The sequence below is a fragment of the Lissotriton vulgaris genome, unplaced genomic scaffold, assembly GCF_964263255.1.
Source record: "Lissotriton vulgaris unplaced genomic scaffold, aLisVul1.2 SCAFFOLD_1706, whole genome shotgun sequence".
NCBI classification, from domain to species: Eukaryota; Metazoa; Chordata; class Amphibia; order Caudata; family Salamandridae; genus Lissotriton; species Lissotriton vulgaris.
The window spans coordinates 292,642-436,820 of record NW_028246877.1 but is presented as its reverse complement, the minus strand read 5'-3'; the positions used below and the strand labels follow the sequence as shown (position 1 = coordinate 436,820).

At 45.3% G+C, this 144,179-nt stretch overlaps 1 protein-coding gene across 1 annotated transcript; it reads left to right on the top strand.

The window, feature by feature from the left end:
• Positions 1 to 58,851: 58,851 nt before the first annotated feature.
• SHISA3 (shisa family member 3) lies at positions 58,852 to 133,743 on the top strand. Its single transcript, XM_086949566.1, has 2 exons — positions 58,852 to 59,553; positions 133,301 to 133,743. Exons 1-2 carry the CDS (start codon positions 59,280 to 59,282, stop codon positions 133,741 to 133,743), a joined length of 717 nt encoding a protein of 238 aa, XP_086805692.1. The 5' UTR covers positions 58,852 to 59,279.
• Positions 133,744 to 144,179: the final 10,436 nt, after the last annotated feature.

The following is a 144,179-nucleotide window of genomic DNA, read 5'->3' as shown; positions in this document are numbered from 1 at the left end:
TGTGTTGGCTCCTGCATATCAGGCGTGGACTACCCTGGGAGCGGGCAGACCGTACAGGTAGAGTTCCCCCACTGGTAGCGGTCAAAGACATTGGAGACCCGCCACGATAGGAGGTTGCCACTTCCAGGGCCACTCCGCATAGGAGGCCGGCGGGGTGGTCTTCCTGCTTGCTCGCCCTACAAACACACCGGGGGGTGACGAGCGCGCAGTTCCTGCTCCAACGTGGGACGCCTGAAGGTGCTGAGGCGTTGGTATTGGCGCCGGCGGTCGGCCCTAGTGCTGAAGAATGGGAAAGGCGCGCAAGGTGCCTGGGAACGTGCCGATCGACCAGGCCGAGGATCCCCAGGGGGCACAGGAACTGGGCTTACATGGAAGCCAAAATGCAGGGCTACAACAGCAGCAGATGGACCAGATCCTTAAAGCCATATCTGATACCCGGACCGCGCTCCATCCGGACATTGCGCAGGTGTCGACCAGCATAGGATTGTTGAAGGCGGATCACGACAAACTATCCGATCGGGTCAAAAGCGCCGAGCTGGTGTTGGACCGGCTGGAACCGGCTCAGAAGGAGACGGATGCTGCAATGGACGACCTACTGTGCAGAGTGCAGCAGCTGGAGAGGAGGGCTGAGGACGAGGAAGGGCGCAATAGGCGCAACAACATTCGGGTGGTAGGTTCTGCCAGAAAAAGTCGAGGGGAGTGACATGGTCGCCTATCTGGAAGCGTGGTTGAGGGATGTGGTCACGCCTGAAGGCCTCACACACTTTTATACCCTGGAACGGGCGCATCGAGTTCCGGCCCGGCCGCCGGCGCCGGGCCGCCCTCCTCGCCCCGTGGTTGCGCGACTGCTGCACTTTAGAGATCAGGATATCATCTTGCGGCAGGCCGGGGCGTCCGGCCTATACAAGGTGGACAATGAGTCTGTCTCCCTCTACCCTGACTATTCCCAGGAGGTTTAGCGGAACCGCTTCTCCTTCCTGACGGTCAAGAGGGCCCTCCGAGAGGAGGGAGTACAGTACTCACTACTGTTCCCGGCACGCCTGAAGGTGATGGTGGACGGGGTGGCGACTTTCTGTGACACGCAGGAGGATGCTTGGCAATGGTTGGAGAAGTACCGCGCAGGCACGGATGGCACTTGCAAATGGGAGGAGACGACTGATCCACGCCCGAAACCCCGCAGGAGCCGGCGCGCCCGGAAACGCACGTTGGCCAAACGATCACCGCCTTCATCACAAACAGAGTTAGAGCGATTGGCAGCCCTGCAGGCGGTCTCTGCCATATCCGGGGCGGTTGAAGCGCCCTCACTGGCAGATTCCAGTTCGCAGCGGGGATCAGAGGAGGGGGGACTCCAGGGGCACAGATGAAGCTTCTGGTGGCTTGCCTCAAGTCACACCCCGGGCTGCTGATGGCCTACTGGACGAGTGACTCTCTGTGATGCCACGTAATGTACAGTGAGGGGGCAAGATGGCCCTATGGTAAAGAGGCGCCTGTAAAAAATGTGGGGATGTTTGTGAGACTTGGCAGGGGGATTGCTCTTCTCCTTGGATGGGGGGGCTGGATGGAGTGGGGGGTGCCTGGGGGGGCGCGCATGGGACGGGGCGCTGCTGGAGTGAGGAGGTTGACATATTCGAGATTGGTCTGTAGCACTGGGATACACTGTTTTTTACCTAGCTAGGTTGGCGCAAGGTCACCCCCTCTACCTCACATACTTTGCGAGCCTCTGGTCGTTACCGGAGTACCTCTGCTAGCGGGGGTTTGGGGTTTGGATGGGTAACAGCAGTTTGGCGCCTGTTCTGGGGGAGGGTGGGCTGAGGGTTTGTTGGGGTTGTTCTGTGTTGGGGGGGGTCCATTGCACTGCCCACTTGGTTAGGTGGGGATGGGTTGAACGTGGGAATTCAGGGTCAATGTCAGTGCGCTGGGGATTTTCGCAAAGGTTAGTGATGTATATGTATTTTCGAATGGGGACCCAACCTGAACTGAAATGTGTGACTTGGAATGTACAGGGACTGAATTCCATGCTGAAACGACATAAAGTGCATGCCTATCTTGTTGGCAGGGGGATCCAAGTGGCTTTCCTGCAGGAAACGCATATTGACCAATCCGAGGGGCGGGCTTTGCCGCGCAGATGGCGGGGTCAATTGTTTTATACTACTTATTCGGCCTTTGCGAGGGGAGTGTTAATATGGGTGAGGGCGGGGGTCCCGTTCCAGCCTCTGGTGACGTTAGTAGACCCTGATAAGAGGTATGCGGCTGTGCAGGGTAGGCTTGACGGGATTTGACGCTGTGCAGTGTCTATGCTCCGAATGTGGAACAGGCGGCTTTTTTTGCACGACTTTCAGGGAAATTGGCAACGGTCTTGACTGGCGCAGTCCTTCTTGGAGGGGATATCAATTCAGTAGTGGATGTAGAGCTGGACAGGTCACACCCACCGTTTGCGCAATCAGCTGTCCATAGACTGGCTAAGGGGAGGCGTGAGTGGTAAACTATGTGGAGATTGGTTGATGCCTGGTGGACGCAACACCCCGCTGAGAGGGATTATTCCTTCTATTCCTCCCAGCACGCCCTGCACGTCCGGCTTGATAGTATCCTCTGTTCGACAGATGTGCAGGGATTGGTCCGCCACAGTGAGTATCTGGCGAGGACAATCTCGGACCATAACCCTTGCCTAGTAGCGATCCGGTGGACCCGGCTGCGCCAGGCAATCCCCACGTGGCGGTTGAACCCGCTGGCGTTGGAAGACTCTGCATTTAATGCCTCGGTGGGCGACAGCGTGGAGGGCTACTTTGCCGTGAATGAGGGTACAGCTTCCAGCAGGGCCCTTGAATGGGACGCCTTCCATGGGCAGTGATCAGAGGCGCTTGTATCTCAGCAATGGCCGGGGCCCGCAAGACCCTCCTGCAAGACCTCACGAGTAGTGAGATCGATTGCGTTCTGTGGAACGGGCCACTCACGGAGATCCCGAAGCTCATGAGGCGGCTTCGACCGCTCGTGAAGAGGTTGCGGTGCAGATGGAAAGACTCCGCAGCTTCGATCATAAAGGAATGTCTGACATAATATCGACAGACAGAATATCGATATGCAAAAATATCGGAGCAAAAATATCGACAGCAAAAATATCGGAATCCTATCTTCATTAAGATAAGTACAAAAATATCGAAAAAATAACATCGAAGTACAAAAATATCGGAATCAAAAATATCGTTTTTTTAAATGTATTAATAATAATGTAAAAATAAATTTAAAATACATATAATTTTACAACTATTAAATAAAAATATTAAAACAAAATTAAAACTAATACATATACATTTAAAATAAATAAAACACGTAATAATTTAAAGTAATTTTAATTTTTTTCATGTAATTTATTTGATTTAATGTAATTTTTTTTGTTTTTACCCTGTACGCCTGTACCTCAAAAACCCAAAACTGACCCTGAACCCTAAAAATATCCCTGTACCCCAAAAACCCAAAACTGACCCTGAAACCTAAAAATACCCCTTTACCCAAAAACTGAAAACTGACCCTTATCCCTAAAAATATCCCTTTAACCAAAAACTGAAAACTGACCCTGAACCCTAAAAATACCCCTTTACCCAAAAACTGAAAACTGACCCTAAACCCTAAAAATACCCCTTTACCCAAAAACTGAAAACTGACCCTGAACCCTAAAAATACCCCTTTACCCATGAACTGAAAACTGACCCAGAACCCTAGAAATACCCCTTTACCCAAAAACTGAAAACTGACCCAGAACCCTAAAAATACCCCTTTACCCAAAAACTGAAAACTGACCCTGAACCCTAAAAATACCCCTTTACCCAAAAACTAAAAACTGACCCTGAACCCTAAAAATACCCCTTTACCCATGAACTGAAAACTGACCCTGAACCCTAAAAATACCCCTTTACCCAAAAACTGAAAACTGACCCAGAACCCTAAAAATACCCCTTTACCCAAAAACTGAAAACTGACCCTGAATCCTAAAAATACTCCTTTACCCAAAATTAATTATTATTATTTAATTACCAATTAATTATTAATTAACAATAACAATAAAGTAAATATATTAGCACATTTGCTGTAATTAATTTAATTTAATAATTAATATTATTTTTCCCAATTAATTAATTAAGAATAACAATAAATTATATATAAAAAACATTACTATAATTAATGTCATTTAAATAATTAATATTAATTAATTACCAACGAATTAATAATTATAAATATGTCAAAAATTATATTAATTAATTAATAGAAATTAATTATTAATTAAAATATGTACAAACATATAGCAATTAATTAATTATTATTAAATTACTTCCCACCCTATTAAATAAAAATAATAAAAAATTATTTCTTAATTAATTAATAATTCCTACTAATTAATAATTAATTTAACATAATTAAATTACTTCCCACCCTATTCCCCGATAAACCCACAACCTGCTACAGTAGTAAAAGACAATATTTAATTAAATTACATTAAAAATAAATAATAAAACATAATATACACTAAATTTATTTAAAAATTGATATTAGTAACATCAAAGTTATTAATTTCGATATTATTGACATCGATATTTACAACTTCGATATTACTGATATCATACCAATATCGATATTAAGACTGTCGATATTACTTACCTTCGATATTTTGTCCCATCGATATTTAAACTTCGATATTTTTGTATATCGATATTTTGTCTGTGTACCATCATAAAGAATATCTTGTTAGGGCGCACGCTGAGCGTGATAAAGTGCGATAAAGTGGGCTCCCTGCTGGCTTGGTTGGCCAATCCTGCAGCCCGTGGCACCCCGATTTTGGCCTTAACTGTTGCGGGGGCGCTTGGTCTACACCCAGAATGACATCAATGCTCACTTCTGTGATTATTATGCGCATCTGTACCAGAGCACGATGCCTCACGCGCTTGCAGAACTGGACGACTTCCTGACCGCCGCGCAGCTGCCGCATCTCGAACCGGAACAAGGGGACAGTCTTGGCAGTGAGATCTCTGTGGGGGAAATACGCGTGGCCATCAAACACATGGCGAGGATGGCTTGCCAATTGAGTTTTATGCGGCTTTTATTGATGTTTTGGCCCCGCGGCTGCACTCCGTCTATCGGGAGTCCTGGGATACTGGTACTCTCCCCGCCACATCCCGGGAGGCCATCATAATACCCCTCTTGAAACGGGGGGATGCTGGCTCTTGCTCTTCCTATCACCCCTATCTATGCTCACGACTGATTATAAAATCCTGAGCAGGGTCCTCGCAACACGACTTCTTGCCCATATGCGCTCGCTAGTTCATCCGGACCAGGCGGGCTTTATCCCCCAACGCACCACGGCCACCTGTGTGCACTGGTTGCTGCGGGTCATGGGAGGCGACTTCGAAGGGCTTCCGGAGGCTGCAGTGCTTTCGATTGATATCGAGAAGGCCTTCGATAGCGTGGAGTGGCCATACATGTTCCGGGTCTTGGAGGCGTTTGGGTTAGGAGAATGATTTGTGAAATGGGCGGTTCTGTTGTACAATGCGGCTTCGGCTAGAGTGAGGACGGGAGCCACGATCTCCGCAGCGTACCCGGTTGGCCGAGGCACGCGCCAGGGCTGTTCCCTGTCCCCCTTGCTGTTCGCGGTGGCCATTGAGCCCCTGGCGGCGCATGCTCGGATGGGGCAGGCCTATGTGGGCCTAGCACTGAGGGGCGTATCTCACTACATCTCTCTTTATGCGGACGATCTGTTGCTGTTTCTGGCTGATACCGGTGGTTCCCTACGTGGGGCCAAACGCCTTCTTCATCGCTTTGGCGACTTCTCGGGACTGCGGGTCAACTGGGGGAAGTCCTGCCTTTTCCCGGTGGATCCAAGGGACTGTGAATCCCAGATGGAGGGGAACCTTCGCTGGGAACATCGTTGCCTTACCTGGGCACTCAGATTTATCACACCCAATTGGACTTGTTAGAAGGCAACATTCACAGAGCACTCAGGAACCTGCAGGGATCCATGGGGTTCTGGCCAGCCCTGCCTCTCTCGGCGGCGGGCCGGGTGGCGTTGCTGAAGATGATTGTTCTTCCTCGCCTACTATACTTGTTTCGTACCCTGCCAGTGTGGGTGCCAGCGTCGTTCTTTCGCAAACTTAGATCCCTAACTACGGGGTTTATTTGGGGAGCGGGCAGGCGTCGTGTCGCTCTGGTAACACTGATGCGTCCCAGGGCTGATGGGGGATTAGCGGTCCTGGATTTTGAGTGGTACTACCTGGCAGCGCAGCTTCAATGGCTCACTCAGGCGGTGGCATGTGAGTTTCGCGGGCCGGAGGGACCGCAGAATAGGCTGATCCCAAGGCATGTCCTCTCTTTTATAGTTATGGGTCAGAAGTTGGAGCTCGGCCACCTCACTCTCGAAGAACGCACCCTCCGTCTGTGTTGTCTCCGGAGCCACGCGCACGGGCTCTCCCCGCCCCTATGCCCCAGAGATTCCCCTAGGGATGAGTACGGCCCTCCCACACGGAGGGGATTGGTCGGCTTTGGCAGCCTGGGAGGATCGTGGGCTGCACATGCTTGGAGACCTCTATCGCGATGGGGCGTTGTTGACCTTTCAGAAGTTGCAGGACGCTTATGATCTCTGCGGGGGGACTATCTGCTGCACGCTTCCCTGGTGACCAGTATCCAGAAACACTGGGGCGGGGGGCTTGCCGAACTGGCGACCTCCTTGGGATGCCAATATGTGGTCATGGCGGCTGGCACTTTTAAGGCCGTCACCTGTCTCTACCGGAGACTATCGACGGAGGCCATGGTACCCTTGGATGGGTTGCGTATCAAATGGGAACTAGATCTTGGGAGGCCCATCCTGAGACGACGTGGCCCCGGCTGGTGTGGCGCGCATGGAAGGGCACGCGGAATGCTCGGTTCCAAATGGTCCAGTTTTTCATGCTTCATAGAGCGTACTTGACGCCTGTTAAGATTTTGCACTATTTTGGGGGCACCACCTCCCCCTGCCCGCGTTGCGGCACGGAGGGAGCTGACTTTGCCCACATGTTTTGGTCTTGCGCAATACTGACAGCTTATTGGACTGTGGTGGTTGATTGTCTGAATGCAGTCATGGACTGGAAGATAAAAGTTGACAGGGCGTTTGTCTGTTGCTCTGGTTCCCGCACACCCCCCGCACGAAAGTCACTAGTAAGTTCTACGACCTGGGATTAATCCTAGCCAAACGGGAGCTTACCATGCACTGGAAGTCGCGCACCGGTCCTAGCTAGGTGCGTTGGAAGGCGTGCCTCCTGCGTTGGGCGCGAGCTGAGAGCTCTCTCCGGCTGCAGCAGGCGAGACGACAAGATAGCGACAGGGCATTGGAAGTGGCTAGAGCGTGGGAGGCACTGGTTACAGAACTACAGCGCCCGGTGGATAGCTAGAGTGACGAAGAGGAAGATGTGCTATAGGACTGGAGGCTGGCTGGGAGACCCGACTTTGCAGCGGTTAGGTCTTAGCGCATGGTTGGAAAGTGCATGTAGAAGTTGTCCCCCCTTGTACCAATTGATATGACAACACACACGACTGGAAGGAGGGTATTCCTGTTTATTGCTCTAATATAGGTTGAGCGAGGCGCACTGTTGGGGGAGGGTGGAGGGAGGGTCAGGTCATAAAAGGCATGAATAACACAGATTGCGTTGTATTTCGGAATAGCAGAGTGTTACTATCAAGTGATACAAGATGTTCCCACTTTGATAAGAATGCCAATAAAAATTATATTTACAAAAAAACAAAAAAATATCTATTCACTCACTTTGTTTCTTCCAAACCATCCAGTGGCACCTTTCAAGAGGCACTTATCTGCCTCATTTCTAAAGACGGATAAGTCCCACACTTGTGTAAAAACTATAAACCAATTCTGATTACAAAATATTTGCTAAAATCCTTACTGTCTATCTGGATCCCTTTTTATTATCACTTCTTATTGTTAAAGAACAGTCAGGTTTCTTCAAAGCCAGATATGATGCTGATAATACTAGAGTGTTTTTAATATGCTAAGTAAATCCCAAAAATCTACCCACTCCCTTGATATTAAAAAAGCTTTCTAACGCATTGATTGGACATTTATTTTCAATACACTTTCCTGGTTTGGTTTTGGTCCCAAATTTATCTCCTACATATCCTTGTTACACACTGCACCAACAGCTTTCATTTTTGCAAATGGTCTCATCTCTCCTTCTCTTTCCCTTTCTTTAAAGAGAGGTGTAAGACAGGGATGTCTCCTCTCCCCATTTCTTTTTATTATCGCATTGGACCATTTTCTCAAACATTTGACAAAATTCTAGCATACCTGATTTTTAAAATGGAAATAATCAAAGTGTGTGGCTATGCTGACTATATTACTTGGTCTTGCCCAAACCTGAATCCTCACACCTGAATCCGGCTTTCCTTGCAGAAGTCAAATCTTTTTCCGCTCTTTGTGGTTATAGATTAAATCATGATACGTGTGAAATTCTTCCCTATTTTATATTTTATATTTTAAACAGGATTTTTCTCAATTCAACTTTGCCTGGAGCCCTTACAAAATTAAATATCTAGGACTTTGGTTTTCATCTCTATTAAACATACTATATCTTTAAACCTGAACGCAGTTATCCCCACCTTATCCGCTTCAGCTGCTAGATTTCATCCTCTTTTTTTATTTCAAAGTATTTTATTAATTTTTATAAGCAGATACATTAGCATTTCTGTTACAAGGTTAGCAAAACGTAGTTTGTAGAGCAGTGATTACAGGTACTTTGAAATATATGTTTAGCTAACCCCCCTCTAACTTGACTTGCTGGAAAATTAGGCAAAGGATGATAAAAAGAAAGAAACAGGAAAGAAAGGGGTGAAAAGAGGATATAAGAGGTTCTGTAGCAATGAGCCTATTGGACTTATAGCCATCTATCATGGCAGGGCAGACGCTGCACTATTAAAATGATGCTTGCACCCATAATTTTTCTATCATTTATGCCATTCCCTTAACTATTCTAGCTTACATTTATTTAAATATATTATTCTATACTTTCCACCTTTCTATGAAAAAATAGAAAACCGTGTATGTTCCCTCGCAATTTTAAATGAAATAAATATCAAAGAGGCATGAATTTCCATGATTTTCATTCTTTTCATACTGCGTTTCTGCTTACACAAACTTCCAAATCTTTATCAGGATGCATGTGGAATTCTCTCACCTTTTGAAAGATATTGAATTAGCCTTCTTATCCCCCTTTTCGTTCAAAGAATTTCTCTACTTTTCTCAAAAAGCACACTTTTTATCATCCCCTTTTCATAAAACTACCAATGATATACAAAATCCTATACTTTTCACACATCTTTCAACCAGATAACAATTTCCTCACTCTTCTATTAGGCACAACAACCTTCTGAAAATCAACAATAGACCTATTTTTGGGAAAAGATGGAGAGATAAAGGTTTATTTTGGGTTCACCAACTCTTACCAAACGACTCTTTTATTAAATTTCCTCAAGCACAATTATTGTACAACTTCCCAAAATCATACTGTAATAAATACAATACTTGGGCCTCATTTATGAGGCCTTGCTTCAGTTTTGCGCTGCTGATGCGTCACTTTTTGTGACGCATCGGCGGCATAAAACATGCCTCCTGTTGCGCACTATTTACAAAGTGACGCATCGAAGCAGATGCGTCACTTTGTAAACCCCTGCGCTACATTATACCTGCGTCAGGTATAATGTATGCAGGGGGGGCGTTCCCCTGCAAAAAGCCTCGTAGAAGTGACGCAGTGAAATCTATGTGATTTCACTGCGTCACTTCTTGGACGTCGTTGCGTCAAAATCTTGCACCTGCCTCACAGCAGGCGTAAGAATGACGCAGGCCCTTTCACATGGGTCTTGCCCCATGTGAAAGGACGCATTGCTGGAGTTGCGTCACTTTTGTGACACACTCCAGCAATGCGTCACTTTTGCGCTTACAGATACGTCAGAAATACTGACGTATCTGTAACTCCTTGCAACATGATGCGTCATACAGTAAATATGACGCATCTGGTATGTCGCAAGGAGTGCGCACTGAGAAGTGACGCATCGCTGCTTTCACGCAGCGATGCGTCATTTCTCATAAATGAGGCCCACTGAATCCAAAGCATTGCTTGTACCGTAGTATCACTAATATCACATACCATACAATAGTCACCTTCTTCAAATATTATCCACTCATCCCAATACCTCATCCATTTACAAATTACTTACCACGATTCCAGAGAACAGAGATAAATCGGAAGTTGAATTACAATAGGAGCAAGATTTCCAGATTTCATGGCCCACCGCACTTTGGTATAAAATCTGATTGAAAATACGTGAAACATCATGATCTGCCAATACTACTAAAATTCTCTTTTTTATATATAACAGACTCATGATTACCTGAGCTAATCTACATAAATTTAACCTAGAATCCATGTGAAATTGTTGGTCATGCAACACTACCTCCACAAATTTATAATATGTTCTTTTTTCATGCCCATATACCTATACATTTTGACTGAAAGTATGGTCTCAAATTAATGCATTTTTTACTGCAAACATTCCATTTTCATCTTCAACTATTTTTCTTGGAAGCCTTTCAGATGTTTGGCAATACAACACTTCTAAAACTGTTATACTTGATTTATAAATTGCATTTTTCTTTTAGCAGATTACTAAGAACTGGAAACATCTACACAAATTTAGTTTCAAGCCTGGTGTTATAGTGTATGCTACAATCACCAAGTGCATATGTTACCGAAGTTTCAATAGTTAAGAGAGATAGTATTTGGTCACCTGTTACTGTCTGTTTAGACACTTGTGCTTGAAATTTTGCCCATCACCAACCTTTCTTGAAAGATGACCTCAAGCCTCCGTGAAATGTAGGTTATACTTTTTGTTTAGACTCCTTATATGAATTTTTATTGATTACTAGTGACTTTACACTTATACAGTTAATTTTTCACTCACCTCTGTTATCCTCTCAATAGATATTATTGTAATTTCTCGTATTCTTTCTTCCTTCCTGCCTTCCCTCCTTCCTTCCTTCTCTCGCTCGTTCTTTCTCTTACTATGCTATAAATTATTTGTATGCAAACTATTTCATTCCAATTCAATGCACATATTCCAGTGGAACCCCAGAGGCTTAAGTAGATAATACTAAAAGATCAATTTGTGGTAGGGTGGTTGAGCAGTTTGACTTATCAGAGGGCTGTGTTAATTATTTATTGTACACACTCGTATAAAACATTATTTTATTTCTAGAACCAAGAAGAACTTAGTTGCAGGTAAGTAACAGTTTTCAGAGCAGTAACACTTTTTAAAATGCAGTCAGAATTATTTTGCATGGCAGAAGGAATACTTTATTGTCTTGGAAATTCTTTGGTATTGTTAATCAAAAACAGTAGCAGTTAGCAATTGTAAGAGATAACAGTTGTATGCACTAGATAGAATGCAATGCAATCCTAAGGAAAAAAAACAAAGTTATGAGTTTAGCAGGTAAATACTTGACATACATTCCAGTCTCCAAGGGTTGGTTTGGTTTCAAGTAAGTACTGCACCATCAGCGGAATTGGGACAGACGAATGCAGAGGTCACAAGGCCCAATGTACATCAATGGAGGTTGTGGGCACCTGGGAGAGGCAGGGTTTACAGGTAAGTACCCGCCGTTTAAGGGCACAGGCCGCGGTAGTTAAGATCAGCACTGGGAGGGCCACAAGGCAGCACCAACACTACACCATCAGTGGAACAGGGGCGGCCAGGTGCAAGGTGCAAAATCAGAGTTGGGAGCCCAATCAGTTTAAATGGAGAATCTCGCTTGCACAAACAGGCTGTTGGCTCGGACCAGGAGGCTGGATGAAGGTGACCACCGGCTGGGCAGGTAAGTTAGAGTGTTAGGGGAGGGCGAGGTGCCATTGGTTGCGCTCCCCAAGATGATGCAGGGGTACCTTTTGGTGTCAGATCTTTTTGGTCTGAACCAGTCGCAGTAAGGGGGACCCTTCATGTTGAGGCGGCAGGCAACTTTGTGGGGTCCAGGAGGGGTCAGCCATTTTGGAGTCAAAGTCAGTATCACTGGGAGATGTCACTGGACAAGTAAGCCACTCAAACTTGGTCCGTGGGCGTCGGGTCCAGAGTGTCTAGGGGTCGCAAATCCGCATGGATCCAAAGTCCTTGAATTTGAAGGATTTTCTTGACAGGGCCGCTGTCCTTGGGTGATCTTGGTCTTTACTGAAGAGTGGCAATCTTCCTGTGGTTCTTGGAAGTCACTGGCTATGGGACAGGTGTTGTCTTCTTCACAAGTTTGTGTAGCACATTTCAATTGGAGAAAGATAGTCCCAGGACGCTAGTCAACTTCGGAAAAAAAATTAAGGAATCCAGGTCTTTTAAGCTCTTTACAACTGATGCTTTGACTAACATATTGAACTCCCATCCGATTCCTGGGGAAGGGTCCCTTGAAGACATTACTTCCAGTCTAGAGGAGTGGTTGCAGAACTGGGCATTGTATCTTGCCCCCCTAGGATACATAGAACTTCCAGAAAAAACATCTCTGCCCCCTGGTTCACAGAAGCCCTGAAGAAAAGCAAGAGTGCCTGTAAATGTTTGTAACGTTTATGGAGGAAAAGCTTTGATTCCAATAGCAAATAGACATATAAATTGACACTTAAAGCCCACTATCTTAAGGTACGCGAGGAGAAACCTGACCACAAAAATTGATTTAGCCAGTGAAAGGAGTAGATAGCTTTTTAGGATAGTAAAAGGCTTTGTTTCACCTACAGTTACCCAAAGATCTTTTGCTCCGACCATCGAATGGACCACTCAGATTACAGCTTTTTTTCATAACAAGATTAAGGCCATCCAAGAGATCTTTGATTTGCCGGTTGTTCTGAATCAAAACAATAGATTTCTGGGAAGATTTGTTGCAGGAGTTTCCTGCTATGACCTTGGATACCTCACTTGCTATTATGAAGACATTAAAATCTGGATCCCCTATAGATCCTTGTCCAGCTAAGATAATAGCCGGTGTTGCTGAAGTTTTAAATCCTGCGGTGAATAAAGCCCTGAACCTTTCCTTGTCTAGTGGTCAGGTCCCTGCCCGATGGAAAGTGGGTAAAATTATTCCTCTTCTGCAGAAGCCGTCAGCGGATCCTCTGGTGGCTAATAACTATAGCCTTTTACGTTGCTCCCTTTCTTTGCTAAAACCTTGGAGAAGCACGTAAACAAGGTTATCACTAAGTTCATTGAGGAAACCAATGTTCTGCAACCCAGCCAATCGAGTTTCAGGGCTAATTATAGCACGGAAACTGCTCTGCTGGAGGTCTCAGAAAATATCAAAGGTATGCTGGATCAAGGGGGTAAAGCAGTTTTGATACTGCTGGGCCTCTCTGCACCTTTTGATACCGTGCCCCATGGACGACTCCTTCAGAGATTGGAGGAATGCGGTATTGGGGGCACAGCTTTAGGTGGTTCTCTTCCTTTTTGGAGGACCGTCAGCAGGCGGTTTGGACACCTCCCTTTACAGTGGAAATCCCTGCACTGAGTGTGAGAGTGCCCCAGGGCTCAGTGTTGAGCCCTACTCTATTTAATATGTATATGTCTCCTTCGGCGCCACTGGCTGAGAGCTTAGGGGCCAAAGTTCTCACTTATGCCGATGATTCACAACTTTTGTTCACTTATGAAAAAGGGGATCCCTTTGATGAAAACCAAGTACATCTATGTTTAAGTGCTGTGTTCGATTGGTTCAGGGAGAACCAATTATCTTGTAATTCCGCTAAAACGGAAATTATCTTTTCCGGTCATACCCCAGCAGATGAATGGCGGAAATGGTGGCCATTGGATCAACCGGCTCCTGTTAGCCCTGTCACGACAGTTAAGAACTTAGGAGTGATGTTGGACTCTGATCTCTCCATGAAGACACAGGTGCAGTCAGTGGCTGGAACGTGTTTTAGGATGTTAAAAAGGATGAGGAATTTCCTAGCATTGCTACCAGTGACCCATAGAAAGACAGTGGTCCAGGCCTTGATAATGTCTAGGCTGGACTATGTTAATGTACTCTATTTGGGCATTCCTGAGTACTTATTAAACCGTCTTCAGATTGTTCAGAATTCAGCCGCTAGAGCAGTTTCTATGGCTGGACCTGGCTGGACCTAGAACCCACATGATGAATCATTTGAAATGACACCACTGGTTATCAGTAAGAAACAGAGTGGTTTTTAAGGCACTTGTGTTGGCCTTTAAGGCGCTGAATAACAGTGGGGCCCAGTATATCAGGAAAAGATTTGTGCCCTATTATCCAGCCAGGGCCCCGAGATCATCTACCCAACATCTGTTGCGGGTGCCTAAATTCTGCCGGACCAGGAGGGGTGGACGCTCCTTCCAGGTGGTAGTGAGCAGAATATGGAACAGGCTCCCGCTGTCTTTAAGACAAGAAGTAGATCTTCTGAGCTTGCGACGCCAGCTGAAAACCTGGTTGTTCCATCAATAATCTAAGTGGAGTATGAGTAGGAGGGAACGTTGGGCTCTCTTCCTAGCTTCCTTAGCGCCGGGACACTCTTCAGAGTAGCTGTGCGCTTGTACAAATACCCTATAACATTAACATTAACATTAGCAAGAGACAAACAGGTAGGGCTGGGGCCAAAGCAGTAGGTGTCTTCTTGCTGAGCCGCACGTTGTCCTCTTTATCCGTCTTCTTCGTAGGTTGCAGGAATCTAAGGATCAAGGTTCCGGGGCACCTCTAAATACTGAATTTAGGGGCATTACAGCTACCGGCAGCTGGTAGCCAATGGGCTATTTGCCTTTAGGGTGACTACACCTTTTGAATATGCCCTCCCTTTGGGGTAGAATACTTTCGTTCAAGATGAAGGATTTTCTAAGGAGGGGGGTCACCTCGGTCCAGGGCACCTTAGGGGTGGTCCTGATTACTTGTTTTCCAGCCGACCGTGCCACCAAAAGTGTGGTTTGGTCATGGAGCGGGCAACTCCACTGGCTGGAGAGGCCCTGGCAAGCATTACAAAGGAAGCCTTTTAGGCTCACCGCCTTGAATGCTGGGTTACTAGGGGGTAGGGGAGAAGCACCTCCACCCAGGCAGGCTTTGTTTCTGACCCATGAGAGCACAAGGGCTCTCACCTCAGGGGTCAGAAACATACTTGTGTGTGGCAGGCTGGTGCAGACCAGTCAGATGGACACAAGAAAGTTGGATGTTTTTCAGGGGGCATCTCTAAGAGGCCCTCTGAGTGCCCTTTTCCATAAATCCAGCAATGGCATCAATATGGGTTTATTGAGCTGAGACACTTCGTACCAAACTTCCCATCTTTCAGTAAAGCCATCATGGAGCTTTGTAGTTTGTGATGACAAACTCCCAGCCCATGTACTTAATTTGACTTCACTGCACTTTCAATGTCTCTGAATGGCACAGACACTGTAGGGGCATATTGCTCTTGCAGCTATGCCCTCACCTATGCTATAGTGCACCCTGTCTTAGGGCTGTGAGTTCTGCTAGAGGGGTGATTTACCTATGCCACAGGCAGTGGGCATAGCACACAAGGATGTGTGCAATTTCAACTCTTCAGTTTTGTCTGCACCAAAACACGCAACCTGCAATGGGGGTGTGTGTATGGCAGTGTGTGTGTTATAAGGTGTGGGGTTCCTGAGAGTGGCACAATGCATGCTGCAGCCCTCAGAGGCCCTCTGTGGGCACAAGGCCCATTTATTTATTTATTTATTTGCGGGTTTATAACGCGCTAGGATCACCTCCCAAAGGAGTATCTCCGCGCCTTTGGCATCCTTCTTGCACATAGACAGTGAGTACATGTCTTATCTAATAATTTTGAAATAAAAAGGTTTTTAATTGTTTCCTGAACGGAAGATATTCCTTACAGAGTCTTAAGGAAACTGGGAGTCTGTTCCACAGCATTGGACCCGCAATTGAAAGGGCTCTACCACCCGGTCTAGTCTTTTTTGCTCTCGGGACCTGTAGCAGAGCTTGTTCACTGGATCTTAAGGATCGCAAAGGTTTGTAGGGGAGAAATTTATTAGACAAATACCCAGGGCCTTTCTTCTGGAGACACTTGTGTATTATGCAACAAGTCTTGTACTTCACCCTTTGCTTGACAGGAAGCCAATGCAGGGTGTTCAAGAGGGGTTTGGAGGGGGTGCGAGGAGGCTGTTTTAGAACAAGGCGAGCCGCAGTATTTTGGATCACCTGCAATCTGGCAATTACTCCCTCATTGGCTGACAGAAGCAGCCCATTACAATAGTCTAAACGACTCAACACCAGGGCCTGCACTAGCGTTCTCCTGGTGGAGTCAGGGAGCAAGGGAAACACTTTCCTTAACATACCGATGACATGAAAACAGGAGCCCACCACTTGGTTGCTATGTTGCTTCAGGGATAGCTCCTGGTCCAGACGCACACCGAGATTTTTTACCACCTGTTTAGGCTCCGGGACTGGTCCCAAATCCTGTGGCCACCAATCGGGGGACCACAGGAGTTTGGCCTCACCGAACAGCATCACCTCCGTTTTAGCAACATTACATTGCAGGAAGTTAGATGCCATCCAGTGGGCCACTGCCTTCATCCCCTGGGAGAAGGAGTTCCTGACCTCATCGGTAAAGTGTGTAAAAGGGAAGAGGAGTTGGGTGTCGTCCGCATACGAGACAGGGATAAACCCATGGGACCTCATGATGTTCGCTAGGGGGGCCACGTAGATATTGAACAAGGTAGGGCTCAAGCAAGAGCCCTGTGGCACCCCCTTCGAGATCTCCAACTCCTCTGACCGATAGGCACCCAAGGTGACTGTTTGGGTGCGGTCTGTCAGGAAGCTCCTCAACCACGCTAGGGCCTCGCCTTCCAGGCCGATGTTGATAAGCCTGGTGGTCAAGATGTCATGTGACATGGTGACAAACGCCGCAGACAGATCCAACAGAACCAGGATAGCAGAATGACCTTTATCCTGGAACATGTGTAAATCGTCTGCGACTGACAACAAGGTGGTTTCGGTGCTATGCCTCGGCCTGAAACCCGACTGGGATGGATCCAGTCCATCTGTCTCCTCAACATTAGACAAATGCCTATTAACAAATTTCTCTATCACTTTGCCCATAAAGGGAAGGAGAGAAATAGGTCTCAGATTGGTGAGTTCCGTCCAAGGAATGGTGGTGTTTTTCCTCAGCGGTCTCACAAGTGCCCTTTTCCAGTCCCTCAGGACCTCTCCCGTACTTAGTGACAAGTTGATTAACTGCTGGATTTCTGGGCCCAGAACTTCCGCCAGCATGGGCATGATGCGGGCAGGGATGAGGTCCTTGGGGCTGCCACTATTAATCGCAGTCATTAGAGCAGTGACTTCCTCCAAGGAAATATGGGGAAAGTTCTTTAAATACTTGGCATGTGGCCTGTGTTGTGTGTTGTTATGAAAAAGACTATTGGGATTGACCACCTCAGTATTCTTTGAGGTCATTATCTTTCCATAGATAGCATCTATCTTCCTCATGAAGAATTGAGAGATCCCATCGCATAGGTCTTGAGATGCCACCTCTACAGTTTCACATGCCACAGGCTTAGTAAAAGTTTGTAAGATCTTAAATAAAACTTTGGAATCTTTCCCTGCCTTGGTGAGTTGCATCGCGATATGGTTTTTGCGAGCTGCCCTTATGGCCTTGTGATAGGACCTGAGAGCAGTTATGTGGTGTTGTTTATCCTCTGGTATCCGAGACTGTCTCCATACTTTTTCTAACTTTCTTGTTTTTTGTTTCATCAGTCTCAGATCCTCGGAATACCATATTTCTTGTTTGACTGCCTGACGGGGTTTGTATATTTTCATCGGAATAGTGTGGTTAATTGCTTCACTAACTGCCTTTTCAAACCGTTCAAGTTCACTTGACATAGTTCCTCTATGGTCATTGATCAGGGGGGCTTGATAGGCTTCACGAAAATTTTCCGCCGTTAATTTGTGCCAGGGTCTTCTTTTAGTGGGCAAGGGCAACTGTATGCCTGGCTTATCCATAGCATCAGTGTAAAATTTTAAAATAAAATGGTCAGTCCATTCAACCTGGGTAGGGGGCATACACGTAGTTAGGGGGGAGTTAGAAAACACTAGATCTAAAGTGTGGCCAGCCTCATGTGTAGGTCCCTGACTAATCTTTTTAAGACCTAAATGTTCCATATCCATTAAGAGGGTTTTAGCTTCCATGCATTTCTCTAAATCGCTATGCAGATTAAAGTCTCCTACTAATAGGAAGTTCTGTTTTTCTTCTATGAATGGTGCAAGAGCCTCCATAAGGAGAATGGAAAAATTTCCACTCGAACCTGGGGGTCGATACAATACTGCACCCCTTCTATTTTCCCTAGATGCGGAGGTGAGTTTAAAAATCAGTATTTCCATCCGCGGGGTACTAATTTCCTCCAAAATTGTGATGTTTAACTCCTCCTTATAAACAATGGCCACTCCCCCTCCTAATTTAGTAGGGCGATCCATTCTGATTATCTTATATCCCATAGGGATCCCTAATGTGATGGCCGGAGCTGAGTGCGGCTTGAGCCAAGTCTCTGTTAGGAAACATAGGTCAGGTTTCTCTGTAGAAATCAAGTCCCATACCTGTATGGCATGCTTCGCAAGCGAGCATACATTGCAAAGCAGATTTTTACTCCCTAAAGGGGGATTTGTGCACTTGGCATGGACATTACTATGTAATTTACATCGTCTTGTGGCAGAGTTCTGCTGATGGCAATTGACCACTGCTTCAAGGCAGAACTGTGTGCGACAATTGTAGCAAGAAAAAGGTCCCTCTAGATCGATTTGTAAGGCGCTGTCGCATATCTTAGATGATTGGTCCCTAAGTCCTAATAATACCTGTGAGGAGTAGGTTTGGCGTCTGTTACAGATATTCATCTTGTTGGTCGGGGATAATGACATGGTCTCCTGCCCCTCGCCCCGTCCAGTCGCGGACGGGCGCAGACGAGCTGGTCTTTGGCTCGTCTTAGGCGCAGGATTAGGCGCCACCCTGCGCGCCAACGCTGCGCGCTGGGGCCGGCGAGGGCTAAATAGCCTTTCAAAATCGGAGGTCTAGAGCGCTAACCGCTCGACTCTCTGTGTGGCCCGTCTCTGCCCCGCCCTCCACACACCGCGGTAGGCTGCAGTGCTGCAGTACCGGTTCAGGGGTCAGGAGGCAGACAAACAAATCCCTAGTTGTATGCAAGTGAGTGAATTCAAAACACAGCATGCCTCTAATTATCTAACCAGGAGCAATACACATTTAAAATCAGTATTCAGGGTTTGTATTCAGGATTTGTGACAAGTTATTACGAGGTGCAAAGACATTTTAAAACGATCTTGAGCTCCCTTGACAATTTTGTAAGTTAACCCAGCGTGGCTGTGCAAGGTCAGCGCCAAGCGGAGTTAGAGTAGCTGCCACCAACTCCTTACCGCAAATGCGCCTGCCTCCTCGCTGTCTAAATAGCCTTTCAAAGTCTCTGTTAGGAAACATAGGTCAATACACATTTAAAATCAGTATTCAGGGTTTGTATTCAGGATTTGTGACAAGTTATTACGAGGTGCAAACATTTTTTTAAAATGATCATTAAAACGATCTTGAGCTCCCTTGACAATTTTGTAAGTTAACCCAGCGTGGCTGTGCAAGGTCAGCGCCAAGCGGAGTTAGAGTAGCTGCCACCAACTCCTTGGTACCAGTAGTACCTTTTACAAGTGACTAACATGTGGGCCAGAGGCAGGCCATTGGTGATAACAAAGGTACAGTTTTGGGAAAGAACACAGGCTCTTGGAACATGATTGGCAGGGACCCAGGGCACACTCAGTCAATGTGCATCAGAAATGGGGGGGGGGGGGGGGGGGGGGGGTAACAATGCAAAAAGGGGCCCTGTCCTACAGATTCTTTGTAGCCTCTGCCTTTAATAACGAACAATTTTAATCTAAATTAAAATTTAAATAGTAAAAACAGGAAATGGTGTAATTGGGAACAGGCCCTGTTCTAGACCCAGGCCCACCGTAGGTATACTAAGGCCCATTCAAGGCCTTTCAGAACTGAAAAGCAAAGTTTTTTTTCACCTTAATGTTTCACAGGGGCGTACATCCCCGTGGTCTGTCTTGTGCTCTTGATTTTAATGTTTAACAACATTGGCATAGGATACTTTCAGGCCGGAGAGAGATGTGAAGTCAGCAGAGTTTATTAGCTGCTATGATGCACAAATGACCAGCATGGATATGCTTAAAATTGAATTATGATTCTGGGCTTGCATCATATTTTTAAACTTCAATGCTTTGTGAAGTAAAAAGCTGCAAACGTTTTTTAAAAACATGAAAAGCTGTAACGTGGCTCTCTATGGCATCAGAAATAATTTTACTGCTGCGCATGACCAGGAGTATGTCCCAATCTTAAAATTCTGCATCTTAAAGTTCTGACAGGCAGCATCCCTTCCCTTCCCCAAAGCCAGAAGCACACCAGAGAAAGTGAAGTGTGTAGCTCCTTGTGTGCTGATTATTGTGTTAAAAATGTAAAAAGTGGTCAGATGCCAATACCTAAAATATCATATCGATTAAATAATTTGTTTTTTGGCCAATTACCCATTCATCTTCTTGTCCCACTCATTCTTCTTTACGGCCCTCCCAAAGAAAACATCCTGATTAGGAACGTTCTCGAAACTTTTAAGTTGTAACATGTTTTTCTTGCATTCAGCCCAGGGGACTTAGCCCTCTGTTCCAACAACGTTTCCTTCACTGCTATTGCATGAGAGGAGTTTTCACACATAGTACACAGGCACGATGTAATAATAGGCTTGCTTATGCGCTTTGACAGTCAGAGGCAGCTTTAAAAATTTCCGCTGAAATGCCTTAGTTTTTATGACAATCTTTACAAGAATTTAAAAATCCCTTGTCACAAGGGGGCACTGTTGGGCTGAATACTATGATTAAATATTGTTTAGTACTGACAATATATCAACGCGCTCTCGTTTTGCTTTCATATGAGAATGGAAGGTGGTTGCCTTACCTGTCCTACAAGGATGAACAAAGACGAAAGACAGGGGACTTTAAAGAAGATCTGTAAACCCCAGCGTGAAGATGTACACTGACAGGCCTCTTTTATGAGAAGACGCTGGGGAAAGGCCCCTGGCTTTGACCTCCCTGTAACCATCGCTGGGTTCTCTTTTCATCTCTTTCGCGGGCATAATCCGCGTGACAGCTTTATCTTTCTTCCATAATTACAAACATTTGTACCAGTCAGTCAGGCAATAAAACAGGCCATAAACTTAGCTTTGTAACATCAGGCAGTCATCTGAAAGAGCTCGATGGTCTGCAAGGAGTACCAGACAGTGACGATAAAACACTGGCAAGTACAAAATACTGCAGCGCTACTGCCGTGTAATGCCACTAAAGTTGTGTTGAACAACCACAGCAAATAGATGCCGAATGGCATGGACTGTTTCATAGGCGAATACAAAACACATGCCCTGGTAATGCCAGTTGTTTGGATTTTTCATACTGAAAAGTTGTCGCAAACACCTGAATAATACACAGAAATGGTAGGATGCATTATGCTTATGTCTTCTTATGCAGTTTCGTTTGCACCCTGATGCTCCTGCCTTCCCTGTTTAGAAGTGACGCTTAGAGAAGGCATGATCACTTTACAAGTTATGGCCAAATGATTAGCTCGATGGAGAGGTGGGGGCAGGTGGTGGATGGGTGGAGGGACTGGCGCGAAAGGAGTGGTGGGGTCTAAGTGTAAGGAAGCAGCACAGGGTCACGGAGGCAGAGTAGTATACAACCATCTAGAGGAGCAATACAGGGTGCAACACAGGGGCAATTGAAGGTTGTCTGTGTTGCTTTTCCTTGTCCTACTGATTTCACTAAGTGTTATTAGGTCGAGGACCGTAGGCTGCGATTGCCAGTTCGGTCCGAAGATTTAATGTTTTTTAGTTAGGGGGCTTGAACCCGCCCCTCTTCTCCATTGGTTGGCCTCGTAAATGCTGGCCAGCCATTGGAGGAGAGGGGCGTCACTCCCTTTAAGCCCCGTCTTTTTCGGATTCGGAGGCGTGTTTTTTGCGTTCTTTCTCACTGTGACGTCATCCGTCACTCAAAAAAAACCATGCCCCCGATTCCGAAAATGTCGGAGCTTTGCGGCAGCCATTTTTGCCCGACCGCGTCCGGACCTTGCATCCATCCGCTTGATTCGTTGGCCATTCTCCCCAGAAGAACTTTAAGCTCCAAGATAACTACATTTTAAGTTAAATTTGAATAGTCGTTTTCAAACTTATGCGACCTACAGGCATTTTTTCCCCCGGTTGAATCACAATTAGGTTTCACACAGTGTCACAAATACTGCGCGGGGAGGCGTCCTGACCAGAACACCAGTGTTTCCGGCCTTGATTACTTTGGGCCGCTATATGCAGATATTCTCGCGAGGGTTCGGAGGGGCGTTTCGAAGCCCGCGTTGAATGGGAGCTTTGTGCGGGAGCGAGGGCCGAGGAGCTATCCTAGCATGAGACATCTGCAGTTAAGCAGCAGACGTTCCCAGAGCCTGCCGCTGCATCTGCTGCCTTAACCGCACTCATTTGACGGCTCTCCCCATTGTAATGCAGCGGCCGCATATCAGATCCCTGCAGACGCTGGAAGCTGAAGGCGAAGGCAAGAAAAGCTTTGACATTCTGTCAGAAGGATGTCAGTACAAAATGGTCCGCTATAAACAACGGTTTGAGCCGGATAATTTGAAGCATCGAGTTTCCTAAGCTTCTCCAGATGCCGAACTCGGCTTGGGATGCGAGATAAGGGCAGGGCATTTATTCGATGAATGGAGCGCGGCCTTGTGTAGCCAAGGAAAGGGAGCCATCTCTATGGAAATGCTCTCGTACCTGCTGTTTCCTTCCCGTTCGAAGGGCAGGCCTGGCCCATAGGGCACTCTGGGAGGGCTGGACTGACAGGTCAGTGTGTGGCTGTTTGGGAGCGTGTTTTACGGTCAGGTAGGTCCGTTTTCACTCTCGATTTCCGTGATATTACCACAGTCCTTGCTTGTAGCAAGCACCGATATATAAAACCCCCTTGCCTTGTAAAACACCTATACATGTCTTCGCTAGTTAAAAACTACCCACATTCAATATTGCCGCGATTTGCAAATGTGGGCCACTTTTTTAAGCAATCTGATTCGCTAATGGTGGTGTGTGGGGAAGGGGGGCACTTTTATTCTGATGCCCAGCTTATTTTCTGTCCCAGTCCGACTTGCCCATTCCCCCAACAGTTCTGAGCTGTCAACATTACATTGTAACATATCTGCATCATCTTGAGAATTGACAGAATTAGAAATGCTAATTCAGTGCAGGTGTAACATCAAATCACCATTACTCCTTCCCTGCAAACAATGCCAAACAGCATCAGAAAACAGGGAGGTTATTACAATCTACAAGACAGTCACACACATTTTACGAATAATGATGTTTGCCCTAAGTGGCTAAAGATATGCCTAGATGTGGGTCCCATGCGCACTTTGCCACTGGATTTAAACTAGCCTAGCTGATGACGGGGTGACCTCCTGGCTGTGCTTGCTCCCCTGCCCCCTCACTGTGCTTGCTCTTCTGCCCCCTCGCTGTGCTTGCTCTCCTGCCTCCTCACTGTGCTTGCTCTCCTGCCCCCTGGTTGTGCTTGCTCTCCTGCCCCCTGTTTGTGCTTGCTCTCCTGCCCCCTGGCTGTGCTTGCTCTCCTGCCCCCTGCCCCCTCGTTCGTTGTGCTTGCTCTCCTGCCCCCTTGTTGCTTGTGCTTGCTCTCCTGCCCCCTCGTTGCTTGTGATTGCTCTCCTGCCCCTGCCCCCTCGTTGCTTGTGCTTGCTCTCCTGCCCATGCCCCCTCGTTCATTGTGCTTGCTCTCCTGCCCCTGCCCGCTGTGTGTGGGTGCTAATGCAATAGGTCTCACATATGCAAACGATTAAGCTATTGGCAATGTAAATGACAATGCCATTTATTTATGATGTAAAAAAAAAATGTCATGAGCAATGCCAACAGCTCTACCTTTAATAATGCTGAGACCATTGCATTGAAATGCTTGTTAACGTGATGTTTTGAATCAGGACTTAATTATATGTATGCCCAGATTTACAAAGATTGTGTGTTGGTTTTGTTGTAGCAGAAGCTTTTTCTCTTTTCCGAGCCCAACAATGACTTTACAACTTAGTCACTTTAGGTCGATTGTATATTTCACCCACAGAGGCATTGCCCCTCCGAGGGTTACAGACCATGCCCCACTCTATCATGTATTTGAAATCAGATCATTATAAGCACCGTTTTTGTAGAAAGAACATAAAGACGCAATTAATAAAGATTCAGACACATTTTAAATAATTTGGTTATTGTATTAAAAATCCAAACTCAATATTAGAAGTAACATTTTAAGCACAACAGTCTAGAGTCTTACAGCTGGTAGTATAAAACTACACATTTAGTCAAAGTAAATCTATTGCTGAATAAAATAATCCATAAAGAGGATGGTTCAGGTTAAGGTTTTCTACCACCAACAAAGGTGGGAGGACGGTTCAAAAGAGTTCTCTTAGCATGGAGAAGGAATCAGATTAGAGTCCACTATGGAAAAGTCCATGGGAAAGAGTAATGGAGCTATAATCAGGAAAGTCCAAGTCTGGTCGCTCACCAGACAGCTCCAAATCGTCCAGCAGGCAAGTTCATCAGGAAAGGCATGGAAAGATAGTTCGCCAGGTAAGCTGGATAGGTAGGACATCGAGAGACAGATTCCATCCTCCTCCTTGGAAAGTCACTTTATATACTCCAAATGGTTCATTTGTGACGTCAATTGTCACCATACGATGGTCTGATCATCATGTGGCCATTCTTTCGCTCATCAGGTACAAAATTGATACTCCAACATCTTTTACCATGTTGCTCATGAGAAACCACTGTCCATTCCATCCTCACAGGTTAGTTGACAAAGCACCTATTTACCTTGTAGCTCTTTATCAGGGCCGGACTGGGAACCAGAACCGGCCCTGGCAAAGTGCTCGGCCGGCCCCCTCCCCCCCCCTCTCCGAGAGGAGGGGGAGGTGTGATCGCGCTCTGTGTCAGGGCCGGTTTTCGGCCGTTTTTGTTACAGGGCCGTTTTTGCAGCATAACGGCCCTGTAACAAAAACGGCCCCCAGGGGGCCAAAACCGGCCCCCAACCATGCGGCCCACCGGGGGATTGCCCGGTGCCCGCAACGGCCAGTCCGGGCCTGCTCTTTATGTATCAAGTTGAGAGTACATGTTCCCATGATTTCACTCACAAAGAAGTACGAACAAGTTATCTTGTCCTTTTTAGGAATGTGGTGTGAAAAATTTAAAGAAAGCAACATGTAACAAGAGTATATCACATCAAGCCATGAAATAATGCAGATCTATGAAAAAAAGCAATACAATGCATTTAAGTCAACACTTCTAAGTAACTCATTGCAGTGCATTGCACTGCCTTGTGTGACTTTGAGTAAGATAGGCGTTCCTGTGCATCCACTCATTGATTGTGTCACAAATCTATATTTACAAAGAGTTGTAGACATGAGTTTGCTGCAAAATGGGGCACCTGCCTGAGGCTGGCATACCGAGGACAAATATTTTTATTTCTCCTTGTTCCTTCCTCTTTGCATGTGTACTGTATCCTGCAGCACACAAACAAGAAGGAACAGCCTCCAATGATAGTTTTTGAGCAGGAAGGTATTCCTTCCTGCGCAAAAATGATCCTGACAATAAGGCAGACACCCTTGCACTATGGCGCAAGGGTGTCAGTGTTGGCGCTAGGCAGTCCAAAGGGTGCCCGCACATTCAGAGAGCAGAACTATGCAATTTCTTTGAAGACATGGCTCAGTTCTGCTCTTTTCAGGTGACACAACGCAGCGTGGCACAGCAACTTTGCTAATTGAGGTATGCCACACGACTTTTTAAAATTATGCCACTTGGTGACTTGTTTGCAAAAAAAAGTAGCTGCACCCACAGAAGTACTCCTTGAATGGATGCAAATTTACTATGTTTTAGAATTCACAAACGTTGGCAGCAGCAGGATTGGAAAACTATGGCAGTCTCAGGTTTCCAGGCATTTTACTGGCAATCAAACACCCAAAAGGTGATGGGATGAATGTGTGCTAATAGTCTAACTACTGTGAGTCCATCGGGTTGACATTCCATACCATTGTTTTTCATCCTCTATGCCACTTTAGACAGAGGGCCTGATTTAGTATTTTTCAGACGGTGTAAAGGCAGACAGGGTGACAGCAGACTTTCCTGCCTTTACTCTGCCCGCCAAATTTAGATATCTCTCTACAATGGCAGGACCCACTTTAATATTAGTTCCTAATAATGTAGGAAAAGTTTAATGAATGGATTCGTCATACATGACATCTGGCCATCAAACTTTTGCAAAGTTTTTTATTTTTCAAAAACAAACTCCCAAAGCAGGATTTAGTTTTAAAACATAAAAAAACGAATAAACCACACACCAGTGTTCTCCAATGGTGTAGGAGTAATTTTTCAGTTTTTTACTGTCCCTCACCACCAGGATATACGTGGCAGTGACTGACAATAAGAAAAACAATAAATAGGTCAGCCGTTGGATGGCATACTTCTGATGGTACCTGCTCCATTGGGATATTGAAGGAAATTTTAAACCTACAGAGTAAATTTTTCTCTGTCTGTATAAAACGTGTGGTCCACCTGACACCAAACTGGCTAGCTGACTTTGAGTTTGCAAAACAGGGTACACCATTGCCATTGCAACAGAGTACCTGTCCACCAAAATCAAAATCAGCCCCAGAGGTCCACCTAAGGTTATTAGTACTGACCTTGCACCTCATGTGAATAGTCCATCTCAAACCTTGTAAACCTAACACATTCACCCTGTAGCCCACCAATTTTTTAGTTGGGAAATTTGAGAATTTGAGATTCACCACCGCTCCCCCGAATCTCACTGGCTAAGCTTCGCCCTTGAGCGCAACGTGAATAGGAAGCAGAAAAAGATCCTGGTGGGCGTGTTGGGCTGAGTTCATTAGGGGTGAAACACTGGAATATGGAGATGAATGGAGAAGCACAGGTGCTATCATGCAGGAGCAGTATGTCGCACAGGATTCCTATAGTGAGCCGCCCCATAGTTTGGCAGGCCAGCTGATCAGCCATGAAGACTGGCCACAGAAGAGGTGAGGGTGCTTGTGCCACCGATAGAGGTGCACGCGCCCCCTGTTCTGTGCAGCCGTCGCTGTTGACCTGCTGCCTCACCAGTTTTTACTACTCCATCCATCCAGCTTTGGTCTTCCTGCTGCTTCACTGCACCCTCACATGCCCTCTTCTCTGTGTTCCCTGCTCTCCCCTTGCCAATGGGGCCGTACCTAAGTCTAAGGTGTGGCTAAGATATGGTTGAGACATGTTTAGGGGGGCCATGGTGAGTTTGTGGTTAGATGAGGGTAGCATTTGGTGGCTGGTGGTTGGGACAGCTTGGGTCCATTGCCCTTCTTGGCTGGCAGCCCTGGTGGATCTGTGGTTAAATATGGACTGGTGCCTCGTTCAGGTCCCCTGGGCCACACTCAGACCATGTTCAATCATCGCCTGCTGAATCACAGACCTCAGGCGAAAGTTCCTGCCCATACACTGCTTAATTATGCTCACCTCAACATCTCTTTGCTTCGACACCTACTCTTCACACAATAATACTATCATATATTATCTTTAATAATCATGTGGCTTAATCATTAATTTCAAATTTAAATTACTCAAGGTTGTTTGACACCCATAAATCCTCATAGCAGCTGGAAATAGTGGACAATGAGAACTTGAAGCTCACTACTGCTTCAGCACACACAATGGCACTCAACCAAATTAGGAAGCAGATAGCAATAGAAATATATATAAGACAGTAAAGAAACCAGCTCAAATAGCAAACATTCAAGCCTTTTTATAGGCAAAATGAGGATCAACCAAGATATACAAAAGAATCCCCCCCTGCAAAAAATGAGGATAAAATAGATAAAGAATTCAGTAATAGTTTATGCTAAAAAAGTCAGCATTATAACCCACAATAGAATGCCCAGCGGCAGCTATTCTGGGAGGCTGTCTCCAGAGATCCTTAGCAATTGTTCAATAAGTACCTTCGATGATCAGCTCCCTAATTAGGCGTGGACTTCTTAATGCTTTCAATTCCAAGACAATAAAACCCAGAAAACCACCAGATCTCTTAATACGCTGTCGCCTGACCTGAGAGTAAACCCAATTGGAGCAAAGACTTACCAACTCGCAGCTAATAAATCTGGGTCTGACAGCGCGGATGTAGCATAAACTTGATGGATAATAATATCCCTAAGACGTCTACTGAACCTGCACCCCTGGGTGGCCCTCTCAGCCCAAAAATAATAATATAGCGACAAGCAGCCCACGCTCTTTTACCTGACCAAGTACAAACATCTGAGTTAACTAGGAAAATACAGAAGTTTATTACATCAGTTTTCCTTCTATGGAGCCCCTGGAGGTAGCCACTCATCAGGTGGGGTGAAAATGCACAGCTTTCTACAGCTTAGACATGCTCTTCAACCTTATATGTCTGGCACGGAGGAGCTCCCCAAATGTAGCCCCTTGATGCCCAGGGGCTTCTTACACCACCCATCAGACAAAAGCTTTAATTCATATATAATTTGCTAGTTATCAATACACCAAGGCCCTAAGGGTGACATGGACATGGGATCTCGAACAGTTCAATGATGACTGCTGGCGAGAGGCTTTGGGTTACCCGAGAGAAGCAGTAATTGTAGCACAATACCACCACATACAGATCAAACATCTCCACAGAGCCTACCTTACATGTTTCTAATTATGGTGCTTGAGCATGACTGTCTACCCGACTTGCTTACACTGCTCTATCCCTCAGCGAGATTTTCTTCATACAGTGTAGGAATGCCCAAACCGTGTCCATTTCTAGGATGGTATTCCGACCTGTCTTGGAGGAGTCCTGGTGCAGTCCGTCCCGATCAATCCTAAATTGGTTTTGCTCCATGTCACAGAGGAAATTGAGAGCAACACATACCAAAAAGCACTACTGTGGATCGGTTTGGTGGTGCCGAAGAGGGACAAAGCCAGTCAGTGGAAGATGAATGAGGCCACACCCCTGGTGGAGTTGAAAAAAGAACTTGACAGATGCATGGCGCTTGCTGGCCCATGGCAATGGGGACCAGAGGTGGTATACGTGCAGCAGTCATTCATTTTCTTTCTTTAGTGATTAACTCAGCAGTCCGGAACACCATGGCTTGGAACTGTGTCTATTTCTGGAGAGTGTATTATTGATATTGCTCTTGTGGAAATGTGTAGGATAGTAGGATCTGTTTTTATGGTTACCCCTTTTTTTGCCTGGTGCTGTGCTGTTTCTGACTAGTCTGACTGGGATCCTGCTAATCAGGACCACAGTCTCTACGCTTTCTCACCTAAATTGGTTATGGTAAGTATTTAGGTATATCCCAGATTGGAAACTGGTTTGACCTTATAAGTCCCTAGTATATGGTACTGAGATACCCAGGGCATAGGTACACCAGGGATCCCTAATAGGCTGAAGCATGTATTATGCCTCCCATGGGAGACCACTCAAACTGTAACTACAGGCCTGCCATTGCAGACTGTGTTAGCTAGTGCTAGCACCACTTACATAAGATATAAGTTTTCCCATATATATCTAAGGTCACTGCACTTAAAACCTATAGTCAACCCTAAAGCAAGCCTATCAATGAAGGCAGGGTGTTCGGTTCTAAGCGTGAGGGTGCCCTTGCATGAACAAGAAACCCCTTCAACCTTCAGAGTCCATTCTCCTGGGTTGTAAGTGCATCAGCCATTATGATACATAGAGTGGCTATGCGTCATTACGCAATGACAACCTCAAAACTGGCTGTAACAAACCTAGATCAGAATGGAGCCTACCTACTCATCTTGCTAGACCTCTCCTCAGCCTTTGATATGGTCATACACGAGAACCTGACAGATTTCCTGAAACACAGAATGGGATTATCGGGGTCAGTGCTAAATTGGTTTACCTCGTTCCTCCAAAACAGGTCACAACAATTAGAGGTCAACAACTCCCTGTCCAAACCCTTCCCAGTATCCCTAGGAGTCCCGCAAGGGTCCTCACTATCCCCGACACTGTTCAATCTTTTCATGAAACCATTCCCGGAAATTCTCTACGCGTCCAACGTGCAATATCACATGTACGCTGATGACACACAACTATACCTTAAGATCCATACTCTAGAAAACATTAAATCACTTAACAGAACTCTTGGAAAAACCCAGACATGGTTGGCAGAAAACCATCTCAAATGTCATGACTTGACTTGAATGCCCTAAAAACCGAATTCCTCCTAATCGCTCCACCCGCCCAAATTCCCATAATGCAAGACTGGATCAAACAACTTACTGCGCTCAACGGCCAGCCAATCAACGTGGACTCAGCAAAATCACTGGGAATAACACTTGACAGAAACCTCAGTAATGCAACAAAAGGAGCAAACTTTCAGATAAATACATTGAGGAAGCTGAAACCTTTCCTGCTGGTAAAAGACTTTAAGCAGGCAGAACAAGGTCTAGTTATTCCAAGAGTGGATTATGGAAGTGTCTCTCTCTGTGGCCTGCCCAAAGCTACAACGGCCCCTCTAAGAGCTTCAATCAATGCTGCAGCCAGACTCATCATTGGTTCTTAAAGAAGCTCCCACGTCTCTCTGGACCTAAAATCCCTGAATTGGCTACCTTTTGAAGCCAGAATTAATTTGAAAATAGCGAATATGTCTCATAAATCCATGCATCACAAGGGCCTCGGCTATTTGGCACAGAAACTGACGCTCTCTGGTGGGGTCAGATTCACAAGAAGTGCGGAAAACTTGTTACTGAAACCGCAAAGATTCAACAGGAAGAAAACATATAACCGAAACTTCTCAGGGATAGCGCCCAGAATCTGGAATGCCCTACCCCCAGAAACCAGACATAATTCCGCTACTGCATCTTTCAAAAAAGAAGTAAAAGCGATTCTCATGGCTAAATTCACCTGAGCATGGATTAAAGAAACTCTGAGACCAATAGTACCCTCAATACTGAACTTCATTCTGCTCATGAACCACCCAGGCATCCTGGACAGTATTTCTACCCTTTGCCTGACTTACCGGGAAAGTTTTTGTGATGTACCTTATTACTCTGCTTTTACGAGATGATATGCATACACGCTTTGACTTGTTTCTAACCGAGATGTAAAGAACTGTACTTTGTAACATAGACACTCACCTTGTAAAACGCTCTGATATCCGCAAGGGTCTTGTTCGCGCTCTAGAACACTTTAAAATAAATAAACCATGTTTGAATCATACCCCACGGTGTTGGAGGAATGATTCCATGCACTGTAAACCTCCTACGGTAGGCCCACCTTGCTCCTGGTACCAGTCTTCTAGACCCGGTCACTCAACATGGCTGCTGCCGACCAGAGACACGATTCTGCCCTCCTACTGTTGAGCCAAGCTTGAGCAGGGGAGCGCAGAACAATAGGTATCCTGTCACAGGGAGGGTTGACGACCTCCCAGACAGGGTTTAGTGTATTGGGGCCGGATGGGAGCGCTTGCAAGCGCCACTCAGTCTGCTTGAAGGACACACTTGGTGCTCTCCTTGCATAGTCCAGTTCAAACCAGCTCAGGGACCCATTTACTCCCGCTCAGGCATGAAACTGGGCAAAGGACATGGGAGTATCCTCCCCACTGTCTGTCTCTTCCCCTGGGAAAGAACCCTGAATTGTCCCCACCTTTTCCTTGCCAAGCTTGAGCAGGGGAGGGCAGAACAATAGGTATCCTGTCACAGGGAGGTGTGACGACCTCCCAGACAGGGTTTAGTGTATTGGGGCCGCTGAACTTCGCTCTGGGCATCAAGACTGCAACTGGGAAGAATCGTGCTGCTCCTGATCTCATCTTCCTGCTCGTCTGCTGCAACGTCCATGCCTGTGCTCCATACAGGAACCTTCCAAGGCCTTTGACAATCCAGGACACCTTAAGGAATCTCCCTTGAAATGAAGGAGTCACTTTTCTGCATCTGCAGGCACGGTAACTTTGCTGACCGGTCTGCTGATCCTGGGCTCCCATGGACTTCAAAAGGCACACAGGTGGTGGTTTTTCAAATCCCTCGAAGCCTGCCCTGTCCTCTCACCAAGTTTGAGGCCAGTATCCCTCTTCGGAGCCACAGGAACTGAGCCCCTGTGCAATGCGTCGATGTTGGACTTGGCCCTTAAGGCAGGTTCACCCCTAATCTTTTTGCTTTAGATCTGTGATCTGTACGGATGATTTTCTGGTCTGTGCGCACTTTTTCCCTGTGTCCCAGAGTAAAGTGCGTGCATGTAGTTAGGCTGGCCTGCTCTCCCAAAGGAATGCATGGGGAATGTCTGTGTCCCTAGTAGTCCCTGATGCGTGGGGAGTGCATGCTCGAATTTGGTATGTGCGAGCTCGTGAGAATGAATGCTTCGCAATGGTGTGTGTGGCATGTGTGTGTCATGTGTAGAAATGCCACTTCTAGGACTTGGCATATTACTGTAAAATATGCCTGCCGTGTGATTGGCTGGAGCTGGCTGGTGAGCCTGGCTCCATGAAGGCTGGATGGGTCTGCCCGGTGGTGAGTGTGAGATTAGCATGTTGATGGCTTGGGAGGAGTGCACCTGGTCCCTGATGGGCCTGGACTTTCCCCACACAATGCTGGCTCCACCCCCTGTAGTGCGACTGATGTCCCTAGCCCTGCCAGTGAATGAAATGGGTGGTTGAGCCATCAAGGGTGCTTCAAAACCAGCTGCAACTGGTTTTCCCCCACCCTGCACCTACAGACAAAGGGATTTTACAGTATAAGAAGGGGCTGTGTCCCCATACAATTTGGTTCTGTTTTGGATCCTTGCCAGAGGGGGCTGCTGCTGCTGCTTGGGCCAGAAGGACCGCCACTTGGCTTGTCTCCCGGCCTGGAGACCCAGTGTGCTGGCTCTGGCCCTGCCTTGCCCCCCCTGCCTGCCTCCAGACCCTGCTGGAGCTTGACTTCGTGCCTGGAAGCGCTTCTAGTTGATTTATAGCGCTAGGAGCGCTTTACTTGTGCCCCAACGCTCAATAGCGCTTTGCTTTGCCTTCTAGCGCTCCATGCGCTTTATTTTGACTCTAGCTTGTGGCCACCCGGCATTGGCCGCTTTTATTGCCGATTTTTGACTTCCGAGTGCCAACCTCGGATTATTGCCATTTTGGAAGGCCGGTGCCTACCCGGCATTGCCCCGTAGTATTTTATTATTTACGAGCCAGTGCCCACCCGGCATTGCCCCGAGATCACCGCCGCAGCCCAGGAGTGTATGTTGCCCCTGCCGGGCCGCCGCGCTGCCTGTGACGACCCGGAAGTACTCGTCTGCCCGGCCAATCGCTGCGCGGCCCGAGGGAGGGCGACCCGGAAGTCCCGCCCCGCAGCCGAGCAGCGCGAAGGGAAGCAGCCGGCCGAGTCCCCGAGGGAAGAGGAGAAGCCGGCCGTGTATCCCGCCTCCCGCAGCACCAGTGAAGTCCCGGTGACTGCGGGGGCGGGTCCTTTTTGATTCGTCGAGCGGCCCCAGATGGCAGAGGGCCGCTCCAACGCTGCAGCATTTCTTTGTGGGAGCAAAGACGCTCCTGGGGGCATTGTTTGATTCCTGAGTCCCCCGTGAGGGACTCCAACGAAGCCCTATTTGCAGTTACGAGCCCCGAGGCTCAAGGGGGCAGTTGTTTTACGAGCCCAGAGAGGCTCCTTGGCCACATCTATTCTTTGAGCCCACGAGGCTCCCGGCCACATTGATTTAGAGCCCTGAGAGAGGCTCTTGGGGCATTTCATTTGTTTAAAGCGCTGACGCTCTTAGGTGCCAGTCACCTGTGTTCTTGAGCCCACGTGGCTCCAACGTTTGCCCAGCTGTGATTCACAACTGTCCAGCCCTTAGTGGACAGTTGCTACGTTTAGGCTTTGTGTTCTGTGCTGCCTGCGCAGACCCCCTGACATTGAGACTCAGGGCATTCAGCCCCTTGCAAGGCCAGTTGGCCTGAGGGACAAGTTCTAGTGTTGTGCTCTATGCACCCTGCGCATTGTAATTTACTTGATGATGTGATTCTTGCGCAAATGTTCTAACCTGCACCTCTGAATGTGTTTAATGCCTCATGTGCAATTGTTTATGTCCCATTACCTTTGCTAGATGTGACCTGCTTAGGTATTTTATGTTTTATCCCCTTTGCTAAAAGTGACCTGCTTAGAGGATTGTTGATGTCCCATTACCTTTGCTAAATGTGACCTGCTTAGGTATTTTATGTTTTGGTTTCCTTCCCTTTGCTAAAAGTGACCTGCTTAGGTGATGGTTTTCCTTCCTTAGGTCCTGATGATAAGGTCCTAGTTCCCTGCGTGATTTTCCTACAGTGTTTAGGGTTGCGTAGGAGGTATTTACTCTTTACCAGTGATTACTGGTTGTGTGCTACATGTACTATTTTGGTGCTAGTCATTATATGTTTATGTGCTAAGTGTATACATACAAGTATTATTTCTAACAAGTGCCTACCCCTGACAGTGGTCCATGTGGCCCTGTTCTGTACATAATCCCTTGTAAATTCTGCCCGTGCCTGTTGGCACATTGTAAAGTTTGTGTGTTATCTAATGTGTTTTTACTATAATACAAAGGCTATTTTTTTATATAACCTTGTGTGGAGTTTCCTTTGTGGTGGGCCTTGGGTGTTGTTGCTGGGGTGCGTGCGCAAATACTTAACTCATACCGCCTCCAAGTTTAGCCTTGCTGCTCGCGCCACGTTACCTAGAGGGTGAGCAAGGGTTATCTTGGTGTGTGACTCCCTTGCCCAGACTTAGGAGTGGTGGTCTCTGACTGACTTCGGCGTGAGCCCTGGCCAGCCGGGGACCCCGTTTCTAACAGTCGACTTGCTGTTGAAAAGGATTGTTGTCTTCCTTCCACCAAGATCTTCAGGCTCCAAGTAGCCCCAACTTCAAGCATCTCCTGTGACCAATATCTTTGTCCTCACCATGTCATTTGCATTGTGGGCTTGCATCTTTGGTGAGCTGCTCGAGGTCCTCTTGCGACTCAAGTGCCTCCAGCCTGTGGGTCCTCTTGAGGGTCTTCTTTGATTTCAGTGGTCTCTCCTGATTGCTCTGAGCCTGCTCTGACTCTCCTGCTTGTAGTGAGTGTGAGAAAGAGCCATCTTTCTTGCATTGGAATGCCCCCCACTTTTTGCTGAACTGCTGATGTGCTTTTGACTGAGTGTGCCCTGGGCTCCTGCCAACCAGGTACCCAGGGCCTGTGTTCCTTCCCTAAAACTGTATTGAAACAAAACTCAATTGGCATCTCTGGCCACCTATCAGCCCCTAGTATATAGTACCCTAGGTGCCCAGGGCCTGGTGACCAGAGAAGACCCATAAGGGCTGCAGCACTTATTGTGCCACCCTTAGGGGCCCTGTACCCTGACACCCACACACTGCCTTTGCAGGCTGAGTGTCTAAGTACAGACCTAAACAGAGAGTCGACATGGCACACATCCCTGTGTGCCATGCTCACAGAACCCACTGCCCTGGCATACTTCAGTCACCCCCCTAGCTGGGTGACCTATGCCAGTGGTGTGGGCACAGGTGCATGAGCCCTGTGCCCCTACATTACCCAGAGCCATTACTGGGCACTGTAAGTGCAGTGATGCCATTAAGAGTATATGGTGCTGGGAGGTTGTCATTACGAACTCCACAACACCATAATGGCTACACTGAAGACTGACAAGTTTGGTACCAAACTTCTCAGCACATTAAACCCGCACTGATGCCAGTGTGGGATTTAATGTAAAATGCACCAGAGGGCATCTTAGAGATGCTCCCTGAAAACCTAACATACAATCCACGTCTGGTCTGATCAGCTGCAGAGGCTGCCACACAGCAGAAATGTTGCTGGACCCCTGGGTGGAGAGCCCCCCGCTCTCCTGGCCCTGCAACAATGCACATCCTGGGCGAGGTGCTAGGTCTCCTCCTCCAGGATGGGCAAGGGGAAGCTTCAAAGGCATGCAGCCTCTCTGAGTTTCTCCAGACCATTTGCTGTACTCAGCAACTGTCCCCCACCAGTTCCAACCCCCACTCTGGCGGGAAGACTGGCGGGAAACCCTACATCAGGAATGGGGGTGTGCCAGCCTGTGCCAACCCCACCCCTCAGGTGGGAGAGGCGAGGTGAAGCACGACCCCGGGCTCCAGCCATCTTGAAGATGGGGAGCCCTGCCCAATCACAGATAGGCTCCTGCCCCCCTCCCACAGGAAAGGAGCAGGCTAGGGGGTGTGCCCACCCCAGGACAGGGACCTATTGGTCCCTGCACTTGCCCTACCTGTAATGCCCCTAAATTTAGTATTTAGGGGCACCCTGAACCTTCCTTCCTCAGATCCTGATAAGAAAAGAAGAAAGAAGATCAAGAAGAAGACCCGCCGTGCAGCTGCTAACAGGACGACGCCCACTGACTTGGCCCCAGCCCTACCAGACTGTCGATCCTGGAACATGCTCTTGCTTAATCCCGGCGACTCCTGCGGACAGCAACTTTGGGATACCCGGAGGACCTGCCTGCCTTGACCCTCTTAAAGACTGGGACTCCCATAAGCAGAAGCTCTTCTTCAACAACCACCCCCCGGTGCCAGCCAGGAAGCTCAAGACCTGCCCACTCTGCACCCGCCGGGCCTGCCCGTGCCCGAGTGATCCAAGACCACGAGGAAGTCCCCCCGGCGACTGGGACCCGAAGTACAGTGCCCAAAGACCCTCCTCGATGAACCAGACTATGCCTGCAGCCTCAGAACCATGGACCCCACCAACCGCGACCAGCCAAGGGTAAGATTCCGGACACCAAAAGACACGCCTGCACCCGGCTCCCTGCAGCCCCCTGTGCCTGCCTTCGGGGTACCCACCTCTTCTCCAAGATCCCAACTTACCTCTCGAAGTGGTGGTCACACCTGAAGAATCACCGTCCCTGAGTCTGCAGCCTTTGTTCCCTTTTTACTTTTCCCACTGAATAACATTAAGCGCCCGATGGCTCAAAAGCACCCTGCACCCAGCTGCCAGAGTGCCTCTGGCTGTGCAACCTTTGTCCTATCCTACCCCTTTGCCCTGAGCTAGTGACCAGGAGCCCAGCTCCCACAGCTGCATGACCTGCTAGCCAGCAACCACCAACCGGAGGCCCCCTGTCCCTCTTTGGATCACATTGGGCCTAACTAACTTGGTTCCCGGCTGCCCCTGTGCCGCTGAGGGTGAACCAACTGTACCTACCTGACCCTGGGAGAACCCTGAGTCTATACCCAGAACCCTAACTTCCCCAGTCGAGTACTCACCTGGAAACCGGAAACTCACTTACCTGCCAATAGATAACATTGACTGGTTTGACTCGAAAACTCCTCCAATTGTGAAGTTTTGCAAACTTAAAATATTCCATAAAATCAACCAAATTCCGAATTCCGAAGTACTCACCGGTGATCAGGAGAGAAGCCAGTTCTGCATCTTGTAGCCAAGTACTGAACCGCAAAAGTGATCCTAGTCGGGTTTACTAGTAACTTGAATTTTCTCCATAGGAATCCATTGTGTGCTTTTCTGTGAAATTTCTTCTGTCTACTTTTGAAAACTTTAAATATTCTTTAAAAATCATACCAAATACTGAAACGTAATTACTTACCTATTTTAAGTTGAGACCCCAGTGCTGGACCTAGGAGCCCAGTACTGGATTACAAAAGTAACAAGATCGTACTTTAACTGCAACCTGAATTTTCTCCCATTGGATAACATTGCCAGATTTTCATTGAAAAGTTTCTAAGTGTGAACTTTTAAAATAGCTTAATATTCCTTAAAAATCACTGCAATAACTAAAACGTTTTTACTAAATTGTTTTCAGCTTAGATCCCAGGACTGAAACTAGGATCCAGTCCTGGAACTACCAGAGTAATCTACAAAGTAATCAGCTGTATTTATATAGAAAAACACATTGAGCTCAATGCTAAGTTGTGTTTAGAATTGTGTTTAGAATTGGGTTGCCTACTGCAACCCCTGTACCTATTGTGTTTACAAAATGTATTGCCTTTCAAGTACTCATCTGAGACCTCTCATATTGAGAACAATATATTTTGATAACTGTTGGTTCTAAAAATAAAACAATTATATCTTTGATATGAAATCAATTGGCCTGGAGTTCAGTCTTTGAGTGTGTGAAACCTTTTGCTGCCTGGGTGGGTACAACAAATGCTTTACACTGTCCTCTGGTACTGCCTTACTGCTCGACCAAGCTAACACTTTAGAGAGTAAGGTCACACCTGGCTTTAACCTCTGGTATAGCTCTGGGGTTTGTGGACTCTATACACACTGTACCTTATCTTGGTCCAGTATAAATAGAGCCACTTTCTCACATTGTGAGTCACCTGTACCTTGCTGGTCCCGACACTGTACCTTCTTCACTTTCCAAGTTGGTTGCAGTTGCCGAGTCTTGTTGGTCTCTCCGAAGGACACTGACCCCTCAACTTCTAACATTCGACATGGGACAGCTCGTGAATGGCTTCTGGTCTTCGATAGCATCGCCTGGTCTGCACAGCTGCAGCTCCAAGGTCACATTCAGCTCTCCGGCAGCACCCAACATCAGTTGGCATGCGTCTTCTGTGCCTCCTGGACACTCCTGATTTGCATAGACTCTGTCCCCTCTGTTTGTATGTACTTCTCATCTTGAATCCACCTATGGGTTTCACCGGACCCTTTCACCTTTTCCAGCAGTGGTATCTTCCTCAAGTCCTCCACTGAGTTTGACGGCGGTTTCCGATGCCCCTTCACACCTATGCACCTGGCTTCCCTGGTGTAGGTATCCTGGTTCCTAGGGTATCCAAGGGTGGGGTGGCTCTCCAACTTTCTGTCTTCCACAGGGTTTCTTAAGGGTCCACTGGGAAGGGACCTTCTTCTTTAAAAATTACAACCGTAAATTACCAATTGACTTGTATTGAGCCCACTGTCGTGTTCCCACTCTGCGAATGGCCTCCGTGGGGTTCCTGTTACTCACCTAAGGTGGTTCCTTGGGTCCCCGGCACTTCCACGTCTTATTGGGTATAGTCTTGACTCGAGTCGTGGCTCCCATACCACTATTTTAGTATATGGTTTGGTCTCCCCCTGGCAACTACTGGGTATTTAGTGCTACTTATCTGTTTCTATTGAAAAGTATTGCGTGTATTGTGTATATAGCCAGTTAGGAGATATCTGTATGTGTTAGTGAGTCTTCTATAATAAGTACATGTTTTTATAAGGGAAACAACCTTTACAACGCAACTTTTACAACGCACTACCATTACAACGAAACTTTTACAACGCAACATCCATTACAACGCATGCCATTACAACGCAACCATTACAACGCATGACACTACAACACATACCACTACAACGCATGTTATTACAACACAGTCATTACAACGCATACCATTACAACACATACCATTACAACGCATGTTACCCTTACACTATCCAACACTTACCCTACTGTTGCACCCCCTGGAGTTAGAATCGTAATTTTTACCACTACACTATCCAACACTTATCCTACTGTTGCACCCCCTGGAGTTAGAATAGTAATTTTTACCCCTACACTATCCAACACTTACCCTACTGTTGCACCCCCCTGGAGTTAGAATAGTAATTTTTACCCCTACACTATCCAATACTTACCATACATGCAATGTAATGGTATGCGTTGTAATGGTATGCGTTGTAAAGGTAGTATGCGTTGTAATGGAATACTTTGTAATGGATGTTGCGTTGTAAAAAATGCATTGTAACGGTATGCGTTGTAAAAGTATGCGTTGTAACGTCATACATCCTTTTATAAATACACTGTGTGGTTCTTTTTCATTTAATCTGTGCCTTTAAGATTATGTTCTGGTAAAAAAAAAAAAAAAAAAAGATAATGTTCTGGTAAAACATGCTGCTTTACACTCCTTCCGGACTAAGCCTGAAGGCTGCTATTCACAGCTACCACTAAGAGAGCTTTCTAAGGTTGTCTAAGACCACTAAAATCACCATAAGGGTTGTTTGGATTTGTACATGGTGCCCACTTACATAAGTGTACATAATATACCAAGCCAGTTTCTCACAAAACTTTAAAATAATGTTATGAAAAAATCAGGTGTAATGCCAGTGAAAATCTTTACACCAAAAAGGAAACCGTTAACAATCTCAGATCTAGATACAGAAACAAATTGTGAGAGTAGAAGGGGTATTAAGATGAAAAACAAGGGGTTAGGATATATAGGGCTATCAAGTTCAAAGAGTTGAAACCCCTTATAGACATTTTGGTGTGTCATACATGAGGAATAAGCTAGTAAACCATGCCCCACCTTAAGTAATATCTCAGAGGCCAGCTGGTCAAAGCACATAGAGAAACGTTTCATTGACAATGGCATGAGTAACCTTCCTCTACCAATAGAGTGTCTTAGAACCAGTCACGGGGCTCAGGGCGGGGTAAAGCTATTAAATAAAAAAACAGAGGGAAAAATTGATCTGGGCAAATTAGAGTATTCAGTCAGCCCTATTGGAGGCAATACTTTCCATCTCCACTGACACTTGGATGAAAGTTAAAAAAAATTGCGACTAGACCACTTCTGAAAAGATTCTTACCAAACAAGGGTTTCAAACAAGGTTGCATCCTTGCCCTCTTATTGTTTAATGTGTACTTAGTAGATCTTTCCTTAACCTTGGATGAAGCAAGAGCTTTTCTACCCAACTTTGCTGACCAAATAATTCATGACTTTTTAAGCTCTTGAGAAAGGCCTGTAGAGACTTAGGGCTGGATTTAGATTACGTATGACAACGGTGACTGATATCCTGTCTGCCGAAATATACATTCCATAATGTTCTATAGGATTTATAGATCAGCGGATGGGATATCGGTCCCCGTTGTGACAGAGTAACCCGTACCTCGACATCTTAATCAGGCCCTTTGATTTTATCAAACAGTTTTAATGGCCAACATCCTCCTTATGGCCTCGCATAGTATTTGCACAGCATTGGGCGGTGTGTAAAATGTCTGGGCACCCATACTTACCAACTATCCCGACCAGCTGCCCAGTTCCATATTCCACTGACTTCCTGCAGAAACTAACTTTTAAACTTTAGTTTTTAATCGACTTCTGTCTATGTTTACACACATTTACTTTTATTGAGCACACATCAGTTTGCTGAAGGACCTTTACTATTCTGGCCTACATCAGGTATATAGATGTTAATATTTCTGTGATTAATATTGGTTCGATGTATTTCTGAAAGCTTGCTTTTAGTGTGATTTTAGCGTGGTTTGCCTCTTGCACTTTAACTAAATCATGACTTGCTCCTTTTAGAAAATACCTTTGCAGCTGATGATTTTATTTGTATAACTGCTTGGTTGCAATAGACATTGCAATGCATAGTGGGCACTTTAGTAATGCCTACAGAGGAAGCCACCTTTAACCATCTAGAGTAGTCCTGGGAAGCAATGAGGAGTGGTCTTTTTAGCTTGTCACTGTAGCATCTTTATTGTCCCCGCTGGTTGTGCATCGATGCAATTATTGCAATGATTTTAATCAATTGTTCAAAATAAATGGCTTTACTGGAACCGGAAGCTGTGCAGGTTTAGGGGGGTTGTGAAAGCATCGCAGGGTTATGGGGCGCAAAGCAGCTCAAGGTCAATAAGTGTGGAGCAGCGATGAGTAGAGAGGGGAGCTCGGAACCCAGCAAGCACTTTTGTTCATGTGCAGTATGTTTACTGTTGAAAAACTAATAAAGATCATGTTGAAAAGCATGCCACCTGATTGCTGGCCTCGCAAGCCATCTACACACTTTGGCCACACTTCATGCCCTGAAATATTACCAGTCTGCAGTAGAATACTCTTCAAAGCCTTGGCGATTACCCATTGAGCCATGTATTCTAAAACACGGGACCTTTTGTGCCCGTTGTACCACTAGGACAGAATCTATACCGCATATCCTGTTCGAATGTCCGGACTATGCTAAACCCAGGAGTTTATGGCTCAAACCCCTTTGTTGCAATATGGGTACGCGTAGCTATTTGGTAGCCCTTCGCATCCTAATGAAGGACACTCCCCCCCCCATTGTTTGTGGTGTAGCTAAATTTTTTAAGCATTTCTGGCTGATTCGTTGCAAGAGATTGTCAATAGCGGTTTAATTCGTTTTTAGCTAATTTATTCTGGCATCATATGGCTTTTTATCTTTCTTAAATGTACATTCAATATTGCTTCTTAAAAATGTTTTTTCTAGTTTTGTAAATGCTGTATTCTGTGTACGCTTTCAAGATATCTTGAATATCGAATAAAAGCTTCAACCAACCAACCAGAAAACACGGGACTTCTTTGCTGCCAAATTCAGTTAGTGTCTTTCTGGGAGAGATTTACATTTCTCCCAGCTTGCCCTAATTCATATTCCTAGGACTCATAGTGGTATTTCTGGAGCATACACTCTTTTTATGGTAGAAGCTAAAGTATTGAATAGCCTCTCCCTAAAAAATCAGCTGAGGACCTGGCTATCTAACTGATAGCCTGTGGCCATTCTTTTACATTTCAGAATTTCTTAAGTATTCTTTTCTCAGCACCAGCCTCTACCTTTCCTCCTCTGTATCCACTTTCCTGATTCTCGGTTTATGATTTTACATTAGTATTGTGGTTTCAAGAGCACCATAAAGCATAGATGAACAAGTGGTTTAATGTGACACCAATAGCTTATCATCAGCAATACCAATACTAATAATACCAGTGCTACCACCACAGTATTAACTATCAATACTGCAACCAGTGCATCACCAAAATCAATACCACACATAAACCAATAACACAGTTAATACCAGCACTATACACTAACAGCAATATTACTTGCAGCAATACCACCACTACTAATACCACACCACTATTACTACCAGTCTACCAATACCACTACCAATTCCACTATCATTGCCACTACCACAAAAATCAGTATTGTCACAATTCCACTACTAATACCAATTCCTCCAAAACTAAGACCACCACCAATACCACATGGAACTTCATTCACCAGCAGTATCACCACCACTACCTCCAGTACCATCACTAGTAGCTCAATCAATTGCACAACAAATAACACCAACACCACCACTGCCAATTCCATCACCTCTTTACTAACACCACCGCCTGTACCAATGTCACAATCATCCCTAATGCTGCCACCACCAGACACCATCAAGAAGACCAACAGTACCTCCACCGCCACCTCAAATACTCCCCAGAAATACCAATAAAACTACCAATACCAACACCACCAATACCGAGACGATTAATAGCAATACCACCATGAGAACTACCAAAAACTGAAAAAGGCAAAATGTCTTTTGATAATGTGCTATGGAAGCATAATTTCTGCATATGTTCTCACATTAAACCTGTTTGCTTTCCCAATGCTTCTTTGATCATGAACTGTACAGGACATGAGAGGAATCCAGGCAAATCCTGGATCCGGTAGCAATTATTGAGCCAGACCTGGGATCCAGGCTGACCCAAGTGAAATATGTTGATTTTCCTCAGTGTAATTTTCAGAAACTCGGATACATTCAGCAGCGCCTGCCCATTGTCTGCTTTTAGATTCAAGTAGTAGCCTTCAACTGGTGAAGTACCTTTATGTTTTTTTACTTCCATCTGGGCCCAAAACAAAAGCCTGATTTTAAATGCCATAAGCTTTATTTTATTTATTTATTTTGAAAGTTTTATATAGCGCGAACAAGATCTTTGCAGATATCAGAGCGCTTTACAAGGACACGGGGGTGATAGAGTAATAGAATGTAATAGTTGAGGTAGTTAGGTACAAGGTGCATAGTTACATAGGTAGGTCAAAAAACAAGAGGTAGGTCACAGGTGAGGTAGTGTCGGTACAAAGTGCATAGTCAAACAGTTGCGCTAATAATGTAAAAGTACAAAAATAAGGAGCAAATACTTGTTTAAGCGTGCTTAAAATGTCTTTGGAATAGTTGAGGTAGGTGAGTGCAGGATATATAGTCACACAGGTGCATCAGCAGTACAAGAGTAGGGATAGTTGAGGTGGTGTAGGTACAGTGTGCAAAGTCAGATAGGTGCGTCAACAATATAACATTATATAAAGAGGGAACGTATAAAATCAAATAAGTCTATGCAAAATCTATGCAAATAAGTCATAATACAAGTAGTACAAATAGACCAAGGGGTCAGGCAGGTATTACAGAGCGGATTCATGAGAAATACATAAAAATAGATCATGTGTATTTAGCCATGAGGATCGCTTTTACTTCTTTCTTAAAAAGTTTGTTGGAGGAGATGAGCCTGGTTTCAGGAGGGAGTGAGTTCCAGATCCTGAGTGCCATTCCTGAAAAGGAGCGTTTATAGGTTTTTTCCTTCCGGAATCTTCGAGGCTTCAGCAGAAGATTGTTTGTGCTTCTAGTAGTTCTAGAGCCACCCGAAATTGTCAGCTTTTGAGTGAGGTAGGCGGGTGAGTTCATGTGTACAGCCTTGTGTGTCATGCAGGCGATTTTCAGATGTATTCTGGCTTCAAAAGGTAGCCAGTTCAGGGATTTAAAGTCAGGGGAGATATGCGAGTGTTTTTTTGAGCCAGTGATGAGCCTCGCTGCAGCGTTAAGGGACGCTCTTAGGGGTGCCGTTGTAGTTAGGGGGAGCCCGCAGAGGGCGGTGCTACCGTATTCTATGTGCGGGATGACTATAGATTATACTGCAGTTTGGAAGTCTTTGGCTGGAAGGAAGGGTTTAAGTTTTCTCAAGGTATTGATTTGGAAGTTCGCTCCTTTGGTTGCCTTGCTGATGTGCTGCTGCATGTTGAGATTGGCGTCAAGTGTTATGCCTAAAGATTTTGCTGAGTCTACGACGGTAGGTTGTACATTTAGAGCCGATAAGTGCTTAAGCCATGTTTGACCCGTAGAGATTTTTGCGGGAGGAGAGATCAGGAGGAACTCAGTCTTCAGCGCGTTGAGTTGAGGTGATTCTCGGCAAGCCAGGATTGGGTGTTTCTGATCGTGGTGTTCAGAAGCATGATGTCCTTAGGAGATTGTATTTTGAGATAAAGTTGGGTGTCGTCGGCATACATGTGAAAGTGAACATTGGATATCTGTAGCAAAGTAGTGAGAGGTTCCATTCCTTTTGTTCAAGTATTGTTATGGTTGGGAGCTATCTAGAGCCTAACACTTAGAGCCAATGTATCTATATAAATAAAAATGTAACTGTTCGTTTGTTCAAAATCTCAAATCTCCAAAAGTTCTTCACCAAATGCTTTGATATTTTGACACAACGTTGCATTCGAATATGCAAGTGTTTTTATATACACAACGTTGGATTCGAATACGCCTGTGTCAAATACGCACGTGTTTTTAAACGAAAGCACAAACAGACTCACAAAAATGTCAATGTGCTTTTGATAAAAATCTTAAATCTACGAATGTTCTTCACCGATTGATTTGAAATTTTGGCACAACTTTGAATTAGAATAAGCGCGTGTTTATGTATACACAACTTTGGATTCGAATACGCGTGTGTCAAATATGCGTGTGTTTTTAATCTAAAGGTCGGACAGACCTTATTAATTGGGATGCTGCGCAACAACTACAATAGACGGATAGAGACAATAGCCTACATATATTAGGATGGACAGTTGGTGTCAGGATGGCAGTCCGGGAACTGGGTGGAGGGAGGGGGGAGGAGTTGGTTCACTTTGCAACATTAGGGCGTGTTTATATATACACAACCTTGGTTTTAAATACGTGCGTGGCCAATACGTGCATGTTTTTAATCGGAAGGCCGAACAGACCCTATCGATTTGGGAGCTGCGCAACAAATACAAGGGACGCATATAGACAATAGTCTACATATGTTAGGATGGACAGTTAGTGTCAGGATGGCAGACCGGGAAGTGGTTGGAGGGAGGGGGAGGAGTTGTTTCACTTTGCAACCCAAACAGACCCTATTGATTTGTTTGCTGCGCAACAAATATAAGGAACACATATAGACAATAGTCTACATATATTAGGATGGACAGTTGGTGTCAGGATGGCAGACCGAGAAGTGGGTGGAGGGAGGGGGGAGGAGTTGGTTCACTTTGCAACATTCGGAAAGGACGTATAGAGACAATAGTCTAATACAGAGAGGGAGCATTTTGGTGAGGCATTAGAAATCTCGTTTATTACGTCTGACCTAGAGATGGCTTTATTGCCAGCCTTGTGTTTTTTCCAGAAATAAATAGATCATATTGATAGTAGTAACACATACATACAGGGGCCATAAACCAGCCTCCTGCAGACATTGGTCTGCTGTAGTACCATTCAAACACTGGGTCAACCCACAGATAACATACATACAGTGGAGCTTGAGCCCACCCCCGAAAACCATTAACTTTCTTGCCGATGGCATTGAATCTTTGAGTCCACTTGGACAGCCATTCGACATATGTAGCATCAGTCACTGAGAGTGACTGTATTTTGCCCATTTACTCTCCAAGTCCACATGTGGAGATGTGCATTTCAAAGAAACAAAAAATGAGTTCCTGTGCCCACAGTGCATCACACACTAGCTCTTTATTTATTTAGCAGTTATTTGCACACAGTGGGTGGGGAGATGGCAGCCAGCAGTGCTGCCTTCCCTCATCCAACAACATCATTTTAGGTGCGTGTTGTGGTTCTAGCAGAAAACGGCAGCATAGCTTCCATTTTGAGTAATTTGAAATCACCCAATCCACAATGTCCACCATAGTCAAAGTGGAGTCTCTTGTCAGGCTTCGGAACCATGGGCCTTATTTATGAAGGCCTTGCGCCACCAGTGCGTCACTTTTTCCCATTTTAAAAGTGACGCAAAAGTGGCGCAAGACCTTCATAAATAAGGCCCCATGAGCCTAAGAGAAAGGCAGCCTCGTGCTTGCTATTGCCGTGCACCTCAGCCCTCTCTGCGCACCTTGGAAATCTCATCTCAGTCTGAGTATGTCGGTCTTTAAAATGTAGTTCAGCAACATCTCTGTACTTTATTTCAATATGTTTTTTCAAAATAAAATACCACCAAATAAAGAAGGAGTCCACTAGCAAAGCACGCTATTACAAATGGTTTTCAAATCTGCCTATAACCTTGCTATTTTTCCCCGGTATTGGGAAAAATTGTTGCAATGTACCGATAGCTTTCTATTTTACTATAGCCGCTACACGGGCAGCACTGGGAGCGCCGCCCCTGTCACACAGGCAGTTCTCGGTGTGAAAATGAGGAGAGGAACAAGTGCTCCAGTGAGGCCAGCAGCACCACTGAGCAGGGCTTTAAGTGGGCCGGGTCTCAAGGGGTCTGAACACCGGCAGTTTTTTTAAGGTGGGCTCGAAACGGGTCTCTATCGGGCTCTGTTTTGAGTCCTGGCACAGGCGGTCTGTTTTTTTCAGGACTGCAGTGACAGCAGTTTTCTGTCACTGCAGTCCGGAAAAAAGTGCCATGGCGCAAAACAGCCCGATATAGACTAATTTCTAGACAGCAGGCACGTCTATGTGCGCCGCCCACACTACTCACTTCTCACTAGTCCATAAGTTACAGCATGACGTCATGCCAGGTGAGCGTTGTGGGGGAATGGAAATCCTTTAAAGAGTCATTTTTTTTCTGGATTTCCCTTCTCTTTCTGAAACGCAACAGCAGCAACATTGTGGTAGGTTCACCAGGGATTTAATTGGAAGCGTTTTTAATGTTATATGTAACAAGCCATAGTTGCAGCTAATAACCGTTGACAAAGCCGATAGTCTTTACTTGTTGTAGGTATGATGTTACTTGTTGTATCACATTTCTGGATGTGTTGACAGAAACAGCAAAATACAAGTCGGGTGGCACACTATGCTAAAAACAGATGTTTAGCGTAAGTGTTTTAAAGCCACGCCCCCAATTACACTGACCACGCCCCTTTGAGAGACCCCCCAGTTTTTTCAGTCCACTTAAAGCCCTGCCACTGAGGGAAACGTCGCAACAATCACAGGTGCCCATTCACTGAAAGTACTGTACTGACAGAGTCACCCGGCCAGTCCACACTCGCAGGCACGCACACACGTACACCAGCACGCACGCACCCATGCACCCAGAGGGCGGGCTCGCCCGAGGGTTATAAATAAACGGGCGCGAGACCGCTCGAGGTCTTCGGCCCTTACTGCTAGCCAGTGTCAGCGTGCATCATTTTAAAAGTAAAGATTAGGCCCCACTCTGCGGCCTAGGTGGTCCCTGCCCCGTGCTGCGGCACCACATTGGCGATGAGGCGGGTCTCCCCACGCCTCGCCCGCGATCGCCTGGTGCTTCGCCAGCACTGTTGGCCGTGCTCAAGCCCCGGCATTCGAGCCTCGGCGATCGCGGCTCGTTCAAGAGCACCTGCTGCCCGGACCTGCTCCTTGGCCAGCCCCAGCACCCGCGACGCTGTCTTCGCGCCCGGCGAGGTGCACAGGTGAGCCCTCCCGCGCGGGAGTTGTCGCTGCCCCGGCCGGCGAACGTGACGGCCCTTCCCAGCAAGTGGGAGGCCTGTAGCGCGACGGCACTCCCTGCTGTGCCACCTCACGTGCTACGGGAGCGGGCGGCCGATTTGGGCACACGGTGCCCGCCCCTCGAGCTGCTCACACTACATCCGTGGCCTGACCAAGAGCACCCTGCCAGCCCCACGCTCTGCACCACGGTGGAAACAAATGTGGTGGTGAGGCCCTCCTGTCCTTGGCCTCCGCCGCAGCGCGACGACGTGACCTTCTTCTGCAGCGCTCCCAGCAGCATCAAGGAAAAGAAAAAAAAACAAGGGGAAGGGTACAGTGATTCTGACACCCACAGACGGCCATCAGGCCCACGCCTGCCCAAGAAATTAATCAGGCCGCCGCCAATGATGGAACAGCAGCCCCTGCTGCGCAGGTCCAGCACGCTGCAGCCCCCCAGAACGCTGCAGCGCGACTGGGTGGCGTGGGTGCCCAAGGACCTGTCGCAGCCACGATGCCTGCGCACCCAGGCCATGGAGTCGCCACTCCCAAACTTTCTGATCCCTTCACCGCGGAGGCACGATGGCGACTGTGGATTGGCCGTCTGGACCATTACTTTGTTGGCGTTAGGGAAACAGACGGAAAGGTCAAACGCTCACTACTGATGTGTTATGGCGGCGACGAACTGTATGAGCTCTTTGAAACGCAGTCCCACAGAGGCAACGACAACGACTACACGGCCGCAGTCAACGCACTAAACCGCTACTTTGACCCACGGGTCAGCCCAGATTATGAGTGATTCAAGCTGCGCCAAGCGCCAAGGCGAAACTGGATCTATCGACGCATATTATCCGTGACTCCGCAAACTTGCGACAGCCTGTGAACTGCCAGATCAAAGGGCAGAGCGTCGGGCGCAACTCATCCAAGGGTGCAGGTCTGTTCAACTCCTGCGCCTTATCCTCAGGCAGCCACGCATCTCGCTCGACGAGATCCTTGTGCTGGCTTGGTCGCACGAGCTGTCCAATGTCCGCGCGGACGAAATGGAGGCCGCTCTGCACCGGCCCGGAACTGCGGGTCGCACTCTAGTGGTGAAGGAGGAACACCTCAACGTTATACACCGACGACAGCAGACGTCAAGAGGGAACACGAGAGCGGCGCCACACGCCCCCTGTGGAAACTGTGGGATGGATCACCCAGCGGGAGGTAGATGTTTCACTAAAGGCAAGACATGCTCGAACTGCGGAAAACAGAACCACTTCGCGAAGGTCTGCCGTAGTGGAGGAAGCCGATGGTCAACCAACCCCAGCGCGAGAGGACCTGCACAAGGCGTGCGACAGCTGTCGCTCGAAGACCCGGCCCTTGCAGTGATGCGTCCCGTGCGGCGTTCAACTTGGAAGACGATGACGACGATGTATACTTCGTGTCCTTCGCCGGCAGAGACGGCGCCCGGAGGCGGCCACCACCAATGTGCAATATACAGATCGCAGGGTCCCAGGTGCAAGCCCTGATTGACACAGGGGCATCAGTGAACGTTATGGACAGCATACAGTATGAAAGCCTCTCCCCTCGTCCGCCTCTCTTACCGTCCAAAGCCAAAATCTACACCTACGATAGCGATGATCCGTTGCCACTGTGCGGGGTGATCGACGTGGTGGTAGCCAGTAACGGACATGAGGTGAAAACGAAGTTCCATGTGACCGGAGGAAAGGGTGGCACGCTACTCAGCTGTCACACCGCCGAGGACCTACAACTGGTGTTCTTCGCACGCCAGGTGCACGAGCTGCACGCAGACATGATGTTCAAGAATTTCCCAAACCCTCTTCCGAGGCCTAGGGCGCCTCAAAGGCAAGACTTTCAAACTACACATAGATCGCACAGTGCGACCGATGGCGCTGAGGCACAGAAGGGTGCCTTTCCACCTGCGGCCGCAGGTGGAAGAAGAATTACAGAAGCTCGAGGAGCTCGGAGTTATTGAGAAGGTGTCCGGCCGGTATACAACCTTTACAACGAATCTTTTACCACGCACTACCATTACAACGCGAACCATTACAACGCATTGCGCTGGGGGGCGCTCTAGGATAGGGAATAAGTTTCATTTACTATCCAACACCTTCCCTAGTGTCCACGGGGACTTGAGTTGGAATAGTAAATTAAACTATTCACTATCCAACACCCCAAAGCGCTATGCGTTGTAATGGTATGCGTTGTAAAAACCGCGTTGTAATGGTATGCGTGGTAAAAGTATGCGTTGTAACGTCATACATCCGTCCGGCCCAACACCCTGGGTATCCCCCCTTGTGGTCGCTCCGAAGCCCAAACAACCTGGCGCCATTCGTCTATGTGTGGACATGCGTCTTCCAAATAATGCTGTCAAAAGGGAAAGGCACCTTACCCCCACAATAGACGACATAGTTGCAGACCTGATTGGAGCCCGCTGGTTCTCGAAACTGGATCTGAATGCGGGATACCACCAGCTGGAGCTCCACCCGGACAGCAGCAACATTACTACTTTCTCGACACATGTTGGCCTACGGCGTTACAAACGGTTGAGTTTCGGTGTCTCCTCCGCCGCCGAAGTGTTCCAAAATGCAATCAAGGAAACCCTTTCTGGACTAGCAGGGGTCATTAATCTAAGTGACGACATCCTGGTATTTTCCAAAACTCTGGAAGAACACCACGCCCATCTCAGAGCCACCCTGCAGCGCCTGGCGGACCACGGCCTTACTTTGCACCGTGCCAAATGCTCCTTCTACCAGGAATCGGTGGAGTTCTGTGGATATGTTTTCTCCAGAGATGGACTACGTGTCGACCCGAAGAAGGCAGAAGCCATTCGCTCAGCTCCCAGACCCACCACGGCTACAGAAGTCAGGAGTTTCCTCGGGATGGTGACGTATTGTGGTCGTTTCAACCCCAACCTAGCCTCCCTATCGGAACCCCTACGGGCACTGACCAAGGCTGGGCAGCCCTGTGTATGGACGGCACAGAAAGACAATGCGTTCACGGCCGTCAAAGATGCACTAATAGACGACAAGGTCATGGCCTATTTCCGTCCGCATCGTCGCACGGAGGTTGTAGTTGATGCTAGCCCCGTAGGGCTTGGCGCCGTACTCATGCTGGAGACCGAGGCTCACGAGTGGGTTCCCATTGCCTACGCCAGTCGCACCCTCACATCCACTGAAATGCGGTATGCGCAGATTGAACGTGAGACCCTGGCCATCAAGTGGGCCTGCCATAATTTTCACTTATATCTGTATGGCCACGAATCCAAAGTCGTCACAGACCACAAGCCATTGGTGCCTCTATTCGCAGGGACAGCTAGACTCGCCCCTCCGCGGATTGAACGATGGGCCGTCCAACTACAGACATATCGCTTTGAAGTCGTTTTCCGGCCAGGGGCCGACAATCCGGCGGACTTCCTGTCTCGGCACCCGAAGGTTGTCTCTCCCGCCACGGACCAAGACGACACGGAGGAGGGGGAGGAGTTTGTGAGGATGCTGTCGCAGGAGGCGTGCCCCGCGGCCCTGACACTCGAAGACATTGGGAAGGCCATCCAGGAAGATGAGTGCCTCAGTCGAGCCAAGGCAACGCTAGCAGACCGGAGCTGGAAGCATTTCCTGGATGGTGCAAGTGCCCTCACGCCTGAGGAAAAGTCGTTCCGACAGCAGATCTGGAGAGCTCAAAGTGAGCTCAGCGAAGGGCCACACGGAATAGTCCTGCGCGGCACGGCCATTGTGATCCCCTCGAACTTACAGAAGGAGGTGGTGCGCCTCGCACATCAGGGGCACCAAGGGGTGTTGAAAACCAAGACGCGGCTGCGCAGCAAGGTGTGGTTCCTGGGCATGGACCTCGCAGTGGAAGAGGAGGTGCGCAACTGCCATTCATGTAGTATCACAGGCCAAGACCCTGCACCACATCCGGTCATCACAGAAGAACCGTGCACAGAGCCATGGACAAAACTAAGTATCGACTTTGGATCCTTCCCAGATGGAAGACATACCTTGGTGATCATAGACTCTCACTCACGTTTCCCTGTGGTGGAAATAGTGCCTTCCACCTCATTCACCCATGTCAAGCTAGCGCTAGATCGAACATTTGCAATGATGGGCTTACCCACAGAGATACGGTCAGACAACGGGCCAACGTTTCAAGATAAAGAGTTTCAAGCTTATCTAGTGACACGGGGCATTCGACACAGAAAGATCACGCCTCAATGGCCGCAGGCGAATGGAGAAGTCGAGAGATTTATGCGCACGCTGAACAAGGCCATTCAGATCGGAGTTGAGAAAGGAGAAGCGATTTAGAAAAGGGGGTGGTGATGAACAGAGTGTCTGAATTGAGCAGACCACTCTTACCCAGTCCAAAGATCAGGGCTTGATCCATCACCGTTATTTATCTCACTGCCCCACCCCAGCTCAGAACCTGGCCATATGCAAATCAGTCTGTCCCTGGCCCAGTGCATCATGGGAACAGGGCAGACTAAACTACCAAGCCAATTCTTCACCAGAAAGGAGACAAGCTACCGGGGACCGGTTTCTGGCATTTCAGCCGTCTTCGGCCCGGCTTGCTTGAATCCTGATGGAGCAGTGAGAAAGGGACTCATGTCTGAGTATACCCTGCCACACCTATAGTGGCCAAAAACGATTTAGAAAAGGGGGTGGTGATGAACAGAGTGTCTGAATTGAGCAGACCACTCTTACCCAGTCCAAAGATCAGGGCTTGATCCATCACCGTTATTTATCTCACTGCCCCACCCCAGCTCAGAACCTGGCCATATGCAAATCAGTCTGTCCCTGGCCCAGTGCATCATGGGAACAGGGCAGACTAAACTACCAAGCCAATTCTTCACCAGAAAGGAGACAAGCTACCGGGGACCGGTTTCTGGCATTTCAGCCGTCTTCGGCCCGGCTTGCTTGAATCCTGATGGAGCAGTGAGAAAGGGACTCATGTCTGAGTATACCCTGCCACACCTATAGTGGCCAAAAACGATTTAGAAAAGGGGGTGGTGATGAACAGAGTGTCTGAATTGAGCAGACCACTCTTACCCAGTCCAAAGATCAGGGCTTGATCCATCACCGTTATTTATCTCACTGCCCCACCCCAGCTCAGAACCTGGCCATATGCAAATCAGTCTGTCCCTGGCCCAGTGCATCATGGGAACAGGGCAGACTAAACTACCAAGCCAATTCTTCACCAGAAAGGAGACAAGCTACCGGGGACCGGTTTCTGGCATTTCAGCCGTCTTCGGCCCGGCTTGCTTGAATCCTGATGGAGCAGTGAGAAAGGGACTCATGTCTGAGTATACCCTGCCACACCTATAGTGGCCAAAAACGATTTAGAAAAGGGGGTGGTGATGAACAGAGTGTCTGAATTGAGCAGACCACTCTTACCCAGTCCAAAGATCAGGGCTTGATCCATCACCGTTATTTATCTCACTGCCCCACCCCAGCTCAGAACCTGGCCATATGCAAATCAGTCTGTCCCTGGCCCAGTGCATCATGGGAACAGGGCAGACTAAACTACCAAGCCAATTCTTCACCAGAAAGGAGACAAGCTACCGGGGACCGGTTTCTGGCATTTCAGCCGTCTTCGGCCCGGCTTGCTTGAATCCTGATGGAGCAGTGAGAAAGGGACTCATGTCTGAGTATACCCTGCCACACCTATAGTGGCCAAAAACGATTTAGAAAAGGGGGTGGTGAGAAAGGAGAAGCAGCAGAAGATTGCCTATCTCAGTTCATGAGCGCATATCGACAGATGCCCCATTGTACCACCAGATGTGCACCAGCGCATCTACTGTTCAGGAAGGTTCCAAGAGAATGCGTGCCAACAGGCCCCTCATGGCACCCACCGGAACTGGACCAGAACGCCTCCCAGCAGAGGAGACAACGCGCCAATGAAAGAGCCAGCCAGTCACGGAGAGCTCGACCCAGGTCCCTGGTAGTCGGTGACAAGGTGATCCTGAAGAACCAACACCCCAACTGGAAGTACCTCACCGCGTACGAACCGGAGGTGTGGGAGGTCGTCAACATTCAGGGCACCATGGTGTCGGCAGCCCGAGGCTCCAGAGCCGTGACTCGGAACATGTCCTGGTTCAAACGAGTCACGAGAGGTCGAGAGACCGGTGGGCCCGCGGCTGCGGATGTGGACAGCGAAGAGGAAGATCAGGCCCACAACGAGATGCCGCCAAGCCAACCAAGGGAAGAGGTGTCTCCGTCGAGATCGGAGCCTGAGACAGCCGTGGACGGTGAAAGTATGCCAAGAGCAACCGGGAGCCCTTTGGAGAGTGCTCAGGAGACGGGAAATACCGAGAGTCAGCGGAGCCAGAGATATAACCTCCGAACCAACCCGACTCCCAGCCAAAGACTGAAGGACTTTGCCTGAACACTGGGTCCGATGCAAGTGCCCCCGTGAGGTGGACTCTGTATCTATGAGTTTGGAGGGATGTACTGACGGAGCCACCCGGCCCGACCACACTCGCAGGCACGCACACATGTACACCAGCACGCACACACCCATGCACCCCGAGGGAGGGCTCGCCCGAGGGGTATAAAGAAACGGGCGCGAAACCGCTCGAGGTCTTCGGCCCTTACCGCTAGCCAGTGTCAGCGTGCATCATTTTAAAAGTAAAGATTATGCCCCACTCTGCGGCCTAGGTGGTCCCTGCCCCCGTGCGGCACCACAAGTACAAGACGTGAGCGGAGGAGTCCTGCAAATGTGTTTTATGAGATATCCCGGTACTCTCGGCTGGGGTAAGGGTTCATTGTTTTACATTGGTTGCAGTCCGTCTTTCATCACAGGGAAGAACCATAGACAGTTTTACACAGGTGGCGAGGGCCGAGAGTCACGTGGGTTTTGCAGGGGCGCGTGCTGATGAATCATGTTGGGATAGGCCTTAATAAAACAGCTCCCTGTTTATGCTAATGATCTCTCCCCAAGAAGTTCATCCGTGACATTGGGTACAAATGCCTTATTTTGTAAATGTACATGTATATAGCGCAAATCACCGACCCGGTATCTAAGCCTTGCTTAGGGAACCCGTCCTGGTATTGTCTTGTAAGATAACCCCGGCAGGGTATCCACAAGGTGAAAGCCAGGCATCCCACCGCGAGGGGCCGTTGTGGAGATTCAGCAAGCTATTGCCCAGAGTCGCAGAGTGTGAACCCGTGAATCGAGTAGGCACCGGAGCGAGAATTGTCGAGTCCGTGGACATATTAGGACTCAAGACCCCGCCGAGCCAGGAATTGAACCCTGGTCCCGGGCTGACCTCTGCTTCCAGGTTCGCCTCCTCTAACCAGTGAGCCACACTTCTCCACTTTAAGACAGACAATCGAGCTTAATAACATGTCTACTTCTAATTGCGAGCACTGAAGCCTTCGTTAAAGGTTAATGGAATTATTAGGTGAGTCGTTGGAGTTCCATTGCATTGATAATTTAAGCTGAGACAAAACTGTGGGCGTTTTATAAATATGATCTCTTTCTCACTTGCTCTGCATTAAGTTTACGTCTCTTATGCAAAAGAGGGTGCGCGAGCTGTGCAGCAGGCAAGCATATGCCACATACCAGAGTGTGCGTGCCACATGCCTGGGATGGGTTCCAACCCTTACTGCAAGCATATCCATTGCCAGTCTGTGCACTGAGTGAATTGACTGGTGCAACGCACGAGGCTCCTTTAAACGCGTTTCCATCGTACTGATGTGTATCAGCACCCAGTTTACGGTAGTGCTCTGCGTTTCTGCATTCTGTCGAGTGCTCGTGTGCTTCAGGGGTCGCAGGTGCATACTTGACAATATTTTGAAACATGAAAAGGGAGATACTGAATCAAATGGTGGACATTATTTGCCCATAATGACTGATATTGAAATCGAGGTAATTTTAGACGAGAGGCTGCTAGAATAAAACCATTTTGGTTTTAGAAACCGGGAGTCTCTTGCCTGAATCGGGTATGTTGGTATGTATGCAGGTGCATCTTGGGCTATGTCTTTTATTATTCTTTTTATTCCTGCTGCTCAACGGTGAGGTCCTGGCTATGGCTGCTGATAGATTGTCACTTTCCATGTCACTCCAGCAAAGCTTATCGCTCAGGCTTTTACTGTCTGAGTGTCATGCAGGTGTCAACCATTAGGGCACTACACATTCCTTCCTCTCTTTACTCCTTACTTCCCGTCACTTTTTAAAATTCATTCCATTTCTCCGTGCCATCCTTCATTCCTTTCTCGCTACCTTTGACTTTCTCATTTCTTTTCTTCTTCCCTTCTTTAGGACACATTTTCCACTCCCTCTTCCCTCTTCCTCAGTTTACAACTTCTCTCTGTCCTTTCCTCATCTCGCTCTCCCTTCTCACTGCCATCTTTACTCTATTCATTCCCCCCTCTGCTCCCTAGTCTTCCCTACTCTTACCATTTCCTCTGACTTTTCACTTTATTACCCTCCTCTCCCATATGTTTATATCTTTACACAGTCCCTCTCCCTTGCTGTTTATTGACGTCTTTCTTTTACTGGTGTCTTTCCCCTTCTGCCTCTCTCCCTCACTTCCTAACATGCTTCCTCCACCCTCTCTTTCTTCACTCCATTCCCCATTCTTCCATCATTTCACCCCATGCATGTTCTATCGACTGTCCTTCTCCCTTCCCTCTCCATTCTCTGATATTTAGTGTCATATTTCTCGAGACAATCGATGAATGCCTGTAGTCTCATCTTTAAATACGTTAAATGTATTCATGTGCGATACTGCACTGGAACAAACCAACCCACCTCGAAATTATTTCCTATACACATGTATTACATGTCATGTACTTATATACCTTATATTGTATTTGTTTGTGGGGGGAATGCAACCATGACTGCAGACACGTTACAGCAGAGGGCTAGGATGGAAGATGGTTCAAATGGTCTGTTAAAAAGGTAGCCACTGTGCAAGAGGGGCAAAATATGACCATCATTTTCAGAGTACAGAAATGTATTAACGTAGAGTCATATTCTATTAGAAGATGATTCTCTCGTGTTCTGAATGATTTCATGTAATAATAGTGACTATTAAGAAAGTAAATGCCAGAATCTAAACTGCCTTTAGCACGCTTAAATATTAGGTGCTGGTTATTGATATGAAATCAGCACCACCAACATTACCGCTATCACAGTCATCACCACTGCTGCTACCGCTATCTCTCAAGCATCATTGTCAACACCATCACAAACAACTACTGCACCACCACTGTCTCCACTGCTGCACTCACCCCCATTTCAATCATCTCCACTATTAGTAGTATCACCTGTACCACGACTAAAAAAAACCCTATCTCCACCACTGCCAACAGCACTAACCACCATGACTACAATCATCACCACAACTACCACCATCACTTCCACTACTACATCACCACTGTCTCCACTGCTGGACTCACCCCCATTTTAATCATCTCCACTATTAGTAGTATCACCTGTACCACCACTAAAACAACCCCTATCTCCACCACTGCCAACAGCACTAACCACCATGACTACAATCCCCACCACAACTACCACCATCACTTCCACTACTGTCTCCACTGCTATCCTGACCATTATAATAACTATCTCCACTATAACAGCATCACCAGTACCACCACTGAAACCACCATTAACTTCACCCCTCTCCAAAAGCACTAATCACCATGACAACTATAATCACCAGCACAACTACCACCATAACGTCGGCTACAGCAAAAAAATCACTACCTTGATGTTCTTTTGTGACTGTGTTAGACGATGTTGTGTGGGAGGGTAGTGTGGCTATGTGAGAGAGATATTATGTGTATGTTGTAAATGATCAAAAAAGGCCAGACCTGTTGGCTTTGCGAATGCTTGTAACTGTAAAGGGCACCTACCGAACTGCTTCTAAGCGCTTTCAGAAAATAAAGGAATGCGTAGAGAGATAGAATTAATGAAGCAGAAAAGCCATATTTGAACTTTAATAACTTTCATTAAATTACAGGTATGTGCATTCTACTGGAGAGAATACTGGAACTTTGACACATTAAAAAAAACCGCTGAAACTATGTTTTAGCAGCAAATAAGCGAAAACGTTGCAAATTTTACAAGTAGCCGAGGCTTTAGGCAGAGTTGCGCAAAATAATGGACAATGACAAGCTTGCCCCGGATTGGCATGAATGAGATATTAAAAACAGACCCCTGGGCGTTAATGAGCAGGAATGCCACAGCAGACCATAGGCTAAGATGCTGCGTAAAGCAGCAGGAGGTTTTGGGGCGGGAACGAGGGGGCTGGGCAGAGACGGGCCGGGAGCCTGTGATTAGCTGCCCTGTGACCCGGGCTCTCTGAGAGAGGGCCACTGACAGCCAAAGTCAAGGCAAGCGAGGAGGGAGCTGCAGCCGAAGCACGGTCTGTGCGCACATGGCCCGCGGGCTGCGCTGAAGTGAGAGCACAGCCTAGCGCCTGCGCCCGGGCGCTGCCTCTTCAGTGCGCACCCACCTCCTTCACACAAGCAGCGCGGGAGAGGACGGAACTCCACCGCACTTTGGACATCCTCAGTTTCAATACACTGCTGGTCTCGGGCGCCCCCGGCAGCAGGGCTGAATTTAAGGATTTGGGCGGAAACAGGCTGCGTGTCGCTCCGCGGAGGATGGTTCTTCTCCTGCCTGACTAATCTCACACAGACCCAGGGCAGTGACTGCAAACTCCGAGGAGCAGCGGCTGGGAGGGTCGCCTCTGCGGGGGCTCCTGTGCTGCCCTCCGCCCCATGCCCCGCTTGACCGCAGCCCAGGGCGCTAGAGGGACCCGCTGAGGCCATGCAGGCGCCGCCGCTGCTGCTCCTGCTGCTCCTGCGCTGGCGGGGGGCGACCGCCCAGGGCGAGTACTGCCACGGCTGGCTGGACAGCGGCGCCCGCTACCACGAGGGCTTCCAGTGCCCCGAGGCCTTCGACACCGCCGACGCCACCGTCTGCTGCGGCTCCTGTGTGCTGCGCTACTGCTGCGCCTCCGTGGAGGCCCGCCTGCAGCAGGGCGGCTGCACCAACGACCGGCCGCCGGGCGAGGAGGAGAGTCAAGCCGCCCCCGCTGCTCGTGAGTACCGTGCGCGCAGTCCAGCGCTACAGCGCAGCGCACACACTCACCACAAATCACCTGGCACCAACTCCTGCAGACTCCCTCCACCCCCAGGTGCAAGCACTGCTCTCATAAGGACCCCTGAACCAGAGGGCACCCTGCCCACTGCCATCACCTGAACATACCATGACCTGCGCACACAGGGCGCATCCGTCCCACAGCCATCACATATCCTGACCCGCACACACGAAGGCGCATCCGTCCCACAACCATTACCTGCACATATGTGCGCGCAATCCAGCGCTACAGCGCTCTGTCACCACAAACCCCCCAGCACCCAACTTTTGCAGACTCCCTCCACAACTAGGTACAAGCACTGCTCTCACAAGGACCCTCAACCACAGGGCACCCTGCCCACAGCCATCACCTGCACATATGACCTGCACACTCAGGGCGCATCCTGCCCACAGCCATCACCTGCACATATGACCCGTACACACAGGGACGCATCCGTCCCACAGCCATCACCTGAACACACCATGACCCGTACACACAGGGACGTATCTGGCCCACAGCCATCACATATCATGACCCGCACACACGAGGGCGCATCCGTCCCACAGCCATTACCTGCACATATGACCCGCACACACGAGGGCGCATCCGTCCCACAGCCATTACCTTCACATATGACCCGCACACACGAGGGCGCATCCGTCCCACAGCCATTACCTGCACATATGACCCGCACACACGAGGGCGCATCTGGCTCACATCCATTACCTGCACATATGACCCGCACACACGAAGGCACATCTGGCTCACATCCATTACCTGCACATATGACCCGCACACACGAAGGCGCATCCGTCCCACAGCCATTACCTTCACATATGACACGCACACACGAGGGCGCATCCGTCCCACAGCCATTACCTGGACATATGACCCGCACACACGAGGGCGCATCTGGCTCACATCCATTACCTGCACATATGACTCGCACACACGAGGGCGCATCCGTCCCACGGCCGTTTTCTGTACATATGACCCGCACACACGAGGGCGCATCTGGCTCATGCCACTATCAACACCCCCCCCCCCCCCCCTTCCCTCGCTCCCAGGGGTAGATCCTGCTCACAACCCACAGCACCTTAAAGACACAAAGACACCCTTCTTAGACACTGACCCATAGGTCAATTCCTGCTCACAACGGCCAGCAGTACCCCACGGTTATAAGGCACATCGTCCTCACACCAAACAGCACTATAACCACAGCCTGCGCAAACAATACCCCCCCCCCCCCCTAATGGGGTCATTCTATTCGCATCCACCAGCACCCTAACACATGCTGATCACACTTACCAACCCCACCCCACACACACACAGCGCATCCTCCTATAACCCTGCTCACAGTGACCCTCACCCATAGGATGCACCCTGATCACACTCACCACAATCCATGCACACACCCTGCTCGCCCGCACATATCCCCCTAAAACCCACTCACACCGTGACCCACAGCCAAACGACACACCCTGTTCACTCACACTCTATACACACACCCTGTTCGCAGACGGACCCACATTTATCCCCCTAAAACCCACTCACACCGTGATCCACAGCCAAACGACACACCCTGCTCACACCCACACCCACTCACACTCTATAGACACACCCTGTTCGCACACTGACCCACATTTATCCCCCTAAAACCCACTCACACCGTGACCCACAGCCAAACGACACACCCTGCTCACAGTGACCCACACCCATAGGATGCACCCTGATCACACTCACCACAATCCATGCACACACCCTGCTCGCCCGCACATATCCCCCTAAAACCCACTCACACCGTGACCCACAGCCAAACGACACACCCTGCTCACAGTGACCCACACCCAAAGGATGCACCCTGATCACACTCACCACAATCCATGCACACACCCTGCTCGCCGCACATATCTCCCTAAAACCCACTCACACCGTGACCCACAGCCAAACGACACACCCTGCTCACACCCACCCACACTCTATACACACACCCTGTTCGCACACTGACCCACATATATCCCCCTAAAACCCACTCACACAGCGACCCACACCCATGGGCACATCCTGCTCACACTCACCACAATCCATGCACACACTCTCCTCGTACCCTAACCCACACACATCTTCCTGAAACCCTACTGACACAGTGACCCCCACACACAGGGCACATTCTGCTCACACTCACCCGCACTCTATACACAGACACCATGCTCACACACTGACCAACACCAAAAAGATGCATCCTGCTCGCGACTGTCAGCACCCAACATGCACCTTGCTCAAACATCGACCCACACTCATGTGTACACACCCTCATACCCACACTGGCGGAAAATCCTGCTTACAACCACCACAAGCCTTTGAGCACCGTGTTTTCACACCGACCCACACCCAGGTCCTAGTCTTAGCCCCAGCTATGCACACTCCCCATCATCCCACTAACACCAACAGACGCTTATGCACAACATGCATAACCTGTGCACACCCACCAGCATCTTGTTCATACCTCCGGTACACTGTGCCCACCCTGCTCACCCCCTCAGCACCAGCGCTCTGCACACACTCTATGACACCAGTGCCCACTTCCTGTCACCGTCCCACAGGGTGTACATGCACTGCTCACATCCTTCGCACCTGTTCACAGCCTCCATCACCCTGTGCAGTGTGCGCAGCCTGCTCACATCTCTGAAGCACGTAGCGTGCGTGTTGTGAACTTCCTGCAGTGTTCGTGCCCAGCCTACACTTTATTTTATTTTATTTTATTTCATGCGTTTTTTATATAGCGCGGACTTTACCCGAAGGTGTCAGAACAGTAATGATACACGAGGAGAGAATTACAAGTGAACAACTTACAAAAGCAAACGTTAAGTTACAGGAGGCAAAGGTGACAATTGTGAGCAAACAAAATACAAGAGGTAGCAAACGGTACATTACAGGAGGTAATCTGGAGGATGTACACCTACATCCCCCAGAAGTGTCGGCATGCCCACACACCACCCAGCACCACCCTCACACCCACCTCAAATCAACAGGTGAGCAGCACCCCATCCAGGACTCGCTGCAGAGCCCCCTCACGCCATCTAAAGCCATATGTGTACCCTCTCACACACCAGAGGAGTACAGCCCTCAGGGCTTGTGCACGACCTCCTCAGATGTTCCTGTGCACACCCTCGTACACACCCAACAAGGGATGCAGCCTCCAGAACCCCGTGCGCGCCTGTTCACACTATCTAGTGCCCTGTGCACAAGGGATACAGCCCTCTGCATGCCCTACTCACACCATCTAGTGACATGCGCGCGCACACACCAGAGGGGCAAAGCCTCAAGAATTGCCCCCGCTGCCAATGACAGTAACATCACAGCTAATACGTACCACACTCTTACAAGTGTGACAATTCGGACTCTTCCGGGTCCCCAAAGTTGAAAGAATGGCCTGGGTGGCAGATATTAGTTATTTTCAACGTATAGCCGGTGCAGAGCACTGGAAACCACTGGCTCACTTTAAGCACTGGGGATAGAGCTTCCAGAACCAGGTGCACGCCCTATCCACTCCATCCAGTGCCCCGTGCACACCCTCTCACACAGCACATAAATGATAGAACCCGAACAACACTTTGCACGACCCTCTCACACATCTAGTGCCATGTGCACGCCTATACTTATTTCCTGCAGTGATAAATCTATGACCAACGGTAAGGGTTATGCCAGGTATGCACTGGGAAATTTTCACAAATAATTCCAAGTTTAATGTAATGATTCAGGTGCTCTTCTTCCAATAGTCTACCGTCAAGGCCACACTGTTCTGTCAATATGAAGATAAATGGAAGGAGCATCAAGTTCACAATAAAATCATCAGTCCAGTACTGTAGTCCGTGATTTTTATTGTTCAAAATCTTATTCCACACTTCAAAAATTTCCAACACAAATAATGTCCATTGCAATATGAATTATAAGAAGTATTTCGTCTGTAAGTAAATGTTTGCTTGTCCACGAACAATCAATCTCAAACAGCCTACACGTTTCGTCCTCCTCGGACATCATCAGGGCAATAAAAAAAAAACATCATGTTACTTGATAAGTTCTAGTCCAAAAAGATATCTTCAGAAAAACTCCAATTTTACAATCTGTGATAACTTGCCAAGCGCGTTAGTATATAAAGTCCAAAGTTCCAGACCGGCGACAGTAGGTCATGATAAATCTGCTGATGGATATTTTTGAAGTGTAGAATAAGATTTTGAACAATAAAAATCACGGACTACAGTACTGGACTGATGATTTTATTGTGAACTTGACGCTCCTTCCATTTATTTCCTGCAGTGGCCTGTGGGAGAAGTAGCCTGCTATTCCAGATTCCTTGCCAAAATAGACTGCTCGGTCTAGAACTGCCGCGTGACTACGTAGTCGATGTGCCGATGACGTGAAGACCATAGACTGGCTCAGTTCAACCACAGGACACCTGCCTGACACTCCCTTGCAGAGATGCCACCCTACCCTCCACCCATTGGAGATGTCGCACTGCCCTGCATGCAGTCCTCTTCACCCATGAAAGATTCCACACCGCCCTCTAGGGACCCTCCTCCTCACACAGTAGAGATGTCACTCTGTCCTGCATGCACAGTTCTCCTCTCCCATTAGAGATGTCACACCGCCTTCTAGGGACCTTCCTCCTCACACAGTAGAGATGTCACTCTGTCCTGCATGCACAGTTCTCCTCTCCCATTAGAGATGTCACACCGCCTTCTAGGGACCTTCCTCCTCACACAGTAGAGATGTCACTCTGTCCAGCATGCACAGTTTCCCTCTCCCATTAGAGATGTCACACCGCCCTCCAGGAACCTTCCTCCTCACACAGTAGAAATGTCACTCTGTCCTGCATGCACAGTTCTCCTCTCCCATTAGAGATGTCACACCGCCTTCTAGGGACCTTCCTCCTTACACAGTAGAGCTGCCATACTGCCCAGCAGCAACTTTCTGCTCACACTCTGAGATACCGGTCCTACAGCGACGTTCTGCTCACCCACAGAGATGTCCTGTCCTGCTGAAACTTTCTGCTCACCCTGTGAGATGCCATACTGCCCTGCAGCAACTTTCTGCTCACCCACAGAGATGCCATACTGTCCTGCAGCAACTTTCTGCTCACCCACAGAGATGTCCTTTCCTGCTGCAACTTTCTGCTCACCCACAAAGATGTCCTGTCCTGCTGAAACTTTCTGCTCACCCACAGAGATGTCCTGTCCTGCTGAAACTTTCTGCTCACCCAGTGAGATGCCATACTGCCCTGCAGCACCTTTCTCCTCACCCACAGGAGATTCCATACTGCCCTGCAGCAACTTTCTGCTCACCCACGGGAGATTCCATACTGCCCTGCAGCAAATTTCTGCTCACCCACAGAGATGCCATACTGTCCTGCAGCAACTTTCTCCTCACCCACAGAGATGCCATACTGTCCTGCTGCAACTTTCTGCTCACCCACAGAGATGCCATACTGTCCTGCAGCAACTTTCTGCTCACCCACAGATATGCCATACTGTCCTGCTGCAACTTTCTGCTCACCCAAAGAGATGCCATAATGTCCTACAGCAACTTTCTGCTCACCCACAGGGATGTCCTGTCCTGCTGCAACTTTCTGCCCACCCAGTGAGATGTCATACTGTCCTGCAGAAATGTATGCTCACCCGGAAAGTGCTCATTGTACCTTGCATACTCACCCATAGAGACGCCCCATCGGCCTGTAGGCATCTTCACACTTATCCATAGGGACGTTAGTCTGCCCTTGCGGCTCCTCCCTACTCCCTTACTGATATCCGGCTGCCCTGAGAGTCACATTTCTGTTTACCAACAGAGATGCAGCTCTTCCCTGCAGGCAGCTTCGCCCTCGCCCATTAGAGAGGTCACATTCCCCCAGTTCAGATTCCAGTAATTGCCCATCTGGGAGACGCACTTACCAGCATGGGCGCCTGTAAACAAACAAACACATGGCGACGAGAAAACCATGTGACTCCACTTAATTCTTGTTCTCCCCCAAGTTAGCCTTACTTTTGTAAAATGATTTATAGTTATGAAAGTCTGTATGTCAGAAGCACGCGTAACCGGTTGGACATGGCCCCTGTTCCCGCCCCCACCCCCCAGGGCTGTACTATTCGGAAAGCCTCTCTCCCTGTCCTGTGGGACCCATCCTGAAATCCGGCGGGCTGAGAAAAGGATGCCGGAACACGTCTTGGGTCTGTCTTTTCGTGAGCCTGTCCTACTCCAGCCACTGCTCCCTCCCGGTGTGACCCCACAAGCGCCGGGCGTTGAGGCTCGCTGCTCACACACTGTGTGATCTTGTCTGTGAGCAATGGGGCTAACTGCAGCTCAGCGGGGGCCTTTGTGCCTGTCAAGAGAGGTTTTCTGTGGGGTCTCTGGAGCAAGCATCCGCTGAGACAGACGGGAGGGGAGGGGGCGGGGCTACGGGTGGTAAATGAAGCATCCTTTGGGACAGACCTCAGTCAAAACATCACTCTGCGCTTAACATCAGATTAGCAGCACAGCTCACTCGCCCACTCCTCACAGGCCCAGTAATACTCATCAAAACACACACTTCAACATGCGCTTAAAGGGTGCTTCACAAAGGCGAAAAGAAACTCTTCCCGAAGTGTAAGCTGCACGCATGTGCCCATTCGTATACATTCCATCTAGATACGTGAGTGAGTAAAACCCGTTAAAACGCTCACGCATAAAGTATGTAATTTGCAAAACGTTCATTTTGACCCCAATACTGCCGAAAACCTCGCGCACTCGGCCAAGAAAACGAATGACGACTTTCCCTCAATGGTTTCTCAAAGAGACACACTTCTCCGTTTCAAATGTAGGAACATCGGGCATTTGTAGCTTCCCGACTGATAAAGAAACCCCTTTATGTACAAAAGTGGACCTATGTAATAGGAGGGGAAGTTCTCGTTCAGGAAAAAAAATGAAAAGCATTTTTATGTCACATATGCTGAGGTAAACCTAATGACGTAGACCAGGATGAGACCGGCACCCTCGTCGAAAAAAGTCACACTTATAACTTTACGACGAAGACGTAATGTATGCTTCTGTTTTTTGTGTATGAGCTAACCTGTTTTAGATGTGTTCATTAAGTATGGCAGACCATTCTCAGTTTCCTGCCCTGCGCCATGCACTGGGCACGCTCCTGGCTACACCCACTTTATCTTAATTTAGGTTTATGTTAAGAATGAAATGTTCACAATTGCACGTCATTTGTATTTCTGTTTCCTTTTGAGTATCGGCACGCGCGAGTCTTGTGCAAGTTACTCATAGATATAGAACTTTTATAATTTTTATAATCCGGGGAGTAAGTATTTATTTTGTGGTTCAGCCAAAATGATCCCGTGCAGTGTGTTCCTGTTTCAATTTTCGAAGAACACCTGCGTTTTGACAATCATATATTCCGCAATGACAGTTTGTAAAGTTCTGCTGAATTGTGACACGTATAGCATGTTTTCGCTATTGAGATTACATTTTGTGTATATATTTATATTTACAACTACAAGACTTTCAATTGAGCGAATGTCTTGCCTCTGAACCACACCAGTACACCCCAGTTCAGAGTTTTGTTCCTTCATAAATCTCTGTTTGTCTACAAGCTAGAGCGCACTGACGTGAACAGGTGATGCGTTGGCACTATATAAAAATCTATAATCTTGTATCTTTAATCGATATAAATAAATACGTGAAGGCACGTGTTGAGTAGAATTAGTGTTAAGGGGTGGAACGTGATTGTTCCTGGTTGAGGTAGTGGCCAGCCCTTGTGAGGTTTGGGTGAGTGCCAGGTGGATGAATAGTTAGGCACTCAACCTCTGCAGTCAGGACAGTGGCGCGAGCCTCCTCCCTATGACCTTCAGAGGAGAGGGGGATGTTAGTAAACTTGATGTTCAAATGTGGAAGGTGCGACTCATTTTGAGCCTGAATCAATCTGAATTTCTTAATATACAAACAGCAAAGTGCAAAATAAGCCTGCTCAATTTTGCCTTAGCGACAAAAAGAAAATATGTATTTAATATGAATTAGAGCTTAATTTGTATACTACCTCCCGTATTACACAAGCAGGAAAACAGTGTAACATATAATTGCTTCTTTTTTTAATCGGTGCAAAATTGATATAATATGACTAGTTTCTGATGCGTTGCACTGAGATTGTCTGCAAGGTTGCACGACACTGCTGTACAGGCACAGAAGTGCCACGTCTACTTGTGATTATTATTTATGGGAGAACAGGTCATATTTCATTGTCAACTGTCAAAGCAAGAATCCCGTTTTCTAGCATTGCTTTCTCCACCTGACCACATTGTGTGATCCAGGAAAACCACTTCTCCAACTGTGTATTAACTTATTTAGCAGTCACAAAACCCGAGATTTGAATATAAATTATTCTTCTGACACAGAATCCCTTATGGCCTCATTTCCAGGACGGAGCATGCTTTAAATAACCAATTTCCCAAAGAGTGAAGAATCTTTTAAACATTGTTTTAACAGTAATGGCTTTCCCCAGCACTTCACTGCATATACCCAGGGCCACTGGAATTATGTGGCATGGGAGAACCAAATTATGTCGTAGGGATGGCTAAATTATGTGGTAAGAAAAGGCAAATTATGAAGAGTATTGAGGCCCATTTTGTAATAGTATCACTTCATTTTATTTGATAAGCACATTTTATTTGTATTTTTCCATAAATATACAAGATAACCCCTAGCACATAATGATAAGCACCACCCAGCACACATATAAGGATCATTGCAGCATTACATAGTCTCTCAATTCAATTTTTCAATTTGGTTTGGTTAAATAGATCAACCATATAACCAGTACAATCATAAATCAATCTACAATAAAATTATAAAATATGAGACTACAGGCATAAGCATGATCATAATAATCCAGATACAGAAAGTGCAAGTGCGTAATTCATGTACGGACCCTAGCAATTTACATAAACATATATGGTCCTGGTACAGAAAGTGCAAATGCAGAAAGTTACATGATGTAGATCTTATATTATAGTATAAAAAGAATGGTTTTAAATAAAATTTTCTAAAATGAAAATAGAATTTGCAAAATAATAACATGTGGCATCATCTTTGTCGGGAAACTCCATCACATGGGCATGTTGAACAGAGCACTGTTTCATAACTGGGAAATTAACAAGATAATGTATGGTACCCAATCTTAAGCGTGTCAACACAAATCGACGTGATGCTCTTTTCACGACTGACAGGTAAGTTTGGAAACCCCGTTTAAGATCCAGTTGCGGATAAAAAATAAAAGTTGATTGGTTCTTAATAACACAGGAGCGGGCCTCTGTTTTGTGGGCTAATTGAATTGTTTTTATCTCCGTTCTGGCAACAAAATCTTCACACCCAGGATCCAGCCGAATATCACAATTAAATAAGGATTTAAACCAGTAAGAAATATAATTAAGCCAAGGTATTCTTAGACAGTTCTCCATTTTGAGGCAGTCCCATATTATAGCTTGGGTGAACATTGTCTCCTCTTTAGACCATATTGGTTTCCATAGTAGGAGAAGGCGCAATGAAGCCAAATCAGAAATATATTTAATGCCCACCTCACGATGAATAAGTTCAGTGGAGGACAATAAAGGGACACATAACAAGCGTTTTTAAAATGAGTTTTCGGTTTGTTGTAACAGATTACCTTGGCAATGTCCCCAAACACCTGCCCCATAAAGTGCTGCAGTGACACATCGTATCTCATAAATTGTCAACATATCTTTGATACGTCGGTTGCCCAGTTTAGCAGCAAATCTAAAAATACCATTGATATTACTCAACATTTTAGAACAAGCATTCTCCCCTACGGGAGCCCATGACCTGTTCCCTGCAAATGTAATACCCAAATAACAAAATGTTTTGCTATCTGGACCTTAGAGCCTTCTATATGGTAAGATCTGGATGTTATTGGGTTCCTGCCGCAAGCCATAACAAAAGTTTTCGATTTATTAATTAACCACATGGCTGCTGGGCGTTCCCCCCCCCCCTGTGCTGGAAAATGCCATTTTAGTGGCACCATGACAAGCTCAGCTCGTCATCAGCACACGACACCTTTTGGTGATGACGAGCTGAGCTCGTCATCAGCATCGAAAGGGTTAAAAGCTTTCTTTTAACAATAAAAGCAGTAAAATTATCGATAAGACGCTGTATGTAACCCGATGGGGGTGCGAGAGAGTAAAACCGCATCATCAGCGTACAAGAGAATTGGGATAGGATTCCCATCCACCCTCGGTGCATCCGACTCGGACAATTTCAGGGCTGCGTCTACATCATTGATGAACAATGAAAAAAGTAGTGGAGCTAGAATGCAGCCCTGTCGGATGCCTCTTTTAACTTTAAAAAGGGGGGTATATCCACCTGAGTAACAATACTGCACCTTTCTTGACAGTTCCCCATATAATCTTGCCAAAAAATAAACTATCTCTTTGGTAGCACCCATTTCTAGCAATAGGGGCCATAAAATAGAATGGTCTATCAAATCAAAAGCAGTGCTGAGGTCAGCAAAACATAAATATAAATTACCCTCCTTTGCTAGGGTATACTTGCCGATGAAAAGATCCAAGTTGACACACTGCTCTAGTGTGCCAATTCCTTTTCTGAATCCATATTGTACTTGTGTGAGGACCGACTTCTCTGTAACCCAGCTTCTGATCTTGAAAGAATGACACTACTCATGATCTATATAGAGGAATCCAGTAAGGAAATTGGACGTAATTACGGACGTCAGTTTTTACTCCTTTATTGTGGATTGGTATTATAATTGACTGGCCCCATGATGCTGGAAATTGGGTCTCGACTGCCGTATTAAAACACTGGTAAAAAGTGGGGGGTCATAGAACCATTTCGTTTTTATAAAGGTCTTATGCCCCTTACTACTAATTATACCCTCAGTGACCTCCTCTATACTAATTGACAGGGGTATTATTGGCCAATCAGTGGGGGATTGGGTAGGCAAAGTGGACGGAATATCTATGTCAATTGGATTAAAACATTTCGAAAAATGTTCTACCCAGGAATTGCAGTTAATATGGGAATTAAGTTCTGGTATATGATCATCCTTCAAAAAGGTACTATTAGCAGTATCCCAAAACAATTTACTATTTTTAGTGTCTGCTGCCTGGCTTAAATCTTCCCAGGCAATTTCTTGAAGCTCCACTTTTCTGGCTTTTTGGGCTGAAGCATATTCTACACGTAGAACCTTGTTTGTATCCGGGTATCTTGGGTTACACCCCAGGGCTTGTTTGAGGCAATGTAGAGCTGCTGTACAATTATCGTCAAACCAGCCCACCTTAGGTTTTTTATTTCCGCAAACTGGTTTCGTCAATAGGCTCTCAACAATATTATTGATCTTAGTGAAATTGGCGAGCATCAATTGTAGATCAACCTCATCCCCTAAGCAAACTTGGATTTCATTTTGGCATTGCATAATAACATCATACTGGATTTTAGATGGGTCCAAGCCAGCCCATTTTTTCCGGACACCATTCGGTCTAATGGGGGCAATACACAGGCTATAGGAGACACTGGTTACATTTTTAAAACCCCAGCATAATAAATGGAGAGAAATACTATTATGATCACTAGTTGGTTGACCCGTTATCCAAGGTAGTGAAAACAAATGTACACTATTACACGAAATTATGATGTGATCAATATTGGACATTGCATTTCTACCTGTGAATGTAGGGCGTTTCACATTATGTTTATCAGTGGCACAGTGCAATAATTCTAAATCCAGCTTAGCAATAACACTATTTAAAGCCATATCATATTCACAATGGGGGAAGTGCATTTAACAATCATCGTCAGATTCCCCCCTCCTGTGCCCACAGACTTTAGTCAAAGATAGTTGGCATATTTGAACATTAAAATCACCAACCCAGGGAATAATGATCGATTTTCTAATGGTACTAGTCAGCTTCTCAAGTTCCCTTTCCAGGGCATAGACAACTGACCCGCGGGAAGAGTTAAACACATTATTATAAAAATTGATCAAAATAACATCTTTACCCACGGGGGATGCCAGCCACATAATCTTGGCTGTACAGTACAGTATTTAATTTTACATTTATTCAAATTGGTGGAGATCAAGATCAAAAGACCACCTTTTGCTCTACCAGAATGGGAAGCCTGAGCTGGGAGCCAATGGGAGGTAAACCCTCTACATAAATTGGTTCAATACTCCACGTCTCCTATAGGCATATATATCATGTTGGGCCAAAATACAGTCAGACCATGATGGTGGACCAATTTTACTTATAAAACCGGAGATATTCCAGGTGGTGACTTGATACCCATTACCCGTATTGGCCTCATTAGCTTCCCGAAGGGGTTCTTCGTGCCCCGCCACTTCACTAGTGAAAATTAATTCTGCTGGAATAGATTCTGAATCTCTAGGGGTGGTCAGTGTCCATGTTACATTTGTAGGCAGCGTTCCACCCTGCTCTATCATACACAGATCGACCTTTCTAAATGAATTGTCATCGTTCTTGTTTCCCGTTATAGAGCTTTTGGGTACATATCTTTCCCGTTCTACCTGACTGGACTGTATGGGTCCCTCGCGTCAGTCATTAGTATCAAGATTACTCAAGGCCTGGTATCTATTTGCTACTGAAATAGCAAAATTGGGTAAGGTAGTAAGCAGGGGGGGCTAGCAGAGGTCCATTTCTAGGCCGACTACCATTTCCATGCGTCACCAATAGATGTCTATAGAAGTACCCCAAAGGGAGAAGGGTAGTATTAAATTCCCAGGGAGAAGGTGGTGGTGCCTTTTTTTACGAGTATTGCTTGCCCACCTTGGAGACCGGAAATTAATAATGATACAATCACCATCAAAACATTTTTTAAGAGGCCCGATTCAGCCCACTCTACGTGTTGTCAAAATCTGACTTGCCCCTTCCATTGGGTAGTCACAATTGTTGGTCAACCAAAATACCACTTTGTTCATAAGTGAACCATGTTCTTCTACCTGACCAAGTTGGAGTTTGGGTACATTAACCAAAATTGCAACATATGCACTACATTCGGGGGGAAAGTTTATAGCCCTGGCAGTTTTTCTATCCCAGTAAGCTGAGTTCTTAAACCATCAGACTTTACGAGATTAGATCTAATACATTTTCTTGACTTAGTCTCTACTATTTCCTTCTGGGGTCGGTCAGGTCTATAATTATTAGTTAACATTCCTGTTACAATATTTGCATCTTTTTCCCCATTTGCCGCCTCTACGATAGGTATCCCTTCCTTAGGATTATTACTGGGTTCACTATCCGGGGCAGTGATCAAGTTAATGGGGTCTACGGTACTATCTTTCTGTTGGATCCTAATCGACTCCTTTTGGAATTTACCGTTAACTTTATCCAGCGATCCACTGATCTTATGGATTTCTCTGGCTAAAATGTTGAGTTTGTCATAAAGCGGCCTTAGTAGCTCTATCACTTTATCATAAATGGCCGCTAGTGTTAAACCATGCTGTGGGGGTCTATTCTAATCAAATGATCAGCAGGCGGACCTGGTTTCCCGATATGGGTATTCTTTTTATCTTTTTTTGTTTTAGGATTTGGATTAGAATTCCCCTGTTCTAGGGCATTCTTGTTGCGTCCCCTGGTCTTTTTCAGATGTGGGGGGCTTTCAGGGATGGTCAAAGTAGGGGTCAAAGATATTCAAGTACAGTCCCCATTAATCCCTCCAGCATTAATGCCATCCATGCCCGTCTCCTTGACTAGCAATGAGTTATTAGTCGATTTATCGAATCTGGTCTCGCTAGAGGGACTAGTAGGGGTCCTAACCTCATTCCCCTGTTCTCCCCCCATACAGCTAGAACCCATGGACAGACGCCTCTCAGTGCAGTGCAGTGGAGAAGTGTGGCTCAATGGTTAGAGCGGCAGACCCTGATGCAGAGGTCTAGCCCGGGACCAGGGTTCAATTCCCGCCTCGGCGGGTCTTGGGCTCGAAATTCCACGGACCTGATAATTCTCGCCTCGGAGCCTATTCCAATCATGGAGTCCCACTCTGCAACTCTGGGCAATAGCTTGCTTAATCTACACAACGGCCCCCACAACGCTAAGGATGCCTGGCCTCCACCTTGGGGGTGCCCAGGAGTGGACGTCTCACAGGGAAAGCCAGGATGGGTTCCACAGCGGTATTCGTACAAGCGCCTTGAGACCCTTGCGGTTGAGTAGTGCGCTATACAAGTATTAATTTACATTTACATTTACATTTCTTCAGAGAGAACATTAACCGCTTTAACCAAATATGAGTCAATCGTAGTACAGGATTTGTCAATGAATGGCTTGACGATCTTCCTCCTTGCCATGATATTACAAACAAATAAAACTGTACAAAATAGAAAGGTAAAAAGGTAATAATTGGCCCTAGGAGAGCACCGACAAGGGCATAAATGGCGGCTACCCGGATGTAATGTAGCAACTGCTGGTGGGAGGGGCTAATGCTGGTGTGGGCTTCGTAGAGTCCTGGGACCTTGAGTCGTTACTTTCCAAAAATGTGCCCCCTAAACTGGTCTCCTGTTGTGAAGCGTCGCCACTAAGAAAAAAAGTGCAATAAAGATTGACTATAAAGTGACACGTGCTGCACGTGCTGCACAGTACAAATTAATCTGCCACAGAAACGGATTCGCTAAGCTAAAGCTTAGTGTTTTAAGCTGCCCACTAGGGGTAAAGTGCAAGGTAGATAGGCCTTAAATAAAGTGGCATGTGCTAGACAATGCAAATATATCACAGAGTTATTCGTAACCCCACGGTATCAAACATACAATATTAAGAAAGAAAAAGATAATTAATACCAATAAAATTAGCATGTAAAAGGGGCAGTTAGTCCAGGAGTATTAGCAGCTAAAATTACATTAATGTGCAAAATGCAATTAAGGGTAATAGTCACCAAGGTCTGGGGTGGGTCAGCTAAAGTATTCAAGTCACTCACAGTTCTGGATGAACACAAGACTATCAGACGCGATACCTTTCCCCTTGTTCCAAGTTCCAATTGAAGTCCTGGATGTTAGAGGGGGGTGCCCTGCCCTGCCTCTTCCTGGCGATGACGGGCGCGTGCTGACTCCTCCCCCTCACCTGATGCTACTGGAGGGGAGCGCTGAGCACCCTGGGACTTGGAGTCCCACCAGGGGCAGCGCGTGACAATCAGATAAAAATGACGCTTGGGAGTAGCGTTTAACAAGTGCAACACCCTGGGACAAAGATCCCACCAGGGTTTTTCAATTGCAGGACCTTGCCCCCCACACGAGTGATGCAGCTTCTGGAACCCAATCTCAATTCGGTACATCAAGCTGCTCCAAGCCATAGTAGCTAAACCATTTGCCCTAGATTCTTATATAGATAGGCTCCTCCAGCTAGGCACACCAGTCAATGGCCACGCGCCACTTGTAGAGGGTGGGCAAGGCTGGTGTGGATCGCCATTTCTGATCAATGTCTCGTTTATAGACCACTGTTGCCATCCCAATCAGGGAGCAGTCTTCCTGGCATTCGCCAACCTCGATGAGGGCCCCTAGTAATGCTTGTATCGGTGCAAGATCAATAGGAGTTCCCAGAATCCGGGTCAGGGCTTGCATGGTTCGGCACCAATAGGCCGCAGTTGGAGGGCATTGCCAAACCACATTATTTTGTCATTTTTCTTCATGGTAACACGGGCTGAGCAAAGATTTCAGCCAATTAATACAAGTTTAACAACCAAATACAGCAATAAGCAACTGAAAGATGACCAATCAACATTTGTGAAGGGCTTTTAACTGCGCAGGAACATGTTGCAACAGTTTTAGTAGCTTTGGTCTGCTAGAAACAAAACATTTGATGTTAGAATCTGCAGATTATACAGCAGATGATGGATTATGTGGCATATGCAACCAATCCATAATTATGTGGAAACACTTGGCTGCATAATCGCTTAATTCCAGTGACTCTGCATATACCCTTTCACACCAAGGGAAGCAGAAAGCCCCACATCTGGTCTGTAGAAACCATGAAACTGCTCTAGGAAAATGGAGACCATAACACATTCTTCTTAAAGATACTATGGGTGAGAACCTCTGTAAAAAAAAAAAAGAGCAAATCGATATTGCTCCGTTAAGCTTGTTCTGCAATAAGACATGGACAGCATGAATAACATTTATCCAGGAAAAAAGATGAGCAAAGCGATTCTCAATTTATAGAGCACGAGCCATTCAATTTTCTGTAAACGGTAAAAATAAACGACCCTGCACTTTTTTTTGCCTCATTGATTACCATTGGATTTATAGCCCATTATTTAGCAGGACAAGAAGACCAGACTAACCAAGTCTTAACTCGTGATTCAAGATAGGAGTAGATTAATTCCTTCTCTCAATAAGCAGATGGGGCTAAACTTTGCTGCAACCTTTCCCCTGTTCTCGTATGTATCAAAGAATCAATCTATGAGAGACAACAAACCACTTTGCTGTCATATTCCTAAATTCTGCAGCCAGCCACCCTGGGTTAGCATTGCAGCCTATCCCAGCTTCTGCAATTTTAGGGTCGATTAGAGGGTCGTTTCTCCCCAAAAATGCACCCCAAACTGGTCCGAAGCTGTCATATTAAAAATGATTTACAAAAGGGGGTGGTGATGAACAGAGTGTCTGAATTGAGCAGACCATTCTTACCCAGTCCAAAGATCAGGGCTTGATCCATCACCGTTATTTATCTCACTGCCCCATCCCAGCTCAGAACCTGGCTATATGCAAATCAGTCTGTCCCTGGCCCAGTGCATCATGGGAACAGGGCAGACTAAACTACCAAGCCAATTCTTTACCAGAAAGGAGACAAGCTACCGGGGACCGGTTTCTGGCACCCCTTGTTGTAAATATTTTTGTCCACCCTAAGCGTGGAAGGGTATACTCAGATGTGAGTCCCTTGCTCATTGCACCATCAGGATTCAAGCAAGCCGGGCCGAAGAGGCTGAAATGCCAGAAACCGGTCCCCGGTAGCTTGTTTCCTTCCCAATGTAAGAATTGGCTTTTGTAGTTTGGTTTGCCCTGTTCCCATCATGCACTGGGACAGGAACAGACTAATTTGCATACAGTCAGGTTCTGAAACTGGGATGGTGCAGTGAGCTAAAAAACGGTGTTGGATCTAGCCCTGATCTCTTGACTGGGTGAGAGTATTCTGTTTAATTCAGAGACTCTGTCCCTCACCACCCCTTGTTGTAAATATTAAAAATGAAGCATACAGTTGTGTTGGTAATGTGTGGATACTCCGAATGAAATGGTTTTATTTTTACAAACAATGAAAAAAATATTGTTAACAAACCAAAGATGAATGTCAAAAAAAATTCACGGTTCATTAAATGATGTACATTTAATACTAAATGATAAAGTAAAGAACACCCTTTATACACAGCACAAAATTGATAAACTTTTTTGTACACCAAATTGAAACTTAGGGGATCAAAAAAGTAATTGTCAATATTAATTTTTCACACCCTGATTCAGAGAACAAAGATTGGTGGAACATCTGTCATAAGCTTCTCTATTGATGGTGGAAAACCCACTCGTAGGGCGAAATCTCCCTTTACTGAAAACTTTGCAGAAGCACATTTTTGCAAAGTTAGATTACCAAGGCAGATGCTGGATTGCTATAGATTTCGAAGAACATGCTTGGCATTATTTGTGAATCCCCCACAAAGGCAGAAATCTTCTCCAATTCTAGGAGTAAACTAGGGGAAACAGATAGCAAACATTTTGTAGCATGCCTTAGTGATTTGGCCCATAAATATGAAAGTACAGTTCTTATGATAAAAGTTGTTTTTAATTTTAGTTCTGAACTCTTTGTATGTGTAAAAGATCTGTTCAAGTGGGGTCACACAACTAGTTAGTGATCAAAAATGGCAGGCCAATTTCTGTTCAGATTTATTACAAATAGTTAGCTCAAACAGCTTGGCCGAGCTGGGCCAGTGCAGGAGTGAGACACAGTATGTATTATTGCCTGTACATTTCTGTCCTGCCATCTGTTTTCCCTATTAATGCACCAAGTGCTGGGTAGAGCGGCCTTTCCCTTTCATTATTTATTATGTGGAGGTGTTTTCTCCCCGTTCACTCGCCCCTTGACTTAGTGGCCACAGTAACTGGCTGTGAAGCCATCCTCCAGGCAGCAGTGAATCACACTGCTTCTGCCCCAACAGAGGAGGCAGCCAATGAATTCTCATGGACAGCTAGCCCCTGTGTTGCAGAACCCAACAGCCCAAGGCATGAAATGAGCACAGGGTACATTAGCAGAACCTACACCTGATCCCTGAACTCTGTTTTGTTCTCTTCTGACAGCATTCCTGTTTATTAAAAACAAATGTGCCTTTAAAAACACAGTCACATCTGAACAATCAAAACCTTTTAGTAGTACATGACTCATGGCGCCCCGGACTTACTTTAAATGTACTCAGTAAAGGTTGAAGGTTCTGTTTGGATTTATCATTTCTACACCCTACATTCAATTTCATTTCATATACACGACAACAAAATTGAAGCCGTTCACATTAACAATTCTTTCCCTAACAGAGATTCCCCTTTGTACTTATACATATTGAGTTGAATTTTATAAATGATTCACAGGAGAATTTTCATATTTCATCGATTTACTCTTGTAACCTGTTACCGTTACTAATTTAACATCATTCAACATAGATTGCAACAGTACAGTTACAAACCAAATTATTTTGTGTCGAATAGATATATAGGATAATGTACCCCCTACCATATGTTATCAGGATATTGCATGTCACTGACGAGTTGCATGACATATATAAGTATAAAGCTAAGGGCCCAGTGCCTTTACAAGTTAATGGAACGTTGAGGTGACTTTTAATATCATTTTTACATATGAACGTAGGTTCCCAATTCTTTGCAATGTATGGACACATTTGTGTTTCCTTATGATCTAATGACTGTAGTGCATCAGAGAATGGACGTTCACACAAGATTGTCTGAACAGTCATCACTTTAATCAAATGTTCACTTGGCAGTTGGCATTGGTCATTGAAAACTCCTACCAAGATTCTGCTGGCTCTGTTTGCAAACATCCTGTCTTTGTACCCAGTCAAAGGATAGGCTTCCTATTTACTCATTACAGTTATATATTTATTACCCAGGCTAATGACCAGCTGTAAAAATACCTATTACCATTATAACTTAATTCTGGCTCTACTGGGAGCAAAGAACCCTTTTGATTACTTTTATGACTTCACCCTTGCTTGGTTGCTCTAAAAACAATCCAAACCAGCTTCCAGTGTTTAAGAGGTAATGTTTTAAATTCTTTCCTAGTTATTAGGAGATTTACCAAGTACTCCCCTATAAAAACAGCAATAAACCTGCAAAAGTAAGACCAGTTGTAAAGGACTGGCTTTAATAAACACACACTACAACTCATCCTGGATAGCGACGCTGTAGACTGGCTGCTTTATTGTTCTAATCAGAACATATATGACTTTTTACATGCTTTTGTGCAGTGAAATGTTATGTTTCTCTTGGTCCCACGCAATGTGTTTCTTTTTCTTCTTTCTTGAGAACCCTCTTATTGGCAGGAGGGCAGGAAATAATTAAAGACACTATTATACTGCAAAGTAAAGCTTTTCTTTAAAAACTGGTTTGTTCTTGCAACTTAGCAACAATACCAAGGAAGTTACATGTTTTTGCAGGTTTTCTCTCAAATGGGGCTCCACATTAAACATTTTCATTTTCAAAGAGCCAAGAAAATGTGCTTCAATCATAATTTCTGTATTCTGTTTTTTTTCTAATTACTTTCACGAAGTTCATTAGGTAAAAATAAAGAAAACTTGTTGGGGCTGAAACGTCTATGAATATAACGAATTGGATGAGGTTAACAATCAATTCACAAACAAATTAAATGATAAGCACAATTGCCTCAATGTATTTATTTCAAGGTGCAGTCTTTTAAAGATCCAATTGGCAGACTAATGTTTTTATGATTAATAATGATATATGTCATTGATAAATAATAACCTAAAACCGTGAGTGACGGTACGCTAAATGAATGGTAAAAGAGTCTATTGATACCAGTAATGAAGCAGTAAAATGACCATTATATGGTATGAGAGATTTTGGCATTGAAACAATAAAATACATGAAATATTTATCGCATGTGACTGAAGACAAAGAGTGCTTACTCCCAGCACAGACTTGTAATTCAATTAAAACTTGTTAGGAAGGCCATTCCCAGAGGGGTCTTGGCATTTTTCTTGAAATACTAAAACACTGAAACAGCACATTTCAACTGTCTCACGGCTAGTCTAGTGCTTACAAGCCTCTTTCTCGAACATATCCACTTTGTTTGAATCTACTGCATAGATCAAGCACATAAGCTTCAAGTATATATTTGTGATGCACTGTACAAAAGTCCAATAGTACATGCATTACTTGAATTCTGTAGGAAGACCTATATGAGACACTAAAGCTGCAGAGGTTGGTTTCAATACAAGCGGAAACGGGTCAGCCCAGAGCAGATAGAAAACTAGGGTGTAAGACCACATTTATGAAATTGCAAAAAAACAGCCTGGGAGCATTGGTTGGACTCACTTGAAACACATCGATCCAGAACTGTTGGAAGTGCGGGAAAATAAATGTTTTAACTCCTTGAACAAGATGATTGGATGATGTATACATAATAATGAGAAAGGACTTGCAGAAAAGAAAAATTATCAAACCAAAATTGAAGGCAATTATTGAGTGAAACAACCAACTTGAATTATGAAGAACTGGACACAGTTATCACACAATTTCAATCAAGACTATTGAATTAAAACATTCGGAACTCACAAGCATCTTCAGAAGTAAACTCCTCGCAAAGCATACACAGAAGCCAATCAGATCAGATAAATAGGCCGATTTCTCAGAGGAGGTATAACCTTACAGACTCTGCAACTGTCTTGGGAAAGACATTTAGGGGCCAATTACGATGCGGCCCTTAAAGGCTTCGACCGACGGTCAGAGTCTTCCGGGCTGTATCTTAATCGACTCCTCGGTTTACTTTCTGACTGGCTTCCAACTGGCTCAAGGAGCCCGCCGGAACCGGCTTATACTCCCAAATGCCCTTGGGATTACGATGGACAGTTTCGAGCATGGTTTCCACGGCGGCCTGTCCGACATGGAAAACATCTCAGAAAGTGTGGTTGGGGGCCCCCAGCAGGGCCCCCTTGGGTGCACTGCCTCCGTTAGGGCCAAGGGGGCACTTATGGTGCACCCATGTTGATCCCTTCAGGAGGAACAGCACCTCCCATATCTCTTTGGGAGCATGTATTACGATGGGTAATGCATGCTCCCATGGGGAAATGGAGGAATGTAATGGAACAGTGTTCAGTCGCATCCTAATTAGGCTGTCGGGATGGCCGACCAGGGGTCGGTCGGTCGGTCGAGCCAAGGACGGAGACGGTGTCGTACAGACTCAAGTCCGCCTGAAATCGTAATTATCCCCTATGTACAGAAACAAAATTAGATGTGTAAAAGAGACAGGAAGAGGCAAACTGAGGATACCCAAAATGAGTGATACAAAGCTCAACAAGCCATGGCAACGCCTTTAGAGCTGGCTGGTCTATAAATTAAAGGGTGTCTTCTTTGATGGGCAAGTAGGAATGAGTATGTGCTTGTATGGCTGAACAATTGGGTGAATGTGAGCGTGAGTTGATGATTTGATAGGCAAGTGTATAGGTGGATTAATGTGAGTGAGAGATTAAAGGCAAGGAGAACAATTAGGTGAATGAGTGCACAGATAAATGGTTCAATAATGGTTCAATAAGTGAAATTATGACTGTCTAGGTGACTGAATGAATGCATACATCTTAGAAGATGGGCCATCACACAGCAGTTGTGATAACATACAACTTGCAAACTTGCTGGACTCGCACATATACATGGAATCTTTGAGCAGTGATAGCCAATAATGTGATGAACAGCATCAGGGCCCAGCCTGGGATGTTGTAGAACTGCTTCCACTTCATGAAGGGGCTGATTGTGCACCAGCAACGCAAAGTGTGCAAGATGCCCATGAGCTGTCGACACAAACGCTGGTTGAAAACGTAGCCCACGAGGGGTAACATTTTAGCTAAAAAGCTAAGTGAGTGCCAGTCTGTAGTACAAGGCAGAGGCAGGTGAACCTAAGGGAAGAGAAGAACTGCTGCCCATCGATGGCAAGCAGAGGCACCACCTCATTAAAACAAGCATTGACAGAGCTAATAGGCCTGACTTTGACAAGCAGCCTCTTGGCTTCTTTTTGCAAAAACATATTGTTGGGGAAGCTGTGGGCCCAGATCAAGCGAAAAAAATAATTCATATACCTAAAAAGAATACAGAGGAGTGTACAGAAACCAGAGCACAAGTCAGGGTGGACGTGGTTGTAGAGTCCCCTCACTATTTTAGAAATGGGACTTCGTTCATCCTAGCCCAAGACCTTGTACCCCAGCAGTGCAGCTGCTTACATTTACAAAAAGTGTAAGCACGTAACCTAGTCTCACGATATTTTTTAAATATTCCTGGCCTCAGGAATATTCCTCTACATGACATTGTATTATCTTACAAACAATGAAAATATTACAGAGTTAACAAACCAAAGATGGCTGTGATAAAAAAGAAGCATAATTCATTCGTTTGCAAATTTAATAAAACTTTACTACTAAATAATAAAGGGAAAAAACACTTTTTTTGGCACAGAATGGACAAACCTTTTTAAACACCAAGTTGACAAACATGGTTGTACACCAAATTGGAAGTTAGGGTCTCAAAAAAGTAACTGGCAATATTAATTTTCCACACCCTCCATCACACTGGCAACATCCACTTTATTTGTAAATATGGCCCATGAGGGGGTTATGTTTTAATCTCTTATCTGAGGTGCAAAGGAGTGACACTGTTAATCTTTTTGTTAGAAATGGGTCTCTAGTTGGCAGAGGTAGACACCCTGTCAAAATAGGAACCACAAACCTACCCAAGGAAAGTCACAACACAACCTAAATTATCATGTGCTCACCCTCTGGTAGTTTGGCACAGAGCAGGCAGGCTTAATTTGGAAGGCAATGTGTTAAATATTTGTGCAATAACTCATATAGTAACAAGTAAGAACACCACAAAAGGCTCCACAACAGTTTAGAAAAATAAAGTATGTCTTTATAAATAAACAAAGACCAATAAAGGCAAAAAACCAATATTTAGAAGTTATGATATGATTTTTTTTTAAATAATACGAGTTTTAGCACATAAAAGCAAGTAGCACTAAAAAGGTTACTTTAAGTCGAGCTAGACCAGGGCAAAGTAAAAAAAAAGGCTGACCTCAATGGAGCACAGTCCAGCTACTGGGCCCACGCAGACCCCAATGAACAAAGTTCCTTTCCTGGTCGCAAACAAGATGTGTCGATGTTGAGTCCGGCAGGCGCAGGATTTGCCAATCTTCTCCATGCAGTGAAGGCAATGGGTCAGTTCCGAAGACGGGTGCTGATGTCGAGAGGCATCAAACGATGTGCCGGATTCTGCCACACAGTTGAGGGGATGCGTTGATCTCACCAAGCTGCAGCATTGGCGATACGCTGTTCAATGCATTGATCTCTGGAGCAAAGTGCTGGTTCCAAGGTGATGCACCGATTTTACTCTTGCAACCGGGTAGATTCGTTGGTTCTGCTACACGCAGACTGGAGATGCATCAAAATCCATGCTGTAAGTATCTGGGTGCTTCCAGTTAGCCAGGTGTAGGAGCAGGGTTAGAGACTTTGATATCCCTGAGCCTAACGAAACAGGAGGCAAGCCAACATGCCCTTGAAGATCACTTGGAGTGAAGCAGAGTCCAGCTCTCCTTCAACAGAGCCAGAGAGCAGCCGGCATCAGGGCAACAAACAGAAATGCAGGCCTTCCAGATCAGCAGTCCAGTGGAGTTCTTTGAGCAGTACAGCAGTTTATTTGAAGCGGGAGATTTCATAGAGTGGCTTTGAAGTGTACAAGTATCCCTCTGAACCCAGTCCTGTCTGAGAGGTTATCTGTGTGGGATAATCAGTCCTTTGTGTGGGGTCAGGCTACAACCTGTTAAGGTGTAAGTGTAGGCCCCTTCCTCACTTCTTGTGCTCAGAAAGGTCCATCAGAATGCAGATGTATGTAGATGGGTAATCGGCCACATCTAGCCTATCTGTGCTTGTGGCTGTCTGGAAAGGATGTACAAAGTGTAGCTGTCACCCAGCCCAGGTGTGTATCTGAGACAGACTGTAAGGCACAAAGAGCAGTAAGAGCAGAGAAATGTCCACTTTCTATAAGTGGCATTTCTAAAACAAATATGGTCAAACCAACTTTACCAGTAGAGTGGATTTACCATTTCAGAGATATGAAACATGATGCAGCTACTTTTTTATAATCAGGATTTACAGCTTCAATGTATTTTAAGGAATTCCCAATCTTAGCTTATGAGAGGAGTAATCTTCACAGTAGTGAGGAATGATTTCGGGTGTTTGCCACTACCAGGACATGCAAAACATAAAAATACACGTCCTAACTTTTAGTTACAAGCACCCTGCCCTTTGGGCCTACCTTAGGGGTGGCTTATGTGAAATAAAAGGGGAGTTTAAGGCTTTAAAAAGGATTTTAAATGCCATGTCGAAGTGGCATTAAACTGCACACACAGGCCCTGTAGTGGCAGGCCGGAGACCTGCTTAGAGGGCTGCATTGGTGAGTGGCACAAGCAATCTTGCATGCCCACTAGTAGCATTTAATTTAGAGGCCTTGGGCACATGTACAGGACTTTACTAGGGACTCAAGAGTAAAATAAATATGCCAATTGGGAATGAGCCAATGCTACCATGTTTTTGGGAGAGAGCACATGCGCTTCAGCACTGGTTAGCAGTGGTAAAGTGCTCAGAGCCCTAAAGCCAGCAAAAAACAAGTACAGAAAAAGAGGAGGAGGAAGGCAAACAGTTTAGGGTCATCCTTCAAAGATGGCCATTTTACAACACTTTCTATTTGCTTAAAGAACTGAAAATGTGAAGCACTTTTGTGCTTTGTCGATGAGCTGCATAAGGAACACCAGTAGGAAACAAACACTCATTAACAGAAAGTTTAATCTATAAAAAAATACACCCAGAGATTTTGTTTACTCACTAAAAGCAGTTCAAGAAGGTAGTTTCATTGTTAGAAAACAATGGGGCATATTTACAAGAACTGACATATCGGCATCCTAGCCCTAAAATCATCTTTCATTGCTAGAGCTGGTCATAAGAATGACGCAACCCCCTCAATGCATCAGAACATGGAGACAAGTCCCATGTTAAAAGCCCTGCGTCAAACCTTAAGCCTGGTTTGAGAAGACGTAGCGATTTTGAGGCAGTCAAGTCATAGAGTGATGCTGTGAAAAGTTGTAAATTTCCCTACGTCAGCTTTTGCGTGGCTTTAACATGGTAACACCTACCCTGCATACGTTATAGCTGGTGCAGGTATAATGTGTAACACAAGCCTCTACAACTTGATGCATTGGACCCAAAGCATCGATTTGTAAATATGGAGCAATGTGCAGCACTGATTGCACCGCCGCAACGTAAAACAAGCATTTGCAATGCAATAGGTCTCGCAATTATGCAAGTTTGAGCTATTGGCCTTGTAAACGAAAATGCCTTTTTTTGTTTTGCTTTTTAAAACAGAAATTAAAGGGATTGTAATTTACAATGCCAATAGCATAAACTCGTTTAAATGCGAGATCTATTGCATTGCAAATGCTTGTTTAGGACGTGTGCCCTGAGCACAACCCAACAATAGATATACGAAGATCGGGTCTTCCTTCTACGATGGCCACCGACAAAGCGTGTCTGGTAATAATCTGCCGTTTTCTTCAGGAATTTCAAACATACAGCGAAATAATTTGTTGTGCTGTAAAATGTGCCTATGTAAGATAAGCCTCTGGGTTGACATAAATGCTTAAATCACGTATCCGCCAACAGTTTCAATTTGTCGTTACTAAATCAAATGTAATTGCGTTGTTATGCTGTACACACGCTAATTCCCACAAGGCATCGAAAACCACTGGGAGGAAGCAGTTTAACACCAGTTGTGTGGCGACAGGGCTCCACGGGCAAAGTACAGGTCCAGGAAAATATCTTCGGGCAAAAGAGAGAATATACTTTGGTTGCTTCTGAGGGAAAAAAAGGATTGATGCTTCAGAGAGATGCAGAACAAACCGCTCGCGCCTCTTATTTTTGTAACTGAAACACGTAAATGTTACCATTAATAATTACTGGTATTGAAAGCCTCTTTCTTCGTCTTTGTGGGGGAGGTTGTTGACGGAAATGCAACCGTTTCTTTCAAAGGCCAAATGGATAACTAGCCTTGAAACGAGCGCAGCACAACGACATCCGCAGTGTGTTCAGATTTCTTTGCAGCAATCGAATGAGCTGCAATTGATCAATCTTTATTTAAGATCTGCATCTCCATTGATCAAAATACAAATCCTCGAGCATCTATACCAAACCCCCGAGTTACAGTTATTAAAATGTTCAACCTTGGGTCAAACCCCATTTCCAAAGATGTGTGTTGTTAAATCGTTAGCCACCCACATAAGGGCACAAACGTTTTTATGAGTATTTTGTAAAAATGTCTTTTTATGAGAAATTAATCAGCACTTCGAATACCAAAGAAGTGATTAAAGGGAAAATAACCCCAACACTCCAAAGACATGCATAAATACCTTCATATTCCAATACTGCGAGGTCTCTCTAGAAACAAGCGCGCGACTCGCGCTAAAAGTAAAAAAAAAAAAGGTGTGCAGGCTGCAGCGGGAGAGAGAGGCAGAGGGGTGCACTCACGAGTGGTGCGCACGCACTGGGGAGAGCAGTCTGCTCTTTTTCAAAGCACATACTCGTGCTTGTGGCACGCCGCTGCGCTCTCCCGCAAGGCGTATGCCGCCACAAGCATGAGTATGTGCTTTGAAAAAGAGCTGCACGACGGCTAAAGGTCTCCTATGCAGCGCATGTGCGTTGCGTAGGCGGGACCTAAAAAGTGATGCTGAGGTGGCGTTAGCTCCTTGCAAATATGCCCCAATATGTCTTGCTAGAGACAGCGCATGCTCATGCCTAAGCGAGACCTAAAAAGCAGCCCCACGGCATGGAGCTGGGATCTCACTGGACCACTGGATGAAGAGGGATTTAACAAACAAGAATGCTTTGCAAATCATGGTTTTCTTCCCGAGAAAAGAAAAAGAATGATTGGGCAAAAAAATCTGCCACTGTTACTTTGGAAAGTATGTTCTAATCTGCAAACAAATCTAGACTTCAAGATAATATCAAATGCTTCGTAGTACATATGTGAGAAATATTTCCTTGGATTACACTGTATATTACACTGGGGCTTCATGTAGACTATTTGACAGGTTTCTAAATATAAGACTCACAGTTGAATTAACTGTGCTTGGATGGCAGTATACCAGATAAAGACCAAGGGCCTTTAAAAGCGTTTGGTGCACGGGGCACTTCATCAGAAATGTGGCAGATGTGCCATATGCCGAATAATACAACACTTTGCAAAAGGTCTCTAGCTAGATATGTACTACTAAATACAATCTTAACACAAAGCTGAAGAGGGAGAGGTTTTCAAAATGTAAGGCCACATGGCAATGTTTCACAGCAAAAAAAAGCCGTAGTACCCTTCCCCCGCCACTATGGAGTGGACACAAACTATATAAAGTCATTACCTGATTGTAACTTACTTTGTCTGGCAGTTGGCGACCAGGGTAGCACACACATCAATGGCAGGTCATTGTGACTGCCACCCTGTTGTGTGAGGCAGTGAGTTGCAAACTTCTTTACATGATCCCAAGAAAATTTCCCACAATTCAGGGAGGTGGGAGCTCCCACAGATTCCAGGGCTGAGCCATCATTGGCTGTGAATAAGGAAAACAGGAAGGGAGGCACACAGCCTACTATAAGGTCCCTATGCTTTTAAATTTGACATGCAAGCCCCGATACAATTTTACTCTTAACCACGTCCTGGTGTAAAAAGCCTCATTGTCCTCAATTGTGTGACATAGAGACCCCAGTGATTTCATTTTCACCGAAGCAGGCATCAATTAACTCCATAAAATGCCACACAATAATATATTTATGGTGTATACTTATGGTTCGGGAGACCACCATCTTTCCGAAGTGCTGTTCGAGTAGAGCCTGTCAGACTAATGCCATCAGACCGCCCGGCCTATTTAGAGGGGACAGTCTGATGTGAAACCCCAAAGGTTTGGTGCACGGCCACCTGAAAGACAGCAGCAGAACACCTAATTTGGAGGGGCAGCAGAGGAACTGCAGCAATGGAGGCCGGCAGTGCTATCTAAATATGGCAGGTGCTAATCCACCAGAGTGGTGGAGGTAATGACTTCCACCCCTGCCTCCAACCCCAGTGGACTGTCGGCCATCAGCAAAACTATAAATAACATAATCACATAACAACTGACTACGAATAAAAATGTGACTATAGCAACATTGATAATTACCAACTATATGTCTACGCATGTCATTATATGTTATTGTGGTTTGTCTTTTCCTCCCATTCTCCACAGGTTTTTTCTGCTCCTGTGAAATTCAGTGAGCTGTCACGGGCAGTAACTGTGAGTTATTCTAATTTTTCACATTTAGTGCCCCATGGGAAGGTGCGCCTTAGCGCGCGCACACCACCGGGGGCCAGCCTTTTACATAATACTTGGTCCTGACGAATGCTGAGCGAAATTGCATTTACAACAGCAGAAACATGTTGACCATTTATCTTTATTAAAGGACACAGGTTTCCTAATACAGAAGCTAGCTTGTCCGTTCACACTGTTTTTAACCAATACGGGTTGACCTTTATTAAAATTTTTGATAGGTTTTAACCTTGTATTGTTTAATTGGCACTCACAGTTAATTACACATTATTATTTTGAGCACTGTTGCACTCAACACTATCCTGCTCCGCTGTAACTCAGGCGTTGTAGCACCCTGGGGAGGCATTCGGCCACCCCAGCGGGGACCCAATGATGAAGCATGTCACCAACTAGTGGTGAGTGAGGGTCCTTTTATAAGGAAAGAGATTTCTCTCTTTTCTTTATAGGCACAACTGAGCATAGGCTGCTTTCAGTAGCCGGTGTTTCCTTATTGGATTCACCTTTTGGTTGATGAGGGTTATTATTAACCAAACAAGTTAAGGTTGTTTTTGTTACTTTATCATTTTTCACTGAGTCACTCCTTAGTTGTTTACGAAAAATTGCTTGGGGTGCAGGAGTGTCGACTCTAGCCCTTTCTCTCTTGTTGATTCTCAGCAAACTATTACAAAAGCAGATTTACCAGGACCACCAAGAAAACAGCAATAACTTGCATAACATTGATTTCTATGTCCCCAGGATTACACTAACAACTGCTTAGACCAATCACTGCCTGCAACGCAGTGCTGTGTGCAGGTAGAAGCCACATCAGTGATAAAGCATTGCTGTATTTTTCTTTTGTTTTTGGAAGCCACACATTGGCTGTTGGGTAGAGGATAACAATCATGACGTCATCATACTGCAACGCCAAGCCTTCCTTTTTTAAACTACTTTTGCAATTCTGCAACAATGCCTAGGAGGTGGCATATGTTTGCATGCTTTCTATTCATGGAGCCTTTGATAGGATCATAGGCTCACAGATTTGAACTGCAATGTATTGAGAGCTCTACAAAGAATTAGGACTCTACATGAAACAAACCCACTTTTAAAGAACTAGGTGATTAAGTGCTGCTGATTTTATTTTTTTCAAGCTACTGTGTTTTCCAATGCCCTCGAAGAAGCTCACTGAGTATCTATCACTCCAGAGTAAAACAGACGTTGGCTGAAACCTTTATGAATTTGAAAGACTTGAATGATGTTAACAATGCATTATTGACTAAATGGAATAATAATCAATAGTGCTAAACTGTATTATTTCAAGGTGCAATATTCAATAAATGTGATTGGCATAGTTACACATTTAACGAAAAACATACCAAAACTATTGACTGTGCTCAAAATAAATTATAACAACACGTTGATACTGTCAAAGAAGCCATTAAGTAAACATATCATCATCATCATCAAAATAGCTTATTTTCGGCACTAAGCCATAAAAGCAGTAGAAATAGCAAAAGTACATACATCGTATAAAAGAGAATAAAAAATCTGACTGTAAAAGCTATACATAGATTCTTGTGTGAAAGCTAATGCATCACAGCATACGTACAACTAGCAGTGCTTGATGTTGAGTCAAAGTCTAAATACATCACCGTTGGCCTGTGATTTATAAAATGCAATCCTATATTCAAATCTCATTTTGTACAAAGAAAGACCATAAAAGAGACAACCTCAAAAGCTAAAATAGGATAATCTATAGAAAGGGTTGACTATAAAAGAACGAGACTAGAAAATAAATATGTATAGCATATGAGGCACGTCGTAGAGTGCTTCTTCAAACCATAGACTTATAGCTTTGTTAAAACTGGGTACAGAGACACTCAAAGAAACGTTTCTACATTGCTACTAAACCCTACAAAACAAAAAAGGTTTTTTAACTTCCGTAGTGTGGGTCAGTGCATTTCTAAGTTGTGTTGTGTGTGACATCGTATCATGTGGCCTGGAACAGATGATGTGGTGTGAAACGAAATAAAGGTGTTGCAAGTCAAATAGTTATTTCCAGTAGTAAGTGTGCTGTTGGTTGAGTGGTGCAGTCATACCGAGTGGTGCAGTCATGCCGTGTGGTGAGGCATATTGGAAGGTAAGATGATGCATGGTAAAGTGTGGTGTTGAATAGCAAGCATGGCAGTGTTAAATCTGAGCCAAGAGCTTATCAGTGATGGCAAGCAGTCACGAGAAGACGATGTGCTCCTCACGTGGTCAGGCATAACATTTCTAGCTTAGCATCTTCATCACCAGACTGCACTGGCATTTCAGTGTTCGTGGTCAACGGAGGTGTTCCTTATGTACAGGGGCATTGGACATGAGGAGTAGCATTGGGACTGTGGAATTCAGCACTGGATAAAGGATATCAAACGTCCTGCTTGAACCCTACATAAGGAGACATTTACAAGTGATGGATGTCCCCAACGTATTATTCCCTTATTTTGTTGCCATTTTCTTTATTTGCTTTTTGCAATTGTAGCTGCTACTGGATTTATGTCTCGACATTTTTGCTTTGCTCGTTCCTCTTTCCTGGTGTATGGGAAGTTCGGTGCCTTGTTAATAATTTCTGTATTGTTCTTCATCTTTACCCAAGAGCTATAAGATTGCCTATGCTGCTTTTTGCCTCCTAACTGGGATAACTGGGGTAACTGGGGCCCTCTTAAGGAGGCATTCAACGCCCTTCACATCCTTGACTGGTAGATAGTCTGTGATTTGGTGCTGGTGTTGAGTTAGCGAAGTGAAATCTGATTTTCAGTGTCATTCAGCACTGGTTTCCTCAAACATTTTTCCTCCACCTCCTGCATTTTGGACTGTGTGCTGGATTTCGTTTTTACTGGCTTAGATGCTTTGGGCACCTTGCTGCTGTTGATCAGTGCCAAAGTGCTAGTGCCCCATGTGTAAATTGTAATTATGACTGGTTATCCAGGATGGCATATTTGATTTACTGGTAAGTCTCTAGTAGAGTGCACTGTGTGTGTCCAGGTGGGCCTGCAGCACTGATGGTGCCACCAACACAAGTAGCCTTCAATGTGTCTCAGACCTACCATTGCAGTGTCTGCACGCACAGTTTTAAACTGCCATGTCAACAGGATTTCTGTTTTGAGAGTAATTGGAAAAAGGTCTCCACAATCAAATTCCTGAGGGAGCACAGCTTGCTTAGTGTATCTACACACATTCCATCTTGGAGTGTATGGTAACACTTCTGAATAAGGGTAGATGTTTATGGCATGAGCTGATATTGAGGATGGCGAGGTTTATGAGTATGTTATGTTATGTTATGTTATCCGGATTTATTGAGCGCACAGATGCCCCAGCAAAGGGGCGTCCTGGCGCTGGTACAGAACAGAGAGCCGGACAGGAGTGAGAAAAGACACAACACAACAGAACTTAGGAACTAGGGGGAAAAGAAAGGTTTTGACAGCCTTCCTGAAAGCGAGGAGCCCATCGATAGCACGTGTGTGGGCAGGCAGTGAATTCCATAGCTTGGCGGCAAGAACTCTAAAAGAGCGGCCGCCAATCCTGGATCTCTTAAAGCGAGGCACTATGGCTTGGTGGAGACCAGAGGACCTCAGAGAGCGTGTTGGGACGTAGGGGGAGATGAGATGTTCCAGAATCTGAGGGGATGAGTGTTTGAGGATTTTAAACGTCAGAGTAAGAGATTTAAACATTATTCTCTGTGCCCCCGGAAGCCAATGGAGATTATGAATGGTTTTTCTGGCTGAGCAAAATTTGGGTAAGCCAACCAGAGCCCTGGCGGCAGTGTTCTGGACGCGTTGGAGACCGGAAAGTTCAGCCTGATTGACTCCAAGAAAAAGGGAACTAGCATAATCTAGTTTAGACAAAATCATGGCTTGCACAATGAGTTGTCGGGTGGGAGCGTCGAAGAATTTAAAGGTGGATCGAAGCTGACGCAAAATCCCAAAACACGATGCAGCAATCTTTTTAGTGTGGATGGAAAAGCTCAGTTGGGAGTCAAACCAAACCCCAAGATTTTTGACTTCAGTGACGGGGGTAGGGGTAGGACCAAGCTCATGCGGCCACCAGTTATCACCCCATAAATGAGTTTGTTTCCCCACAACGAGCACCTCGGTTTGCTTGGCGTTCAATTGCAGGAAATTGTCATTCATCCAGTGGGCCACGGATATGAGTCCCTCACGGAACTTAGCAGCCTCAAGATCGGAAGCCCCACTAATGGCGACCGCCAGCTGAGTGTCGTCTGCGTAGGACACGATGAATAGGTTCCCACGCATGGCGACAGCAGCTAGCGGTTGAACATAAAGGTTGAATAAAGTGGGGCTGAGGGCCGATCCCTGCGGAACTCCCTGGGCAATCGCATGTGGTTTAGATTCGAAAGGGGGGGTGGTGACCCTGAAGGAGCGATCAGATAAAAAAGATCTGAACCATTCAAGAGCCAGATTGTCCACCCCGGCCTCAACCAGACGTTGGAGTAAAATGTCGTGGGAGACAGTGTTGAAGGCGGCACTTAGATCGAGGAGCACCAGTGCCGCCGTATGACCTGAATCCACCAACATGCGAAGATGTTCAGCCATATACAGGAGCGCAGTCTCGGTGCTGTGACCGGGCCTAAAGCCATTCTGCGAGGGATCTAAAATATTCGCAGAATGGAGATGGTTAACTAAGATGGTGTTGACATGGGCCTCAGTCAGTTTGGCAGCCCACGGGAGGAGGGAAATGGGGCGATAATTTTCAGATTTTAGAGGGTCTAGGGCAGGTTTTTTTAAAATGGGGATTACCTGAGCCTGTTTCCAGGTACAGGGAACAGAGCCCGAGGACAGGGACAGATTAATAAGCTTACAAAGCGGGGGAAGACAGAGAGAGGCAGATTCTCTAAATTTTGCGGGCCGCAAAGGATCTTTAGGGGAGCCCGACTTCACTCTAATAACAAGTTTGTTAAACTCCTCCGTAGAAAGCTCCGGAAGATGGGATAGCGTGATGGTAATTTTAGGGGTGGCTGTGGTAAACTGCCGAGATCCAGTAGAGCTGGGGAAAGCTCGATAGATACCTTCCACTTTACTAATAAAAAAGGCAGCTAAGTCCTCACAGTGGGAGGAGGAACAAATCTCAGCGGCAGAAGTTCTACAAGTAGTGAGCTCTTTAAGTGCCTTAAATATAAGTTTAACGGGGTTGGTGCTGGCACTGAACTCACGAGAAAAGTAGGAGGCCCGGGCATATCAAGAGGCCCCATGAGCTACATGGAAGTGTGTGTCCATGGGGGCATATTATAATAAATGGTGAGACAAGAGTAGTTATTGCTGATATAATGTTTTCAGAGATATGACATAACTGAACGCAGGATAGGAATCCAGACAAGAATTGTCCCTGGTCCTACTCTGACTGTACAATATAGAATTCGAGGAGTGTGTTGTCTGAAATGTCAGATACGAATATAAACCAAGTCTGTTGATGTTGATGAGTGCAGTGCTTACTTTACAAATGTTTTATGTCAAGTCACAGACGGAACTTGTAACACCTTATATTTAAGGGTATTGTTACTTTTTTAAAAAGTTTGTTCATGTCGAAGATCTTAAAACATAACACATCATAAAGTTTAAAAACAAAGTTAAGATAACAGCTTCACACTCAAGGTTCGCCTTTCTCAGCATTTAAACAGAATCCTGAGAAAATTGCAACATCAAACAATTTCATGTTAACCAATGTTTTAAGGAAGTTATCAGAATGAGAGCAACCATATTTCTACAGCACCCACTGAAAGGATTTTGTCTTTTTTTCTAAAAAAAAAAATAATAAAAGTATAGTCTAGCAGAAAATATTTTATCCAAAATTTGGACAAATAGTTGGCAAATCAACTTCCTCCATGACCATTAACCGCATGCGCGCTAGCGGTCTTCCCGCTTAGCGCTGCGATTTCAAAAATCCTGCGTTACGTGACAAGGTCAACTCGTCACACGCACAGCGCAGGTAACGCCCATGACGAGCTGACCTTGTCACATGCATCGAAGGGGTTAATGCATATTACACAAGATTTAAACCTATTCTTAATTGTGTGAATTACCAAATTTCTTTCCAGGTTTCCATAATAATCAAAGGACACTTAATTGGCTTATAATTTCTCAGTTTCATGCCAGGTAAATATATTATCTTTGCTTGATACGTCTTGGGAAACTTTGTTGTGGAGAACCCATCAAATCTTAAAATGCCCCCAAGAGATGCCAAGAAATTATAATTCACATCCCAATGTTCATCCAAAACTCCAATTTCGGAAAACCTAAACCCTATATTTTTCTACAGATGCGCCAGCTGAAGTTTTCCAACCTGCAAGCCTTCTGCAAAAATCACCTAATATTTTTACCAAATATCAATATCTTGTTTTATCTACATTTAGGGCCTCATTACGATGTTGATGGTGCAGGTGTAGGCCATTGGTTCCAGTCCCACCGACATCTCTGCCATTGGTCTAACTGCCGGATTACGATTCCGTTGGTCGGAGCGAGTACGGCGGGAGAAAGACCGCCGCCTCTGAGAGGCTCAAGGAGCCCATCGGGATGGTGGTCAAAGTCCTAATCCCTACAATGGGGCGGTGCCTGCGCTGGCACCGCTGTAGGGATTAGGATGTCCTTTTCAAACTGCCTGTTCCTGGCGGTCCCAACCCCATGAACAGGCATCCGGAAAGGGACTTTGGGGGCCTCTAGTAGGCCCCCATCACCCGTGGGCCTCCACAATGGGGTCAGGGGGACACATGTGGTGCAACCCCAAACATCCATGCACCGTGTGCCAGGCACCACATGGTGCCTGGCGGTGCCTGGCACACGGTGCATGGCAGTTTGCAAATATCCCCTTTTCTATTGAAGCCTGTGCTGCAGCCCTTTTCCAGGTCGCAGCACAAGCCGCAATAGAGAAGAGCATGTTTACGACTGCCTACAGGGAGGTCACATCGTAATGTCGGCTGGAACCACTGACTACTAGTTGGGCGTTTACCATCCCGCAACGATGGCAGTTGGCTGCTCATCATCGTATTAAGGCCCTGAATGTCAATTTATCCCGGGCACAAATCAAATGTTTTAATTACTGCCCTTTAGACAGCTTCCCCTACGCTAATTAGATTCCACCCCAATTCTGGTGTCGACATGTGATCAATGGTTTGCAACCATATTTGCTGTCACAAACCACTGGCAAATAACTTTACAAATTACGTTTAAGAGGGGAATCCCCTTTCAAGTCCCATCCTATTTTCCATTCAGAATCAGTTCCATTACTATTCTGTGTCAGATTCTTTGAAAACCTCAACCTCAAACTTTCCAAAATATCCTCCACCTCAGGTTGTTCCAACCTGTTAGCCACCTACGAAAATCAACTCATCTCTTACTGAATGCCAGTATCCTGTTTTACGTACACTTAATGCCAATTTATCTCGGACACAAAACAAATGTTATCATAGCTCCTCAAAGACAGATTCCACGTTATGAATTAGACCCCACCTCAATCATGAGGCAGCCCTTAAAAATATAAATAAATAAAAAAGAAGGGAATAAAAGAAAAGGAAGGAGGGAAAAACGGGGAGACAAGGATAATCCATAAGAGGAAAAAAAGACGAGAAAATATGAGACAAAAGAGTTAGGAGTAGACAGTGGGCTGCAAGTAAAACTACGAAATTAAACACTACGCTGACAATTAAACCATTCATTGGGAAGAGAAAAAAAAAAACAGGTGTTTTCGCTTGAAGCAGCATAGAGTGTCACATATTGCTTTTAACATCCTAGGAACACCACAACACACACACACACACACCACAATTTCAAAATATGTTATCTATAATTGGTGATGCACGTGCTGCTTCTAGGAAATTAAAAGTTAATACACAGTGCAGTGTGAAAACTGCCAGAGCAGGAAATGCAACTGTTCCCTTTTAGGTTTTTGGTTCAGGCTCATGCAAATCAATGAGCTTCTTAGGTCATGTACAAGCAAAGTGTTCCGACAAAAAAGAGCACATCTGTATCTTTGAAAGGCTTTGTATTGCTCTGATTAGGGATCCATAATTAGATGCAACCCATACTTTTATCCGAACCACTACAAGTGTTCCTGGATGATAACCTATCAGTAGGAGGGTCAGAGAGCTAGATCTGGGGCTCATTCATTAAAAGGCACAACGAGGACTTGAAAGGAATGAGGAATTGTGCTCTAATTTTGCATCAGGTGTGGCGCAAATAATGTATGAGCATCTCTATAAATGGTTTGCAAAAGCACATCTTCCCATGGTATGGCCCCTGATGTTTGGAAATCAAAATAATACTGTCCATTTGGAACATTGTGCACTCAAGTGATTTAAATGTTGCATTTATACAAGTGTGAATTGAAATGGAAATGAATTGATTGAGAAGGGGTAGTGGGCATGCAACTCGCATATAATAGAAGCTTTGCACGCTGGCTTAAAGGATGGTGGAAACAACGTTAAACTTCAAGAAATTCTGATGGTCTTAAACTCGAAATCTTTGGCTAGATATAGCTACACAAACTGGACATCTCTCAGACCAGCATGGGCATTGTGTGATGGAGCTGAGGCAGCATTGTTGGCACTGTGTTGGACAGGTGCAGTATGTGGTAGAAGGGACAGTCTATAGAGGTAGTGTGGGGGACAGGTTTAGTAGGCACAACAGAGGAGCAGCAGTGTGTGTGTGGCACGGAGTAAAGGGCCACGCAATGCATACAGACATTTTTGTTTTTTGGGGGGCGAGATTGACTGCTCCTTCTGTGTTTCCCCCAGAAGGAATGTCCAGACTATGCCCACTGTCTAAGTGTCTAAGGAGAAGAGTGAATCCATCTGCTAAATCATTTCACAACTCCTGAGAAGTGAAAGAATGTACATTTGAGAGACGTCGGCACATAGGGGCAGATTACATTGGCGGTCGGAAAGACTCCGTCATTTCCGACCGGCTGATTATGATGCAGCCGGTCGGAAATGAAAGGAGGCTTTTGGGATTTGAATTGCTTGTTTGGGTTTTTACCAAAGAGACTTCTGGTTCAGTATTTTGTGCTTCTGCAGTTTGGTTCTTATTTCAGATACAAATAATTCAGATAGTTCGATTCCCTTAGCAATATTGATGACGGTGCTAAGAGGAGATTCTGTACCCAACCATAGTCTTTCTTGGATTTTTTAACTTTTAGTTTTCATCATTATTTGATCTCTGAGCACCTGCTCATAAGGAATAGTTTCAAATGCACATAAACAAGCCAGAGAACGTAACTCTGAAACATAATCCTCTATAGATTCCTCGACTTTTTGGGCACGTGAATAAAATTTGAATCTTTCCATTACTGTATTAATCTTTCTCCCAAAACGAATTTTCATTTGTTTGGTGGCTCTCTCAAAAACATCCAAGTCTCCCGCTTCTTCAATTTGAGGTAAGTTGTCAAACACTTTTATGCCAGCACCTCCTAAACAATGTCTCAGTAACACAAGTTTTCTTTTTGCTGAGCATCCATTTTTTTCTAGAACATCCACATAAGCCAAGAACATAGGAAACCATAAATCCCATTCAATATTTGGCTTACCAGCAACGTGTAAGAAATGTGGTGGTGCAGCTATATTAGACATAGTTCAGGAACAAAATATTGTAAATAAGAACAATTAAGAAAGATACATGATGACAGTACCTCTTACTATTGATGAACACGTAAAAATGTAGGAGTCGAAGATGTTTAAATAATTGAAGAATTTCTTGAAATCATGTGCTAAATAGTTAATTTAAAGCACTAAATAACACTAATAGTGTTAGAAAATGTTGCCCTGAATGAAGTACGACTACGACTGAAAAAGAAGAAAATGATGATAATTTAGAACATGGAGTCACGTAATGCGTGTTGCCGGCGCTACGTGGTGTCAAAGTTCGTCAATCCCAGCGTGCACCGCAAGCAGTCCAGAGAGAACCCTCACGAAGGCGGACTGTTATGCACGCTCTGAGTTCCAAAGAAAACAAGGACCCGTGCGGAATTAAAAATATGCCCTCAGAGAATCGTTGCTCACCACTCAATAGATGCGGTCGAAAGAAAGATGCCAAAGTCAGGAAGCTTTCAAGCAGGAAGTTTTCAAGCATGCAAATACGTTTGAAATTGCTTCACAGGTCTTTTAACCGTCAGCGCAGAAATATGCACAGGCGCTAGGTTAAAAAAAGAAAAACAAACTTGTATCACATATAGTGAAAACTGAAGAGTATGTTACAGATGGACATTCAAACAGGAATCTGCCACAATTGATGTAAGGAAATATTTTGTAAAGTCCATAAATGGTTTGAAGACGTACGAAGAGTGAGCGCTTTAAATCTTTAAATCACTTATCCCAGATCGTCGCCAATTTACTGTGATGAATAGAAGTCAGGAAACATGGTTTCTGTAAGATGATTTATTACTGAAGGAGAACAGCTTAACATCCACTAGAGGGAGACCAGGCAGACACAACTGATCTCTTGCTCGCCAACGTTGCTCTTACCTTCTCCCCATAACATTCTACATGACATCCTACAATTCCACCAATGACACAATATAGAATACCACAGAAACCATGTTGAAGAAGGGTGCTCCCTCTGTCCTCCGGTTGGGGGCAGAGGGAGCACCATAGGTGGGCGTCTGCTGACCCCTATATCCTGTGGCAGGCACCCTAAGGTGCCAGCCACAAGGTGCAGGGATGAGCAACACCTCCCATTTCCTTTTGGGAGCATGTATTACAGCCGGGTTTCGGCCATAATGCATGCTCCCATAGAGAAATTTTGGAATGTGACCGAACAGTGTCCAGTTGCATGCTAATGAGGCGGTCTGGACCGCTCCCCTACTGGGTTTCGGTTGGACCCGTGTACAAGTCGGTGTCGGACAGAAGCAATTTCACCCAACATCGAAATTGGCTCCGTCACTGAAATACCTGTATCATCGCCACATGATATTGAAGCCCGTGGCACATACCAATACCCCATACCTGCCTCATAGGATAAAGAGACCAATGGAAGTTCTCTCATTAATATGTTGGTCAGAACACTCAGTTTAAAAGAAAGTCAATCGATCTCCCACACTATTCAGCAAGCTTCTTCACCAGGTCAGCTCCTCACTATGGTCAAATACGAATGTCAATAGTGGGCACCACAGGAGCTCTTAGAAGAGTAATATGGCTCACATTCGGGCTGAAAGTGATTCTTTTCCAGTCTTTCGAAAGGCATGTCAGAACAGTGCCACAGCTCACAGTCTTGCAATAAAAAAAGATGGAGGAATAACCTAGATTAAAATGTTGTTATGATAAGTTAATTCTCAGTTTACTATTATTTCTCGGGCCTGATCCCTTAATGTCTTAATGATCTCTTATGTCTAGACAACATTTTAAAATCTATAGAGCCTATCTACAAAGCCAAATATAAATGTGCAGATTTACTCAGGTTTATATTTACTACTACACCTAGGAGCAACTAAACCCCTTTTTGCTATTCACCATTAATGAGTGTAGATATACATGTAAGTATAGACTTACAAGTATCCATGTCCAGGTGAGATGGAGTCTCCTACAATGGGATTTACATGTGTAAAGTAACTAGTAGTTGTTCTCAAGTAGGTGGATGTCTCCACCCGCATGGGCCGTTCTACCTAAGGTATTATGTGACAGAAAATCAGCATCAATTTACCAGAATGTAAAAAATACAGTTTACAAAAATATTGAGTTTATATACTTTTGAATACAAACTGCCAATATATTGTGTCGTAAAAATGCAAGCATATCAACATTTTAATAAATATATCAGTATAAGCAATTTATTTAAAATATAAGACTACAACATTAAAATATCATGAAGCACAAACAGTTTTAAAAAGTAATATAGGTAAAAACATTACATATTTTGTTTAAGGAATTAAAAAAATAAAAAAATAACAGTAACTTAAAAACAAAAATTAACAAACATATATATAACCAAATGTATATGCAATATCATTTAAATATTAAAATTAATATATAGATAATATACAAAATTGTTGTAAATAATACTGGGAACTAAATATGCACATAAAATATATAAATATATATTTAAAAATAGTTAAATATTTAAAAATAAAATTACATTAGCAATATTAACACAAACATTAAAATTAACAAACATATATTAACAATTGCATATATCAAAATTAATTAAAAAGTACATTTGATATTAAAAATACAATTACAATTTTAAAATTACATTAGAAATAATACAAGCTTTAGCCTGCTGGGAGGCAAGATGGCCGCTGACAGTCTGTAGGGAGAGGACGCGCTCCCCATCCACTCCCCTGCTCCTGTTCTTACGAGGAAGAATGATACCATAAACGGCGGTGTTTCGATAGCACACATTTACTCTCTATAGCGGCTTTCATTTTGAGATAAAAAAGCGGGTGAAGAGCAGTCGATGTGGTTGCTTACAAGGGCAATAACGGAGGTATTTTCCTTCCCGATAGTGGAAGCAGTGCTGACGCGGGCATTGGCTAATGCACGTCAGCTGATGGTGAAGGCGAGTAGCTGGAGACAACAGCATCGGCAGCGGCTGCGGTTGAAGCGATATCAGCAGCAGAGTTCAGCGGCTGTTTTTTCTACAACTTGGCGTTCAATGGCGCCGAAGATTTCAAGAGCTCTGAGGGAGGAGAAAGCTGCTTGGAGCGAGTCTGATGCTCCGGCGGCTAATCTCCGTACTAAGAAACTGACGCGGACCCAGGAGGAGTGTGGGGACCCACATGCTGCAGAGCAAGGAAGGAGCATAATACGAAGTAAGGAGACTGGTAGCGGCATGGGGGAGAAACCTAAAAAAAAAGACAAAAGCAAGGCAGCTTTGGTAAACAAAGGAAATAAAGGAAAAGCGGCAGAACAGGGGAACTTGAGACAACCACTAGTTTCTGAGACTTTTCTTTCTGTCTCTGTAATTAACTCTCACACTTCCGGTACCATTATAGTCCAACCAGATTCCGTGGAAGTCGTGGGCTTAGACCCTGATCGTGGCACCCTCGTGAAGGAAGTAGACAGTAATTTGTTGGTATCGAGCTTTTCAACAGAGCCTGATAATTTGGGAATCCCAAACGAGAAGGTGTATAGAGATATTGAACCGACACAAGGAGGTCCGTTACAGGAGAAAGGGGGGAACTCTTCAGGGCAGGACGGGTGAATGAGGAGAGAGCTAGTCAAGGTCAATCCGAAACTCAGACCCATAGTCAGGGGCAACCTCAACGTCAAAACTCACCTATGGGGTTTGAAATGATGTTTTCAATGCTTAAACAAATTCAAACTGAGGCAAGGGTAGAGAGTCAGAGAGCCAGACATGAAAGCAAAAAAATACAAAGTTCCCTTCGAAAAGTAAATAAAGCGTGTACAGATTTGGCAGGGAGAGTCACAGAGGTCGAAGAAAGAACTGGGGCCCTGGAAGATGAAATGAAGGGTTGGAAGGAATTTAGACAAGATCAAGAGAAGACTAACAGTGATGTTTTATGGAAGCTCGAAGATTTCGAGAATAGGCAGCGGAGAAATAATGTCAGACTCCTAGGTATTCCGGAAGGAAGAGAGGGACAGGACGTCAGAGCTTACACAATAGAACTTCTCAAGGGAGCACTTCCAGACATAAAAGGCTGGGACTGGGAATCAGAGATCCAGCGTGCTCACAGATTCCCATTTACACAGAGGAAGGGGGATGGCTCAAATAAGCCTAGAGCAATCTTAATCTATGTGGGCAACTATTTATTGAGAGAAGAGATAATGGCCAAAGCAAGGCCACAGGCAAAATGTAGATACCAGGAGGTAGAGTTTTTTGCTAGACCAGACTTCTGCCACACAACGGTAGAGCGTAGGTGGAGACTGCGGGAACTAATAGCTCCGTTCCAGAGAATTGGCTGTGAAGCATACCTAATGTTCCCCAGCAGATTGAAGGTGATAAAAGATGGTCAATTTAAAATTTTCCATTCTGAGATCAGAGCGGCTGAATTTTTGGCATGGCTCAAGGAAAGGAATTCACAGAATCACACACACTCTTAGGCACAGGCCGATAGGGAACTAGTGGTAGACTTGCTAGCTAAGGGCAATAGGATATAAAATTTGGATTTTGGATTTAGAGTACAAGCATAAGAACAGAGAATCGTACTGTACTGTTATGTAATTTTGAAGATAGGTATCAATAAGTGTGCACTTTCTTTGCCAATGGGCAGGAAGACAATAGGAGTGGGGGGGGGGGGCGCGGGGCCCAAGCAGACACAGCTATCACACATAGGTCCCTTGGACCTATTTGCCTGTAGGGGGGGTGGGTTAGTCGGGGTGGGGGGCCAGGGTGGGGGGCACGGGGGGGGGCAAGGAGCACAGAGTGAATTGGAAATATAGAACACAGGAAACATTATGGAATAAGAGGATTAATAAAATGGAAGAAATATTGGTGTTGGATAAAGCCGTGGTCACAATGTGTATTATGTTTTTTTTTTTTTTTAAATGAGCAGAATTTTGGTTATGTATCTCAAAAACCCAGGATGAGTATTCGAATAATGACATGGAACGTGTGTGGTCTTAACGATAAGGCAAAAAAACAGAAGGTAGCAGTCTTGATTAAAAATCTAAGATTAGACTTTTTAATACTCCAAGAGACTCACATACAGTTGTCCGAAATTAGGCTGCTAGACCAGTTAGGCCTCACTGTCATAGCACACTCTAGGCAGGGAACCAGGAATAGGGGGGTTGTGGTGATGGCAAAGCAAAGAGATATCACCACTAGAAAAAAATGGGAGGATGTTTGGGGTAGGTGGGCTTTAATAGAATGTCTGGTTGGAGAAACATGGGTCACCCTTGGTTCTATTTACGGATCTACAGGAGATGATCCGGAGATTTTTGAAGAAATTGATATTGAGTTGGCGACCTGGGCTCCATTTATATTGATAGGAGGAGATTTTAATATCAATGGAGCAGGGGGATTGGGGTTGGGGCTAGGACCGCCAGTCAAATATAAGGGAAGGAAGAAAAGAGTTGTTAAAGCAATTTATAATTTAGCTAGAAATAATGGATTACTTGATGTATGGGATACCCTTAACCCAGGCCAAGAAGGCTTTACATATTACTCAGCACCCCATAGAATAAGTGTGAGACTAGATTATTTTTTAATTAGTAGTCAAGGCATCGATGGGGCAGCCATTGAAAGAATACCAAGGTTGTTATCGGACCATAATCCTCTTATTGCCACTCTAAAGGGCATGATAGCGGTAAGGAAGGTCTCGGAGTGGACATTTGAAAAGGCATTGTTAGTGGAGGATGCATACATTCAACATATGAAGAGATGGATAATTGAATTCTTGAATATAAATAGGCATACAGCACCTGTAGGGATAGTGTGGGATTGTTTTAAGGCCGGAGTGAGGGGTGAGACCATCAGCTTCGGGGCTAGGAAAAGGAAACAGGAGAAAGAAAGAAGCGATGGGGTAAGGAGGGAACTATTGTTGGCAGAGGAGGAAGTAAACAATAGGACAGATCAAACTGGTAATGGAGCTCCAACGGATTCTGCATACATTAAACTTGTAAAATTACGAATGGAAGCAGAAGAATATATAGCAGAGAGGGCAGCTAAACAATATACAGTGAATAGAGAGAATTGTTATGAGATGAATGAAAGAGTTGGCAAAATGTTAGCAGCCAGAACTAGACAGAAGGCATCTCTTGGTGAGATAAAAGCAATAAAAGACAGCTCAGGGGTGATTGTAACCAATGTACAACAAATAAGGGAAGTCTTCAGGAACTTTTATACGAATTTATACTCTGAAGGTGAAATAAAAGATCCGGAAGACATAATGGAATATTTGAATCACTATGAGGGGAGGCAGTTGGAGGAAATAGAGAAGCAGAGGATTGATAACTTGTTAGACTTAGAGGAGGTAAAAGCAGCTATGAAGAGTTTACCATCAGGGAAGGCGGCCGGTCCAGATAAAATCCCGTTGGAGTTTTATAAGGTGTTTTGGGAGGAGTTAGGAGGAGATATGCTTTATATTATGAAACAGGCACAGAAGGGATGCTCAATACCAAACACCTGGTCTGAGGCTGAAAGTGTGGTCATTCTTAAGAAAGGGAAAACACCAACAGATCCGGGGTCATATAGACCAATCACTCTCATGAACACAGACACAAAGATATACTCAAAGGCACTGGCAGTAAGATTCGCCAGTGTAATAACACCTTTAGTTACTACCACCCAACATGGTTTCATACCGGGACGGGGGACTACGCACCACGTAAGGAAGTTAATTACCCTTATGGACAAAACAGAGGCTAGCGGGGACCCATTCGCGGTATTATTATTGGATGCTGAAAAAGCTTTCGACCGTGTATCATGGGTGTATGTGTGGAGTGTCTTGGAAAAATTGGGATTCGGTAATGGCTTTTTGACAGCGATAAAGACACTGTACAGAGATCCTGTTGCGGTAATTAGAATCAATGCGGGTTTAACTGATAAAGTAAAAATCAATAGGGGTACAAGGCAGGGGTGCCCATGCTCCCCGCTATTGTTTGCAATATATCTAGATCCGCTAATCCGGAGATTGGAGTTAAACAGGAATATTCCCCCAATTGTTACACTTAGGGGGGAGTGTAAGATTTTGGCTTACACTGATGACGTGGCGGTTATAACATCATCACCTACAGAGGCTATAAGATATGTGGAACAGGAGGCAAAAGAATTTGGGAAGGTGTCTGGGTATTCTTTGAATACCGGAAAAACACAAATTATAAAAAATAATAAGGCTCTATGCCAGGATCCTCGGGTGGCGCAGACGGGAAATTATCTGGGAATAACCATAACCTCAGACTTAGAAAAGATAGTAGAATTAAATATTGATCCTATTGTACGGAAAGTAGGGGGAGAACTAGATAGATTGAACAATCTCCATCTCACTTTGGTTGGAAGAGTGAATATTGTAAAAATGTTAATTATGCCGAAATTTCTTTACCTTTTCTGAACAATTCCCTTATGGTTTGACAACGTGTGGTTTAAAAGGATTGAGAATATGACTAACAGATTTATCTGGTCCAAAGGCAAAACTAGGAGAGCGGCGAGATTCCTGGCACTCCCACGGGAAAGAGGAGGATGGGCATTACCAGACTTTAAGCTCTATTACTGGGCCGCTGCTCTGCAGTATATGGTAGGATTAATAGGTGGAGCTGAAGCAGAAGGAGAAGACCATCTGGGGTCATTAGCAATATATGGCATATTGATGGGGGAAGAAACTAAAAATATCTTTTTGAAAAACTTTGACACGGCGTATTTTAAAAGAACACGCTTCAAGACTATTTTGGGTGCATACAATATATGGAAGGCTTTTATGAAAAAGTTTGGTTTGGGGAAATTCAATAGATACACGAGGATGTATGAGAATATGTTATTTCCTGGAGATATATTCTCTGACCCAGTATATACAGAGTGGTATCGGAAAGGGGTAACAAAACTGGGGGATGTTATGGGGACACAAGGGGTGAAACAATTTGCAACAATACAGAAAAAATTTAATTTGTCAACAAGTCACTTCTTCAAATATTTGCAAGTAAGAAGCTTCCTACAAAATAAAAGAGGGGGGACAAGAGGATTGGAAAAAAATAACATATTAGAGATAATAGAGACTGGAGTAGATTACACAAATAAAAGGTTCTACGCCGAGTTAAATGATCAAAGACCAGACAACATGGCTAAATGGGGGGAAACCTGGTCAACGAAGCTGGGCATAGAACAAGAATGTTTCAATGTATCATTAGAATTAGGGACGAATATTCTATGCTCTGCGTCATTACAGGCACAGCATTATAAGACCATGTATTGGCTATACTACACCCCGGCTAAATTAGCACAATGGGGGGCGACAATTGGTATAAACTGCCCTAGGTGCATGAGTGTAGATGCAGATGTTATTCATATGTTTGCAACATGTCCATGTTTAGCTATAATACTTAAGGAGATAGAAATGTTTTTTCAAAGGGCATTAAAACTATCTGCTAATTTAACACCTGCGATCATTTTGCTAGGTGTAGATGGAAGTAATGAAGATGAGGCAGGGAATTACTTTATATTTGTTGCCATGGCAGTGTATAGACTATGTGTTGCCTCTGCATGGTTAGATCAAATGGCACCATCATTCCAGCAATGGTTAGCTAGGTTGTTGAGTATATATAATTTAGAAAGAGCGATCTACTCAAGAAGAGGGAAAAATGCGAGGAAATTAGGTTTGAAAATATGGGAGATAATAACGAAATGGAAGGAAGAAGGATGATTTGTATAGGAAATGTATAGAATTTGTATATAATTTGTATATAATGTATATAGTGTGTATAAAATTGATATCATTATGTAAGTATAAGGAGAGTGACTCCATTCCAATAAGGAGTGATGTAACATTCTGGTGTGAAGAAGAAGTTTTCTATTTAGGGCATAATGAGCCATATGGCGCAAAAATTTTTTATGATTATGTATTACTGTTGTCTTTATTATTTGCTCCACGCCCCCTCTGGGTCCCAGAGGGTGGAAAATATTTAAAAATCTGTCAATAAAAAGAATTTAAAAAAAATAATAATAATACAAGCTTTAAATAAAAAAATACAACATATTAAAAAATCATAACAATAAAGAGCACTAGCAAAAGTGTTGGACTTCATAGGAGTCAGATTAACTATTGTAACTCCAACATAAGCAAAACCAGGGAAAGTGTTAGACCTTGGAGGGGCTTAGATTCACTATTCCCACTCAAATCCAAACAACAGTAAAGAAAGTGTTGGGATTTTGAGAGGATTAGATTTATTATTCCAATTCCAAAGTAAGATAAAGCAGGGAAAATTAAAGTCTTTGGAAATGTTAAATGTATTATTCCGAATTCAATCTAGGCAAGAGTAGGGAAAGTGCAGGACTTGGAGGTGTTAGGTTTACTATTCCCACTTCAGTTTAAAGAACAGTAGGGAAAGTGTTTGATTTTAGAGGTGTCAAATGTACCATTTCTGCTCCAATGTAAGCAACAGTAGGGGAAAGTGCTGGACTTTGGTGGGGGGATGTATACTTTTCCCACACTAACCTAAGCAAGAGTAGGGAAAGTGCTGGACTTCAAAGGAGTTAGATTTACTATTCCCAATCCAATCTTAGCAAAATCAGGGATATTGTTGGTGTTTGTAAGGGTTACTTTTTCTGTTTCTAAACCACCATGAGCAAAAGCAGGGAAAGTGGTGGGCTTTTGAGGGATTATATTTACTATTCCCACTCCAACATATAGGAAAACATGAAAAGTGTTGGACTTAGGAAGGGTTACATACATCATTCCACCTACTAATTCCACCTACTAATCATTATTAAAAAAACATCTAAATAGCTAACAACATAACATTGTTAACACATATTAAAAATAAAAATACATACAATATAAGTAAAAGTAAATAAAAATATCATCAAAAAACGAATTCAAAACAAAATGAATGTATCGAAAGTATTGCATTGTAATTGCATTAATACAGTGCTTACTACCCCTGACGAGGTGTCGAATCGCTTTTCGGCAAGTAGCACGCTACTCCAGGGCCCAAAAAGGATTAGTGGTGGATTAATTTAAGGAAATATGAGTTCATATGAGTGGTGGACATGCAAGTCTGTTGATTGAATGAGATAAAGGAGGGATGGCATAGGGAAGAGTCTAGAAAATGTTATTTGGGAGATCATAGTAGGAAGATGATGTTTGGGATAAGTAAAAAAAGAGACGGAGGAGGGAATAGTCTCTAGAAATTGATTAGGGAGATCATGGTAGTGAAATGAAGTTTGGGATGAGTCAAAAGAGGGAGACATGAGGGAAGAATTTAGAAAGTGTTGTTTGGGAGATCATAGTAGTAGAATGAGGTTTGAGATGAGTTAGAGAGTGGAGGTAGAGGATATATTGAGATAGTTATAGGTTCAGACATAGAATAGTACATGGGAGAGAGTCAGAGGTTTTTTCCCCTTCTTCTACAGCAGGAGTAAAGTTACAAATATATATATAGATAAATACATAGAGAGTGTATACATGTACAAGGAGGATAATATATTAAGATTTAAAGTTATATTTTATAAACTCAGACTTTCAAGTGTTGCTGTACTTCAAGCTAATGTATTTGTGCATTTAATATATATACTTTTTTATTTGATATTTTCCTTAATATTCAAATAGTGAAGCATTTGTTCATAAAAAATGATAATATTTACATATTGTGATAGATAAATAAAACAGAGACCCATAAGCAAAGATTTAAATAACCTATGAAAACTATTCAGTCACATATATACATGTTAGGTGTAGAATAATATATATATTATTAGGGCCTTGCTATATGTCTGGCGGTCGATGGACCACCAGACTCGTGGGGGTGCGGTGGTGGCAGTCCAGCCATAAGTTTGGCAGTTAGACTGCCTTTGACTACCACTACCGCCAGGGAACTGCATTCCCTGGTAGTGGTGTCGCGATTCCAGGTTGTGCTGCAGCACTCCCATACATATTTAGATTTTCCTGACAGTCAGCCTTACATGGCAGGCAGCACCGCCATGTAAAAGTTGGTAGTGGGGAAACAAAGGAGGCCCTACAGGCCCCCCCTTGCCCTATGCAGGTAGATGTATGCAGGGAGGGCACATTTTGTGCCCCCCTTTATGCAAGTACCCTCCAGTTCCAGAAAGGCATGGACAGAAAAGCCCATGCCGTGCTGGAACACGCTGTGGCGGTACCATGGCCGGAACAGTATTAAAGGCTCATTGAACCTTTTTATTGCACGGCTGTGGAACCACCACGCTGCCAGCCCACCATACAACGATTTGTATCGTAATCTGGTGGGTGGGCAGTGTTCAGGTTTGGCAGTGCAGGTGCGGGGAGGTGGTAAACTGCCCGCTCCCGCACCGCCAAACTTGGAATGAGGCCCTAAGCCATAAGTAATATATAAATTTGTTAAGTAGACCTAAGGATATGTATATGTTTTAAGAAACATAATTATTATACATATTTGTACAAAGAAATACACATATCTAGGTACATACATGTATTAACATTTTCAATGTTTATATACATAGGCATATGCTGTGCAGTGTTTGAGTATGGTGGTTATGTAGGAAAGAGCCAACCTTCGAGTAGTATTTCATAAGATAAGATAGTTATCTGTGGTTCTTATGTTTGGGGGGAAATTAAATCCATAGTTTGGCTACTTGAATAGAGGAAGATGTATCACCTATGGATTTTTCCTTGCATAGTGGGTTTTGAGGCGAGGTGCCAATCTGGAGGAAAGGTTAATTGGTGAATGCATTTGGCGATTTTATTCCTGATGAAAAGCATTCCTGGTCCAAGTTTTGATTTGTGGGTGAACTTGAAGGTGGTTCTTCTGGCAACTGGTAACCAATGTAGGTCCCTCATGGCACGGGAGATGTGGCTTTACATTTAGGAGTAGCATGGCAGCAGTTCTGAATCCATTGTAGTCTTTTCATAGATGTTGAAGATGATCCATGGTAGAGGCCATTGGCATAATCCAGTTTTGTCAGTACAAGAGAGAAAGTAGTATGGACCTTGTGTGGAAATCCAAGGTGGTGGAAGATGCGTCACTGAGTTTTCATAGTAATGAAAGTTGATCTCGCTAATTTGTCCACTTGAGCATTCATTGATAACTTGGAGCCCATGGCAATTCCAAGGTTTCTTACTTCCTTTGATACTTTAGGAGATGCTCCCAGATCATCGGGCCAGGTGCAGAGTGGGTATAGATTTTCCAATCAACACATGAGTATTTCAGTTTTGGAACCATATATTTTGAGATGGCTCTATGTCATCCACTGATCGATGGCTCTGAGGCAACTGAAGATTTTGAAGTTTTCAATGTCTTCAGGGCTTTCCAGATTAAGGATTTTGTTTCATCTGCATAGTTGTAGTTATAGCATGTGAGATGATAAAGCTTTGAGGGATGGCTGCTTTAGTGAAGTGTGGTTTGGATGAGAAAGGGCGCATAGATGGCATTTGTTCTGTTTTGAAGGTAGGATGTAATCCATTACCCTTCCGACCAGTGGCGGCTAGTCATTTTACCGGGGAGGCACACACGCACACAGACACCTTACTCACACCCATTCATTCAAACACTCACTCACCCATTCACAATACTCACTAACAAATTCACATGCATTCATACATACACACACAACCAAACAAAAAACAACAGCATAAAACTTACCTCAACAGAAGCTCTCCGAAAGGGAAGCCTCGGAGGACCCAGGAGGATTGGGACTGCTGCCATCCCTCATAGGGCCAACTAAAGGTCAGCCAATGAGGGAGGACAGCAGTCCCAATCTTGTCACAAAGTGGGATGGGGTCAGTGGGACTGCTGATCCCTCCCCACTCTCTGACGAGGTGTCAATATTTGACCCTCAGCCTTGGAAACTTCAGGGCTGAAAACTGAAGCGTCCAGGTCTGAGGCAATCGGTGACTATCCCCTCCATCATGGGGGGGGGGAGGGCCTTGAGGCACTTTTGCCTCTCACAGGGCTGTGAGATCCTCAGCCTGGCAAAGTTCCGTTCGGGCAGCCAGAAACCTGTGCATTTAGTGCACGTCTAGCTCCTGGCTGCCTGACCATAACCAGAAGAGTGTCTGTCAGGCTGACCTGACAGACACTCTTCTTGCCTGGAAAAAGGTAGGGGCATGGCCCCTCTGCCCATATGGACGGGTAAAAATACAGCAAATAGTTTACATAACAAGTAATGTACATAACAAATGATCAATTACCAAGTTACATAATTAGTAATTAATATTCAACTAGCATAGAAATTAACTTGTTAAAAACAAAACTATAATTATATATATTCCCACCCTATTCCCATGCAAACCCAGACCACAAATAAAATATAAATGATAAATTAACATATACAAAAATAAAATGTACATTAAAATCACAAAGTACACGTCAATGGTTAAAATAACTTTTTTATTAATTAAAACATTTACATAATTAGTCACTAGTTCCATATTATTTAATTACCATAAAAATTATATTTTTAATTTAGATAACTGCCCTAACTACTCCCCTTCAAACTCAACAAGCTGTTGCTAAATTATACATTAATAAGCGAATGAAAAATGTTTTAATTATACAAAAGACAAACTACTCTAAACAAAATAAAGCAATTAGATCAATAACAGTGGCACTTAAAATTAATATAAAAAGTAATAAATATAACATTAAATCTGAACATATTAAATAAAACTATATTAAATGAAATATTACTATATACCTATATAAAACATTATTTTTTTAATTCTTGTTTTATACATATGTTCCTCAATATTTTAGTACTGACAATATTTTTGTCATAATATTTACGTAATACTTAATTTTTTTAATACATATTTGTGTCATTCAACCTCTATGGGAAAGTGTAAGAAAACATAACTCTGTTAATCTTTAACAAAAAATATTCAACATTTTCTCATGAAATAAACATGTACATAATTTCAAATATGAATTAGTAACCTAGACCTAATAAAATAAATCTTGTCTGCACCATAAAATCACTAAATTAAATGTGTATTAACTAATTGAAATATATTTATTTAATTTATAAATAATATTTCATAATGAATAATTACAAAAATCCCCCTCACAGTAACTATTGTATTTTATATGTATTAAACTTTTGTTAAAAATGTTTGTTAAATTAATTTAAATTATCCTTAAGTTTTATTTAACAGGAGTTGGGTAGTTTTATAAAATTGTTATTTTAAATCAAAGTGTGTTAATGGTTGAGTTACACCAAGGCCGGGGTAGAGCACATTTACCACTGTTTTGACACCTTTAGGGCTTAAACGAATTCAGAAGTGTAGTTTGTGAATATCAATGGGCTTACTCTTTTTGGGAGGGTGTTTGTAGTAGCCCGTTCCTCTCTAAATACCTCTAATTTTCAAGCAAGTATTTCTCATTTTTCAGCCATCCCCTCATGTTCCTCCCACATTTACTACCAAATGTAAGCATACGTATACAGAGAACTCCAACATCATGGTGGAGATCTCTGAATAGACAAGATAGGGGAAGCCGAGATGGCGGTCTCCTTCTGTATGTTAGTGAAGATCATTTTGTAGCAGGTGAGTCGTTCTACCAAATGTAAGCATACGTATACAGAGATCTCCACAACCATGGTGGAGATCTCTGAATAGAAAAGATAGGGGAAGCGGAGATGGCGGTCTCCTTCTGTATGTTAGTGAAGATCGTTTGTAGCAGGTGAGTAATTCTACTGTAGAGCGGCTTCACTTGCTACCAAATGCAGTTTGTTAATAGGCCCCAATGTTTTGAGCATTCATTAGCTGTGGATGGTACAGACCTTTACAAGATAATGTTCAATTTAATCAAACGCAGCCAAGAGGAAAATGTATGTAGACTTTACAACATGAATTGTCACAAACATCCACATTTTCTTTCAAATGCAGAAAAGTATAAAAGTTTGTAACTGTGAAGTTGCAATGTGTTCTGGAAAAAATCATCAATAATACACAAGAAAGTTGCACTTTGCACGCTATACACATGCCTCTTCAGTCCCATTCCTCTTATCCATCAATATCCAAAATACCACTCCCAAGATATCTTGTGCCTCAAGTGTGTTCTTAGATGTTTTGTGTCAGACTGGAGAATTGTCATCCAGTTGTTCTAAATGCGATTTTCTCCTCTCTGCTAGGGTACAGAAGCAGCATGGGTGCAATATTATGAGTGTTAAATATATATTACTAGGTGTAATGGTGAATCAGTAGGTCCATGAGTAACTGTTTGGGTGACTGAGTGGGTGCATGACTGACTGTATAAGTGAGGGATTAGGTGTCTCAGTGAATGTATGGAGGAGTGACTGGTTGTATGAATTTATCTCTCTGTCACTTGATGAGTGGGTGTATGAGTGTGTTAGTGAGTACGTGAATGGCTATACGGGTGATTGATTGGTTGAGCATCTCTATTGTTGTCTGGGTGTCTGTGTGTGTGGGTGAGGTGTGAGACTGCCTGTATGGATGAGTATGTGGATGAGTCAATGCCTATATGGGGTAGTGAGTGTGTGGTGTGGGAAGCTGTCTGGGTGAGTGAGTGTCTCTATGGTTGTGTTGGTGATTAAGTGCTTGTGTCAGTATGGCTGAGTGGGTATGTGATAGAAAGTATATATGAGTGACTGGGTATATGAGTGACTGTATGCATGGATGAATGAATGTGAAAGTGGCTATATGGATGCATACATGCTTGTGTCAGTGACTGAATGGGTGAATGAATATGTGTTACTATTTGTATGAGCAATTAAGTGTATGTGTATGTAACAGTTTGGGTTAGTATGTACCTGTATGATTGAATGTACTGGTGAGTGTGTAGGTGTGTGAGTAGTTTTATGGGTGACTTATATCAGTGTGTGAGTGCCTGTATGGGTATATGATTGGAAATGTCAATGTCTGTATTGGTGACTGAGTGGATGTAGGAGTGGCAGTATGGGTCAGCAAGTGGATGTGTGTGTAGATCTATGAATTAGTGAGTTGCTGTGTAAGTAGTGGTATGGCTTGGTCAATGGGTTTATGAATGGAGGTGTGGGAGTGACAGTGGGTGTATAAAAGCTTCTATAGGGGTGTGAGTGAGTGTGTCAGAGTTGATATGGATGATGTCATTTGAGATGTCATGAGTGATGTTACTGACCATGTCATGAGTGATGTAATATGTGAGGTTATAAGCAGTGCATTGTGGGGGCACATGTTACAGTTAACTCTAACTATAAAGAATTGCTCTGGTTTTGTACGAGTAAAATGTCAGCCTAACTATAACCTTTGATTTTTTAGTGAATTTCTAGGGGTTTTTAAATTCTATTTTCTAACTATAATGTCCATGTAACCTTTGTTTTTTAGTGAATTTCTAAGGTTTTTTAAATTCTATTTGCGAAATTATTACATCTCTGTAACATTTAGGTTTTTATTGCGAACTTCTAAGGTTTTTTAAATTCTATTTGCTAACTATAACGTCTCATTAATCTTTGTTTTTTTGTGAATTTCTAAGGTTTTTTCAATTAGCAATCATGTTTGCAGAGTGGTGGAGATAAGGGCTGGGCCTCCTACCAGCTCTCAGGAATTCCGCTGCTTAGGAATCAGAGGTGGTACCAGGTGGGCTTCTTGGAGCCAAGGGGACTTTATCCCCCAGCTAGTAGTGTACCCGGAGGCACATTTGCAGAGTGGTGGAGAAAGGGGGTGTGGCCTCAGACAAATTCTCAGCAATCCTGCTGTGTGAAACTTACTGGAGGTAACAGGTGGGGTACTTGGCCCCAATGACTTCTTTGGGGGCCACCTACCCCTCCTACTACCTCCAGTATGTCCATACAACAGGATTGCTGAGTTCTGATAGCAGGCCACGCCCCCTTTTCCACCACTCTGCAAATGTGCCTTCTATTGCGCTCTTGGTTGGGGGATGAAGTCCCCTTCACTACTGAGGGTCCTCAGAGGCCAACTAGCCCTCCTGTTACCTCCAGTAAGCCCCAAACATCTGGATTGATGAGAGGTGGTCAGAGGCCATGCCCCCTTTCCCACTCTGCAAACAGGCGTCCTGGTGCACTGCTGCTTGGGGAATGAAGTCCACTTTAGTCCTGGGGCCCTCAGGACGCAAGGGGACCTCATGGCCCCACCAGCAGTGCCCAAGAGGCTCCCATTTTTAAAATATCCTCGAGTGGGCCCCGGGGCAGTGTGGGGGTCATTTTTGAATATTAGCCCAACTGAGGTGGCAGTCCCCTGGGCAGCATGCAGGGGCCAAAGCCCTCTCACACCTCAATAGGTGGTGGTCCCTGGGGCTGCGGGGGGCCGCGTGCCAACCGCATTGCGCACTATTAGCCCGGGGAGATGGTGGTCCCTGGGGCTGCTTGCGGGGGGCTGGAGCACCCCCCACACATTCTAATTAAAAATAGCCCCTTAGAGGTGTCAGTGAATGTTTATGTCACTGTTTCTAGCTCTTTAATGGATGCTTCTTTTCAAAAGCCCTGGGAAAGAGAGGAGATGAGTTGAACTAGAGGACCAAGTTATGCCCTGAATGCCCCGGCACATTGGCCAGAAGGATGTGAAGGGGACCCCAATATTGAGACGCCTGGCATGGTATCAGGTTTGCATCAGAGCAGGGCCTGGCTCCCCATTTGAGGTGGTTTAATTTCACAAAAGAGCCCTTAGTTTCTTCAAGGTGCTAGATCATGTGGTGCAGGCAAGACCTGTTATGGGGCAGTGAATTCGCCTACAATTCTTTTTATCTTTTGTAGCGACCCTGGTTTGGAGTGGTAATGCACTGTAAATATGTCATCAATGCAAGATTATTGTTCTGATGTAAGATTATAATAATTGTGTCTTTTTCATAATTAGTTAGATGCAATAAATATGGCCTGAATATGGCCTGAAATAATTCTCTGAACCAAAAACCAAGGTCTGGGGTCACTTCTTTCTGTGTTACTTGCATTGGTGTGCTCCCCTGGACTCATTCCATTCCTAAGGTCAGCTGAGACCACCCACCTTTAAATGAAACCACTTAAACCCATCCTATCCATTATGCACCCACAGGGCCATCTTTTAAATGTCATCAGTTCTGTGGGGGAGATGAATTGATTGTTAGCAGCAGCTTTTGCAAGAACAACCAGAGAGCATGCTCTGTTGGTTTGTAAAAGATAGATGTTAATCCCACTCTGTGTAGATGGCCTGAAGGAGCTCATAACTGGGTGAAACACGTTGGCTGCGTAAAGTCTTTTCCTTTGCATAAAAAATGAAATTTGAAAAAAGAACAGTATAAATCAAGGATAACACCTTTCGATTCATCCCTTTTCTAAAACAAATAGCATTTGGCAGATACATATTGCTTGTTTTAAAGTTGCATTTAAATTGTGTGTTCTAAAAATTCTATATAATTTATGGTTCAAATTGGTGGCGAACCATTTTGAAATGAGCAACGCCTGATTATTGTACTGCAAACAAAGAGAGCACACGTGGTTTGTGTGACAAATGGGCCCCCTAGTTGCAATTATATGTTAAGTCTGAAATGTACTCCAAACATAGGGGGAAATTTCCATGAGCAGATTTCTGATAAACTCTGAGCACAAAATCCTCATGAACCTTTATGAAGCAAAGCAAACAATAACTGCCTTAGAAGCTCTTTGTTTAAAGAGCATAGAGTAATGCAAAAGGGTTTCATGCTGGATGCAAAGCTGATACTGAGAGCGTAAAGGTGTTGGCTGTTGTCACGATATGCTGAATGGTGGAGATATCTGTGCTTTAGGCTGCTGGATTTCTCAAAGGATTTCAACACTGTCAACCACGGGGTTTTGTTAAACACCTATCAGGCTATCATGAGTTTAGGAGCTGATTGCTGTCTTGACTCTCTTCTTAATGATTATTTGGTCCCCTTTGTGAGGAAGGACTTACTGTCCTATGTACCATTGAGTGCACGAGTCTCTAGGAAATTCAGAATTTACTTTGTATGTGTGCATTTGACTGTTATTTGCACCCTTGGCCATTTCGTTGTTGGCCTTGCATGCGAAGTCCCAGGGTTTGTTTGTTTTATTGCTTATTCATTATAAAAACGTATGTGAAGTGGTCATGGGGATTAACCAGCATCTCTCCTACTTTAGATCAACATTTGCCTTTCGCTTAGAGTTTTCTGCCTTGCTCCTCAAGCTTTTGTGTGATTCCGGCTTGACTTAGCGAATAACTTCCTTGGTTGCCTGTCTCAAGATACTCTTGTAACTCTGAAGACAATCCTTCACACTATAGCCAGGCTTCTTGCAGTTGCCAGAGATGGAAACTAGGACCATGGTGGCAACCATGGCCTTTCCTTTATTAAACAATGTGTTGAGAAAAAGGACAACAGTCTGCACTCCCCCTTAAGTCTGCACATTCGGATGCAAGACATTTCAGTTGGTAGTTTTTCGTGAGGTTGAAGGTTGTGGTTATAACACACATGGATACACTAAAATGTCTGTCTGAAAACCTCTGAAAGTGCTACCAATGTAGTGGAATTTTGGTAAGTTTACTATACTAAAGTAATTTCAAACATGGCTGCCATGAAGATAAGGCAGTAAAAGAATCATTAGGACAACAAGCAGTGCTGTTATTGGACGGGCATAGGTGACCAGCAGCGAGGAGAACCAGTATGCCAAGTTGATTCAAGGTAAATATTATAAAACACACAAACATCGAGTTTTGCATTTCCAATTAAAAAAAAGGACAAGAAGCACATTTTTCTTTCCTTGTCCTGTAGCAAGTGTCTTTTTTCTTTAGGCTTAGGCGTATTATGTACCCTGCAGGAGAAGGAACCAGCTTTGCATCTGAGAGAGTCCTCCGCATCACATAGTCGAGGAAGGAAAGGTACACTGTACTGTCAGTTGTCTACCAGTGTAATGATTGTACTCTATTATACATACTTCAGGAGCGGCCTTCTATGGTTCTTTTTAACCCCCAGCCTTGTGCTTTTAGCACAGGAGGGGCCTGAAAGAAACACATAATCATCTTCAGAGGGGGCCCTCTCCAACTACTCTTAGGTCACTCGAAGGAAATGATAGTGTTCCTAGTTAGATGTGTTATCTTACTTAGACAAAGTAAAAAAAACCACATGGAAGATTAAAAACATAACTTGTGTATATATAGGTCCATTACTCATCTTGCTTTCCATGGAACACTTGCCGCTAATTATTAGCACCCAATTTAATATTATACTTTCCTCAACCACAAAAGGATGATAGGCTGAGACTAAGCTAACCTGTGAGGTGCGGGTTCCACAGAGATCACAGCACTGAATTTGTAGCCGTATCAGGGTATATAGAGTTATTCAAACCGTGCCCCAGTTATGCACACATTTCCAAGAATTCCCGAAGTCACAGTACAACTCGGTCATCATTCCCGAATGCAAAGGGGAAACCAAATATATGTCACTGGGACAAGGAAATCCAAATAAACTGTTGCAAATACAAAATTATGTCCTGTGTCCACACAAGAAGAACAAGTTGAAAAGAGTTATCCAAGTAAACAACAACTGGAGTAGGTGACCAGCTTCCCCTATCTGGGAATACAGTTCATTACCGCGCTGAACTGAAAAACACATTTTACAAAATTTTCTGAGAAAGCGGCTATTCCAGCTAGAGTTGGTGCCAAGTGTGCACATCACTTTGTTTGAGACTCATTTAAACAATTGCCAAATTCTGCAGAGTGACCCCATGATTGTATACCGTCCAGAAATATTACCCGTCCCAGCCCTCCCCAAAAATCTGGGAGTGACATAGAGAGCTCTGTAGAAGAAGATACTGCACCTTCCATATGTATATCCTACTCCCCAATTTCATAGCATCAGTGGTGTAACGAAACTTGAGGGGGCCCCCCTGCAAACTACATGGAGGGGGCCCCCCTCCCATCCTCAGTGCCAGTCTAGACCGCTCAGGTCAGCGACCCGCCATTCTGCAGGGGATGCGGGGCGATTGTTACGCCACTGTCACCAATACAGCCGTTATAAGTAACACAGGATGGTGGAGTTAAAAGTTGGGCTTAGTCTGCCAGCAGGCTATCATAGGTGGTGGTCCATTTCTTACAGGGTCTCTGCCATCAGTACGCTGGGGAAGTTTGCCAAAGTTTAGGTGGGTTTCCTGATGCAGACTCCTGTCATGATATACAACATCGGGCCCACTCATCGTTGAGTTTTGACAAAAGTGCATCCACTGCTCCTTCTGGTTTCCGTTTTAAAACATTAGACAAAGCGACAATGCAGTATTTCAAAAGCAGATGTAACTACAAAGAGCACATTTTCCTAATACATTTTTATTAGTAGACAATAGCAATCTTAAGAGGCATTGCATAGCTTCATACATACTGTGACCCCAATTCCATCACAGTCTCTCTCTCTCTCTCTCTCTCTCTCTCTCTCTCTCTCTCTCTCTCTCTCAATGAGTCAGTCTCTCTTGCTCAGTCAGTCAGTCCGTCTCTTTGTCTCTCTGTCATTCAGTCTCTCTCAGTCAGTCAGTCTGTCAGTTTCTCTCTCTCTCTCTGTCAGTCAGTCATTCGGTCTCTCTCTGTCAGTCTCTCTATCTCTCTGTCAGTTTCTCAGCCAGTCTGTCTCTCCGTCAGTATTCAGACTCCGTGTCAGTCAGTCTCCACTCTCTCTCCACTCTCTCCCCTCTCTCCACTCTCTCACTCTTTCCACTCTCTCTCTCCACTCTCTCTCTCTCCACTCTCTCTCGCTCTCCACTCTCTCTCGCTCTCCACTCACTCTCTCCACTCACTCTCTCTCCACTCTCTCTCTCTCCACTCTCTCTCTCTCCACTCTCTCTCTCCACTCGCTCTCTCTCCACTCTCTCTCTACTCACTTGACTCTCTCTCTCCACTGTCTCTCTCTACACTCACTCCACTCTCTCTACACTCACTCCACTCTCTCTACACTCACTCCACTCTCTCTACACTCACTCCTCTCTCACCACCCTCGCTCTCCACTCTCGCTCTCCACTCTCGCTCTCCACTCTCCCCTCTCTCTCCCCTATCTCTCCACCCTCTCTCTCCCTCTCTCCACTCTCTCTCTCGCTCCACTCCCTCTCTCGCTCCACTCTCTCTCTCGCTCCACTCTCTCTCTCGCTCTACTCTCTCTTTCACTCCACTCTCTCTCTCACTCCACTCTCTCTCACAAAGTAGTGTGCGTTGCCATGGGCATCCGCAGAAGTGTTTCCAGGGGGGGGGGCACATTTTTTACTTCATCACCATCCCCCTTGCACCCTTCTCCCCTCTGCCTTGCACCCTTCTCCCCTCTGCCTTGCACCCTTCTCCTCTCTACCTTGCACCCTTCTCCTCTCTGCCTTGCACCCTTCTCCTCTCTGCCTTGCACCCTTCTCCTCTCTGCCTTGCACCCTTCTCCCCTCTGCCTTGCACCCTTCTCCTCTCTGCCTTGCACCCATCTCCTCTCCGCCTTGCGCCCTTCTCCTCCCCGCCTTGTACCCTTCTCCTCTCCGCCTTGCATCCTTCTCCTCTCTACCTTGCACCATTCTCCTCTCTACCTTGCACCCTTCTCCCCTCTGCCTTGCACCATTTTCGCCCCCCATGGCCCCCCCTGCGGATGCCCACATGGTGCTTCTAACAAGAGTGCTTACCTGAGGGCACCATTTTGCTGCCTCATCCCTTCTCATATGAGCTTTGCCCTGGAGAATGCTCTCTCTGGGGGCCCCACTCCCACCCTTGTCATGGTCCCGAGCAGTGCTCTATGCTGCCTCCTGCTCTCTCTCTAGGGCTCCCACCATGTCCTTGTCAGCATAGCTGCCAAGGTTTCAGGTTGCTATGTGTGACATTATTATAATGTCAGTGTAACTATGAGTGACATTCCAATAACTATGAGTGACACTTTCTCCAGAACAAAATCAAGAAATGGAAACGATGGAAACAAATAAATATTAGGAAATGACACCCATTAGAGCAACAGTAAACTCTAAGAAGATGTTATAATGGCCAGAAAGCACCAGAAATGGAAGGGCACACACACAGGTAGGGGTCACAATTCGGCGGCAAAGTGTAATTTTTTTCAAAATTGAGCAATTTAATAAAAATCAATTTGCTGATTACAGTACGGCGTCACCAGCTATCATTAACCTGTGGCTAAGAGAGTAAGTAGCATGGCTATTCTGAGCACATAACATTACAGTACAATGAGGCATGATTGGGAGGGGGTTAGGACACGCCCCAGGAGAAAAGGCTGACTGAGGTACACATAGCCTACCTATGAGGTTGTATTGTTTAAAAAAGACATTTTAGGGGACACGGACTTGCAGTAATAAATCCAAAGTTCATCGTCCGACACAGTTTGCAGGGCTCTTTGTGAACTTGCCTTGCCACCTTGCACTAACCCCTGGCTAGAATCGTAGACCTGCTCTTCATCTCTCCCACGGAAGCACCAAAATTAAATATGCCTGCAATGATCATCCCCGAGCCAGAACCCCTCTTTGCACCTGGCTGGGAATAACCCCTGCAATTAGGCCCTACGTCGCTCCCCACTCCTGGCTGTGCACCACTGAATGCTGCTGGTGCCTGTCCTGGGGAGCTGCGGCGCACGACTGCTGCTGTGCCTGTCCTAAGTTATTCGGCCTCATGGAAGCCATAGTGAAGGGACTGGCACTTGCTAAAACAGTATTAACATAAATATGTTGCACACCAAAATAACATTATTTTGATAGTGTAAGTGACTGTTATGGCGAGTTCACTTACAGTTGACAGTTCGTCTTCGCCCTCTTCTCTTCCCAGGCTAAGGCAGCGCCGTGACTCTGCACCAGGTTCTCTTCTAAGTTGTCTTGACTATTGGCGGGCCGGGCGGCTGCTTGGCCTGGCTCCTTGGTGTGGGCGGGCTATGCGCGCCCCTGGCCCTTGATGCCACACCTTGTGTTTGCGGATTGCGCATGTGCTGACATTGACAAATGTAATGAGGGAAGGGCATCATTGGTCACCTCTTCTCGCCAGCCAGTCCTACCCCACCCAGCACGCGCATACGCGGCGGAAATCGCAAATGAAAGTGAAAGAAGAATTTCTGGAGTAAACAAGTCCGTCCCCGTCCCGCCGCCTGATTCATCAATTTGATTCGGCACCAGCACCACCATTGGATATATAAATTTTATTTGCATCAGAGTGGCGTGCACTGCCACTGCCACACTGCCGTGTACCACCCTGCTGGCTGGCCTTGCCTCGGTCACGGTGCCTCCCCTGCCTGCATCAGACAGACGGCCGGGCCCCGCCCCCCCCCCCCGAAATTCGGACTTGACTGTCACACTCGAGTCGGTGTGGTCGGGCCCGGGGGCCCCCAGCCCGCCCGCCTCGTCTTCCCTCACAGTCACAGTAGTCAAGAAGTCACTCACTCACTGCTGACGGCCAGGGCCCCGGCGGCCGGCCGGCCCGCGCCCCGCACCATAAAAGATGAAAGTCCCAGTCAGCCTGAGACTCGCAGGGGCCCCCTGGCCCGGCCCTGTCGGGGCCCCCAACGCCATGCGCCGCCACCATTTCAATCTCCGGCCGGCCCACGCTGCTCATTTTGTCACAGCCAGCCCTTAGCCCTACTACTGTGTGCGCAAGCAGCATGTTACGTGAGGGGCCCCTGGGGGCACCCCGGAGCCAGTGGCCCTCGCGTGGCCCCCCCGCAATGCGGGGGCTGCGGGGCCTTGTGTTACGCCCCTGCATAGCATCTAATTCCACTATTTGTGACATGAGAAAGGATGATTGGTATGTAAATATCAATATTGGACAAATGCACGAATGCAAAAAGTACAATAAATTGGGACATAAATAAATAAATAAATCCATCCAGAAAAATGCTGAGCACAGGTGAGACAGCCCAGACATTCTGGCTTTTACCAACATCAGTTCCTAAATTCTCCTCCACACCCTCCTTCAGCATGAAGTTTTGTAGGCTGTTCTGGCATGACATAAGTATTCCTTATGAAAGAGATTCTGTTGCATCGAACATCCTCAAGGTAATTCTCATTCAAAGGGCCACTTAAAATGTACTTGCATGTTTCACTGTACTAATTCAACACTAATCCTCCATGGGTCCCAGAGTAGCGTGCTACTCGCCGAAAAAGCGCTTCGGCGCCTCGTCAGGGGAAGTAAGCGCTATATAAATGCAATTGCAATGCAATACAATACATTCTCATTTATAGACAGAACATTTTCGATTACATTCGCACAGACATAGATTTACTGGTAAAACAATACATGACACAATTGATAATGTGTGGGAATCGGGTTTCTGTGAATATGTATCACTTGTGCATCACCAAGTAAAGTGTCTTGATTTGTTTTGAACCTCTAAACATTTCTGTTTCCAGCATGCTTCAGAATTACAAAAAAAGTGCTACATTTTTGCTTTCCTTACTGCTGGATAAATACAGTTCATTTACATTTTGTTGTGTATTGCAAAACAAAAATAATCCTACATTGTCACACAATTCACTTCAAACATTCCTCTCACTTTGCAGCCAGAGAAAGAAAAGTACACACTTATCCTTATGTTGAAAGAATAAAGCAGCCTGACATTCGGCCTCTGTCTTTGAATCACTGCTAGTGTGACAAGACTACACAGAATGTAACGCGTCTTTATTTATTGCTCATACTTTTGCGACCCACAAAAATCCGCTCATGACCCCTAGTGGGTTCAACCCACAGTTTGGGAAACCCTGCACTAGTCTACCGCCTGCATGAAAAGGGTTGACAGGAACACACCAGAACCTTCTTGGGTGTTCTTCCTTCTTCTGTTTGAAACTAGAAGAACACCAGAAGGGGGCACATTAAAACATTTCCCGTCGTCCCCGTCCAGAAACAACCCCCTACACCTGCTGTCTTTGAGTCATCAGTATCACATCAAAAGCCATCCCACTTGTAATGCCGTGTGTCAACACCACACACTCTCGAGGTGCGGTGTGGCACCCACAGCACTCCCTCACCGTCCACCTTGAATGTCCTTCTCCCCATACGTTGTCATTGCGTGTTTTGAAAACGCCATTATGCTACCTGCACTAAATCATCACAGCACTAAACTGCAACACCCACGAAGAACTATAGCACTAGCCATAAACTTCACCTAAAAGCACACTGCTCTAGTAATAATCCATTCGTTATGCAGAAAGGTTACATCCTTCTAGTATTCGCACCTCACAGGCCTATTACACTCCCAAACAAGTACACAATACACCAACATAAATGCAGGAAACGAAAACAACTGCTGCAGCCACTAACAAGCTGGGACCCGAACTTCGCAAATTAGATGACCGTATGGTTTGCCAGAGTAACATCTGCATGTTGAGATGAAGTCAGGAGGACAAAAGAAATCAGAAGTAATGCCCAACTATCCCTGCTAGAGAGAGATGGAGAGAAAGTCACAGAGAGAAAGAAGGTCCTGCCTCTCATCAGGGTATTTCCCCATCTCTCAGCAAGAGCATCCTTAACCGTCATGGAAGGTTGCTGGTTCAGTCAACTTTATAGAAAACACACGTCTGGTATACCAGCAATCAAGTGTCCTCCATTCAATATGAATATACAAATAAAGTATTAGATAAAGGAGCACTGAAAAAACAGTTCATAATGAACACCTATAAATTTGTAAAAATATAAGTGCTTGAAGCCTAAGGGGCTGATTACGATGGCGGATGGATAGCCACCGCCGGCCATCGTAACCTCATTTACCTGGCGGGGGTATCGCGGCAGACGCTAAGTGCGTCCGCCGCTTTTCCGCCGGTCGGCAATCATTCCGATTGCCGGCCAGGCGAACTTGGGCAGCTAACATGATGGCAGTGCCTAGCAGGTACCGCCATCCATTTAAGGATGTGTGCGGAGAAAAGCCTTTCCATGGCAGCAGAAAGGCTGTGGGGAGTTGCTTTGGGGGCCTGTTGCGGGCCCCCGGGGGCGTGGGGGTGCACTTGGGGGGTACCCATGGTACCCCACTCTATTCCATGCACAAGGTGGCAGGCACCCCGTGGTGCCTGCCACGCTGTGCATAAAAATGCACAACATATCAATTTGACATTGCAGCGGTTGCTGCTGTAAGCAGTACCCGCCTCAATGTTAAACTGCGGAATGCGACTGCAAGGGTGGCGGTCGCATCCTAATTCACAGTGCAGGACCGCTGCATTTCTGGCGGCCGGTCCTAACACCGTGCAGAAGGCCATCCTAATTGACCCCTAAGTTTTGTTCAGAAGCCTGCGGCCGGTGCTGTGTAAGGTCAAGGATGCCGAAGACCAAGGCTGCGTAATCTTGATTCTACCTCACGGTTCTAATCCACCCATATACCCTGACTCTTTGTCTTACTCTTGCAGCTTCTTTTTCATCTCTAATTTCTCCCTCCCTCGCCGTTTAACAGTCCCAACTCTGCAAACAATTAACACCTGCTGGGAGGTGTTAAGTGTTATGGGGCTTCTTTTCTCAGCCCTCGGGTGGTCTGGAGTGCAGAGGCTGCAGGAGGACAGAGATCCTCGGGGGGAGCTCTTTCGGGTCCAGACTTGGGAACCTGATAATTCCATCCCTGGAGACACCAAAAAACATCTACTACTCTGGGCTACTTGCAATGAGGGCCTCTGTTTTCAGGATCCACCTGACATCCACAAGAAAGAAGTCACACTGGCTAGGTCACTGCTGCTCACCCATTGAACTTACTCCAACTTACCTTCATGCACAGTCCTTCCTTGACTTGCAGTATGCTGGCATTTTAACAGAACACCATCAAGCTACACGGTGTATCAAGTTGTCTGTCATATAATCAATGCATTCGATTCATTTTGAATATACTGCTCTACGCAGGCATACTAACTATGCTTCCAAAATATGTCTACTCCAAAGCCTGAACTCTACAGCCGTCCCTGTAATTTCAGAAGGGAAACTTCTAAAAAGGTACTTGCGTTAGTTAACCTTTTCAATGACACCACTCCTTGGTAATAGGGCAACAAGGAAAAAAAATACAAAATAGAAGGTGTATACCTTTGTTGTGGCATTTTATACCGTAGATAGAATCAGAAATTAGATTAAAATGATCGCACGTTGTGGGTGTCACAGTATGTACTAATCTGTACTAATTAGGACTTCCCTATATGACATTTGTGTGCCTTTGAAGCCCTGGAAAAGCACACCTACGCAGATCAAACAGAACCTGGTGGGCGGGAGGGACGCCTCAGAAAACAGAGATGAAAGAACCCACTTTCTGCTACAAAGCATTTTCAAAGACATTTTTGAGGCATCAGCTCTGAAGGAAAAAAAACAGGGAAGTCACGCCAAGCTTCCATTAATATTTAAAACTAAAAATAAACACAGTAATCCCTTTCAATATATACAGTGAGTTTAGATATAACTAGGAAATGTCTATGGTACGTTTTCGTGAAGCTTACTGTAATGGTAAGATTATATTAAAATTTTTAAAACGGTTGATTGGAAAGCACCCTGACACGATAGCTATCAAAACTGTATTCTCAGGGGCGTAGATTTTTGGGGCGGTGAATTGAGGTGTTACACCCCCCTAGTAAATCTATTTTGTGATAAATAATTGGGCATAAATTCTTTCAGTCGGGTATGGTGTGGTGTCTGTCGGATTTTACCAGGAATATTTACATACACAGACTGAAAAAGCACACACACTCATACACCCTCCCTCCCTGTTTGGAATGAGGATGAAAGAAATGTTGGTTATTTCACAATATAATGCTCTCATTTAGTCCCCCTACCAATCCGCATTACTCTCATTTCTAGTGCCCCTTAAGGACTGCTTGTCATATAATGTAAGTTAACATTATGGGGTATATTTACTAAGATTGTGTGCTGTGTTTTCATCACAAAAGTGATGCCAATCTACTCAACATTTTTTTCTCAATTTACTTTTCAGCGCAAAAGCTTGTTTTGTTATGAATGTATGTGCATGACACCTGTTACAGATATCCTTGGTGCAGTGCTTAATAAAAAAACATTTTTAAAAAAAAGCTTGTTTTGTGCTAGAAATTCACTTGAAAGTAATGTAAAACAGTGCATAGCCCTGCTTTGTATTACTTAGCGCCATGGGGGCATTCCAGATGTGCATGGACTTTCACATGCAACCATCCATGACTTTTGATGCAAAACTCTATTTACTAAAACAAAGTAGACATAATTCAGCATGAAAAAATAACACCCATTTCAAATAGGCACTATGAAGGAGAAATGCTTTAATTTCTAATCTCTCCCTACTCCTTTCTTTTCCGACTTTGCATGATTGCTGTGCTGTACAGCACACATACAAAGTGGGAAATGTTTTAAGGTTAGTCTAAGCATGATTGTATTTTGTACTGGTAGGGTATGCTTCCAGTACAAGACCTATGCTAGATTCACGCAGCCATCCTTGCACAATGGTGCAAAGGTTTGTGTGGGGTGCAAGGGTACCTGATTGTGCACGCCAGGGTGAGGGGACAAGAGTGCCATAGACCTGTAACTATGGCGCTCTCCTGCTCTCTGCTTCTCACGCAGTGCAGCATTTTTGGCTGCTGCGCTGCATGAGAATCTGATAAATAGACCCCCATGTGTCAGCGTGATTGTTGGGAAATCTGAAGCTCACACCCCCCAATCTTACTGACAAAAATACGCCCTGTGTATTCTACAGAAAAAGCTTTTTTTATGAAGGCCACACATGAGTAGTTTAGCTAGAGTCGGCATCGGAACTTCACACCTGCAATCTTTGTGGCCATACTATAGAATCAGCAAAGCATTTTATCTGTGCACTGTCTGCTCTACAACTATGGTCACAAACAATTCTAAACAAGGGAGAAGATGCGGATAACCTTTTGTTATATCCTGCATTTCTTAAATGAATTATGACATTTACTTAGTATTTTTTTTAAGTCTCTTCACAATGGTAAATTCAAATGTCGTTTTGTCTTTTATTGGTATGCGTCTAACAATGATTTTTTTTCTGCTTTTGGTTTTATTTTAAACCTTAACATTTAATTAACTAAATTTAAATAACTGCAAACAACTATTTCAATCTAGTAGGTTTTTTACAGTGGAGGTTTCTTTGGGTGTCTAGCTTTGCCAAGGCATATTCTGAGGACCTCATTTTCCGAGGGTATGGTCATTTTAAGGCAACCTTTCTTTTATTAGAATTTAGACTCCCTTTTGCAGATGGTCAGGCAGAAAACCTTACTGTGTAGCAGTGAATAAAGCACAAACCTGTAAGTCTAACCATAAAAGATGAAGACACCAGCAGAAAAACAGGAGGGATTTTAAAATGATGGGTTCTCCTTCCCGGTATCTCAAATAATTAATGGCATGGGCGTTGCAAGCAATCATATTTTGGTCGGAGACCGTTTTATGAGTTACACAGTGTTATTAAACAGATTCCTTTAACAGGCAAAAAACTTCAGAAACTAAGGCAACAATCTTACTGAATGAAGTATCAGATATATATAACTGACACTATCTACAACCGCTCTGTGGCCACAAACGACAGAAATGAGGACTAATACATACTTTAGTTGCACCGACCCAGCTAACAGACTATGTCTCATCAAAGACCCCTGACACTTGAAAGTAACATCCTAAATATCTATCGCCCCATTCCCCCTTACCCAGCGACCCAGTTAAAATGAGCATATAACAGGAGCCGAAAGGCAACACGGAACAGCTCCACTTATTCAGTGGGCCTACCCCACACCTGGCTGGAGTAGAGCATCTGGCAACCTACCATAATCAACATCAAGACTATTTGTCCAATGACTGGAGGCAAAGCGGGACGATAACCAGCTATAATCAACAACAGTTGATAAGCTACCGGGGCCAAAGCGCTCCAACAAGCAAGTCCCTATCAGACCACTCGAGCCACATCCAAGGCACAATCAGACCCCCTTTCTTCCAATGCCAATGGACGTCGAAGTCTCTCTTCCTCCGATCTGGGGAAGCCACACACGTAGACACCAAAGACCAATGTGAATTGATGTTTATCCCACACTACATCCCAAAGGGCACCCACGATATACTAAACAGAGGCAACTTGCAACACCTGCTCCAACAATGAAGGACCTGAGTTCGGCCGAACTAAATCGCTCTAAAGTTTTCCCAGATTCCAGGTAAAGGATCGTCGTATGCCACAAAAACCACATGGCAAAGAGCTGAGCTCAGAGAGGCTATCCTGAGGGAATCAATCACCTTTGAGGATTGGGGTATTGAGCTGTTGAAAATGTATCCACTAAAATATCCCTATGTCTTAGTGCCACCGGAGCCCACCAGGCTGCACAGAAGCATCCTGAGAGGGGGACAAGGCCCTACCCACGAGTGGCTCCCAAGTGCATCCACAGCTGCAAACTCATTAGAAGTATTATGTGCCCTCAACCAAAGAAATGTAATGTACAGGATAAATAGAATTCACCACGACTGGTGGAATCAGTTTGGCAACTTACAAAGGGGCTCCCGAGTGGATTATTCCTAGCCACCAAGACCCAAACCTTCCTCAAGCCCAGCCCAAGTTAATAATCACGTTGTGGAACGTGGCGGGCCTGAGGTCGAGTCTGACAAGTAAACCAGTATCGGCTTTCCTGAATAAAAGTGACAACATTTGCTTACAGGAAACCTGGGTGCCCACTCGGGAGGTCTCTCAATCTTCATCATGCAAAACGTCAAGATTGGAGTTGCACCCCTCAACCAATATTCTCTGGCCGTCCAAGGGGCGATAATCAAAGGGCTTACAATTCATCATAAAAGACTCCCCTGCTACTGATGAACTGCTACCACAACATGCAGAAAGCATCAAAACAGAGTGCACATGATGACCTCTGTAGATACCTAGAAGCCATTCTTCTGGACCACGCGTCACATGAAGTCCTGCCTACAGGTGACTTCAACATCAGGGACTTGGAAATGTCAGCATCTCTGACAGTAAAGCTAAGATCGTTCAAAAATAAACAATCTACTGAAAACCATCAAATTAATCTCTGCCAAACAAGCTCTTAAGTCTCAGGCTCCCCACCTTAAGCTCCCCCCCCCACCCCCCACACTTTCAACTACACCTTCCTTTCTGAATCGCTAGCGATTCAGAAATCACACTAACTTAGAGATTCTCAGCAGGTGCGAAAGCGATCATAATTCCCTGACTTTAACCTTAAACTTAGAATCTCCCATGGCACCCAAATACTATGCAGTGGGCTCCTCTACATGGGTCAAAGCAACACAACACGTCAGGTGGATTTAATGAAGGCCAACAGACACCTCAGCGGTGTTCAAGGGACTTCTCAAGGTAACCTCGGTGTCCACTGCCAGTAATCTGGGTGTCATGCAAAACATGTGTGGTGGACTGACCACTAACCTTATGGATTCTCTACAAGCTTTTGGGGTTGCAGGCAACAGCGACAGAGAGAGAGCAGACCAACCAACAGCACAACAAGGTTATTATTACTTCACTAAGAATGTTAAGAACGTCTTTGCACATTCACAAATGAAAGCCCACCATCAAAACTGCAATGGACATCATTAAACTGTGCAAAGAACATAAAAAAACAGTATGGGAAATTAAGAAAGACTCAGAAAAAAAGTAATGGCTAAAGATACACCAAATGCTTAAGGAAAGGATTCTCTCCTGCTTCTGGAACTACATTAACAGATTAAAAGCTGCAAACTCAACGAGGGAAAATGGAGTCACAGATAGAGCCTGGGTGACTCATGTCACAGCGCTGTACGCTAGCAATCTAACTGCATCAAGGTACACAAATGAGCAGGGGGCCACCAACCAGCTACAAGCAACCAGCATGATTTAACCACACCAGCCTAGGTTTGCAAAATCATCAAGGCACTAAAAAATGAAGGGCGTCTGGGCCCAACGGCCTTCATGCCTGAGTCTTCAAATGTGCCCCTGAGGAATGGGCAAGTGTTGTAACTCTCCTATTCAATCAAGCCTTCCTCTGCCCAAGTCCCAGAGGCTTGGAGGGGCTCCATCCAGTGCCCCATATTCAAGAAAGAAGACCCAACAAAGCCATCCAATTACCGTCTGATAGCCTTGTTGGATTTAGAAGCAAAAACATATGCCAGACTATCATTTCAATATCTAGAGGCCTGGGCTTGGGACAACGATGTTCCTCCATTTTTCCAGGCAGGCTTCCGAACATCAACATAGATAACATCACTACGCTTGCTGTCCTAAGTCATCAAGCAGTCCAAAAAAGACAACTACCACTTCTCTGCTGTTTTATTGATTATAGCACTGCCTTTGTCAAGGTCGATCATCCCACACTTTGGAGGAAATCAAACGTGTTGAATTCCCTCAAATATCCTAGGGGCCATAGTCTCTCTTTACTTACACACATGGGTACGTGCGAAGACAGGGCCACATGCTGTCACCTCCAAAATTCACATCCAAGGCAGTCTGAAGCAAGGCTGCGTCCTTGCTTCTCTGCTCATTAATCTATAAACAGCAGATCTGGGCAGAGCCTTGACAAACCGTTGTCTGCCCCCCCACAACCAGGCCAGTCATCTACACATCCTCCAATATGCTGACGAGATCATAATAATGGATCACACCACAGTGGACATACACCGAGTAGCATCCACAAATACAAGTAAAAGAACTATATCACGATCAACCAGGACAAGAATCAAGTCATGGACTTTGGCCACCTCAAGAATAAGAAACTTCCTTCCTGGCATATGGGGGCCATGACTATTAAAACGGCACCGAAATACAACTACCTGGGGAATTGGTTTTCAGAGACCTCCAAACCCTAAGTCCACTTAGGCTCGTTAAAAAAGCAAGCCACAGTCATCACATATGAGCACACTTGCCTCGTTAAGAAATTAATAAGCGCCTCTGCCGCTCCATATCTGAAAGTCATAAATCCCTGTCTCCTTCCAGCACTACATTATGGGCACCAGGCTTTTCCTGGGGCCTGTGCTCTGAGTCTCGAACATGCACAGTTTTCAGCTCTGAAGAAAGCTTTTCAACTGCCCAGGCAACTTCATAGTTCTAGAACCCGCCTGGAATTCGGCCTATCAAATCAAATGCTAACTTATGAGGCTGACATTGGAAATACGATGTAAGCATACTGAAACACCAGCGAATTCACTCAAGACCTGCCTGAAAGACCTCTTCCAGAGCCCAGGGAATCCTTGGCATCGTCAACTACAGAAGGCAGTTGCATCTTTCCAAATCTTACTACCTGCATTAACACCCAACTTCATCTCTTTTCTGACCTGGAAGAAGGCAATCAACATGCAGTTGCACTCAACCTCATTTCAGCAAGACATTGCTTCCCTAAAGTCCTCAGACATTCTAGTCCCTTTGAATCTCTTCTATCTGATAGGGAGACCCCAGCCTTACCTCTCTGAGGCCATCAATCTTCAAGTGTGTATAGACATTATGTACATACGGTTCCTTGGTCGTCCGATAGACTTTAATCCGGTGTGGTCAACCCAGAAAATGAGGGGCCTTGCAAATTATGTAATTTTAAGCGAGAATCATGGTTACATCTCTTGTGCTGCTGATCCTCTCTTGATGCTACTCAAAAGGTCTCTACTGACCCCAATCTTCTTGATGAACGGAACCTGAACTTGTCGGGCGGCCTCTTCGATTTGCTTCTCTCGATCGGACGCAAGATCTTTATCAAGGTGTTGGAAATTCGTCAAAGAACTTAGAGCTCACCTCCGACCTCGAACTAACGACTCAACCTGTCAATTCCACTCATAGGCTCATAACGGACTATCATATTCTGAAACCCATAAAAGTCTAACCACATGATGAATGGTCTGCAGGCAATTGTATTCATCTTTCCTTCTACCAAGCCTGAGTCCGCTATCTTGCACCACCTCACTTTAATCATTTTTGCCACTTGGGTTACGGACTCGTCCGCAGGTATTGCCGAGATTATTAGCTCGCACACATGCATAAAGCACTTTTTCAGTACGGAGGAAACGATGGGGAAAACAACTCAGCCAGGGCATCTACCATCCATAGCAATTCTTTCTATATGATGCATTACATTTAAAACTAGGCTATAGCTGTAAAATCTTTACGCCACCTAATTAACGGATAAGAAATATGCACTATAGCTCACATGCAATCTCTCACCAAAATATTTGCACATGTTTGTTCGACAAGGAATGCATGGTCGCAAGTTAGTGGTTTTTAGCCAGCTGTATTAATCCTGTCGATAAGGTAATCTACCTGTTCCGCAATAGGCACACTGCACTTTCAAGAGATTCCCTTTTACCCTACCCTTTCATCAAGGGTGAACTACTGGATAAGAATTAATGTGTTTTGTTTATTATTTCTATTTTTATATACTGAACTCATGTTTATATTAACACTGTACTGCACTTTAGCTTATGGTATGGTTTGGTCTATTTAAGATGTTCCAAGCAATTGTAATGATTTTATTTAATCAATTAAATTAACTCAGACTCAAAGTATATAACTGACTATTTGAACAATTTATTATATAAAATAAATGACTGTGAAATTATTTGAATTTACACATTGATGGTATGATTTCTTTGGCTACAGGTGTACTTATTTATTTTTTCATTTAAAAAAACTATTTTTTTCTTTGCAGAGCCTGCCTACGTGCCTTTCCTTATTGTGGGTTCCATTTTTATTGCCTTTATCATTGTGGGCTCACTGGTGGCAGTTTATTGCTGCACGTGCCTGAGGCCGAAACAAACGTCGCAGCAGCCAATCCGCTTCTCCCTGCGCAGCTACCAGACGGAGACACTGCCAATGATCCTGACATCCAGCAGCATCAGGACTCCATCGAGACAGTCCAGCACCGCCACCAGCTCCAGTTCCACAGGGGGCTCTATTCGCAGGTTCTCCTTCGCCAGAACAGAGCCTGGCTGCCTGGTGCAATCATCACCCCCACCTTACACATCCACCCACACCATCCACTTGACAGCCCAGCCCGCTACCTTCCTGGTTTCTCCACAGTACTTCTCCTATCCTCTCCACACAGACTCTATGGGATCAGGAAAGAACTGCTCTGACTTTTGTCAGAGCTGAAACAGAACTAGAGGAAGGATTCGGATCACAGGGGTGGATGGTGCTTACAAATCAATTAGATTCTTACTTTCTGCTGTAGGGTTCAACATCTTAAAAACTGGATGATCTGCAATTCTCCAGAACATGTGAAAGCATTTCATGTAACATTCTTGAAGACACATATGTGACCTGACCCATGACAAAAAAACATGAAGATTGGTAACAACATGTGCACACACACACAAATTAAGGAAACTAACAAAGTAATGATTTTTAAAAAAACAGCTTCCATTTTTAAAAATGTTTTTGGACTTGAGATGATGCACAGTGCCCATTAATTCAATGAAAGTAGGTGTGAACATGCACTCAGAGTTCCAATGTTCAAAAACAATGCTCTTGCCAAGATATTTTCTCCTAGCTTTTATTTATTGCTGATGTGGGGCCACGCTATCATAACAATTTGGATCCACTGCACCTAACTTTTATATATTTTTCTAAATGAATATTGTACAAATGTAAAAAAATGTAATATAAAATGTATTTAGTAGATAATGACTAAATATTTAGTGGTTCCACAGAAATGTGTTTTATGTTAATAAAAGTGTGTGGGTGAGATTCACATTTACGGTAGCAGGTATTGCTTGTAATGAAGATATTTATAGAAGAGTATTTACGTTTATTGCGCAATTGCATAGACTAATATACAGCCAGGTTCTTTGCCTATGCTGGTCATGACCATTGAGAATAATTCTTCTCCGTGTGGATCCAATTAAATAGCAAAATCCCAAATCTGAAAGGTTGTTCTACTTCATCTCCATGGATCCATGGGAGCTGTTTCTTTAGAAATGTTCTTTATACCGCCAACACCATCATGGAGCAAGCAGGTACGGTGATCAACACAAGCAACACAACTCTGGGATGTAACATTATATATAAATAACTTTTTCATCCTCCACATACCATTTAATGTTTAGAATTGATGCAAAATCAGAACTTCTCCAAACGATGGTAGAAGGGTGGGTGAAGGACATGAGCAGGTATGGGTTGGAGCATTGTGGGGCAAACTAAACTGTTCAGCTTTTGCAGAGAAGAAGACCATAGACACAGGAATAAGTCAACAGATGGCTAATAAGAAGATTTACCTAGAGGAAGCATAAAAAGGGTTTTATGTCTTATATAGTGAGAACTAGCACATCAGTGCTCATCAGAAAACATAAATCAATCACTTGAAAAATGGCCGAGTTTTAAAGCAAGTAAAACCAGACAAGAAAAAGGGGGGCTAACAAAATGGTTTATTGTGCAATCACTATATGGAGTGATTAGGAGAAGGCAGTAATCATTTATTTATTTTATTCAAGTACTTTTCTATGGTGCAAACTAGGGTGTCAGGATGTTTTTATAGCGAAATCAAAAAGCTACATATCATATTCAAGTCACAACCAATACAACAGACACAGAGTACTACAGGAAAAATGTAAAGTGGGAACTGTCTCAAAGCGTGGAATGCTATGTACATCAATTACAAAAGTGCACAAGATTGGGGCTAGGTCATATACAACAAACGTCCTTGGGGCACGGGAAAGATACACCTTAATTTAAAGGGTATCTCTGGACAGGAGGGATTTTAGTTCTCTTTGCATCAATATATCATTATTATTTATTTATATATATATATATATATATATATATATATATATATATATATATATATATATATATATATATCCAAATGCAAGAGCCAAAACATTGGAAAGCCTCACGTTGCATGTTTAGAAGACTTCTTTAATGACACCATGTTGAAACCAAACACGGCAACTTCCGTGATTAAAATGTTCAAATTCCTCGTTGCGCCAGACACGTTTCTGGAAAGATTTCCCTTTCTCAATGGCTCGGCACTCAGGCAACACAGAAGGCAAGGTTTGCGCTGCACTTCCTGCTTGTTTTTTCAAACTTTGCTGCAGTGGGCGCGGCTTGATGTGGTGTTGCGCTCTAGTCTACGAGCGTGAACGCGATGACGCGTCACGCCGTAGACGAGAGTGTCACACGCGCTCATGCGCAAGGAGAGCTAAGCAGAAGGCGCGAAGGGTTGGAACGGCAGTTGGCGACCGGAGCAGTGCAAGTTACAGCGCTCGGCGCTCTATGTGTATACCAGTTAATCTGTAATTCAATAAAGCCGCTTCAAACCACAAGGAGACTCTGAGCATTGTGTGGGGGCGCTGGTGCAACATTACAGTGGCGACGAGGACTGGGATCACCCCACTGTCCCCGCACAGCTGATGTAGAGTCGATACCCGGAACAGCAGGACACCAACCCATGCCAAGGGAACAGGATACGTGAAGCGGCGCCAACAGTGTAACATAGAGCGTGGCAGCAGCGCACCGCCAGCACCAGACCTGAGGACCACGGGAGCCCCAGTCACTCGGCAGAGGACAGACCGCAGGCCACTGCACAGGTCAGTGCTGTCCCGGAGGCGAGGGGTCCCTCAGCCAGCACGCTGGCAACCAAAAACGCAGGCCAAGAACCTGAGGAGGGCGAGCAATCCTCCAGTCTACCGCGAGGTACAGGTGATACCGCCCCAGGCAGCCCCAGAAGCCAAGGGGACACCGCAGGTGGAGCGGGAGCCTCCAGAGCACCCGATAGCCCAAGGGCCCAAGCGGAAGCACCCAAAGACGAACCCAAGATGGCAAATCAGTCCTCCGCGTTGATGGCGCCTATTCCCTTCCTACCAAGACCAGGCGAGCCCCAGATGAAGTGGGAAGACTGGAGGGAATATTTCAGGAATTACGTAGAAGCTCTGGAAGACGAGAACGGAGGACCATACGCCCCAGCTCGGAAGAAGAGGCTGTTGCTCCACAACCTGGGCCCAGAGGGAGTGAGGGTGTTTGCCAACATCGTGCCCAAGGAACGCGACGCGACAGAAGACGACGTCTTCAAGAACGCGTTGGAAGACCTAGATAACCACTTTCGTCCAGCGGTGTGTGTATCCATAGACCGATACAATTTCCAGCAAAGGAAACAGGAAGCAGGGGAATCAATAGATGACTACGTAGCCGCGTTGCGGCATCTGGCCATCACGTGCAAATACGGAACACTGCAAGATGAGTACATAAAAGACCAGATAGTGATGCATACCACAAATAAATCAGTCCAGGATAAATTATGGGCACAGAGTGAGACATCGCTCAAGGACGTCATAGCAATGGTGAAGAAGGCTGAGATGTCGAAGCGCTGCGCTGACGCAGCCAAACGGGAAAGCACGCAGAAACAGATGGTCAACAAGATCGATGAGGCCTCATCTGCACACAAGCAAAAAGGACCATATGGAGACCAGAGGCAGGAACCTAGATGGACAGGGAAGCAAACGGGGCGATCGTCCACAGACAGCAAGTTTTCATGTTACAGGTGCGGGAGCACAGCTCACTCAGCACAGGACAAACGTTGCCCGGCGTTTCGCGCCAGATGCGCGTTCTGCGGCCTGGTCGGCCATTTTGAGAAAGTGTGCCGGAAAAAGGGGAAGAGGTCCACAGTAAAGTGTGTTGAGTCAGCACCGTCAGAAGCAGAGACAGAGGATGATCTGGAAGACGGAGACATGGTCCTGTGCATAGAAGACCAAGTACTGGATGTAACTGGGAAACGCACGGACAAGCCGCGCACAGACATGTTCATCGGTGGTGTGAAAGTACACGTCGCGGTTGACTCCGGATCGCCCTGGACAATAGTGCAGCGGTCCATATGGGAAGGAGACTTTGTACCAGTAATAGGACCTGGTCTAAGTCCACCGGACATTCGTGCCATCTCCTACACTGAAAACACCATTCCCATGATAGGCTTCCGACCGTTGAAATTTGAATTCAGGGGAAGATCGGCAACCTGCAAGTTATATGTGGCGGAAAGAGGCCCCTCTGTACTCGGTTGGAGAGATGCAGGAGACTTAGGAATCAAATTGGATCCTGGGGGCAAAGAACAAATCCTCCTAACAGAAGAACCGCAAACCACCAACAGAGAAGATTGGAAACTGATCTACCCCAAGGTCTTTGACGGAACGGTAGGGAAACTAGACAAATTTGTCCACAAAATAATGCTCAAGGAAGGGGCGACACCGGTGTCCCACAAGGTCAGGAATATCCCCATATCTACCATCGAAGCTGTGCAGCTGGAACTCCAGAGACTGGAAAGTCAAGGCATTATAGAACCAATAGACAGTTCAGAGTGGTTGGCCCCCTTAGTTGTGGCCAAGAAGCCCAACGGCAAGGTCCGTTTATGTGTGGACCTCCGCGAACTCAACAAGTGTCTCATTGTGGAAAAGTTCCCTCTACCCAGAATAGAGGAAATGTTGGCGAGAACCAAAGGTGTCACCCATTTCTCCACCATAGACCTCACGTCGGCGTACCACCAAATTGACTTGCATCCCACAAGCAGGAAATACACCTCCTTCATCACACCCTTTGGGTGCTATTAATTCCGCCGCATGCCCTTTGGCCTGGCATCAGCAGCCGCGGTCTTCCAAAAGTTGATGCATCGCTTATTCAAAGATATTCCAGGAGTCCAGTATTTCCAGGATGACATCCTGATAATGGGATCCAACCAAGAAGATCACGACGGGAAACTGACCAAGGTGCTCACTGTGCTACAAGACAAGGGCCTCACAGCGGAATGGAACAAATGCAAAATAGGGATGTCAGTCACCTACTTGGGACACGAGATTGGGAGTCATGGCATATCTCCCAAAGGACAGAACGTGAAAGCCATCAAGGAAGCCAGAGCCCCGAGAACCAAAGAAGAGGTACGGTCGTTTCTCGGAATGGCCCGAGTACTATAGTAAATTCGTGAGACACTTCGCGACCAAAACGCACAGAATGCGCCTACTCATCAGGGACATGTCAAAATTCGAATGGGACACGGAAGCTCAGAGTGAATTCGACACTGTAAAGAGAAACATCAGTGAGGCCATACCATTGCAGGGCTACGACCCCTCCAGCAACACCATACTGACCACGGAGGCCAGCGACAAGGGCCTTGGAGCGGTGCTAGCGCAGGAGAGGGCGGATGGCTCAGTGGAAACCGTCAGTTTTGCATCACGAGCCCTATCTCCCACTGAACAAAGATATAGCGTCATCGAGAAAGAAATGCTGGCGGTTACGTGGGCGATGGGCAAGTTCAGACAATTCATATGGGGCACCAGGTTCAAACTCCAGACAGACCACAAGCCATTGGTCAAGGTCCTGTCGTCTTCCGGCCACGACACCGCTACCCCACGCATAGCAAAAATGACGCTGAAATTGTTGGATTATACTTATGATGTTGAATACCTGCCGGGAACTCAGAACAGGGTGGCAGACTACCTCAGTAGAGCTTCCGCCATGGAAGATGCTCCTGCAACCGCACCAGACATGGACGAGATGGTGGCGAACATGGCAGACAATGAGATGACGATAAGCAGGCAAGAATGGGCAGCAGCATACGAACAAGACCAGGAGAAGTCAGAAGTCAAGCGACACCTCATGTCTGGCTGGCGGGACAAAAGGAGGCTCAATGCAGAAATTAGGAAGTTCTATGAAATCCGTGAGGAACTATCCCTGAGCGACTCGGGAGTCTTCCTATACAGAGGAGAGAGAGTTATTCCCCCAGAAACCCTGATACCGGCATTATTGACTCAACTGCATGAAGGACACTTGGGCATCGTAAAGACCAAAGCCCGAGTGAAACAAATGTATTGGTGGCCTGGCATGGATAACCAAATAGAAAGGCAGGTGAGAGAATGTGATCAATGCCAAGGAGCAGATAAGATACTCCGACCTCTCAGACCGATCCTAGGGAAATTCGAAAACCCCCAGAACCATTGGGAAGACCTGGCTGTTGATCTCCTGGGACCAGTACTTGACAACAGAGGAATAAATAAATTCTTGTGTGTGGTCATTGACAAATACTCGAAATGGCCAGAAGTGGACGTGCAAGAGTCCATGGACACCGACACAGTTTTGAAGTTCTTATCTTCCCTATTCTTGAGGGAAGGAATACCAAAGACAATTCTTAGTGACAACGGACCCCAGTTCGTCTCAGAGAAATGGATCAAATTCATGAAGAGGAACGGAATCAAATCGAAACACACAGCAATCTACCACCCAGCATGCAACGGCCAAGTGGAACGGTTTAACCGGATTCTAATGGGCTCCATACAAGCGGCCATCATGCAAGGTAAAGACTGGGAAGCAGAGGTACAGAGCATGTTATGGGCGTACAGGATCACCCCCGCCGTAGTAGGATATAGCCCTTTCCAAATCTTGAGAGGCCGTCTCCCGTTCACCCGGGACAACGTGGTGTGGAGAGAAAAAACTATAACCAGCAAATGGTCCCCAGCAGTGGTGCAGCACAACCTAGAAAAAGCTCAAAGAATATATGCTGCTTACTATGACAAGCGACACAACACCAAAGAAACCGCGCTGGAGGAGGGGGAATGGGTTAGAGTCAAACTTCCCAACCTGCAAAAGAAAGGAGAGAGCAAGTATACCCAACCCTTACAAGTCAAGGAAGTGCGAGGTAGGGCAGCCCTACTCAGCGATGGCAAGGTATGGTCCCAAGACCGCATGGCGAAAGTCAACAGGATTGTAAGGTGGCCCAAATCTGAGGAAGAGGAGATGCGTATAGGAGGAGAAGAAGAGATATCCGCAAAGGAGGAAGGCCTGAGAGGTACCCCAGGGGACAGTGACGAAAGTAGAGACGGGGAAACATCGACAACAGAAGTAACAGGAAACCACACCATCCCGGCAGCTGATGGAGAGAGAGAGAATCTGAGAGACACTGAGAGCACTCCTGGTGGTAACGAGGGTGAGGAGAGTAACCCGGTAAGGCGTACCCGCATGGGCAGAGCTGTCATTCTGCCTGCCAAATATAGAGACTATGACATGAGTGGACATTAGAGAAAGACTCCAGGGATTTACATTTCTGTGTGTCAAAGGGGGGAGATATGTGGTGTTGCGCTCTAGTCTACGAGCGTGAACGCGATGACGCATCACGCCGTAGACGAGAGCGTCACACGCGCGCATGCGCAAGGAGAGCTAAGCAGAAGGCGCGAAGGGTTGGAACGGCAGTTGGCGACCGGAGCAGTGCAAGTTACAGCGCTCGGCGCTCTATGTGTATACCAGTTAATCTGTAATTCAATAAAGCCGCTTCAAACCACAAGGAGACTCTGAGCATTGTGTGGGGACGCTGGTGCAACATTACACTTGAGTGCATTATGGTAGTTGGAGTACACTATTTATCAACCTTTCGTAGGTGCCTCCTGTAAGGTTCCTCGGTAAGTATACCTTGATTAGAATCCTCGGTAACATTTGTGCAGGTATTCAGCCTTCTGTAGCAGTGTCCAAATGTCAAACGCAACTCCGTAGGCGCCACTGACTTTCATCGGCGCCCTGGACTCGCACAGGTAACAATGGGGCTTTCCGTGACCGAGGCAGGCCACTAATATATCCAAATGCAAGAACCAACAAGCATTAGAAATGCAATAGGTCTCGCAGCATTAGAGTTAGTGCATTTAGAATTGTTTATGGTTTTTTTTTGTAAATCTTTAGCATTTTTGTTCCCTGTAGCCAATGCTAAAGAAAAAAGCCATAAACAATTCTAAAAGCTCTAACTCAAATGCTCTGAGACCTATTGCACTGTGTGAGGGTGAGGAGTTGAGGGTGAGTGAGGGTGAGGGTGTGTGAGGGTGAATGAGGGTGAGTGAGGGGTTGAGGGTGAGTGAGGGGTTGAGGCTGAGTGAGAGTGAGGGTGAGAGTGTGAGTGCGGGTGAAGGTGAGTGAGGCTGAGTGAGGTTGAGTGTGAGTTAGGGTGAGGGTTTGCGGGTGGGTGAGGGTGAGGCTTTGAGGGTGAGTGAGGATGAGTGAGGGTGAGTGAGGTGTTGAGGGTGAGTGAGGTGTTGAGGGTGAGTGAGGGTGAGTGAGGGTGAGTGAGGATGAGTGAGAGTGAGGGTGAGTGAGGTGTTGAGGGTGAGGTGTTGAGGGTGAGTGAGTGAGGGTGATGTGTTGAGGGTGAGTGAGGGTGAGTGAGTGTGAGGTGTTGAGGGTGAGTGAGGATGAGTGAGAGTGAGGGTGAGTGAGGGGTTGAGGGTGAGGCGTTGAGGGTGAGGCGTTGAGAGTGATTGAGGGTGAGGGTGAGTGAGGGTGAGGTGTTGAGGGTGAGTGAGGATGAGTGAGAGTGAGGGTGAGTGAGGGGTTGAGGGTGAGTGAGGGGTTGAGGGTGAGGGTGGGTGAGGGGTTGAGGGTGGGTGAGGGGTTGAGGGTGGGTGAGGGGTTGAGGGTGGGTGAGGGTGAGGGGTTGAGGGTGGGCAGGATGAGTGAGGGGTTGAGGGTGAGGGTGAGTGAGGGTGAGTGAGGGTGAGGGATTGAGGGTGAGGGGTTGAGGGAGAGCAGGGGGCATTAACACTACCAGGGTGGTGAAGTAAGAGCCTGGACATAAGGTTGTGTGTCAATTCTGGGGCATCTGGGTGAGTAGGCAATTGGTAGGGGAGCAAGGGCGGCCAGGTGGGGGGAAGGGGTGAAACACAGAGTGGCGAAGAAGCTCACGGTGGCTGTGCAGTAAGCGGGAAGAACAGAATGAAGAGAGTAGCCTCAACGAAGGTCTCTGTTATATAGTTGAACTCATAATATAGAGCGCGTGTGGAACAGACATGAAGTCCATACTAGTCGCTAAAAAATCGGAATAGGTGCTCAGTGAACTGTTGCGCAATCCAGGTTAAAAAAAATCTCGGAAAAGTGTAGTGAAAGACTCGACGTGAAACAGTTGGCTTATCTATTGGTAATACGTGTGGGTGTGGCCCACGTGCTCAAAGATTGTTAGTCCTATACATCATTGCTTGAGTCATGCTGGTACGTGCTCCCCATATAAATAAACGCGAGTTGTTATGCAATAATCATGATCTTACCGCGTACCGGTCAGTGTAGTGATAGATGTTGTTAGTGCTATGCCTCATTGCTTGAGTCATATTGGTTCGTACTCCCCATATAAATAAACGCGAGTTGTTGTGCAATAATCGTGATCTTACCGCGTATCGGTCGGTAGCGATAATGACTTCGGCGTTTGGTCTTGGTGTCGGCATGCGCGTTTGATCGTGAAGATCTGGTGACTGCACCATATGCGCTTACGAAGTGACTAGACCCGAAAAGGGACTAACAGCGGTGGCGGCCATCTTGGGGCAGTGTCGAACAAAGGAATAAAGGATGTTTTATGCGACGGCCATTTTGTAGTGGTTAAGAATGTTGAAGATGTCAGCGTATTACGCGGAATGGGTTGAAAAATAAAGTACGAAAAAACTGAGGAAGGATAAGAAGCGTAGTGAAAAAGGTGTTTGCAGTTTAGTGGCTGGGATTCGAGGCAGATTTACTCCGAGCAGAGTCCTCAGTCACATTGCACCTGTCGGTTACTGCGTTAAGAAGACCCTGGCCAGGTTAGCATTCCTCCCAGGTGGGGCTATTAGCGGCGGTGTTTGAATTGGAAAGGAGGGGGGCACGTTAAAGTAAGGAAAAAAAGGCGAGAATGAATGATTAGGTACTTCTGGACGTTTTCTCCTTCAACAGTTGAGGACGGTCTATTCACGTCTACAATCAAGAGGTCTCAAACCAACCCAAATGTGGTCTCTTAAAGGGCCAGAGGTTTGAATAAAACCAGACTGTCCGGTATGGTTCTGAAGGGGCCAACTGCTGGCGAAAAGATTTGAATTTAAAAAAACATGTTAAAACCCAATGGAACGATAATAGCGCTTCTCAAATTTCGTGCGTGAGCGGAATAAAAGCGACTCGCCTTTTATTACAAGAAGCGCGTAAATAATGTTCGAACCATTGAGATACTAGGAGTTTTTTTTGTGGGGGGTACTAAAAGTAAGGATTGCATCACTAGTACCAGTTCACTTGAAATGATAAATAATGTTTTAAATTAGGATTGCAAACGTCTAAAACCAACACTCGTTTTTACACGTGTAAAAAAAAATACCAAAAAAAACCAGACGACACCTTTGGATGAGAAACCCACAGAAAATGTTATATCATGGATTTTTACAGTTAGGTCTGCCAAAAAGAAGCCGGAGGGAAGAGAGGGGAGGGGGGAGGAGAAATGCGACACGAAGGGGAGGGGGCGGAAGAGTAGGCAAGGCGACACGGCGGGAGGGGGCGGAGCGGGTAAACAAACACGGACGTGCACGCGCCCGTGACTTTTAAGGTCAATGCGCATGCGCATAAGCTTAATGCGCATGCGCATTGACCTTAAAAGTCACGGGCACTGCAAGGAATCGCCACGATTCCTTGCAGTGTTGCCAAAGAGTGGATAACTCGCAATACTCTCGCCTTGCTCGATGCGCATGCGCATCGACAGGCGAGACCTAAAAATTGGAATGCCTCACATTGCATGTTTAGAAGACTTCTTTGATGACACCATGCTGAAACCAAACACGGCAGCTTCCGTGATT

Coding starts and splice junctions, on each gene's coding strand:
- SHISA3 (XM_086949566.1), top strand. CDS start 59,280: ATGCAGGCGCCGCCGCTGCTGCTCCTGCTGCTCCTGCGCTGGCGGGGG. Junction 59,554..133,300: donor TCAAGCCGCCCCCGCTGCTC/GTGAGTACCGTG, acceptor TTTTCTTTGCAG/AGCCTGCCTACGTGCCTTTC.